This window comes from Sphaeramia orbicularis, chromosome 18 (assembly GCF_902148855.1).
Source record: "Sphaeramia orbicularis chromosome 18, fSphaOr1.1, whole genome shotgun sequence".
NCBI classification, from domain to species: Eukaryota; Metazoa; Chordata; class Actinopteri; order Kurtiformes; family Apogonidae; genus Sphaeramia; species Sphaeramia orbicularis.
The window spans coordinates 37592680-37736858 of NC_043974.1; the positions used below are offsets into that span (position 1 = coordinate 37592680).

General features: G+C 34.7%; 6 protein-coding genes across 8 annotated transcripts in view; 3 read left to right on the top strand and 3 right to left on the bottom strand.

Annotated features, from left to right (window-relative positions):
* Positions 1–29645, top strand: part of gal3st4 (galactose-3-O-sulfotransferase 4) — a 32659-nt gene extending 3014 nt beyond the window's left edge. Inside the window, exons 1-4 of one of the 3 annotated variants that reach the window (XM_030162085.1) lie at positions 6447–6760; positions 20143–20259; positions 24590–24887; positions 27837–29642. In XM_030162085.1, coding sequence (XP_030017945.1) covers positions 6738–6760; positions 20143–20259; positions 24590–24887; positions 27837–28943 — 1545 coding nt within the window. In that variant the 5' untranslated portion in view covers positions 6447–6737 and the 3' untranslated portion in view covers positions 28944–29642. Of the gene's footprint in view, positions 1–6446; positions 6761–20142; positions 20260–24586; positions 24888–27836 lie in introns of those variants that run through there. The other 2 variants (XM_030162083.1, XM_030162086.1) reach the window with 2 other exon arrangements.
* A 21287-nt stretch (positions 29646–50932) lies between these two features.
* On the top strand, positions 50933–82446 carry trappc14 (trafficking protein particle complex subunit 14). Its single transcript, XM_030162078.1, has 12 exons — positions 50933–51592; positions 58132–58215; positions 59977–60106; positions 62309–62395; positions 63987–64107; positions 66808–66955; positions 67182–67243; positions 68505–68677; positions 69132–69277; positions 71752–71921; positions 76294–76458; positions 80347–82446. Exons 1-12 carry the CDS (start codon positions 51149–51151, stop codon positions 80348–80350), a joined length of 1734 nt encoding a protein of 577 aa, XP_030017938.1. The 5' UTR covers positions 50933–51148; the 3' UTR covers positions 80351–82446.
* An 8128-nt stretch (positions 82447–90574) lies between these two features.
* Positions 90575–97425, bottom strand: LOC115438456 (lysophosphatidic acid receptor 6). The gene is made up of 2 exons (XM_030162103.1): positions 97335–97425; positions 90575–91714 (listed from the first exon to the last, which is right to left on the bottom strand). The coding sequence occupies exon 2, from the start codon at positions 91706–91708 to the stop codon at positions 90803–90805; it is 906 nt and encodes a 301-aa protein (XP_030017963.1). The 5' UTR covers positions 91709–91714; positions 97335–97425; the 3' UTR covers positions 90575–90802.
* A 4177-nt stretch (positions 97426–101602) lies between these two features.
* Positions 101603–107827, bottom strand: tm4sf21b (transmembrane 4 L six family member 21b). Its single transcript, XM_030162115.1, has 5 exons — positions 107517–107827; positions 105930–105995; positions 104673–104824; positions 104157–104377; positions 101603–101797 (listed from the first exon to the last, which is right to left on the bottom strand). Exons 1-4 carry the CDS (start codon positions 107706–107708, stop codon positions 104188–104190), a joined length of 600 nt encoding a protein of 199 aa, XP_030017975.1. The 5' UTR covers positions 107709–107827; the 3' UTR covers positions 101603–101797; positions 104157–104187.
* A 7260-nt stretch (positions 107828–115087) lies between these two features.
* mblac1 (metallo-beta-lactamase domain containing 1) lies at positions 115088–118363 on the bottom strand. Its single transcript, XM_030162114.1, has 2 exons — positions 117841–118363; positions 115088–115423 (listed from the first exon to the last, which is right to left on the bottom strand). The coding sequence occupies exons 1-2, from the start codon at positions 118261–118263 to the stop codon at positions 115181–115183; spliced, it is 666 nt and encodes a 221-aa protein (XP_030017974.1). The 5' UTR covers positions 118264–118363; the 3' UTR covers positions 115088–115180.
* Positions 118364–120997: 2634 nt separating this feature from the next.
* Positions 120998–128954, top strand: mpdu1b (mannose-P-dolichol utilization defect 1b). The gene is made up of 7 exons (XM_030162109.1): positions 120998–121152; positions 121928–121993; positions 122721–122853; positions 123010–123095; positions 123704–123822; positions 127334–127444; positions 128311–128954. The coding sequence occupies exons 1-7, from the start codon at positions 121026–121028 to the stop codon at positions 128431–128433; spliced, it is 765 nt and encodes a 254-aa protein (XP_030017969.1). The 5' UTR covers positions 120998–121025; the 3' UTR covers positions 128434–128954.
* The last annotated feature ends 15225 nt before the right edge of the window (positions 128955–144179 follow it).

Genomic DNA, 144179 nt, shown 5'->3' on the forward strand with positions numbered 1-144179 from the left:
CCCATGAATATGCAAGATTAAAGCTGTAGAGTAACTGTCCACTGTAGTGACCACTATGCATGAAAGGGTTAAACTGTTACACAAAAATATGGTCTGGTCCCAGTATAAAGATGGAGGGTCTTAAAACTGATGTTCCATCTATATTCTGTCTTAAATGTTCATGTGTGCTTGTTGTTCCTCATCTAGTTGGTCTGTGTTGTCCTTTACCATCTGCTATTGTTTTTACCATCGCTGGTATGTGCTGCCCTTCACCGTTAGTGCTATTGTAGTTTTTTGTTTGTTTGTTTTCTTACCATTGTTGGTCTGTAATTATTGCTGTTCTTTACCACTTGTGGTATAACAGTTTTTTTGTTTTTACCATTGTTGATATGTAATTATTATCATGTAAGTTGACGGTTAACTGTTACCACGGTAACACCACCAGGAATGTACTTTGTTTCTATTTTTTTTTACACACATTTTGGTTATGCAATGTAAATACTGTCAAATGAGTTTATTCTAATTTGGTTTAGGCCTATTTTGTTCTATTTTGTTCATTGTTCTGGCTTGAAGTCGAAGGACAGGAGTGAGTATTTAAAATGTTCTTATGTTCAGTTATTTGATGATGAGAATGGGGGTGGGATTAAATAAGTTTTTCTTCTTCCCACTCCTTTTCGAGCATAAATGAATGATTTTTTTCTTTTTTTGTGTGTGTGAATTTGTTTGTATTCTATAAATGCTCGAAATAAACAATGAATGAATGATGAATGAGTGAAACAAAATTGATGTTTTTATTGACATGTGAAATTTCAGCCAATGTAAGTAAATGGGAGAAGAAAAAGATTTTAAAAATTCATAAAAAATTTAAACTTTGACTTACTTTTACCAAAATGTAATGAGATCTATTCTGGGTCACTGGCAATCTATAAACCTAATTTGGTGTTAATTCAACCTATAGTTTTGGTGCTAGAGTGTTAACAATCAAACAAACAAACCAAACCAAAAACAACACCCCTTGCCTCCCTTTCGGGGTGTGTGTGTGTGTGTGTGTGTGTGTGTGTGTGTGTGTGGGGGGGGTGTAACATATCAGTTAAGAGCGTGGTTTAATGTTCTAGTTTAATTTCTGGCTCCATTAGTTGTACATTGTTGTATTTTACTCATAAATACATTTGTCATCTTGTTTTTGTCACTAGTTGTAATCCCCACACAGTGAACGGAGTGTCCACTTACTGTATGTGACACCTATATTTTTTATCTATATATTTACCCAGCCTTCCCGACTATAACTTATTTGTTTTGACTATATGCTGCAGGAGGTGAACTGAGCCACTGTGACAGTACCCAGCTGTTTGTAAACTGTCATAATACATCCAGACATTCACCTTATAGTCATGACCATGTGGGTGAGCTAATACTAAATGCTTACTGACACGGTAAAATGGTGAAGTTGTTCGAGTTATTTATTATTAATTATTAATTCTTTCTTTTTAATTATTAATCACAATCCTCCTCCAACCAACAGACCTTTTTTAAACTGTACATGAGTCACATTTTTATATACACTTCAAGATACATTTATTCATTTTAGTTTGTTTGCCTTATTTAGGATAATTACCAAAGTCATGTTTTTTTCAGGACATAGCCAATGAAGCAAAATGAAGCAGCAGATTCAGGAGGATAAAAATACACAGATATCACAATGTGGCCAAAAATATGACTTTTATATGCAATTATACTGTAATGAAAAGGAATTATTTTATACCTGTGTACTTTGATTCAATAGGATTTCTGCTGATTTTGAAAACTAAATTCTCAATGCACATGACATATCTGTGTTTTTGGATCCTTTACTTATCCTTTTAAAACTAGAGTAAACCTACAACATAATCTGAGCATAACTGATCAAATTAAAGATCACGAACACCTCTGTGGTGTATACTTATTACCCCACCCCTCAAAAGGGAGGCAAGGGGTGTTGTTTTTGGTTTGGTTTGTTTGTTTGTTAACATTCTAGCAGCAAAAGTATTGGTTGAATTCAAACCAAAGTAGGTTTATAGATTGTCAGTGACCCAGAATAGATGTCATTACCTCCGCCAGGAGGTATTGTGATCACTTTGCTTTGTGGGTTTGTGTGCATTTGTGTTTGTTTGTTTGAGTGTTTGTTTGTTAGCAAGATAAGTCAAAAAGTTATGGAGGGATTTTCACGAAAATTTCAGGAGATGTTGATACTGGCACAAGGAAGAAATTATTAAATTTTGGTAGAGATCGGGGGGGGGGGGGGGGGGGGTCTGTTACATTTTGGAAACATTAGGTCAAAGTTACAATTTTTTATATCTTTTTTTCCCCCATTTGCTTATAATGGGCAAAATTTCAAATGTCTGTAGCAGCAAAACTACAAGATGAATTCATACTAAATTGGGTTTATAGATTGCCAGTGACCCAGAATAGATGTGATTACATTTTGGGAAAAGTAGGTCAAACTTCAAATTTTTAATGAATTTTTTAAATGTTATGTTTTCTCCCATTTACTTATAATGGGCAAAATTTCAAATGTCTATAAAAACATCAATTTTGTTCCAATTTACTTCAAACTTGGCACATATATAGAGGCAATTGATAAGCTGACATCAGCACACACATAGAGATGTTGACATCAGCTGGACCGATGCCTAAATAAGCTACTTGTTTGTAATTCAAAAGATTCAGTAGTTGTACGATTGTAATTTCTCAATCATTTTTTAAATTAGAAAAAAATACCTGCCTTTCACCACCACATTTATAGGTAACATCTGGGTAACATCTTTCAGAATGAAACCCGACTCCTTAAAATGTAGCTGTAGAGTTTTTTGAAGGTGTCAGTCATCAGTCAGGACCCCTGTGATAGGCCTTTATTTTGTAGGGTTTGTGAACAGGAGCAGGTGTCATCCTTCTGCATGAACACACTTTAATGTCTGCCTTTAAAAGACCCAGACAACAAGAAGATGCAAGAAGGAACCTAACTGTTCTTTGTCTGGACGCCTTTCTGTCAGAATCACTGAGTGACGTCAGTCGAATTGAGAACTGCTTGTAAATGCACGTGAAGTGAAGCCACACAAACCAGAAACAGATACAGTGTACCTTCAAAATAAAAGCATATACTTTGTGGCCTTGGAGCATGGTACACTTTAAACTGCTGTCTTGTTAAGAGTGTCAGTTTCTTCAGTGTCAGAGCACAAAAAATATTTTAGAAATTTAGAGTTAGGACATATAAAATCATAGTCTTGCATAAAAAGACAAAATCAATGTTGAGAGAAATTTTGTAGAAAAAACAAAAAAAAAATCTGTTTAAACCTGCAAAGACCTAGTGCTGTTTTTGTAGCATTTCCCAAATGAAACTTTCTCTGGATTTAACCTTTCTCTAGTGATTTATCATTATCTTCTGTATTTTGCATTTTTAGGTGAAAATCTGGTATTTTCCTATATTTAATTCACTGTTCATTTAGATGCTCATCAAAATGCCAATTAACCCTTTCATGCATAGTGGTCACTACAGTGGACAGTTATTCTCCAGCTGTTCTCTTGTATATTCATGGATTTTGTTGTTTTAGTTCCATATCTGCCAACACAATGGACGCTAGTGCATCATCCAATACACTGACATTCATACCACTACTGTACATTTGCTGTTCTTGATAAACCTGATCTGCAGTGACATGTTTGAGTGTAAATCAGTTGCTTGTTATTGTTATTAGACTGTAATCTACTTTTTTTTTTAAACAAGAAGGTTTTTTTTATTTTTTTTATTTTTTTATTTTTTATATAGTATCTCCGTGAAATGGATAATGACTAGTATTAGTGTATGTTAAAATGGGAGAAAACATCAGATTAGCACCATTAAAAATGTTTTTATCACATAGTTTTCACACAATATATCAGTAAATACATGTTTCTTTGTGTCCAGCTGAGTGGACATTTTTGCAACTTGCAAATAGGTTCATAAGAAAATATTTAGTTGTATTGTTTTGTTGTCTTTTTTTCCATGTCTAAAGAGGAATAAAAACAGTCAAAATGTAGATTAAGGTTCACATAATTCATTCATGAAAGGGTTAAAGTAGAAGGTTTTATATTAAAAACGGAGAAAACTGTGACTTTTCCAGTAAAATGTATCATTAACTGAACCAAAACCAACTGTTATTAGTCCAACTCCATGGGTTTTACTGGTGAATCAGTGTTGTAGAAGATGACGATGTTTCCACATTCACTACGGAGCTTCTGAACATTAAAAAAAGAGTCATATCTGATGACCATGAAAAGATGACAAACTGCATTTTACACCAATTATATACATGTATTGATAGAATTAGAGGATCAACAGTTACTAAGCATTTTAGGAGGAGGTGCTTTTGGACGCCGGTGGATGTTTGGGTCTTCATGGGTTAAAAATCTTTAAATATTTGGAATTTTTCAGTGGTTTTGAGGGCTGGATCGGATTAGCTCACATGCTCTTGATACAGTTTATCATGGTGCTCTGAGGTTTGTTCCTGGCTTCAGAGGTCGAACTCATCCTTGTCTTTTATATGCCTGGGTTGGACGAATAGATCTTTTTACATACAGACTCAAACACTGGTACTCTTTTGTTTATTAATGCATTTTAGGTCTGCTTCCATCATATTTGCTGATCTACATCACTTAGAATGACTTTAATAATTATAGTCTCTGGTCTCAGGATCTGTTAAAAAGTCAGAACAGAACTGGGAAGGAAAGCTTGTAAATGTTCTGGTTCCACTGCCTGGAATAACGTACCGAAGGAGATAAAACTGAAGGAGCTGGTCTGTTTAAATACATTCAGAGTCATTTTAAATGAATGGGAAAAGGATAGATCTGGTTGTAGTTGTTTTTTTCGAATTGATTGAATCAGATTCTGCTTTGAGATGCTTTTAGGGAACAATGTTGTATACTTTTAGCACCTTTTTAAATTATTGATGGTGTTCCATATGTGTGTTATTAGTATAGTGTTTTATGTATGGTTTTAGAACTGAGTTTTACAATGGGTTTTATGTATTGACTGATTGAAATCTTTATTTCGAACATGTAGACAGGGATGTATATTTTTTGTGTCGATCTATGGCTGTGATTTCTATTTTCTTTAACTTCTGCTGCTGCTGTCTTGGCCAGGACACAGAATTTTAATCTCAAGGAGTTTTTTCTCCTGGTTAAATAAAATAAAATAAAATAAAATAAAATAAAATAAAATTGAGGGTGGGACCTTTCTGTGTGGAGTTTGCATGTTCTCCCCGTGTATGTGTGGGTTCTCTCCAGGTACTCTGGCTTCCTCCCACCATCCAAACACATGCACTGATAGGTTAGTTGGTTAATCTAAATTGCCCATAGGTGTGAATGTGAGAGTGATTGTTTGCCTCTATATGTTCAGCCCTGCGATGAACTGGTCACATGTCCAGGGTGTACCCCGTACCGCCCTTAAGTAGCTGGGATAGGCTCTAAGCGACCCCCATGAGCCTAGTAAGGATAAAGCAGGTTCAGAAAATGAATGAATGAATAAAATAAAATAAAATAAAATTAAATTAAATTAAATTAAATTAAATTAAATTAAATTAAATTAAATTAAATTAAATTAAATTAAAGAGTAAGTTATATAGCTGCCTGAGCCCTCCCTCTATGTATATGTATACAAGCAAGGAATGGATGAACATGTGAACATGAAGTTGGAGATTGTTACTTAAACACAAGCTGTAATTAAAAATAAAGTTGTCCTCTGAAAGTGGCAGGTTTAAGTAAAAAAAAAAAAGAATAATAATAATAACAATAATAATAAAATAAATTAGTAAGTAAGTATGTAAGTAAATAAATAAATAAATAAATAAATAAATTGAAAAAATGAATAAAAATAAAATATATAATAATTAAAATAGTTATAATAAATAATAAATAATATAATATAAAACCAGAAACCGAATTATTATACTAATATAATGTGATAATTTTAATAGTAAGTATCAGTCATATTATGGCATAGTGTATAGATGTGATTAGACTAGGAAGGTTATTATTGTTATTAATTATATAAGGGGAAGGGGTGGGAGTTTATAAGTTGTACTTCTTCTCACTCCTTTTCGAATATGTATTATATGTATTATGTTTAAGTGTTTTGTTTATTTATTTTCTTCTATTTGACATTCATATTCGAAATAAATACATCAATCAATCAATTATTATTATATTTCACTTAATTTCAATGGGAAAATGTGATGATTCGCAAAGAAAAAAAAAAAGTAAAATAAGACTGAAAAAAAAAAAATCAAAAACGAGCACAGTCATGTGATGAATTAAATTCGTATTGTGAGGTTGTACAGTATTTGAGTCTGTCCAGGTCGACTGAAAGGCTTTTATTTTCTTAAGCCACCGGAAGTGGTTTTATTTTCTCTCCGTGGGTCCGTCCTGCCTTCAGCTTCCATTCCGCGGCCGTCTGAAGACAGAACCACAGATCTGTTGGTGCATAGACAGAGGAACCAGAGCAGCCTGTGCGTGGATCAGAAAAAAGCCTCCACTTTAAAAGCATCCACGCACACACAGCTGGACTGACCCGGCCTGTGCGGGGCAGTGGGTCTGGGTCTGGGGCAGTGGGTGTGGGGCAGTGGCGGCTCCGTGGCCTGGTGTGAGCCGGAGGATCAGCTGCAGACTAACCGAAGCCTTCGAGATGCTCCGAGCCCTCTGGAGCTGCACAACAACACCGTCACCGATACCGGCCCGGGGACCCAGCTATGCTTTTCAGACGGAGAGCCAGGTAAAGGAGGGACCGTGGGGGAAAACCCACTGTGGGTTCAGGGATGGTGGGGAGAAGGCGGCTGTGAGTGGGCTCTGCTTTATGGAGAAACTGGAGAAGGTGTGGGTGGATGGTGGTGGGGGGGGTGGGTGAATTCCAATTCTTTGTGTTTTGTTGTGGAGAACACTGTGGGTGTGGGTTCTTTTCACTGCATTTCACTGTATGGAACAGTTGGTCTTGCATGTGCATATTCTTAGTCTACTCCCACAGCTGTTACATAACAATATGAACCATGGTTTAGTCTGATGGTGACATATAGGAGGTTCAGCAGACCCATTCAACCTACTGATGATGAGGATGAGGATGGAGAGCAGGTGCACTGAAGAGGAGGACATTAAAGCTGTAATCAAACGTGTGTGAACCCCCTCAAAGGTTCACAGATTCACTTCAACATTCCAAGATTGTGTTTATTGTTTATATATTTATTTACAGGGTGGGGAAGCAAAATTTACAATGAACATTTAGTTGTTTTTTCTCAGCAGGCACTACCTCAGTTGTTTTGAAACCAAACATATATTGATGTCATAATCATACCTAACACTATTATCCATACCTTTTCACAAACTTTTGCCCATATGAGTAATCAGGAAAGCAAACGTCAAAGAGTGTGTGATTTGCTGAATGCACTCGTCACACCAAAGGAGATTTCAAAAATAGTTGGAGTGTCCATAAAGACTGTTTATAATGGAAAGAAGAGAATGACTATGAGCAAAACTATTACGAGAAAGTCTGGAAGATACTATTAAAGAAGAATGGGAGAAGTTGTCACCCGAATATTTGAGGAACACTTGCGCAACTTTCAGGAAGCGTGTGAAGGCAGTTATTGAGAAAGAAGGAGGACACATAGAATAAAAACATTTTCTATTATGTACATTTTCTTGTGGCAAATAAATTCTCATGACTTTCAATAAACTAATTGGTCATACACTGTCTTTCAATCCCTGCCTCAAAATATTGTAAATTTTGCTTCCCCACCCTGTAAATATTTATTTATTCTAATCTAAATGATTGGAAAGGAGCAGGATGAAGAAACCTTATCATAAACATCTGCTTATAATTAATTTTAATCGACTTAATCGAATTAATCGACTAGGTGCTTGAAGTCAATGCAAAAATTCCTGATTCGATTAATCGACTCAAATTGATTGAAGGGAGATATTCTATTGCAGTTTTCCTGAACTGAAGCTTCTTTGTGCGTCACAATAAGCATCCGTGTGAAACACAACAGTGGAACCAATGTTTAACAGCAGAGAAATGAAGGAAACAAAGCTTTGATTCAGGAGAATTGTGGTTGAATGATTTTTTTGGATCACTTTGAGTCGATTAATCGGCTACAGCTCTGTCTGCTTACATCAAATAGGTTGCCGTTACAGCTATTACAGTAAACAGTTTACATGATAGTTAGGGCTGTGTATCAGCAAGAATCTGGTGATACGATACAAATCATGATACTAGGATCACGAAACAATATGTCACAATATTGTTAAAAAGGCAATTTTTTGTTTGGTTGTTTTTTTTTTTTTAAATGATTATTTCCTTGAATTGAATTACACCAGAAATCTGCACAAATACTAAACATATTTTTATTTGATCAGAACAGGATCTAATGCTAAATCCCAAAATCTTCCTGTGTTCAAACTTAAATAATGTTTTACAGACATTACAGTTTAAGATCCTGTTCAAATGTTCATATTCTATTAGTTCAGAACTAACATCAGAACATTATTTTTGTGCAATCCCAACAAAGAAACTAACATTATTTAATAAAAGTGTGTTAAATAAAAATAAATAAGATATAAACAATAAAGAAAAAGAAAAAAACAAAAATGAACCTCTGCCATATCTGCATTTGAATAAATACCTAAAAATATTGATACAGTACTTTTTAATATCGATACAGTATTGTGAAATGAAGTATCACGACATTATGCAGAACCGATATTTTCTTACACCCCTAATGATAGTCAGTGCAAATAAAACAAATCCAACATCCATAAGTTAAATTATTTCATTACATGCTTTCATAAAGCTTCTCTGTTCTTTCCTTATACAACCTCTTAAACTGAAAAATAGTCGTACAGCTCTTCTCTTCCATTGCCAAAGAATTCCACATTCTGACACCCACATCAGAAATAAACATTTGCTTCACATTAGTCCAAACCCTTTGGTGTTTAAAATTAAACCTCCTTCTATGTTCTTCATCCTGTGATACTAAAACAAATCGGCTAAAATTTGCTTAGAGGTCTTATTTCTGTCTTTGTGCATAAGAAATCAATAGAAGTGAATCCCCAAAGGAACTTTGTGTTGGTAAATGCAAGTTATGCAAATTTACAGGATTTCAGTTCTGTTCAACATGTTGATGCTCATATGAACTATGTTTTCAGCTCAAAAATGTCCAATTTCATCACAATTAATTCTACATTTTCATGTCACAAATGGCCAAGTTATATTTTACCTAAATTCACCTGAAAAACAAATATTCTATTCTTTTAGATTCCCCAATTTTTCTTACAGATTCTCTCCTACATATCACATGTTTTATTTTTACAGGTTCAATATGGAGTATGGTGCTGATCCATCCTGCTTATGTTACGCCAATACATACATTAAGAATGTCACACGTCACTTTTTAAATCAACAGTTTTCTAATAATAAGCATTTTTATGAAGAAATAACAATTCTATATTGTTATTTACTCTTTAGTATGATGATAAACTATACAATAAATAATTCGGATTCTAGTTTTTGCACAGGGATCATTTGTGTAAACGGTGACATGGCTGTTTCTTTTTTGTTTATATTTTTTAGTCATTGTTATTTAACACTCTATTATTAAATAATGTTAGCTTCTTTTTTGGGATTGCTCAAAAATAATGTTATGATGTTAATTATGAACTAATAGAATATGAACATTTGAACAGGAGCTTAAACTAATGTCTGTAAAACATAATTTAAGTTTTAACACAGGGACATTTTGTGATATAGCATTAGATCCTGTTCTGATCAAATAAAAATGTGTTTAGTATTTGTGCATATTTCTGGTGGAATTCAATTCTTCCAGGAAATAATCATTTAAAAAAGAAACAAACAAAAAAATTGCCTTTTTAACAGTATTGTGATATATCGTGTCATGATCCTAGTGTTGTGATTTATATTGTATCACCAGATTCTTGCCAAGACACACTCCTAGTTACAGGCCATGCATTTAAAAAAAAAAAACAAAAACAAAAACGGTAAAAATAGAATAAGAACAGGGGGTCTTAAAAAGTCTTGGATTTACTAATCTTATGAGCTCTTGAGTCTTGAGGTATGTTGCCTTAAACTTGTTCGCTGTTTTGCGTTTAAATGTGTCTAGGTCATTACTGGAAATGAGAATCACTTCTCAACTAACTTCCCTGGTTAAATAATTAAACATGTCTGGGAGAATGTCCGAGCTGCAAAAAGAGGAACATTAGTCTACTCAGTTCCACCTTTTCCAACCAGACAATTTATATTGAAATTAGGAAATGAGTGGGAATCAAGTCATTGGAGTAAAGAAATACATTTTCCTGAATTCTCGGAGTCACTGCTAAAATACTTTTTGCTAGTGTGGCTGTGAAATAGGCAGTAAATCCTGTTCTAAGTAGATTTAAAAAGTCTTAAATTTAACTTGTAGAAACCTGTAGGATAAATGAATAATAATGTTGGAGGCTATTGTTATGTAGCAAAATATACCATGACATTTACATTCATTTTCAGTGTTTGTCATGAAAGAATGTCAGGATCAGGATCAACTTTATTGTCCCATACGTTAAATTTGTTTTGAACAACAGTGCTACACTCGCATTAGAACACATACAATCACAAAGCAACTCAGTCACAAAATCTTGAAGTCAGCATAATCATGATTATGTATTACACCTAGTGCATATAGTGCACCCCTCCCTCCAAGATACAATAAATAGAATAAATATAATTGATACAAGGTAATTTAAAAATGTCATCATTGTACAAAACACTATATTTTCATTCTGGCTGTAACATCCATAAATCTATTTCCACTGCTGTCAGACATTAATTTCTGGTGCACTGTAAAGTTTAGCTAGTTTGTTTATTTATTTATTTCGAATTTGCATTAAAAGGATTATATAAAAGAAAGTCCAATATTCAAAAAGGAGCAGGATGAAGTTTAACTTATAATCTACAACCTTCAACCTATCCTAAATTCCTACACAAATCACAAAATTGCTGTACATATCAAGGATAGAAGGAAGGAATGAAGCTGAACACTGTTAGAGATTCAGTTTGTGAGATCTAGATCAAAAAATATATTTCAGAGATCCACTGGGGGGACAGCAAATTATACAAACAGATGATGTTCTTCTTGTGTTTTTTGAACGGTCCAAATAAAGTCAATGTGTATAATTTGCTACAGGAAATTGCTTATAATTTGTTAGATAACCAATGAAAATCCATACATTTTCTATGTGAATCAATGGGTTGTGGTTTGCTGTTTTGACCCAGATCTGCTGCCATCCTGTTTTTTCTCTGGTAAAATGAAGTGTCCATATTTGACAGGGTGGAGCAGAAAATATGGGAGGAGTTAAGTTCACCAAGGTGATGCTGAAAACACCTTGTCACATTCAATCATTATACCTACTTAAAGTTTCATCACCAATATTTTATCAAATCTGTAAAACCCAAGTCATAGCCATAAGGTTAGGGTTATCTGTCTAACCCAGTGGTTCCCAGCCTTTTTTGGTTCGTGACCCCATTTTAACATCGCAAATTTCTGGCAACCCCAGACATTCAAAACAGAGACTTTTTTTTGCTAAAATTAATTAGTTTTTGATCATGTAATAGTTTGCCATACTATGTTGCAAATAAATGTTAATTTTAGATGACATTTAGTCTATATAATGTATATTATTCTGGACGGAGGCAGAAAAGCCAGGTGTAGATTACTGCACAAAGTGAGAATTTGATTTTCCTTGGTCAGGATATGTACAGTCAGTCCAGCTTGGATTTCCAAGGCTGACAATTAATACTGAACAAACAAGAACTCAGGCTATGAATTATGAAAGAGCTGCAGCATCTGAAACCGACCACAATGAACATTTGACAGATAAACAGAACCACCTTCAGTTTCAGCTTCACAGTTTGTCATGTCTTTAATGCAGTGGTTCTCAATCTTTTTCTGTCGGGCCCCCCTTTGGAGCACGAAAAAACTCTAAGCCCCCCTCAACCCCAACAACATTATACCTGTGGTGCAATTATTACTTTTATTGAAAGAAATATCAATATCGTATGAATACTTTTGGCTTTTCCTTGAATAATTTGTTGTGCAAATTAAAAATAACTTAGATTTTTGATTGAACAATACAAATGAACTCAACAAGACTGCTCCCTGAGACAATATTTTTCAAAATAAAAATATGAAATGTGTAATTATCTTACAACTATGACAGTAAGGTACTTTTTTTTTTTTTAGAACAACAAACACATTTTGGTAACAAAGATGAACATTTTAACAATATCAGTGGCTGCAATGAGCCCGTTTATGTTGCACATCTGAGAACATCAAAGTGCAAACTGTACAAACTGTGCAAAAGCAGAAACATTGCACATTTTTCTTTTCCAGTCCAGCCCTTGTCCATTCTCCAAACCTAAACTCTTTGTCTAGTGACAGATCACCATGGCAGTAGATTTATTTGTTGTACGTCCCTAAAATGAGTCCAGGGTGCTCCAACGCTAAAACATTAGTTCCACCTGCTACATGTTCTAACCTGAAGAAAAAATAAACACCTAGGAATGATCCCATACCCCCCCTGGCAAGCCTTCGTGCCCCCCGGGGGGGCCCGCCCCACTTTTTGAGAAACACTGCTTTAATGTATTAGGATTGTCTCTGTTAACTCACCAGCTGAATTAACTTTGAAAAGCAGGAACAGCTGCCATGGGTAAAGAAATGAACTGACATGGTGGCCAAAGTGTTAATGCTGTAACCCGGCAATTTTGTGGAAAACAAGATGGATGCCCATTGTCCCCTCCCATGACCTTTGATTGGATTTAAATCCCACCGCTACTTCACACAAACCAGTTTTAACTTGGATTGCACTATTTGCCCCTGCTCACTCATGCATGAAAACCTGGGTCTGTAAATTTGGACAAATATCCACTAATCCCCTACCTACAGACGTCCAGAAAAGAAAATTCCAAAAATTATCAAATGCGGAACTGGGGTAATTTTTCATAATGTATATATTTTTTGATACACCCTGTATAGTTATATCACCATTTTACATCTTATCACTTCACTGGCAAATTACCAGTGTATGTAAAATATTAAAAGCCCAGTATCAGCATTCATTCCCTTCCATCTCCAAGGAGGGTAAATCAATACTAATGAAAACTCTCATTTTGCCTCTGTACGCTAACACACCGGTCACTTGGTGGTTGATTTCCATTACATGATAGCAAGTGCTATTTTTAGAATCACTTTAGCTCAAGTAACGAGTGAGTTGATGCTACACCATTCGGATTACAGACTCGTTCCTGCCTCGACAGGGTTAGATGATGGGTGTGTGGACATCATTACCAAGATAAGCCAATGGGAATAGCAGAGAAAGTTCTCAAGCATGCTCTTCTTTGATAAATGCATCAAATATTAAAGCGGTTCTCAACTGGTCTGGCTTCAGGACCCACTATCACCCTTCAATGACAAGCCAAATTTAAAACAGTTAAACGTCTCAAATTTATTTAATGCAAAGATGGTGTGTTTTGAACCTGAGATAATACAGAATATCACAGTATGAAAACACAGAAGATAAGTTTAACCCATAAAGACCCAAACAGTCACATACGACACAAACTATCTACAAATGTAAACTGTTCAATACCTGTTGATCCATTAATTTTCTGTCTATCCATGTAAATAATTGTTGTAAAATACAGTTTGTCGTCTTGTCATGGTCATCACATATGACCCATTTGGATGTTCAGAGGCTCTGTAGTTACCGTGGAAACACCATCTTCTACAACATGAGATTCGCTAGTAAAACCCATGGAGTCAGATCAATGACAGTGGATGGAGATGCTTGTTTTTATGTTCAGTTAATGATATATTCTACTGGAAAAGTCACATTTCCTTTGGTTTTCTCTGTTTTTGATATAATAACCCTCAAATGTAATATCAGAATGTTGATTTAAGTCCATGACCAGTAAATTATACTTAGGAAAATACCTGATTTTCACTGGAAAAAGTGCAAAATACAGAGGATAGTATCATATTAATGGTGATAAATCACTCAAGAAATGTTAAATAGGAAGAAAAATTCATTTGAGAGCTGCCACAAAAGTAGCACTGGGTCATTACAACTGGATATATAAGAAAAATGTAAACTTTATGTCAGTAGAATACAATTAGAACAGTAAAGGTTGTAAATGAATGTATACAGCATTAATTCAGAATGTAAATAGCGATGTGTGACGTTCAGAGACTCCGTAGTTACCGTGGAAACACCGTCATCTTCTACAACATTGATTCACCAGTAAAACCCATAGATTTGGATCAATGACAGTGGATGGAGATGCTTGTTTTTATGTTCAGTTAGCAATATCTTTGCTGAAAATGTAACTTTTTCTTTATTTTTCTCTGTTTTAATATCATTAACTTTGAATTTACTCTGAGTTTTCATGAACATCTACATGATCTATTTATTTATATTTATTTATAACCTTTATTTAACCAGGAAAAACAGCTCACTGAGATTAAAAATCCTTTTTTCAAACGTATCCTGGCCAAGACAGCAGCAGAAGGTACACAAAATGGAAATCACAGCCATACATCCACACTAATATACATAAACACAATGAAAGTCAGTACTAAAAACAAACTTAAAACTGATAAGAACATTCATATAAAACAACACCATTAGTTTAAAAGGTACTAAAAGTATAACGTTTCTTAAAAGCATCTCAAAGCTGAACCCAATTCAGTCAGCTAGAAAAACATCTACACCTACATTTGTCCTTTTCCCATTGATTTAAAATGACTTTGAATGTATGAAAAGAGACCAAGTCCTTCTGTAAGTTGTTCCAGATCTGCAAATTAAATATAGGAAAATATAAAATTTACACCAAATAAGCAAAATACAGAGGATAATATTGTAAAAACAAATGGTGATAAATAGAGCTGCAACCGATTAATCGATTAGGTGCTTGAAGTGAATGCAAAAAGTCCCGATTCGATTAATCGACTCAAATTGATTGAAGGGAGATATTCTTTCGCAGTTTTCCTGAATTGAAGCTTCTTTGTGCGTCACAATAAGCGTCCGTGTGAAACACAACAGTGGAACCAATGTTTAACAGCAGAGAAATGAAGGAAACAAAGCTTTGATTCAGGAGAATTGTGGTTGAATGATTTTTTTGGATCACTTTGAATCGATTAATCGGTTGCAGCTCTAGTGATAAATCAGTCATGAAAGGTATAAATAGAGAAAAATTCATTTGGGAATTGCCACGAAAGTAGCTTTATGGGTTAATGATGAACCAAATTGACACTAAATTAGGTACATTTTGACCTAAACCAAAAATGTGCACTCAGTTAAAAATTAGGGGTGCATTCAGTCACTTATTCCAGAGTTAAACACACTGAGGTTTTTGTCCAGTGTCGGTAAAACTATATCTGATGGAGTTGTTGTCTTACCTTAGTTTCGCCATTTTTTGAATAGAAACTTTTGGTCCTTCTTTTATGCTGTGAAGTGTCTGGTGTTAATTAGCATTCCAGTGCATTACCGCCACCTACTGTTGGGGAGTGTGAATGGATGATGCTCAGCTCCTTAAAAAATAAAGCACAAAGATTTGTTTGGCTTGGTTGATGCGAGAGGCTAAACTGGATAGCGCCGATTCAGTTCTGCTAGTTGTAGCTTGTATCGTTGTTACGTGTTCCTTCATTTCTGGCTGGACTGAACTGAGCTCAAAGATCATTTTCTGTGCTCACAGAGGTGCGGTATCGGGGAGTTCACGGCAGTTTTCCCAAGTTGTTGTTTGGTCGCCATCTTGTTGTTGGAGGAGGCTAACGCTAGCTTCCTCTTTGCTGTTAGCTTGAAATTGTAGTTGCTGTTGCTGGTGTTTCTGACGTGTGTTGGCCATATTCTGGATCAACATCATATTCTTTTGACTTTATTTATTTAATTAAATACATTTTTTTTCCTTGTCTTACTTTTTAATTTAAAAAAATTTTTTTTTTCTTCTATGCACTTTGTACAGGTATATAAATCGATATGTAATTCAAAGCATTGGCCTCTTTTTTTGTGTTTGTTGAAAAACCAATAAAAGTTTAAGTCAAAAAAAAAAAAAAAAGCACAAGGTTTGTTTCCCCATTGCTGCGACCCCGTTCATACCAGCTGACAGACTGCTCAAGTTAATCTCAATTAAGAAGAAATATTTTCCAGAGAATGTAATATTCATGTATATCAAATCCATATGAAGACAATACAATATCATAACAACTGATTTGAATAGTTAAATCTATAGAAAGTGAAAGAAAAAAATCCTTCACAAGCTAGCTATTTCATGTCGAGACCTATTTTTGGTCATGTAGGGAAAAAAATTAATCTTTTTTTTTTAGATTAGTGACAAAAAAATCTGGAATTCCAATGAAGCAGAAATTTCCATTGGTTTAGCTCATTTGATTAATTAGTGACTTAAAAAAAAACATGTTTTATGAGAAAACTGAAATTTCCTACATAACCGGCACCATCTGATATTAAAATGCTTAAAAAACAGTTCACACCAATTTTTCAGACAAAATGGTTTTTATAATGATAAAAGGATGAATAAAAGGTCATAAAACTATATTGAAAATAGAAATATATGATTGAGATTTCAAATTATAGCAATGCTAAGTTATGTTATTATTCATTCTTAGAGAACTTTCCAAGGGGCTGAATTTAGTTCATATAAAAAGTTCTGTAATTTTCTTGAAAATCCATTTTTGACAAAAGTTTTAATGGATTTGGAAACTTAAGATGTTATACTATTGAACTACAAAAAGTTTTAAATCATTATCTCAGTTCTAATTTTTTGATTTAAAGTCAATAGGCACGTGACTTGACCCTTAACATAATTTTTTGCCCGGACAAAAACCTGCGACCCACTGACAATGAGTTTACGACCCACTTTTTGGTCACAACCCATCAGTTGTGAATCACTGGTGTAGATAACAGTAGTTTAGTTGCGTCGAGCTGATCTTAACACTTGAATAGGATTGAACAGGAAACTGTAGAAAGGTTTTCAGATAAGGATCAAGCTGTGTTTACCAGCTATAGACCAAAATATGTGATGACAAATAAGCAAAACCTGAAGAACAAGACTTACTAGAGCTGACTTTAGATGACTTGAATCCTACAGTTGAGCCTATTTTTTAGTCACTGCAAAAAAAAAAAACAAGGTAAAAAAATCTTTATTTTATTTTATGTTTTTCATTTGCACATCACAAATGAACAACAAAAAAATGATCATGCAAGTCAGTACTTAAAGCATGTGTCGCCCTCATTCTGCTGCATTTAATGTGAATAAAATCATTCCTGAAACCTTTACCATTGGATTTTATGTGCAAGATTGAATCAATACTAAAAAGAAAAAAAGTCAGTGTTTGTACGGTGTGGAAAAATGCAATGGCATATTCTAGTGAGATAGTATTATGCCTAATCATCAACAAATGGAGTCACATCATTGCAATCGTGTTTATTATTTGGTCTGTTCCATTTGTTTATGTAAACAGAGACTGATTTGTCATATTTTTATGATAAGTGTAGATCATAATAAGACTATACAAGTACACAGACGTAGCTCTATTAGTGCGATAAGCATTTTGTTTTTTTAATGCTTTTTTCCTGCCTCCTTGAGTGTAAGACAAAACACAGTTTAAACACAGTTTTTATTAAATCTTTATTCTGTATCCATTGTTTTTTAGAATGTTAATATGAGAGTCTGTTTTCGTGAAAGACTTCTGGTCAGGACTCCAGTCATTAGCAACGTCTGTGAAATAAGGACACTGACAATCCCAATAACCGTCATGTGGAGGGAACTGCACAAACTAAAACTCGTGATCGTTTATGAGCACTTCGGAGACAGTCTTTTCTCTTCCCCTTTATTAACCTCCTAAAACCCACTGTCCACATTTGTGGACAAGAGTTTCACAACTTTATACAAAAAGAAAAGAAAAGGAAACTGTCCACCTCAAAGGACATTCCATAAAAATGTTAAAAACTGCATCTGAAAAAACTGTTGCATCATGACGTTTCCAGTATAGGCACTTATTTAATAAAAAACAATAAAGCTTGTACTTTGCTGAGATTTCCTGGGTCTTAGGAGGTTAAAGAGTTATCATGTTAACTTGCCACTAAATTTCATTGTGCGCTAAACATGCTAGGCTGCATTTTGAATTTATGCAGAACAAGACAGGTCTCTGAAAGAAGCACCGACTTTGATGAATGATGATGAAATTACTTTTGACATCAATTAGAAAACAAAAAGCATCATTTAATGCAGGGATGTCAAACTGATTTTAGTTCAGGGGCCACATTCAGCCCAATAAGTGTTAAAATAATAACAGTGGAAAAAAGTAAAATTATTTGATAATAAAGTTTACATCTGGAAAATTTCCTTAAGAATGTGAATAAAATGAACAACCTGAAATGTCTTAAGAAAAATAAGTGCAATTTTAACAATATTATGCATCAGTTCATCATCTACACATGTGAATTACAACTGACAGATCAGAGGGAATCTACAAATACACAAAACATGTAGTAAAAGGCAGAATATTATTAAAATTAAATTTAAAAAATGCACTGAATTCTCCTAAGACATTTCAGGTTGTTCATATTTGTTCAGATTATTTACATTTTTTGTTTCGAAAGGTAAACATTTTCATGTAATTGTACTTTTTTATACTAAAACAAAGAGAACAAACCCCACCCCTTCACACATATTGTATCTTATTTTGGCATTGTTCCAGCTGATGTCATCATGTCTATGCATGTGCTGATGTCAGCATATCAACTGCTTCAATATATGTGCCGAGTTCGAAGTAAATTGAAACAAAATTGATGTTTTTATAGACATGAAATTTCACCCATTATATGTAAATAGCAGAGAAAAAAAAGATTTTAAAATTTCATAAAAATTTGAACTTTGATCTACTTTTCCCAAAATGTAATAACATCTATTCTTGGTCACTGGCAATTTATAAACCCAATTTAGTATGAATTCAACCAATAGTTTTGCTGCTAGAGTGTTAGCAAACAAACAAACAAACAAACAAACCGAACCAAAAACAATACCCCTTGCCTAATAATGTTTACCTCCACAAAGTTTCATTAAAAATGTGAATAACATGAGCAACCTAAAATGTTTTAAGAGAAAAAAGTGTAATTTTAATAATATTCTGCCTCAGTTTCTCATGTACATTACAACTTACAGATCACAGTGGATCTACAAATGCACAAAATATTTAGTAACAGGCAGAATATTGGTATAATTGCACTAAATCCTCTTAAGACATTTCAGGTTGTTCATATTTGTTCAGATTATTCACATTATTTGTTTCAAAAAGTAAATATATTCATGTAATTTCACTTTTTTTTATACTAAAAGAGAGAAAAATTTGGAATTGTCATTATTTATAGGTTATTGTGATAGTATTTAACTGTTCTAATTCCATTTTAGATCACAGTGGTCTGTATGTGGAACCTGCACTAAAATGATTTCAACATCTTTGATTGTTAATATGTTCAGTGTCATTTTTGCATTTCACAAATTCAGCCTGGACTGGATCCTTTGGTGGGCGGGTTTTAGCCCACGGGTCGTATGTTTGACACCTGTGATTTAATGTAAATATTATATTTGCTCAGCCTATATATATATGTATATATACACACCACATAATAAGGTAATTCATTTTCTTGCATGTCTTTCCACTTTTGCACAATTTTCCAGATGTATCTCCGAGTTCAGATAAATAATATAATAACAGGGAATGGATGTTGTGGATAATGCTGGTGAAAGTATCCATCTGGGTTTTTCTAGCTGTGTTGATGACAGTGATGATGATATCTTGTTATATGACTAATATGTCTTTCTCCACCCCCTCCATCCCCACTGGTTCTCTCATTTTTCTCCCCCCATACTGTTACTTAAACATCATCCATCCATCCCCCTCCTCCTCCTCCTCCTCCTCCTCCTCCTCCTCTCCACACCCTTATCTAATCTGTGACCTTCCTCCCTTCCTTCATTGCTCACTTCATCTCCCTTACTTCTTCATTCACTCGTCCTCACCTCTCCCCTTCTTCTCTTCTCAGAATGTTGCGATGGCTGGTGTGTGGGCGGTTGGGTCCAGTTTGGATGTGGAAAGCACTGCTGCTCTTTGTGGCCATTGCTTTTGCTGGACAGCTGCTGGGAGTCATCTTCAACAAGAGGTATCTGTTTTTATTTTTTAACCCATAAAGACCCAAACATCTACCACCGACCAAAACCATCTACTGATCTAAACTGTTTAATACAGGGGTGTCAAACTCATTTCCTTTCAGGGGCCATATTCAGCCCCATTTGATCTCCAGTGGGCCGAAACCAGTAAAATAGCATAATAACCTATAAATAATGACAACCCTAAATCTTTTATGTGCAAAAAACAACATTAAATAATGGAACTTTTTCTATCCAAAACAAAAAAAGATGTGAATAACTGCGGGAAAAAAATGAAATTTCTGAAGAAAAATAAGTACAATTTTATCAATATTATGCCTCAACTTATGATTTCTACATGTGCTTTACAGATCAGATCTACCAAAACACAAAACAGGCAGAATATTGTTAAAATTGCATGTATTTTTCTTTAGACATTCCAGGTTGTTCATATTTGTTCTGGTTATTGACATTTTATTGTTAAAGGATATCAGAATTGAATGTTCTGTGCAATAAATCAAAGAGAAAAAGTTGGTGTTGCCATTATTTAGAAGCATAATGTCATTATTTTTCTCACATTAAACCAAGAAGAAAATTTGGAGTCATTATTTATAGGTTATTAAGCTATTATTTTTGAGTTTGATGCCCTTGACTGTTAATATCTTCAGGGTAATTTTTGCATTTTGCACTTTGTAAATTCATCTCGCGGGCCAGATTGGAACCTTTGGCAGGCCAGTTTTGGCCCCCGGGCCACATGTTTGACACCTGTGCTCCAAACGAATGGAAAAAAATAGCAGTAGTAGTAAAAGTAAGCATTATTCATTGCCATATGTTTTTGACAAAGCCACATGGAGCCACTTGAAAAGGGCCCAAGAGCCAAATGTGCCCCCGGAGCCACCACTGATCTATATAATAAGTACATTAAATACTGGAAAACACCAGATTTTCACTGGAGAAATGCAAAATACAGAGGATTATTGTATAAAAAATGGTGATAAATCACTTAGGAAATGATAAAAATAGAGAAAAATGGAATGGAATCATTTGTTTTATTTAGTATTCAAGTGGTTTGTTGTTAAATTATTCCTCCATTAGTAAATTGTTAGAGCTGGTAGAAGGCTTTGATGTGTGCCATGTGTAGGAGTGACTGATGGGTTGATTGACAGTTTGACAGCGCATTGTCAAGACTTCCAAAGCTTTGTTTTTATAGTATGAGTATGACTATCATTTATTTTGAATATTTTTGCTGCTTTTTCTTTCTGTGAGTCATTTCTGATGAAATTCTAACTATTCCACATCTCTCTTCATAACCACCACGGAGCCTCGCAGAACAAATTTCATTCATTCTATAACCGTGCTCATTTTGCGAATCAATTTTCCCCATTAAAATTAATTGAAATATAATTGATCCATTTCAGCTCCCCAAAAATCCTTTTTCAAGGCTTTTTAAAACAGAAAATGTGCACTTAGAAAGAAAATAACAATTATAAAAACAAATAAAGTGGTTTTATTAACTTGATTATCTGATTGGGGGGGGGGGGGGGGGGGGGGATTATTCTGTGGATGGAGAATCGTATCCCATTAAAATGTCTGTAGAATTTCTGGCCTTTTCTCTCTCACTTTACTTAATTTGTTTTTTCTGACCTCATTTTCATCACCGTCCACACTTGCAGGTCGTTTCATTAAGAGAGAAATCTGCTTTGTTCTGCTTTTTAAAAGTTCCAAAAATACACCAGACCATTGTCATTAAATAAAGCAGCCGCACGACTTGAACTTAATTTGTCTGGGTGTTGTTTTTTTTGTTTTGTTTTTTTTCCAACAAAATCCGAAACCTCTGTCTACTTTCTTTTAATTTCCTGTCAGAGATAGCCTCCTCCACTATACTGTCACCACTCTGGAATTTTGGTAATCTCCTCCTTCATGTGAAGGCTGGAGCTCCTGAAGGTGAAGTGAACCTGTGAAGGCTACACCTGCTCATACTGTCAATTTCCAGTCATATTTCGAGACAAATTCACAAATTTCTTGTGCTACGGTGCATTCATACTGCGAGGTTCCACTGTACTGGACTTCAACAAAAACATATTTTTACCAGATAGAACACAGGAAGCCTCACAAATGTCTGTGTGGAACAAGGTGGAGTAAATACTTTTGAATTTACTTGACACAGACTTGGACATTTCTAATTGTCACTGTCTGCATTTAGTGTCCATAGCATAGATAATTAACAATAAACAGAAATTAACTGAAAAGACATTAAAAATATGACAGTGGCTAAGATGCTGAAACCCCTCACCAGGCTTTTACTCTTCAGAACATGTAGTCATTTATTAGTTGCTTTAACCCACAGGTGTCAAACATGCGGTCCGGGGGCCAAAACCGCCCCACCAAAGGTTCCAATCCGACCTGCAGGATGAATTTGCAAAGTGGAAGTTACGGCATCAAACTCAAAAATAATATCATAAAACCTATAAATAATGACAACACCAATTTTTTCTCTTTGATTTAGTGCAAAAAACATTAAATTATGAAAATGTTTACGTTAACAAACTACCCTTTAACAATAAAATGTGAATAACCTAAACAAATATGAACTACCTGAAATGTCTAAAGAAAATTAAGTGCAATTTTAACAATATTCTGCCTGTTATGAAATGTTTTGTACCTTTGTAGATCTGATCTGTAATGCATTATGTATAAATGATAAATTGAGGCATATTATTGATAAAATTGTACATGTATTTCTTTACAAATTTCATTTTTTTCAGGTTATTCACATCCTTTTTGTTTGAATAGTTTGTAAACGTAAATATTAGCATAATTTAACGTCATTTTTTGTACTAAAACCATTTGGAGTTGTCATTATTTATTGGCTATCATGCTATTATTTTACTGGTCCGGCCCACTTCAGATTAAATTGGGCTGAATGTGACCCCCGGAAGAAAATGAGTTTGACACCCTTGCTTTAACCCATAAAGACCCAGGGCTATTTTTGTGTCAGTTCCTGAATAATTTCTTCTCTATATTTAACCCTTCTCAAGAGATTTATCACCATTTATTTTAATATTATCCTCTGTATTTTGCAGTTTGAAGTGAAAAATCAGGTATTTTCCTATATTTGATTTTCTGATCATGTCGATGTTCATAAAAGCTCAGATTAAATTTTGACAGTTTTTCTATTAAAACAGAGAAAACAACAGAAAAAGTGACTTTTTCCAGTCAAATCAATCAAAAGTGTGTCCATCCAGTCATTGATCCATCTCCATGGGTTTTACTGGTGAATAGAGGTGTAAGAAAATATCGCCTCCGCAATATATCACAATATTTTATTTAACAATACTGTATCAATATTAAAAAGTACCGTATCAATATTTTTAGGTATTTATTTATATGGAGATTTGGCAGAGGTTCATGTTTTTGTTTTTTATTTGCTCTTTTATTTCTATATTCACATGGGTGTTTTACTCTGTTGTTTGTATAATAAAAAGTAGTATTGTGATATTGCAGGTCATGCCTGTAGTTTTTTTTTAAACTGATAACACTATTTTGTTAAATAATGGTTATTTCAGTCATCCTAAAAGCACTTTTCTACTGTCTGATAGAGGCAGATGTTAGTTCCTTGCATTAAAATAATGTTCTGATGTTGGATGATTCAAGGACTGAACACTATACATTCTATTCACAACTAACAGAATATGAACATTTGAGCAGGATCTGAAACTGTAATATCTGTAAAACATAATTTAATTTTTTTGTATTTGTGTGTGTTTTGTGCTTGTAATTTTATTTTTATTTATCTGTAAAAAAAAAAAAAAATGTTAGTTTTTACAGAGGAAAGTTTTGTGATATAGTATTAAATGGTGTTCTGAACAAATAAAAATATGTTCAGTATTTGTGCACATTTCTGGTATAATTTAATTTTTCCAGGAAATAATCTCTTAACATCTCTTAACAGTATTGTGATATATTGCAATATATTGTATCGCGGTCATAGTATTGTGATTTGTATTGTATCGCCACATTCTTGCTAATGCACGGCCCTACTGGTGAATCAGTGTTGTAGAAGATGACTGTGTTTCCACGGTAACTACAGAGCCTCTGAACATCCAAATGGGTCATATCTGATGACCATGAAAAGATGACAAACTGCATTTTACGCTAATTATTTACATGTATTAATAGGATTAGTGGATTAGATATTATTAAACATTTTAGATCAGTTTATGGTTGTGGTCGTCGGTGGCTGTTTGGGTCTTTATGGGTTAAATACAACACTATCACTGTGAAGTTACTGAGCTTGGATTACAAGATTGACATCTTTATTGTCCTCTGTGTGTCTTCCAGCAGTGTCCAGCCTTCCACTCGGTCCATTTTCTCCTCCCCTGATGCCCAAGGGCCCTCGCTGGGCTCATGCCAGCCCCACACCCACATCATGTTCTTAAAGACCCACAAGACCGCCAGCAGCACCGTGCTCAACATGCTGTATCGCTTCGGAGAAGAGCGTGATCTCCACTTCGCTCTTCCGCTGGGCTACCAGTTGGGCTACCCCCTGCCTTTCAACGCCCACAGGGTCAAAGGTTACAGAGGTCCGAGGGTCGTGGAGTTCCACTTAATGGGCAACCACATGAGATTTAATAAACCTGAGGTATGTTTTTCACAGACCAGGGGTGAGGTGGATTTGGGGAGGGGTGAGATACAAGCTTTGTGTTGATGTTGATGTTTATGAGATTATAAAGAATGAAGACAAACCAGAAATTGTTTGCATTGTAGAGATAAATGTTGAGAGAATGCTTCCCTGTATATGCAACAAGCAGAAACCTCAATGGTGGAAAGATGAAACTGATGCATGTGTGCCAGTTCTTCTAATGCACAGGTGTCAAACATGCAGCCCAGGGGCCAAATCCAGCCCACCAAAGGGTCCAATCTGGCCCCTGGGATGAATTTGTGAAATGCAGAAATTACACTGAAGATATTAACAATCAAGGATGCTAGAATCATTTTAGGTCAATTCAATCTCAAGTGGGTCAGACCAGTAAAACACTATCAGAATAACCTATAAATAATGAAAACTACATTTTTTTCTCTTTGTTGTAGTGTAAAAAAAAAAAAAAGTAAAATTATACAAAAATCTTTACATTTACAGACTAGCCTTTTGCAAAAAATGTGAATAACCTGAAATTTCTTAAGAGAATTATGTGGAAGTGTACCAATATTCTGCCTCTTGCTAAATGTTTTGTGTATTTGTAGATCTGTAAGTTGTGATGCATATGTATAAATGATACACTAAGGCGTAATATTGTTATTATTGCACTCATTTTTCTTAAGAATTTTCAGGTTCATATTTGTTCATGTTATGTTGAAGTACGGTTCCTAGATGTAAACATTTTCATTACGGAATTTGACTTTTTTCCATTCAAAAACAGAGAAAAAAACTTTGGAGTTTACATTTTTCATAATTCTTATCCAATTATTTATATTATTTTACTGCTCCAGCCCACTTTAGATCATATTAGGCTGAATGTGGCCCCTGAACTAACATGAGTTTGACACCCCTGTTCTAATGACAAAGTCCAAAAGCAAATCAGTCCCCATGGACCTAAATGTTCAGTTTAACAGCAGATCTAAACCTATTTACAACCTGGTACAAAAAACAGTCGTATGACAACTTTTGTAGCGCAAAGAATGTATAATCGATGGTGTGGCTATTAATGGAGACATTCATCACTTTTGTGTAAACACAGGTTATTTATACATAATTGCAACACCAAGAAAATTTGGTAGAAAAACTTGGCTTCACCAGCACTTGTACTGTATTATAAAGTATTTTGTCCACTAGCCATCTAAGTACAGTTGTGTAAAAAATTTTTATACCATCAAAAGTCATCAGAAACAATGGTTATGCAGTCAAGTACTAACTCCTGTGTGTATCATGTGACTAAAACAGACAGAAAAGAAAACATGGAATGCCTAAAAGCACTGTTTTTGTCAGTACAATGCTATAGATAGTGATGTAAGAACTGAAGTGATTTTGGTTATTATCAAGAAAACCATGGAAAATGGATAGATATCAGCTCTGAAATTAAACTACTATGAGCTATTTTTGTTGTTATCATTATATTTGTCCAAACAAATGTACCTTTAGTTGTACCAGGCATTAAAATGAACAAGAAAAATTGAAGAAAACAAGGGGTCGTCTAATAATGTTTTCCACAAATGTATGTCAGCCAGTGCTAATTAATATGTTTCCCATTCTGCAGATTGCAGATCAGCAGACCTTACCCAACACAAATGCTTGTGTTGACATTTTAAAGGGATACATATTACTTTGTGGTGGTTAACATAACAGCATTGTGCACTTACTGTTCTGTGGTTTTAGTGAGTCAGAACTAGTTTCACTCTTTGCCCAGTTTCAAAATATGAATGCTTATGTTTCCAAAAAACCAAGGTGGTGACAGAGTGTTTCAAATTCAAGGCTTCAAAACAAACCAACAGTTCACATACAAATGGGTGACTTCACAGAGGCCTTGTGTACTTTTTTACTGTATAGTCTATGATCTGCAACAGTCTGTGTTTGAGGTAGTGAAATAGATAAAGAACCCTCGGAAAGTGATTACAAGCTAGGCCATAGTTTAACAATTTCCTACTGACTTCCTTTTTTACTGCAGCATTTTACACTACATCATTAATGCGATAGTCAATATGCTTGGATTTTGGGAGGTTGCAAAATATGCATGGCTAGTCTTCTACCAGTCCTTCTACAAGCCTTGCCTTTTGGGCACAAGTAGGAGACCATACAAAAAATACTAATGTCATTGTAAGTTTTATATTGCTGGTAAAAATATAAAATCATTAGATGCAAGAAATTGTATCAAATTTCCTGCCTTAATTTCTGTTATATTAATACTAAACAATCTTATATTAATAGATGCTGAAATTAATTGTTAGCTGCAGCCTAATAAATAAACAAATACATATATAATACATACAATGGCTGAGAAGTACTGGTGTCATTTAGGATGTAGGTGACACAACAAGAAATGTTATTGTATTTTTTTTCCTGTCAATACTTTGAATTATGATAATTAAAATATCATTATTGCTTTAAAGCTTGAAGGTTTGGTCCAAAGTGAAGACTGAGGAAACCAGGTGGTTTTAACTCTTCTTTAGCGTCAAAACATTACAAAACCACACAGTGGCACGCTCGTCTTCATGTCATCCTTAAGGGGTGGGATTGAATAACTTATACTTCCTCCCACGCCTTTTCAAATATGCAAATGAAGTCCTATTTTGTTTTCATGTATATGTATAAATTTTTCATGTTTTCTTGCAGTCTGTTTTATTTCTAAGCACTAAAGTTGGATGACTTTGTTTTGTTGCATATTCGAAATAAACTGAAACTAAATCCTCCACCTTTCCGTCTTATCAAAACATTCAAATCATATCAAAATTTCTTGAACACTTGTGGTTTTGGTACGAAGAAGGTCTGGGAAGTTTGGACCCTGAACCAGCCAAAGTAATAAACAATATACTTTTGCAGACAATTAACAATGATATCAGAACTTGTCACTAAAATTCATCCGTTTGTGTCTCTCAGGTGGAAAAGGTCATGCCTGCAGACACCTTCTACTTTTCCATCATCAGGGACCCGGTCGCTCTAGCAGAGTCCTCCTTTGCTTACTATAAAGAAGTAGCACCTGCCTTTCGAAAAGCAAAAGGCTTGGGTGATTTTGCAGATGACCCCAGGAAATACTACGACCCTCGTCTGCGGAACAATCACTATGCCCGTAACCTGCTGTGGTTCGATTTTGGGATGGACCACAATGCTAACTACTCTGTGGCACTAGTGCAGCACGGGGAGGCCATGGTCCGTCAAGCCTTCAAGCTGATCCTAGTGTCCGAATACTTTGACCAGTCAATGATCCTGTTGCGGCATGCCCTTTGCTGGCCACTGGATGCAGTCGTCTCTTTCAGCCTCAACGCGAGGCAGCAGAAGACGAGCAGCATGGGGGGCATGAGTGTGAGCTGGGTGGGAAAAGCAGCTGCGGCGGCGGCGGCTGGCGTTGGCGTCAGAAGTGCACGTTTACAGGCAAAGATGCTGCCCAATCTGTCCTTAACTGAGGAACAGCGGGAGAAGCTGCGAGAGTGGAACGCCTTAGATTGGTCTTTATACAAAGCCTTCAACAAGACTTTCTGGGAGGAAATTGCTAGGTTCGGTCACGCCCGGATGGAGCAGGAAGTTGGTCTTCTCAGGATGCGCCGTGACGAACTGGCCCGGGTTTGTCTGAGGGACGGTGGGAAGCCTGTGGAAGCCCACCGCATTCGGGATAAAGCCATCCGGCCATTCCAGAGCGGATTAGTGAAGATTCTTGGGTACGAACTTCAACCGGGACTGGACAATGCCACCAGGACAGCCTGTTTAAGAATGATAAGGCCTGAGATTCAGTACAAAGATCTACTGGATGCCAAACAGTTCCCTAGGGCTCCACCACTCCAAGCTCTGCCAGCACATCAAGCCCAGGGGATGCTGATGATAGCTGGAGGCTCTTTAGTAAGACCAGACTCATCAAGGACAGGTGAGAGGCCAGTTGTCCCAGAGGTAGGGGGGAGGACAGCTGAGGAGGGGGACAGAGATTGGAATAGAAACATTTTAAAACGGAACAACCAGACTTTGATACAAGAAGAAAAAGAAAGGTTGAGATAGTGTGAGGTGAGTCAATGAAATCTGCGAGAAGATGGACTACTGCAAATGAAAACTGGTTTACTTAAAGGAAAAACAAAAGGTACTCCTTTGCACTTCCACTTTTTGTTTGTTTGCTTTTTGTCTTAAAAACATTCTGGTTACGTAATCCTCATGGACTTGACTTTTAACATTTGAGCATATACAATGCTTTTGTGGCTGCCATAACAAGCTCAAGGAAGATTGGAGGTTTGGATTCAAAAGGACCATGCTCTCACTTTAAAAAACAGTAATTATCACTGTCAGATATCACAGTAAACACACAGGCCTGTTTTATTCTCTGTCCATATCAAGATGAAAATGTTTAGATCGTAGAATTTCATTATTTCGGGTCACGTACAGTTGCCTGGCCTGTAGTCCTCTCCTCTCTCTAGCTGGTACATTGACGTCTCAACAGAGCTAAGCTTCAGTTTATCTGAAAGTTTTATCATGTTATTATGGTACAATTTTTTTAAAATCAAGTTATCATGATAAAAAATTAAATCAGTTTGATTAGCAATTTAAATGATCACATAAATGTCCAATGTGTTACCTCCTTAATTTAAAAAAAAAAAAAAAAAAAAAAAGTTTACTGTCTGAGTTCTTTACCACGGTACTGGCTTGTATCTACATTTGGTCCCCAGGCGGATCAAATACAGAAGTTGAGTTTCCCAATAAAGTGAATTAAAAAAATCACAATTTCTGTCCATTTTAAAAACTTATTTTCGGTCGGTCACGTGAACAATGTTATGTTATTTGTGGTTTCAAATGGTCAATGAACTGCATATGGATAGTGCTTTGTGTACTAACTGGTTATTAGAGTGCGTTACAGTGGGTTTCATTCATGTAGCCTGGTATTGTCAGACTGTTTCGTATATAGGGGCATTATCAACAACTAGCCTGGCCAGCCATCCTGTTTTGTCAGTGTAATAAATTCTGAGAAAACGGTCTGGAACTGCTCCATTCTCTGTGAATTATGCCCGATCTATTTTATACTGGGCCAATCACAAGTCTTGGGGGAGGGTGTTTTGCAATGCATGATACGGACCGACCTCTTTTTGTCCCGAGTCAAAGTCAGTTCCAAGTCTGCAAATCTCGTAGCACTACCCCGATTTACCTCAGTGGCTCTGGGGATGGGGATGGAGGTTCTTTTTTTTTTCTTTCTTTCATTTTTTTGTCACTTTATCAATGTTTTCTTTTCATTTCATTTGTTTTTCAAAAATGAAGCATAATGTACCAATCAGGTACATTATTATTATTATTTTACTGGTCTGGCCCACTGGAGATCAAATTGGGGTGAATGTGGCCCCTGAACTAAAATGAGTTTGACACCCCTGTTCTAACCTTTATCCACTGGGTTCCCTGGGAATACTGGGCCCCATGAATTTGTCATGTTTATCCCCCCTTTACGGCGCCCCAGCGTATGACGCATTGCGAAACACCCACCCCCAAGACTTGTGATGGCCCGGTATAAAATGGACCGTTTGCTCAGTATTGAATACACTGAAAAAACAGGATGGCTGGTCAGGCTCATTATCAACAGGCTCAGATGAAAATGTCTCTGTATATAATTGGACATACACCCAGAGAAACAGTCGCAGACAAAAGCAAATGCTGCACAGTCATCTGCCACAGGCTTGACACTGTGTCGAACCACATCTTATCCAGAGCAAATGCACATTTCAGGGAGATTCATCCGGTTACTGGGGATAGAATATTCAGAGCAACTGTTGCAGAAGCGTGTTGCATTCACACGAAAAGATAAAAATCGGTTCTGTTTTTCTGAATGAACATGATAATTATCTCATAAAAATAGAGCCGATTTTTAAATTTTTTTTATAAAACCATTTCTTGTAATAATGCGATAATTATCTCATTAATTCAGAAAAACAGAGTCAATTTTTATTTTTTCATAGTCTGTATGATCATAGTGTGTTTGTTCTATGAAGTGTAACACTTTTTAATATGAAAACTGAATTTCCTACTTTTACTGTCAACAACAGTGCTCACATTTGTACAGAAGCGTATTGGATTCACATGGAAAAATAAAAATCGGCTGTTTTTCTGAATTAACGAGGTAATGATCTCGTAAAAACAGCTGATTTTTTTTTTCATAAAACCGTTTCTTAATTATGAGATAGTTATCTTGTTAATTCAGCAGCAAAATAATCCATGCCTCTTCCAAATATGACAGTAAATGTAGGAAATTCACTTATCAAATTAAAAAGTGTTACACCTCACAGAACAAACACACTATGATCATACAGACTATGAAAAAATAAAAATCGACTCTGTTTTTCTAAATTAATGAGGTAATTATCTCTTAATTACGAGAAACGGTTTCGTGAAAGAATAAAAAAATCGGCTCTGTTTTTACAGGTTAATTATCTTGTTAATTCAGAAAAACAGCTGATTTTTATTTTTTCATGTGAATGTAATATGCTTTCGTAAAGTCTAAAAAACACTTTTTCAGTATAAAAATGTTGGTGAGTAAAATTAAGAACAAAAACACTGAAATGTGTTTGTGTTTTTACTGATGGCGCTTAACATAATAAACACAAAAAACAAACGAAATTAATATCACAATAACAACATTTAATTACAATATAAACAGGGTTCGTACAAGTGCTTGAAATCCTTGAAAATGCTTGAATTTCAGTGTGTTTTTAAGGCCTGAAAAGTGCTTGAATTTTAGCTTAAGTGCTTGAAAGTGCTTGAAATTATAACCAAAGCTACTTACAGAGAGGTGATACATTTTGAAAAATAAAACTTTATGTCAAAAAGGAAAATTACCAGGTGTTCTCAGGTCGACTCCAGGTACGTTTTTATCTTAATCTATGTCTTGGTGCGAGTGTGTTGGAAGAACGCCAGGTGGCTTCTGTTTTTTTGGATAAAACGTTGTGTTCTCCTTTCATTTCTAAACTTTTTTGCTATTATGAAACATAATTTTAGATGTTTATAGCATAATACAATGTACATCATTGTGACAAAAAGTGAAAAAAAAAAAAAATCATGAGTATATGTATTCCTGTAGATATGTATTTTACCCCAGCGATCTAGTGATGTGCTGGAAACATTTGAAAATGACCCTGAAAAGTGCTTGAATTTGACCTTGAAAAATGTGTACGAACCCTGTATAAACTTATATTGTGATTATCATTGTGCTATCAGAGGAACCCCTTCTGTATTAAAGACTGTATTAAAATTCTCAGACTACCTGCTATGTTGATGTAGAAGTAGTTCTTGTCATGATGATGGGTACAAAATGTCAAATTCACGCGTGCTTGTGTGTTTACATGAAGTTTGTGTCAGAGTTGTGAATGTTGTGCTGAGAGCAGAGCCCTGTGTCATAAAGCAGGTTTACTTTTTAACCCTGAAACGGGTTATCAGCTTCACAAAGGAAGTTAAGTTTAACTCGGAGTAACCAACTGTGGCAGCTCATTCTGTGAACCTAAGGTTTTCTCCTGCATTAAACAGCAATTACTGCCTCATGTTCACAAATTAAAAATTCACAGAGTCAGTCACAGTCAAATATACACATTGTCATTGTCTTTGTGCCACTGGATTATTTTATGGGTTAAATAAGGTGATGTTAACCAGTTTCAAACAGCTGATAGTTGGCTGTACGGAACAGGATTAGGACCACTGGAAAAAAAAAAAAAAAAAATTAAGGTCCAATATATAATTTTTATCATTCTGAGAAAAAAGTCAGAATTCTGAGATTAAAGTCAAAATTCTTTTTTTTTTTTTTTGTTCAAAGTATTTTTATTACACATTGAGTCATCCAGAAAAGCAAAATACAGTCATTTTTTATATACCCACACACATGAACATTCCCACCCTGTTGCACCATAAAAAAAGATGATAATTAACGATAATAATAAATAAATAAAGAGTAAGGAATTCAGATTTTAGTCACAGACTCATATTAATAAGACTACTCTGGAATAAGTGAAGGATCTACCTCTTTTATATGATTCAGAACAGATTGCCAGCTACTGAAAAACTTACTGGCACATCCTCTTATAGAATATCTAATTTTTTCCGATGTTAAATGTTGTAAAAGATCCAGAAACCAAGATTTAAATGTTGGAGGTTGTTTATCTTTCCATTTAAAGTTTGAATTCTTAGAAAAAATTCAGAATTCTTTGAAAAAAGTCAGAATTCTGAGGAAAAAAAGTCAGACTAAAGTCCCAATTCTGACTTTTTCCTCAGAATTCTGAGTTTGTTTGTTTTTTTTAGAATTCTCCTAATAATCATAAAAAAATATACTGGACCTTAGTTTTTTTTTTTCCAGTGGCCCTAATCCTCTTCCATATGGCTGGGACCTACATAATATTTTATTAAAAAAAAAAAAAAAAAGAATATCATGGAAAAGGAAACAAAACAAAAAACAGGAAACGCATATTCCAAATATTTCAATTCAACACACTTTATTTGTCCCTGAGAGGTAATTTAAAAAGAGCATAAAAATAGTTTTAAAAGGCAACACTTGTAACAAACTTAAAAAACCCACACACACTGGGGTCAACACTGTTTTTTAAGTTTGTTCAAGTTGTTCAATAAGTTTGTTCAATTGCAAGTTTCATATATTCAACCTATAACACAGACACACTGCAGAATATCCAACAGCATTAAAGTTTCATTCCTTTTATGGAATAACAGAAAGAGAGAAAAAAGTCCAAGATATTTGGGGTTTTTTTTAGATGTGCCTGTACTCAATGAAAGCATGGATTTAACATGGTGGTTTTACCTTTTGATTACTCGTTGCCATGGTGAATCATCTCTCAGCTTCATTGATAACAGCCCATTTATCAGCCACATGTTAAAGTCATAGTGAACATACACGACTACTCTGAGTTTACTGAATTAACTCAGATCAGCTGTTCTGAAACTGATAGATTACCATCTTACAATTCAGGATAAGGCTACTTCCTGAAACAGGACCCTGTCTATGAGATTAGCAATTCTTTTTTTTCCAACAAAGTTAGTAAGGATGAGTGTTTTACTTTGCCGACATGTTTCGACTACATCTGCGTGATCACATGGCAGATGACGCTCTGAGGAAAACTGTCGTCGAAACATGTCAGCAATGTGAAACATCCTTACTAACTTTGTCGACAAACAAAAAGAATTGCGAATCTAATTTTTTTAAAAAAAATGACAAAATGAACATAATCAATCTAGGATCCTGTCTATAGTTGTGGAAAAAATTATTAGACTATCAAAAGTCATCAAAAACAATGGTTATGCAATCCAGTACTAACTCCTGTGTGTATCATGTGACTAAAACAGATAGAAAAGAAAATACAGAATGCCTAAAAGCACTGTTTTTGTCAGTACAATGCCATAGATATTGATGGAAGAACTGAAGTGATTTTGGTTATTAATAATAATAATAATAATGGATTGGATTTATATAGCGCCTTTCTAGACACCCAAAGCGCTTATCAACATGGAAACATGGAAAATGGATAGATATCAGCTCTGAAGTTAAACTACTATGAGCTATTTTTGTTGCTATTATTATATTTGTCCAAATAAATGTACCTTTAATGGTACCATGCATTAAAATGAACAAAAAATTGAAGAAAACAAGGAATGGTCTAACATTTTTTTTCTGTGATTGTACGCACAAAATAGGGTTTCATATAATATAGTAAAGTAAATAAACAACATAAATAGTTATTGATTCAAGATTGTAAGGCTTAAGTGTATCACTAAAGCAGTTTTGGGCAGCACTCAGGCCTGGGTGATCTAACCAAAAGATATAAATAATGAACTTTTAAACTAAAATCATAGTCCATAGAATGAATAGCGAGACTTTATGAAATCTGCCTCATCATGTCACAGTTTTGACTAATCCCAGGAATTTTCACACAGATAATGGATTAAATACGCAACCAACAGCTGTAAGTACTAGTCATGGAAAAAATCTACTTAGATGTGACCTGGAAGTGCAGTCATGGAAAAAATTATTAGACCACCCTTGTTTTCTTCAATTTCTTGTTCATTTTAATGTCTGGTACAACTAAAGGTCCATTTGTTTGGACAAATATAGAAAAGAAAACATGGAATGCCTAAAAGCATTGTTTTTGTCAGTACAATGCCATAGATATAGATGGAAGAACTGAAGTGATTTTGGTTATTATCAAGAAAACATGGAAAATGGATAGATATCAGCTGTGAAATTACACTACAATGAGATATTTTTGTTGTTATCATTACATTTGTCCAAACAAATGTCCCTTTAGTTGTACCAGACATTAAAATGAACAAGAAATGGAAGAAAACAAGGGTGGTCTAATCATTTTTTTCATGACTGTATGTTGGGTACCTTTAGTACACAGGTGTCAAACATGCGGCCCGAGGGCCAAATCCAGCCCGCCAAAGCGTCCAGTCCAGCCCTTGGGATGAATTTGTGAGATGCAAAAATTACACTGAAGATATTAACGATCCTTTTAGTTCAGGTTCCACATTCAGATCAATTCAATCTCAAGTGGGTCAGACCAGTAAAATACGATCATAATAACATAAATAATGACAACTCTAAATTTTTCTGTTTGTAAATGTAAATATTTTCATGTATTTACACAAAAACAAAGTATAATTTTGCAAAAAATGTGAATAACCTGAAATGTCTTAAGAGAAGTAAGTACAATTTTAACAAGATTCTGTCTGTTATTAAATGTTTTATGTATTTGTAGATCCACTGTGATCTGTAAGTTATAATGTACATGTGTCAATGATAAACCGAGGCAGAATATTGATAAAAATACACTTATTTTTTCAGTTTGTTCATGTAGATGTAAACTTTTTCATAATGTAAATTCACTTTTTTTGCTCTGAAACAGAGAGAAAAGTTTGGAGTTGACATTATTTAGATATTATTATGTTATATTGTTAGATTTGTTATGTTATTTGACTGGTTCGGCCCACTTCAGATCAAATTTAGCTGAATGTGGCCCCTGAACTAAAATGGGTTTGACATCCCTGCTTTAGTAGCTCCAATTTCAGGTGTAGAGGAACAGAAGAGAAAGTGAAACAAATCCAAACAAACAGGTTCCAGACACCCACTGAAGAAAAGGTGTGTTTAGGCTCAGATTATAAACCAGTCTGGTTAGGTACGTGTTAACGTTCATGGCTGATGTGGCAACAATTTGAAATAACGTCGCTGTCAGGTGGAAACCTTGTATGTCCAAAACAGTTATTTTTAAGGAAACTGGAAAAATGATGTACTATATTCCAGATGCATGAATGGAGTTAGGGCAGTGTTTTTCAATCGTGGGGTCGCCTGGAATTCAAATAGGGTCACCTGAAATTTCTAGTAACTGATAAAAATAAAAACTTACTGATAAAAAATATACGGTGAGTTGACAGAGACAATCCTAATCCATAAAAGACATGACAAACTGTGAAGCTGAAACTGAAACACTGTGGTTCTGTTTATCTGTCAAATGTTCACTGTGGTCAGTTTCAGATGCTGCAGCTCTTTCATAATTCATAGTTTGAGTTCTTGTTTGTCCAGTATTAACCCTTTCATGCATGAATTATGAGAACCTTTATCAAGATTTATTTCCTGAGTGTTTTTATTCCTCTTTAGGCATGAAAAAAAAAAACAATGCGACTGAAAATGTTCTTATGAACCTATTTTTTATGGAGATCCAAAAATGTCAGCTTGGCACCATGCGTTCAATTTTGAAGCAAAGATACATGGATTTACTGATATATGGTGTGAAAACTATGAAATAAAAACATTTTTAATGCTGCTATTCTGCTATTTTCTCACATTTTAACATATTCTAATACTAGTCATTACTCACTTCATGGAGATAATATGCAAAAAACCCAACTTTTTTGTTTAAAAAAAACAAAAACAAAACAGTTAATTGCAGTTTAACAACAATAACAAGCATTTTTTGTAATTATCATTTATTTATTTAGTTTAGTTTATTTCGGATATGCAACAAGACAAAGTAATCTTACTTAGTCCTTAGAAATAAAACAGGTAGTAAAGAGGTCATGGAAGAAAACAAAAAAACAAAACTTATACATATACATGATTTCATTTGCACATTCAAGAATGAGTGGGAGGAAGTATAATTTATTTAATCCCACCCCTTCAACACTCAAACATGTCAGTGCAGATCAGGTTTATCAAGAACAGCAAAGTTACACTAATGGTATGAATTACAGTGTATGGGATGATGCATAAGCGTCCACTGTGTCGGCTGATATGGAACTAAAACAACAAAATCCATAAATATACGAGAGAAGTGCTTTGAATAACTGTCCACTGTGGTGACCAGTGTGCATGAAAGGGTTAATTGTCAGCCTTGTAAATCCAAGCTGGACTGACTGTACATATTCTGACCAAGGAAAATCAAATTCTCCCTTTGTGCAGTAATCTACACCTGGCTTTTCTGCCTCCGTCCACAATAATATACATTATATAGACTAAATGTCGTCTAAAATTAACATTTATTTCCAACATTGTATAGCAAATGATCAAAAACCAATTAATTTTAGCAAAAAAATGTCTGTTTTGAATGTCAGGGGTCGCCAGAAATTTGTGATGTTAAAATGGGGTCACGAGTTACTGAGTTAAGGGATGTAGTCACATGCCATTTTCAACACTTTTCATTGGTTACATATTTCTAAAACCGTCAAACCAACGTGAACACAATCATTTTATGACAAAAAACCAAAAACCGACTTACTAGGTTTCCACCCGACAGTGACGATATGCACCATTTACTAATGTGTTTGTTTTAATATTTTCTGTGGGTGATGTGTTGATTTAATTATTTTGGGCATGACAAAGCAAAAGTAATAATCAATAGTCAATGACAGTTAATTTCGATATAATTGAATGCTTCATTTCTAAATAACTAAAGTTTCAATCACTTCCGTTTACGCCCGTATCTCCCTCATGTTGTCTCTCAATGAACAGTTCAGTCTTTGATTCCTTTCAGAATTGAGCGTGCTCAGATGTCTGTGGAAAGAACAAGGTCTATTCTGTCGGCATGTTTGAAAATTTTTCCTATTTTTCCGGTTGAATTTTTATGAATATTTAAAATAAGCCATACATTCAGAACACTCCCCAAAGACATGTCAGGGATTAAAGGGTTAATGTGTGTAAAACTGTAACTGATGCCTTTTAAAGTTCATCTCATTCATACAATATCCAAGACGTGGAACTGGTTTGAAGGCTTTGTTCAGACTTGCAGATAAGCAGCGTTATGACACATTATCTAATTTCACTATCTGCTAACGGAATATATCTGTCTGTCTAATCCATGCCTGTGATCCATTCTTTTAACCCATGGGTCGGCAACTTTTGCAATCTAGAGACATTTTAGCACAGAAAAAAAAAGAAAAATAAAACTGTCCAGAGCCAAAAGATATCCTTATATCTTTCCTCAAAGTGGTACCTGTTTAAGAAGCTCTTTAGGATTAGTTTGTAAAGAATATGTGGAGAGCAAGGTTCTAATAGTTTTGGATTTTTCATTATAGTTTAGTTTTATTTAGTTTTGACTTTTTTTTTCTCTAATTCAGTTCGTTTTAATTAGTTTTTAGAGCAGGTTTGCTAGTTTTTATTAGTTTTCATTTTTTTCTAAATGCTTAGTTTTAGTTTAGTTTTAGTTTTTTCACATCTTTTCTCTTTCTTGCCGTCGTATTCAAATAAATCCCAGACAGGACTCTGCTTTCTCCCAACTTTAGTCTCAATGTTTCCAGGTAGAGTGGAGACCAGAAGACGACTGGAAACCACAAGTGATGGACTGTGAAGTGTCGTATGGTGCCGCTAGCTAAAATTGCTCAAGCGAAATAAATCGATTTCAAATCAATCCGACACTGACAAAAACAAAAACGAAGGGAATTTTATCCATAGTTTTTATACATTTTAGTTAGTTTTGTAAGCACACAGTACAGTTTCAGTTAGTTATTCTTTTTTCTTTTAATTATAGTTTTTATTTATTTCAGTTAACGAAAATGTTTTTTCAATTCTAGTTTTCATCATTTTGTTAGTTTTCGTTAACGGTAATAACCTTGGTGGAGAATAAATCAAAGTTTCAGTGCATTTGCAGAACCACAAAGAAATTACAGAAGTAAAGAAAACAGTGATATTTGTCATTATTTTCATTAAAAAATCACCTGGTATGTGAAGACTTCTTTCTAATGAAGAATACAGATGAAAACCTTCAGTGTCCTAAAATTAAAAAGTAATCTACCGTAATTTCCGGTCTATAAACTGTTACTTTTTTCCACACACTGTGATCCTGCGGCTCTAAAATGATGCGGCTAATTTATGTTTTCTGGGCTAACGATTGATCCAGATGATGAAGAAGGAAATAGAGCTGCTGCACGTAAGCTTAGCATCAATGAATCAATGGTGAGACGTTGGAGACAGGGTGGGTGCGGCTTATGGTCCGGAAAGTACAGTACTTTTACTTCTACTATTACACTGGTCAACAACAAATTTATTGTTGAAGTTTTTTGAGCTGATTTAGGATAATTTTGGTGTGCTGAATCCAAAAATCACATTAATTTTGCTCAGTCAGGTCAACTTTCTGAACTATGCTACATATTGGCTTTTTAACATTTTTCCTTACATTTATGGGCATTTTCACATCATATGATACAAAATTCTTTCATATTTCTTGCAATAAACGAGTTCTGAAGATTTTACTTTTGCCAATTTATGATTAATGGTTTTTTTTAATATTACAGGTGAATGAAATGGCTTCGACTAGAAGATCTTGCAAAAATAAGCCTGACATATTCTGCTACAGTTTGTAACACTTAATAAAAACATCCTGTTAGAAAATGATTTTTTTTTCTCTTAAAACCTATTTTGGGTGAGAACTATATAAAAAATCAACTGATAAAGTCACAAAAATGTAATCAATTTTGTGAGAAGATCAAATTTTTCCAAATCAAATTAGCAAAAAAACCTGACCTGATTGAGAAAAACAGATGTCATTTTTGGATTTAGCGGTGCAAAATGGTCCTAATTCAGTTGAAAAAACCTAGACAACTTGCAAAAAACATTTTTTTGTAACCCAGTGTTATTATTACCTCCGCCAAGGAGGTTAAGTTTTTGCCGGCGTTGGTTTGTCTGTCTGTCTGTCTGTCCATGTGCAAGATAATATTAACATGTTCTTTTGTTGGCTGCTGCAAGAATAAGTCCGGATTCTTTTAGGTCTCATTTTTAGGCAAGGCAAGTTTATTTGTATAGCACATTTCAGCAACAAGGCAATTCAAGGTGCTTCACACAGGACATTGAAATAAAAGAAACAAAAAGAAAAAACATTATAAAAGAAACATATAAAAGGTGATTAAAAACAGCAAGTAAGAAAACAACACATAAAATAAAAAAATAAATAAATAAAATAAAATAAAATAAAATAAAAACACACACATATTAAAGTAAAAGTTGCAGTGCAGAGTTTCAAAGAGAATATAAAATTTAAAAAGTCAAAAGCCTTTTAGTCAAAGGCAGCAGTGAACAGGTGAGTCTTTAACCTGGACTTAAAAGAACTCAGACTCTCAGCAGACCTGATATTTTCTGGTAGTTTGTTCCAGATATACGGAGCATAGAAACTGAACGCTGATTCTCCATGTTTAGTTCTGACTTTGGGAACACAGAGCAGACCTGCACCAGATGACCTGAGTGGTCTGGATGGTTCATACTGGACTAGAAGGTCTCTAATGTATTTTGGGCCTAAACCATTCAGTGCTTTATATGCTAGTAAGAGAATTTTGAAGTCTATTCTCTGAGAGACAGGGAGCCAGTGTAGAGACCTCAGAACTGGGCTGGGCTTTTATAAATTTATTGTTGACTAGATCTGATCACAAACAAAATATAACTCAGCTGAGGATCCACACCCCAAGCGGGGAAATGGACCCAGAACATTGCAATGCTCATCACTTTTATAATCCTTGTAAACTGATCTTCAAACTATGGGCTGAACCCCTTGTGCTGTAGGTGGGCTGGGTCACAGAGCATGGACTGGTGTCATCTGACTCTAAAGTCAAACAAATGTGAAACCTCACCTCTATGTACAACCCTCTATTTAGTGTTTACCTCTTCATCTCTAGTTGTTTACGATCATCTGCGGGCATGTGTATTAGTCCTGTGATCATAAATCTGTCAGTTTAGTATGTGACCAAGATGTGACCTATCCTAAGAAATTTACGACTGACCAGTGAAGTAAAGAAAACCTAGTGACACAAAAGATGATGATGATGATGATGAAGATGATGAAATTTTTTTATTCAGTCATCACATAATAACCAGTGTCAACAACAGCACTTCAAACATTACAAACATTACCAACAGGTTAATCACTGAAAAGGCAAAGGCAGAAACAAAATGCATATATTAATGCCTGTCCTACAGAACAAATTCAGCTACCCAGCATCCAATACAGGAAAAAGAAAAAAACAATGTATCCAAGCAAACAAACAAGCAAAACATAAAAAGGTGAAAATAAACCGGAGAAATAGAAAACTTAACCACCAAATTAATGGTAATTTAATGTAGACTCAAAAATAAATAATTTACCTATTACTTGTTAGAGCTTAACAATTGTATCCTTCAAAAATTGCCTTATTTTTTTAAATATCAAAAATTGGCTACACATTCGTAAATCTATTCTGGCCTTATTCCATAGTTTAACTCCCAACAACAGATATACATCTGCTTTTTGTCTCTTTTTTTAGCTTTTTGTACAACAAATTTACAAACATCTCACAAATCATATTTAGACTCATGTGTTGAGAAGAACCTTTGTACACAGACAGGGAGTAACTTTAATTTGGCTTTATACATTATTTGCATTATTTTATAGTAAACCAAATCATTAAATTTCATAATATGGGATTTCATAAACAATTCATTAGTATGTTCATAGTAACTGGCCTTATTAATAATACGTATGGCACGTTTTTGTAGGAGGACTATAGTATTTACAGTTGTTTTATATGTCCAGCCCACCACTCCCACACAATATGACATATAAGGGAGTATAAGTGAACAGTAAATTATATGTAGTGCCTTGTGGTTGAGTATATTTCTGGACTTATACAAGATTGCCATTGATTTTGCAATCTTTCCTTTTATATATCTAATATGTGGTTCCCATGTTAATTTGTGATCAATAACAACCCCTAAAAATTTTGTATCAAACACTCCTTCAATTTCAGCATCGCATATTTTTAACGTAATATCCCCATCAATTTCTTTTCGATTCCCAAAAACCATAAAAGACTCCTAACTAATACTGACTAATGTGATTAAACCCAAGATTTCAACTATCCAAATTAAAATAATATTTCAGTAACTCAAAAAGTTATGGACGGATTTGGATGAAAATTTCCAAGAAATGTCGATACAGGCACAAGGAACAAATGATTAAATTTTGGTGGTGATGGGGGGGGGACTGATCAGCCTTGGCGGAGGTCTGCATGCTTTTCTAGTTATTATTATTATTTTTAAATTTATTTAGAGTATAGTCTACAATTTTATAACTGCATAACATCAGAATCACTTTAGGTTTGTGACAATAATAGTAAAATGTGTAAAAAAAAAAAAAAAAAGTTTAATAAAATAAGTGTTATTCATTTCCTTATACCTTATGGTTTTTGACATAGACACATTCAACCACTGGAAAAGGGCCCAAGAGCCACAGGTTGCCTACCCCTGCTTTAACCTGATGTAAAGTTTCATCTTAAACAGTTATTTGATGGATCTCAAGAAGTTTCTTGGCTTAAACAACATTTTTAAATGTCTCCTTGAGGTTTGTTTGGCTAATATTACAATATATGCAGTAAATGTTAATAATGATGTAACTCGTTTCATGATACAGACACAAATAGAAAAGAGGAAACAATGAGATTCATCCCAGCATAAACCATCGAAGAACAAACCAGCAGAACAGGGCTGCTAAATCACTGATTTAAAATATATATATTTAATGTCATTAGTGATGGATGTAAAAAGGAGACAGAAGATGAGCTGTGGATTTCAGAAGACCAATATCAGCAGTCATTCTTAGTTTTCATTGAAGAAAATGTCAAATGCATGTTCACATGAAATGAAAATTAAATGATGATGAGGACATTAGATGAGAAACGCATCACTTCAAATAACCTCTAATGCAGTTTTAGTTTATGGGAAACATTCAGCCCAATATGACTCTCAGTTGGGCCAGACCAGAAAAATAATAGTTAAAAAAAGAAGTTTAAAAGAATGAAAAATCAAATTACATGATGAAAATGTTTACATCTACAAAATATCCTTTAAAAATGCAAATAACATGAACAACCTGGAATTTCTTAAGAAAAATAAGTACACTTTTATCAATAATATTCCTCAGTTTATATACACATGTACAGTACATTACAACTTATTGTACTTCTGAGAAATTTTAAAAACATGAACATAATGAACATGGAAAAATTTTTTTAAAAAACCATCAGACATGAACAAAATAAAGACTAACAAGTACAAAAATGAACAAAATGAACAGACATAAACAAATAAATACTACAAAAGCCAACCAGTATGATCAAATTAACCAATAACAAGAACAAAACAGGAACAAAAATGAGATCACAGTGGATCTTCAAATGCACAAAACATTCAGTAACAGGTACAATATTGTTAAAATTACACTTAGTTCTCTTATGTTCATATTTGTTCAGGATATTCACATTTTTGGTGAAAGGATAGTTTGTAAATGTAGACATTTTTATGTAATTTTACTTTTTTACACTTAAAGAGAAAACATTGTAGTTGACATTTTTTATAGGTTATTATGTTTTATTTTATTTTACTGGTCCGACCCACTTTATATCATATTGGTCTGTATGTGGAACCTGAACTAAAATGACTTTAACATACTTGATTTTTAATACTTTCAGTGTAATTTTTGCATCTTATAGATTCATCCCACAGGCTGGATTGGACCCTTTGGTTTTAGCCCACAGTCCATATGTTTGGCACTCCTGCTCTAATGAGACCATGGTGGAGATGATGGTTATCACTGTTTAATATGTTCCAGATGAGTCCCCCACCCATCTGTATTTAGTCCTTAGTGGGAGGAGGCCCAGACTGTGAACGCCTCTGGAATGCTGCATTTGTTTATGTCTTTATGTACTCTGTTGTGTAGCTGTCATGTCCTATTACAAGGTTCTGTTTGTGCACTCTCACTGATTGCTCGTAAATTTTGTGAGGATCTCTTAAGTGTTCTGAGTATTTCTGTTGTGGACATGCAGCTACATACTGATTTTAGGGAAATCAGATTACCTTTGGTTTGGTTGGTTCGTCTGTTCCTCTGATAAAGACAGAAGTACAGATGAACTTTCACATTCTTGTGCACTTCTGCTATCTAACAACAGCAGAAACGATCATTTGCGTCCATATAAATTAGTAATCAGTGTTGTTCAAGTTACACTCAAACTGTAATACAGTACAGATAACTTATTACTGTTATTTAAAAGTAAGTCCTTATCTTACAATATTACTGTCTCAGAATTGTAATGCGTTACATGACTCCTGTATTACTTTTGAGTTAATATACAGACTCTTGTCATAAATGGGCCCAATACAAGAGATAGTAAAGCCTTAGACACATACATTTGCTTCCCAAAGTACATGAGGACGGATAGCTCAGTAAGTAATGAGAAGGTCTATGACAGGTGTGTCAAACTCATGTTAGTTCAGGGGCCACATTCAGCCTAATATGATATAAAGTGGGCCGGACCAGTAAAATAATATAAATAATAGGATAAGAACTTATAAATAATGTCAACTCCAAAGTTTTTTCTCTGTTTTTGAGTGAAAAAAGTCAAATTCCGTAATGAAAATGTTTACATCTATGAACTGTAGTTGAACATAACATGAATAAATATGAACCTGAAAATTCTTAAGAAAAATAAGTGCAATTTTAACAATATTACGCCTTAGTGTATCATTTATACAAGTGCATCACAACTTACAGATCACAGTGGATCTACAAATACACAAAACATTTAGTAACAGGCAGAATATTGGTAAAATTCCACGTACTTCTTCTTAAAAAATTTCAGGTTATTCACATTTTTTGCAAAAGGCTAGTCTGTAAATGTAAACATTTTTGTGTAATTTTACTTTTTTTTTACACGACAACAAAGAGAAAAATTTGTAGTTTTCATTATTTATAGGTTATTATGATAGTATTTTACTGGTCTGACCCACTTGAGATTGAATTGACCTAAAATGATTCAAACATCCTTGATTGTTAATATCTTCAGTGTAATTTTTGCATTTCACAACTTCACTTCAAACTGGACCCTTTGGCGGGCTGGTTTTGGCCCCCGGGCCGCATGTTTGACACCTGTGGTCTATGATATTCGAATCCCAGCAGGAACGCTTGCATTTTTTCTGACATTTTACATGTTTAAACAGGGGGCGTGTCACCGAGGGCTCAAAACCACCTTTCTGGTGTCATTACTCAGAAATAGGGTTGAAGATGGACCTGTGGAGTTGAATTAATGAAGAATTCAGACCCAAGCAGAGCATTTACAGTTTATATAGACCACAGGGAAATGTTTGAAAATGCAGAATTTCTTTTCTTTTGTTTTTAAATCTAAACATCACTCCTTTAAAAACTGATTAACTAGTTTTTTCAGCTTTCGCACTTCTCTTCCTACACTTGAGACTGATTTTTTTTTTTTTCGTTTTTTGGTCCTTGCTGATATATTTTATTAATCTTGGCAGACAAAGGTAATTCCCGACATCTGATATGTTCAGAGTATATGGAGCAGTGCACAGCCATGTTCTACAGGCTGTGTTTAAAACCCTTTAATCTCTGAGACATGATTCCAGGTATACGTGCTGCTGTGAATTTGCATCTGTAGAAGTATCTAACTCCATATAGGAGTGTCATAAAAGCTGCTGTGAGTATGTGCTTGTGTTCCTTTTCTTCAGTGGTTTTCTTTTACTGTGTGTTTTAGGGTCAAAACAGGTGGAATAACAGAAAAAGACAAAGAGAGGAATTAAAGTTTGACAGGTTTTTATTAAATAGATGACTCAGAATGTACATCAATAACAGATTTAGGACACTGAACTTGAATTGTGAACTGGAACACACTGAACACACTTCTTTTCTAAATTAGTCCAGCTGCTTTTTGGCACCTGGTTGAACTCCAAAAAGTCTATTTTTATAGTGAGTCTGTCTCACTCACTGCTCTGTGTTTTGCCCCCATTCCACAGGCGGCAGGGGGTGCACTGAGCATGCTCAGATGGCTCTAGAAAGAACAAGGTCTATTCTATCAGCATGTTTGGAATTTTTCCTAGGGAGCAAAAGGGTGAATTTTTATTAACAGTTAAAATAAATCATACATTCAGACACCTCAGGGGTTAAAGGGTTAAAGACTTGCTATTATGTGTTGTATGACAATAACATTGTACAAAACAGTGGCACAAATGCTCAGTATATAAACAGTCTTGTAATAAGTGATGGATCGTTCTACAATAGTTTTTTCTAGATGTCACCCATTGTCATCCAAGACTTTCCTGCAACATTTACTGCAATATAATCCACATAACACCATGGTTTCATTCAGAGCTGGAGTAATTAATAGTGATTAAGTGTTACAGACAGGAAGACCCCCCCAGATTTTCACTCTCCACTGTGTTTTAAGATGTTCAAATGGCATTATAGATTAAAGATCCAAAGATTTTTTTTTTATTGTCAATTCACTAGATGCACAGGACATACAGAGAATTGAGATATTATTTCTCTCTCACCTTATTATGCACTTTAAAAAAAAAAAAAAAAAAAAGAGGTAAGTCTTATAGCGTTATCTGTTTGCTTAAAACATTTGAATTCCACACCCTTAGCTGAATATGTCAGAAGAAAATGAAAAAGACAAAAGAGACAAAAAGTTGATCCACAGAACTGTAGTCATTCCTCTCATGGGATTGGGTGCGCTGCATTGCTTTAATCCTGCTACATACTCTGCAAAAACAGAGAATTTTCTCAAAATTACATCATTAAATGACTACATTTTTTTGTGGTATTATATAGTGCTGTGACTAACTGGGTGCTTCTATGAAACTGTTCCCTAAAAACAGGACAGAGGGGCTAAAAATTCAAACCTAGACTAATGTTATGAAGCAAGTTTGGAAGCACTCTGGGTTTATTTAAAAAATATATTTACTGAAATAAAAGAGAAACTATTTTTATCTTTTAATTCTTTCACAGGTACATTTTGGGAATCGAACTAAATATGCAAGGCAGAGTGTTTCACAAAAATGACCGCTGTTGCAAAATTATTTGTGATTTATTTGGGTTTAAATGGGCAGGTTCCGCATGTAACACCAGTGGACACAATGGGTTACACACAAAACCTGGAATGAGACTGAGATTCATGAAAAACCCGCATGTCTGGATTAGAAAAACCACTAGGATCGTCAAATTTAACAGTGTCTTTATTTATAGCGATATATAAGACCATTTACAGCCATGTTTTCAGATCAAATGCACTGACACCTAGGTAGCTTTTCCTTTCCTACTTTTGGTCATATTTTTGGCCTCAATATTTGATTCAAAATTAATTCATTTTGGGATGGCTCAGAGCAAGAGTATAATTATTTTGCATTTATCTTAGGTCATCATTAAAGCTATACCTACCGATGTGGCATTTCTCACAGCACTTAGTAAAAGTTTGAACATGAACAACCCGCCTCTCTCCAAAGCCCCGCCCCCTTCCCTCTGCCTGAGCTCTGAGGCAATCTGAGATAATGGATCGGATGCTCGACGGCCATAATGGATGATTGACAGGAGGCTCAGTCAGGTTCGGCCAATTATTTCATTCGGACCGACTAAAATGATTGGTCAGACTTTTATCAGAAATATATGAGAATTAAACATTTTTGAGTTTCAATACCTGGCGGATTTCTTTTACATTTTAGTTTGACACACACTTATTAGGAGCATTTTAAGATGACAAAAGAAAAGTGTAAAAATGCCACATCATACGGTATAGCTTTAAGTACATCCTGGGGGGAAATATGTCTACATTTCTCTTGTATTATTGAGTCTAACAAGCTGGAAAAGTGCAAGATACCCAAATAAACCCAGTTTCATAGAAGCACCCAACTGTATATTGTAGCTTTCTAATAGTATTATTAATTTTCATAGCTCCACATGCTGTATGTTAAAGGATGTGAATGAAACATCAGAAAAGAAAACACGTCTCCATTTTTTAAAATTTTTTTTTATTAATAATAGTTAACAAGACATTGTGGACAGAAAAACATCAACAACAACACATAAACAAAGGGAAAATCAAACAAATAAACAAACCAAAAACAACAGCAGTGTAATGACAAGCAACATCAATGACAACATCATACTACAATGAAAAAGATAATAAATGTAAAGAGCAACTAAACAATATAGCTTGATTAGGGGCGATAAGGAAAAGGGGAAGAAGGGAGTGTGAATGAAAGTGAGAAAGAGAGAGGGGGAAGTGAGGGGGAAATAATAAGTGTTGTAATAACACAAAAATATATAATAATAATAATAATAATAATAATAATAATAATAATAATAATAATACCAGTAGTCTAATTTACTAGTATTATTGTGGTGGTGGTAGCAGTGGAGGCAGCTACAACACAAAAATGGGTTAAATAATTTCATATTTGTAATAATGTATTTGTATCAAGAAAACATGTCTCCTGTCGAACATGAAATATCAATTGTTGAGAATAATAAAGAAGAGAAGCTCATACTGACAATGCACAGTTTTCTCCTCTGTTCTTGTTCATCAACTCTGGGTTATGAAATACAGGAAGGTCAAATTTGCATTAATATTCTTTTAGGTTATTGCATATTCATTGAAAGAGAAAGACGTGTTTCAGATGGTAAACATGTACCTTGGCTTGGACCTCATGCTGTCTGAGTTCCTTCTCTTGTACTGACTAAAAGCAACATTTTCTTTGACTGCACGAAGCTGTGTCATTGATTTGTTCACATTTTGATTAATAATAGAAATTATCATACTAAGCACAGAGGCGATGATAAAGGACTTTACGGCTTAACCACCTTGAACTCCCATTTGTCCGCTGTGTTGTAATGTTGCATGTGAAAGATAAGAGCTGGGAAAGTTAAGATAACGATCAACCAGAACAATACAACCTCCCATGTGTACAGCAGCATTTCTGTTCTAGACTCTAGATGAAAGGAGCTAACCACAGATAGTATCTACCCATACTTTCTATAACAGATGTTCCATTTCTGTAAACCCACTTAATCCTGTTGGGTCATGGTATAGCCTGTTGGGAAAGGTGTGGTACACCCTGGACAGGACACCAGTTCACCATAGAGACTAAATGTTTAGATCCACTGTTATCTGTAAGCTTTAATGTACATGTATAAATGATAAACTGTGGCAAAATATTGTGAAAATTACACTTATTACCTCCGCCAAGGAGGTTATGTTTTTGCCGGCGTTGGTTTGTCTGTCTGTGTGCAAGATAACTCAAAAAGTTATGGACAGATTTGGATGAAAATTTCAGGAAATGTTGATAGTGGCACAAGGAACAAATTATTAAATTTTGGTGGTGGTGGTGGGGGGGGGGGGTTGGTGCAGGCAGAAGGAGGAGTGGACTCACATCATCAGAATGAACACAAATGAAGGAAATAATGAACAAAATGCACAAAAATGAAGAAAATAGAGAAATTAAATGAACAAAAATGAAGGAAATAATGAACAGAATGCACAAAAATGAAGAAAATATAAAACTTAAATGAACACAATTGAAGAAAATAATGAACAAAATGCACAAAAATGAAGAAAATACAGAAACTAGAAGCACTCAGAGAGCGCAGACCTCCGCCAAGGCTGATCAGTGCCCCCCCCCCCCCCCCCATCACCACCAAAATTTGATCTTTTCTTCCTTATCCCATTTCCAACAAACCCTGAAAATTTCATCCAAATCTGTCCGTAACTTTGTGAGTTATGTTGCACACTAACGGACAGACAAACAAACAAACAAACAGACAAACAAACCCTGGCAAAAATATAACCTCCTTGGCGGAGGTAATTAAATGAACAAAAATGAAGGAAATAATGAACAAAATGCACAAAAATGAAGAAAATATAAAATTAAAAAATGAACACAAATGAAGAAAATAATGAACAAAATGCACAAAAATGAAGAATATCCAGAAATTAAATGAACACAAATGAAGGAAATAATGAACAAAATGCACAAAAATGAAGAAAATACAAAACTAAAATGAGCACAAATGAACAAAATATAAATATGAACAAAATTAAGAAAAATTAATATACAAATACAATGAAAAAACTAGAAGCACTCGGACAGCGCAGACCTCCGCCAAGGCTGATCAGTGCCCCCCCCCCCCCCCCCGTGGGCCCCCCCACGCCAAGGAGGTTATGTTTTTGCCAGGGTTTGTTTGTCTGTCCGTTAGTGTGCAACATAACTCAAAAAATTATGGACAGATTTTGAAGAAATTTTCTGGTCTGCGCGCCCCCCCCCCCCCCCCCCCCCCCGTGGGCCCCCCCCACCCCCGATCACCACCAAAATTTAATCATTTCTTCCTTATCCCATTTCCAACAAACCCTGAAAATTTCATCAAAATCTGTCCATAACTTTTTGAGTTATGTTGCACACTAACGGACAGACAAACAAACAGACAAACAAACCCTGGCAAAAACATAACCTCCTTGGCGGAGGTAATGAAGAAAAATGAAGAAAATAATGAACAAAATGAAGAAAATAATGAACAAAATTAAGAAAATAATGAACAAAATGAAGGGGGGGCGCAGATCTCTCTTGGCGGAGGTCTCTGTGACCCCTGAACTAAAATGAGTTTGACAAACTAGTGATCGATTAATTTGGTCTACTGTGGGTATCGATTATCTGTCCTGCTGTTTGTGTTTGTTAACCGTGAAAGGGAAGCCGGAATGGAATATGCTCATCGATTTTAAAACGTAAATGTACTGTTTGTGTTAGAAAACTACAAGTTTTCTTTGCTAGCTTGATTTCCTTTTGTTGTACATATGCGCGCTTTGTCAGACGTTAGAGAACCGTGGCACGAGACCGCGAGTTCTGTTTGTTTATATCGCGAGGTTTGCTTTCTCCAGTGAACTTTTTAAGTCTAATAATGGACTCGCAGTGTGAGTGTTTTATTTATTTTCCTGCCGCCCCCATATCAAACCTGTCGGATTATAAAAGTGTCCCCCGGAGAAACCACGTCTACCTCGGAGAGACGGTCCAGTTCCTGCTTGTCCTGCGGTCCCGGAACCGTGTAGGTAAGGAAGGCGGACTGGGGCTCCGGTGGAAGGACCTGGGGGGTTCTCTGTCCGCCAAGGCGAGTGCATGCGCAGCGGAAACACGGCAGACCAGTCCCGAAGAGGACCGGTCAGATGTCCGGAGCAGCTGCAGCGAGGACGGGACGGAAGAGGAGGACGAGACCGGGAAGACGGAGACCGCAGAGGCTGGAGGAAGACAACAGGACACCAGCGGGACGTTCAGACAGTGCAGCCCGCTTTTCATATACTGCAGCTCGGCCAATGAGAGGAGTCAGTACGGGGCCGAACCACAGAAGGTAAAGAGTTATTATTATTATTATTATTATTATTATTATTATTATTATTATTATTATTATTTTCCATTTAGAAAGAAGTAAGGCACAGATGTCAAACATGCGGCCCGGGGGCCAAATCCGGCCCTCCAAAGTTTCCAATCCGGCCCGCGTGATGAATTTGTGAAAAACTGCAAAAATTACACTGAAGATATTAATAATCAATGGTATCAAAATCATTTTAATTAAGGTTCAACATACAAACACATACAGTCCAATTAGATTTAAAGTGGGTCAGGCCAGTAAAATATTATCATAAAAATTTATAAATAATGACAACCCCAAATTTTTTCTTCTTGGTGTAAAAAATAAAATTACATGAAAATATTGACATTACCAAACTATACATTTACAAAAAATGTAAATAAGCTGAATAAATATGAACAAACGGAAATGTTTTAAGAAAAGTAAATGCAGTTTTATCAATATTCTGCCTGTTACTAAATGTTTTATGTGATTGTAATGTGTAGGTGTAAATGATAAACTGATAAACCGAGGCATAATATTGTTAAAATTGTATTTGTTTTTCTTAAGACAATTCAAGTTGTTCATGTTACTCAGATTTTTAAGGAAACTTTGTAGATGTAAACCTGACCATAATAGAATTTTACTTTTTTCACTGATATTATTTTACTGGTCCGGCCCACTTAAGATCAAATTGGGCTGAATGTGGCCCCTGAACTAAAATGAGTTTGACACCCCTGAAGTAAAGCAAGGCTAGGCAGGTTTATTTATATAGCACATTTCAAGTACAAGACAATTCAAAGTGCTTTACATAAAACATTAAAAGGTTTACAGCAGGGAAGCAATAAAAAGTATAGGCATGAGAAAAACAAACAAACAAAAAACAGATAAATAGATAAAACAGACAAAAACTTTAGGCTTAAAAGAAACAGTGTAGATCTGAAATTCTGAATAAAAACTCTACTCAAATGCAGCTGAGACCAAGTGGGTCTTTAACCTTTAACCATTTAAATAAATAGGGGTATGTATTGGCAAGAATCTGGCGATACTATACAAATCACAATACTAGGATCACGATACAATATATCACGATATATCATGATACTGTTAAAAAGGCAATTTTTTGTTTGTTTCTTATTTTTAAATGATTATTTCCTGAAATAATTGAATTACACCAGAAATATGCACAAATACTAAACACATTTTTATTTGATCAGAACAGGATCTAATGCTATATCACATAATGTTCCTGTGTTAAAACTTAAATTATGTTTTACAAACATAACAGTTCAAGATCCTGTTCAAAAGTTCATATTCTGTGAGTTTATAACTAACATCATAACATTATTTTTGTGCGATCCCAACAAAGAGACTAACATTATTTAATAAAAGAGTTTTAAGTAATAACTAGAAGCACTCGGAGAACGCAGACCGACCCCTGCCAAGGCAGATCAGTGGGCCCCCGTGGCCCCCCCACCCCCGATCACCACCAAAATTTAAGCATTTGTTCCTTGTGCCAGTATCAACATTTCCTGAAATTTTCATCCAAATCCATCCATAACTTTTTGAGTTATCTTCCATACAAACAGACAGACAGGCAAACCAGCGCTGACAAAAACATAACCTCCTTGGCGGAGGTAATGAATACAAGAAAAACAAAACAAAAAAAAAAAGAACCTCCAGAATGTCTGCATTTGAATAAATACCTAAAAATATTGATACAGTACTTTTTAATATCAATACAGTATTGTGAAATGAAATATTGCAATATATTGCAGAACCGATGTTTTCTTCCACCCCTATAAATAAACTGAGTGTTTCAGCTGATCTGAGGTTTTCTGGGAGTTTATTCCAGACATGTGGAGCATAAAAGCTGAACGCAGCTTCTCCGTGTCTGGTTGTGGTTCTGGGAACTGACAACAGACCGGATCCAGATGACCTGAGGGGTCTGGTGGGTTCATACTGGATCAGGAGGTCACTGATATATTTTGGTCCTAAACCATTCAGAGCTTTATAGACCAGCAACAGAACTTTAAAGTCTATCCCCTGACGCAGGGGTGTCAAACTCCGGTCCTCGAGGGCCAGTATCCTGCATGTTTTAGATATTTCTCTCTTCCAACCACACCTGGTTCAATTAATGATCAGCTCCTCATCATGCTTTGCAGAAGCCTGATAATGATGTAATGGCTTACAGGTGTGATGGAAGGGGGAAACATCTAAAACATGCAGGATATCGGCCCTCGAGGATCTGAGTTTGACACCCCTGCTCTGACGGACAGGCAACCAGTGTAAGGACCTCAGAGTTGGACTAATGTGGTCCGCTTTTCTGGTCTTAATGAGGACTCTAGCAGCAGAATTCTGAATGAGCTGCAGTTGTCTAATTGATTTTTTTTAGGTAGACCTGTAAAGACAGTGTTACAATAATCAAGCCGACCGAAGATGAATGCATGGACTAGTTTTTCCAGGTCCTGCTGAGACAGTACCTGTAAGTACCTACCCATCCCCCTGCACACCCTCCCTAGATAATATAACATAAATTAGTTAGTATTGAAAAATTTGTAAATTAATGGTGTAAAATTGATGAGTTAAAAAAAAGAAAAATAAAAGAACTGGGTCATTTACACTTATTCACATCTCAGTCAGTGTTAATGAATGAACTGACTCATTCCTCATAGCCCTGGGCCAGGGAATGTCACAGTTCTGCTCTTTTCATAGATCCGGCTTGCTGAAGCTCCCAAACGACTCTTAATTTAGAATCATTTGTTGCCTCATATTTTAACCCGACACCCAGCAATGCATTTCTGTCCTCTGTAGTGAACAAGAGTTTCCCATTTAAAAAAAAACAAAAAAAAAAACACTGTCCACTGCAAAGGACAGTCAACAAAAAAAAAAAAAAAAAAAAAAAAAAAAAAAAATTTTTTTTTTTTTTTTTTTTTTTTTTTTTTTGACAAAACTGTTTCATCATTCTGTTTCCAATCAAGGCAATTATTTAATGCAAAAAAAGCCTTTTGCTTACTGGGTCTTAAAGGGTGAACACTAAATGGGCAAATATGAAGGGTTTGTGTGTCAATAAACCCTTTTGTCTTCAGTGTTTTTATGAGAAATCTTATAATTGCCTCATTTTCTGCAGTTGTTCTGTCACAAAACATTCCTACTTTTGTTTAATATTTTAATCAAACTTTTATTTGCACAAAAACAAATGAGCAAAACACTGCAATCAAATAAACTGAACAGAACCAGAACTGAAACAGACGCAAACTCCGTAACCAAACTGTACGAATGTCGTCAGTGCATGTTGGTATTGAGAAAAATCAGATGTCTCAGCTTGGATGGGCTGATGCGATTCCTTCTATACGTGAGTATCTGAGTATTTGAGATGATTCTCTCAGAAGGAACAGATGTTGCTAGAGTATAGTCTCCCCTCCATCATCTTCACCAGGTATGGGAAGACAGAAATCCTCCACTAGCCACAGTGGATCTACTGCTCGTTGGATGAGGGGTTCCTCAAGATAACATCTGATATTGGCCCCATGTCCACCACACTGCCCAATCAAAACAAATCTCAGCCATGAGTAGAGATGAGCTACTGAGAATGAGAGCTGAACAGTGAAAGGAAAACATAAGTGGGGATTCGGCTCTCACTCAATGGGAGTCGGCTCATCTGATTCACAACAAAATATCTGCGCTTAGAGCTGCGTTTTTGTGCATGGTACATTGCTAGTGTTAAACTCATTTTAGTTCAGGGGCCAGTTCAGCCTAATATGACCTCAACTGGGCCCAACCAGTAAAAGAATAGCATAATATTCCGTAAATAATGACAGCTGCAAATTTTTGTCACTGTTTTAGTGCAAAAAACCCCCAATTAAATTACAAAAACATTTACAATTACAAGTGGTTGTTTTACAAAAAAGATATGATTAACCTGAAGAAACTATGTGCAGTTTTTACAATATTATGCTTCAAATTACATGTGCATGACAGATCAGATCTACAAAAGCACAAAACATTTGGTAACAGGCATTATTTTGTATGTATACACGATATTTTGGAGTTTGAAACTAAAACAAGAATAATTTCAACAATATTATGTCTTAAGTTTTAGATCACAGTGGATCTGATTAAGTGCATTTTTAAAATTGCACTTAATTTTCTTTAGACATTTCAGGTTGTTCATATTTGTTCAAGTTATTCACATTTTATTTTTAAAGGATTGATTGTAAATGTTAATATTTTCCTAATGTAATTTTTTTTCACATTAAACCAAGAAGAAAATTTGGAGTAATTATTTATAGGCTATTATGCTATTATTTTACTTGAGATCACAGTTGGGCTGAATGGGGCCCCTGAACTAAAACAAGTTTGACATTCTTCACTTTTAATATCTTCAGTGTAATATTTGCACTTTGCACATTCATCCCACAGGCTGGATTTGGCCCATGAGTCACATATTTGACACCCATGCCCTAGGCTGTCCAAAAGCAATAACTGAAACTTTTGCTATAGTTTGGACAAATAATGGCCACTCACTGTTATTTATTGTGCAGTTTATGCATTTTAGGATGATGTGTGTTAGGGCTACAATAGGAAGTAGCTAACCTTTACATATTTCATCAGAAACCAAACCATGCGTGATATAAACTTCCTTCTATTCTGACCATGCTCTTTAAAAGTTTCTTTTCTGCAGCTGTTGATTTCCTGTTTTGTGCTTCAGATATCAGGTCTGCAGCAGCTTGAGAATCACTTTCATTTACCTGACTGTTTAGCAGGGACAGTCCAGGCATATATGGAATCGTACTATATAGGATTAATATAATTTGAGTATTCTGAAACATGGTTTGAATTTGTCAGTGACAAAAGAATTTTTTAAGTAATAAAGAAAAGATGTTTTATTGTTGATAAATGCATTCGCAAGCTCACCTTTACAGTCACATATACAGTATGTGGCATGTTTGTTTAACTTCCACTACCCAAATTATTAAGAAGTTGAATTATTAAGTTTCAACAGGACTGAAAACATCACATGGGTTCCCACTATTTAAAGTAGCAAAAAATTTGTACAATAACTCAGTAAATTCAATGAACTACTTAAAAATACACAAATATTTAAAATAAAAAATATAATATTTAATCACAGTTTAATACATGGCAAGGAGAGCAACTGGAAATTGCATGATAGATAAAAATGACAGAGAAAAAATGTATTGTGACTATATATCCTGAGTGAGAGGCATTAAGTTATATATTATAAAAATGAAAGCCTGCTGTATTCACAGATGATGATATAGTGTCTATGAGGAGGAGAGGTCTTTTGAGTTTGGTGTACGGTAGGTTACCAGACCAAAAAGTTTAAGTCCGAGGCTCCTCCCTCTGTGTTTGACATCTCCCTTTATAAGTTTGGGTGCACTGACAGTCCTGCTCATCTTATTAAAAGGTACCTGTAGTGAATTTTCATTGCTAGCTATTTCAAAAGATCATGTATAGTACTAGCAGAAGAAGAGACCCACCAGAAAACCGAATCATTTTATAATTTAGTACGGAAAGAGGGGTAATATATAATAATAAATCAACACGATATCTACATCCATTGCCATGTTTATGGAATGACTTCTCATGTCATCTTGCAATAATAAATAAACAAATCATTGCATTTGTGATTTAATGGAAAAACTGACATTACACACTTCTCTTTTTTCAACATTTAGTAAATATAGGTAAAGTTTTGTGCGTATATCCTATGGAAAAGTGACTAATGATGGTTCGTCATTTCCGGCCGGCAATGGCTGCTCTCCATAAGTTCTGCCCCCATGTGTAAGTCACGTAATAAAAAGGTCCAGTGTGGTGCATTTATGGTGATTTTTCTTTACTGAATTTGTGCCTCTCTTACTTATAAGTAACACACAAAGCACAATCAATGTCAACACCAGTTAGTTATTGTTAAAATCGACAGGTACTTTTTCCATGTGTCAGATAAACATTCAACCATTTGAACTGCCTTATCAATCCATCTATCTGTTTTTTTTTTTTTTTTAATACTTTATTTTTAGGTTTTACATTTTTTAACAAACAGATGATAAAACAAAAATGCAATGACTAAAGAAGAGTATCAACAAGCACATATACGGAAGTATCAAAACCTAAAATACAAAGGTAATGAAGTGGGTCAATGAGTCACAATATTATCCCATCCTGTGCAGAGGGTTGAGTTAGCTTTGGTATCAGTTTCAGTCCATGTCAGAGCATTCAGATTCAGACATATTCTCATGTTACGTCAGGTCATGTCCCTGTCTATCCGTTTTTACCACGTACTTTGTGACAAAGACCTCAGGAATTACATTAATTACTGTTTTCACCTTTAAAACGGGTGATGTCATGACAAAAAAATCAATCACTATGTGGTAATAAACTGGTACTTTTTGGTGTTTTATACATTAACCTTAAGTTCTACCAGAGTCTGTGTGTCCTCATCAGTTCATAGCAGCATAATAATGCATATTATATAATATATTTGTTCTTTTTGTCTTGTGTTTGCCCTCCTGCAGTCTGTTTTGGTGTTGGACGATCAAATTATCTTCTGTCTGACTGTCTCTCTGGACAAGCTGCCAGTGAATACACTCAAAGTCAAGGTCAGATGCAATGACACATTTGTATATACAGAACTGATGTACACTGATAAAAATGTTCTATGCTTTGTTGTATTTGGGAATCTGTTTTTTATTGTCTTGACAACAGAACTTAATATTTCATTAACCTGTCTGATTGACTGCCTTTTTTTCTTATAAGACAGATTTTTTACTGATGCTCTCAGACTTGATAACATGAAGAACAAACATACTCATGCCTCATCAAAATGCTTGTCAAAACTACGTCTAAAATATCAGAATCAGCTTTACTGGCCAAGTATGTGAACAATTACAAGGAATTTGGCTTTTTTTTTTTTTAGCTCATGACATACTATTTCATCATAAACACAAACACACTTAATATAACCTAATATAACCAAACATTCGACTAAAGACAAGGACAACAATGGGTTGAAGAATAGTATAAAATAATTAAAAATAACTAACCAGATGTGTTCAGAGATCGGATCTATTAAAATATATGTGCATGGATGTATTATTTACAGTGAGGATTTATATTGTCAATATGTAGTGAATGCAAATTCTGGACAAAAATTTCAAATTGTGAGAATCCTTTAAATGATCCAGGGACCATATTAAAAAACATTGTGTAGTTTCTGTCAGAGTGCTCCTAACCAAACCCACAATTTCTAGCAAGGAATCCTAGTCTAGTTCTAGTTAAAACACAAGACACTGTTGTTTTATACATATATGTAGATTCTATCTCTCATTTTACAATAAGAAGCACAGAAGAAAAACTGCTATTCTATTATATTATAAAATTGATATTTATGGTATTGATAATGATTATTAGTATTTGGTTGCACTGTTGTAATTCCCATATGGGACACTTGTTATACCCCTGCCCACCCATAGGGCAGGGGTTTATAGCAATACCATTAATTCCATCTGTCTTCCTCTTCGTCCGTCCTTCCAAGATTTTTGTACAACCAGAATCTTGAAGACTATTCACCAATTCTCAAACTCTAGGAGAGGATATTTTTTTTATAAAGTTTTGAAAATTTGAACTCAGAAGATTTCTGATTTCTTGAAAAGTATTCACCCAATTTGGCAGACAAAATGCAAATTAAAAAGTTGAAAGATTGAAAGTTTAGACTTAGACAGAAAAAGGGGTGTAACGATACAGGTAGCCCACAGTTCGGTCCGTACCTCGGTTTTGGGCCACGGTTTTGGTTTGGTTTTGGTACGTGTTTTGTGCATAAAGACAACAGTTTTTTTCTCCCAAAATTATATTTTTATTTTGCTTGTCAACAAAAACTGAATTTTACAGTAGGACCAAATTCTATCACTGTACTGAATAAAATAACACTTTCTGGACTGAACAATAGAACCCTTTCTTATTCCATGACTACTTGTATACAGTCGTATAAAACAGGCACATGCGCACATAGGACCTGAAGGGGGCTTTTTTAAATTTTAAATAAATAAATTCCTGTTCTGCATAGGAATGTAAAAGAAAACAGCAGTATAAAAACACTACAGTCATCTACTATCTTGGTTTGACTGAGCTTCCCAAAAATGGCAGTAACTCAGAAATGAATTCCTGACTAGGCAGGGTATCACTAAGCAGGAGGGGGAAAGAGATCTGTGGTGGGGTGGGGATATTAGTAAGCTCCGCCCACTTCTCTTCCCACTCTCTACTCGGGAGCTTTAGAATATGTCTGCAGAAGGACAGTATAAAATAGAATGCAGTATGCAGTTGTCTTTTTTCTATGTGCCTAGTGTTTTGTGTTTTCTTGTCAGATCATAGTGACAGTGTGGAAGCAGGAGGATGAACAAATGGAGGTGAGAGAACATGGTTATTTGACTCTTCTGCAGCTAAGGAACCCAGCACACACCTTTCAAAAGGACGCCAGCACCTTCAAAACACAGGGTACTCCAAATCTCTAACACCACACATTTGCCTGCCATAGTTTGTAGTTCTAAAGCCTGTAAGGTTCATAGTTTACAGTTTTTGAATGACTTTGCTACTGAGACAAAATACCTGACTTCATCTAAATTAGGTGTGCTGATAACAAATCCTAAATCAGAATCACTCGAGCATCTCAGTGTTTTGAGTTACGCACAAGTTAATATATAACTATTGGCGGCATATCATGCCTTAAGTTTTGATCTATAAATTCCAAGTGATTACAATTGAAATGGGCCTCAATACTTGACAGAAAAATTTGGTGTAGCCCAAAGTTATGCAAACTTGAAAGAAAGCTGGAATTTTCATTGGACCTCAAATTTCAGAAGTCATTGCTGAGCCTGTATTTTTGCTTAAATCCCAGTCCCCTAGAATTAACAGCTTGGGATTTATTTAAGTAAGTGTTGATCATAATTTGCATTTCTATTGTTGCCCAGGACATTTTGCACCTGGTTGAGGACATATTAGCTCCAAAATACTATAAATGATACTCAACATTCTTTTCCTCCACTCATACCTTGATTTATTTCATTGGACTTGATGAGATATATGAACTCTGAATCTTAAATTTGTATGTAACATTTAATATTCATTTTTGCCTTCTGATAGTGTATATTGTTTTCAATGTTGGTGTGTGCATATGTTTGTCAAAGTTGAAGATAATGTATAAAGGGTAGGCAACATAAGCATAAAGCTTCAGCCTACCCCTTTTTTTTTTTTTTTTTTTTTTTTTTTAAGAATATATTTATTAATAGGGCTGTGTATTGACAAGAATTTGGCGATATGATACAAATCACAATACAAGGATCACAATACAATATATCACGATATATCATGATACTGTTAAAAAGGCAATTTTTTGTTTTCTCTTTTTTAAAAATGATTATTTCCTGGAAGAATGGAATTACACCAGAAATATGTACAAACACTAAACACATTTTTATTTCATCACAACAGGATCTAATGCTATATCATAAAATTTGTGTTAAAATTTTAATTCTGTTTACAGACATTACAGTTTAAGATCCTGTTCAAATGTTCATATTCTATTAGTTCAGAACTGACATCAGAACATTATTTTTGTGCGATACCAACAAAAGAACTAACATCATTTAATAAAAGAGTGTTAAATAATAATAAATAAAATATAAACAAAAAAGAAAAACAAAACAACAAAAATGAGCCTCCACAATATCTGCATTAGAATAAATACCTAAAAATATCGATACAATACTTTTTAATGTCGATACAGGGTTGTGAAATGAAATATTGTGATATATTGCAGAAGTGATATTTTCTTACACCCCTATTTATTAAATTTAAATTTTTCAAAACAACACAAAACAAAACAGCTCAGCACCCCAGTCAAAACAAAAATAGAGATTTACAGTCAGCATAGAGACAGATTCCCATCACATTCATATCTATTTAATGTGATAAAAAGTCCATTTAAAAGCAGATGAAAGCTCGAGACAGAATTGAGGACGCATTTCTTTCAATATAGTCCAGGAAGGGTTTCCAAATGCGATAAAATGTCAATTTTAGAATGTGCCAAACATGTCAAAAAGTCAAGCAGAATGTGCTCCAGTAGTAGCTTCCTCCGTCCAGAAGTAGGAGGGGGTTTATTAGAAGTCCAGTGTAGTAGTATATTCTTTCGGGCACAGAATGTTAAAATATTGTACAGTTTCCTAGTATGTTTATTACTAATACACTTATTTGGTAAGCCAAGGAGAAGAGATAGAGGATCAAAATCAATGTGGATTTTGAGAATTCTCAGCCCACTCCTTTTAAGTCTGACTGTATAAAATGAATTATTTAATTAGTGAAGTTTCGATTATAAATTTTTGTGCTCTTGGAGTGATTTGTTGCATCTATGGACTGGATGGATCTGTGCATTGTCTTTGCTCTTCATATGTTCTGCCTATGTCTAATTTTGACCAATTTAACACATTATCTTCATATTATGAGATACAATAATAGACATTGATGCAAGACTGAAAAATCTGTGGTTTTTAACTCAAAATCCTGATTTCAGATTTGCAATCGGCATGCCTGATTTACTCAAGATCAGTTGTTTTTCTTCCAGTAGAAAATGAAATGTTTCACAAATTAAATGTACTTTCTTTTAACTGCTGTGTCCATTTCTATTTTATCTTTTATCTTCAGTCAGTACCACTCTGAATGTTCTTCCTCCTCCCACTGTTCGGTGTCAGCATATGCTCGTATTCGGAAAACACCTGATGCTACTCAAAGGTAAAGCAGATCAAGTTTCCACCGTTTCAGCAAGAGTTTACAGAACACTTTTCTATGTAATATCATTTTGGGACATTTTGAATTCCTGCCATATAATAATAATAATAATAATAATAATAATAATAATGATAATGCATCACACTTATATAGTGTTTTATTTGGACACCCAAAGACGCATCACAAACAAACAAGCAAAAAGAACAAAGGGGCTTAAGAAAATGCAAGTTTGAACAGGTGAGTTTTGAGTAGTAATTTAAAGTTTTGTATTGAGTCTGAGTTCCTGATGTTTTGTGGGAGTGATAGGTTGTGACATATAGAACTCCTACTAAAACACTATGGGCTGTATTTACTAATGCAGTGTAAATTAGCAAGGCCATAGTCCAGAGGCAGTGTCAAAGAGATTGGCCAGTTTTTGCAGGTGATTTAATGACGATACACAACATTATAAACATAAATGCAGCAAGTACATTTCAAAGACAAATTAGTGGAGAGCCAGATTGTGTGTATACAGTGGCACAAAAAAACCTGAACTGTTTGAAATGTCCTAGTTTTCTACCAAGACCAGGCTGAGGAAAAAGAGAGCACCGGTGCTGAAGTGGCCTGCCTGCAGTCCCCACTTTTCCGCAGTAAAGTGTGTGTGAAATATCTGGAAATGCTAAATTTGACAACAAAGACCTGGTCTGCCTTAAGAATTGTTTTCAGAAAGAATTGAACAAAAATTTTTGCCTTCACTCGGTGTCTTCAGTCCGTGAATGTCTTTTATGTTGTGAAAAGAAATCACATTATTTACAGCGTAGTAAATGCTTTACTGTTTTGTCTTGAATGTTTTGCAGGCCTGAATGAAAGTGACCCAATAATGCATGAAATTAATTGTGTTCGTACTATCTACAATAAAAGTCAAAGTATAACTGCATTATTTTTTGTTAAATTTGCACAATTGTTTTTCTATTTCCAGCTATTTTTTATTTAAAGTTGTAAACATAAAAGCAGGCAGACTGTAGAAACATGAACACTGCACTGCAAAAATCCAAATCTTGCCAAGTGTATTGTTCTAATTTCTAGTCAAAATATCTCATCACACTTAAAGTAAGACATAATCACCTAAAGAGTAACTATTCAGTGAGATATTAGAACTTATTTTTAGACAATAGATCTTGAAAATCTTATTTCAAGAAACCTTACCAGGATAATTTTCCCTTTTTCCATTGGCAGATTTTTTTTTGCTTGAATTAAGCAAAAAAAATCTTAAATTAAGCCAAAAAATCTGCCAATGGAACAAGTGAAAATTATTTTAGCAAGATTTTTTGAAATAAGATTTTCCAGATCTATTGTCTAAAAATAAGTTCTTATATCTCACTGAAAAGTTATTCTTTAGGTGATTATGTCTTATTTTAAGTGTGATGAGATATTTTGACTAGAAATGAGAAAAACACACTTGGTAAGATTTTGATTTTTGCACTGTACATACATAAATTGTACAATTTACAATCTACTTAAGCTCTGCTGTCGATGAGCAAATTTAATGGTGTTGAAATATTAAAACTGATCATGAAAACTTGCTAACTCTTATTTCTTCTCTGTCTGTCCTTAGTGTTGAACTCCAGTTCTCAAGAGGAGGTTTTTGTCAGAGATGTGAAGATCCTTCCCAACTATAACTCCTCCTACCTTCCCATGATGCCTGATGGTTCAGTTCTTATTGTGGATAATGTCTGGTAATCAACGTAGTACTTAAAAAAACACATGTTTATTGCCATGTTTTTGGTTTTTTTTGTTTGTTTTTTTTAATTAATTTGCTTCAGTGGTTTAGTGCATACATAGAACATGAAGTAAATAATAATAGTAATAATAATAATAATTATTATTATAATAATAATAATAGTTAAAATAATAATAATAATACATTTTATTTATAGGCGCCTTTCAGGACACTCAAGGTCACCATACAAAGTTGTTAAAAATAAATAAAACAATTAAAATGACACATATACATGTATACATATATGTATATATACATACCGTCTCTCTCTCTCTCTCTCTCTATATATATATATATATATATATACATATATATATATATATATATATATATATATATATATATATATATATATGTGTGTGTGTGTGTATATATATATATATATATATATATATATACACAAGTAGACAAGAAGCATGCAGTAAAAAATTAAATAAAATAGAATAAAGTAAATAAACAAGTAAGATAGAGTTATAGTGGACTGTCAATTTTTTCAAAATATACAATATACAATGAGCACTCCAAATATCAGAGTTATGCTGTGTTCAGACCAAACGGTGCTGTGAGATTTCACACACTGTCAGATATGGTGAACAGCCTTAAGGGGATGACCTACTAATAACTGGCTGGGGTGAGTTATAGTCATTGTGCAATCTCACACAAGTGGAAATGAAACACCTGAGCAGGAAATTTTCCATATTCCCATGATGCGTCACCTGACTAAAATATAAAATACTCAGAACTTGTTTACTTCTAAATGCTGGGGCATCTAGGTTATGTTAATCAGCAATTGTAGATCAACTTCCTTCTCGTGAATGAAAACATTAGGATCCAAGTAAAACAGACAAACATCCATGAAGGTGTAATTTTAAGGAAAACATGTTGATTTGATGTTACCTCTCGATTTGCAAGTTAAATAAATTGCCTTAAGATCAGTTCTAGCCATTTTGGTGCCCTAGGCGAGATATGGATTTGGTGCCCCCCCCCCCACCACCACCACCCCACCACCACCAACAGAGGAAGCCATCTTACACACCTTTGCTGTTTAATTCTGTCTCAAACAAACCATCCACACTTACATATACAATGAATTAAACAATATAAATACAAATATTCTTCCAGTACAGGTTCTGTGCATTGTTACATAATATGAATTAAAAGGTGCCATGCTCAACTTCACACCTCCTCCTCTCAGCATGTTAGTGCCATTTCTACTTTGTCTATTGTTTGGCCTTTGTCAATACAAGTCTCTAGTTCTTTCCATGAAGTCATGTGCCTAGAATGTTCTCATGGGTTTTGAGTATTTCACTGGTCTGATGTTGTCAACATCAGAAGTAGACATTGCATCAGGGGACATCTCAGAACAAAGGACAGATTCCGTCAGTTCCTCTAACTTCGTAGTCACACTTTTTGTCACATCTCTAGTGGGTGGAACTAAAATGCAAGGAAAAAGGCAAGTGAGGAAGATGTGTGAGCAGTTAAGGGAATAAGGGTCAACTCAGAGCTGCTCATCACCTGCTCAATTCAATGTTTAGTCGTGAAAAAAATTATTAGACCATCAAAAGTCATCAAAAATGATGTAGCTGAATGAAATAGGTCAGATTAACAGGTATACATGCAGGAGTATTGGGGAGAAATCCAAATGGGTTAATCTGATTTCCCATAATCAGATTACAGCTGTTAACCCTTTATCAGGCAAGTGACTATTTATGGTAATTTCTGCATATATTACAAGACAGTGACAGCAACAGTTACAGTGAAGCAACAATCTCAGGTCCAATGTGGTCTCCAGGGTCTGTAAGGTCCACCTCTGCATGAACAGTGAGTGTACCTGCTTTGTTAGGTACCATGAAGTAATGGTACTAATGTAAGGAATGATGTTCAAAGGGAGAATGTGGATGTGGACAAGTGTCTGTATATTTACTTCACTGATTTTTTATTTTTTTTTTTGGCTACTTATGGGTAAGGAACCAAATATGGTAACTTCGTAAACCTCGATTTTCTACATAACAGTAAAACATTTTGAAAATTTTCCTAAAAAAGAAAAAGTCATCAAAAACAATGGCTATGTAATCAAGTACTAAGTACATGGATGAATAAACTTTACACAATTTGTAGTACCAACTGCAATATCACTTTCCAACAACAATTAGACTTTTTTTATTTCTTTCTGTTTTTTATAAATTGGATGCAATCAAGGAATAATTTCTCAAAATGATATGGCAGCTTTTTGGCCATTTACACTCAAATATACAGTCACTGAAAAAATTATTAGGCCATCAAAAGTCATCAAAAACAATGGTTATACAATCCAGTATGAACTCCTGTGTGTATCATGTGACTAAAACAGACAGAAAAGAAAACATGGAATGCCTAAAAGCACTGTTTTTGTCAGTACAATGCCATAGATATTGATGGAAGAACTAAAGTGATTTTGGTTATTATCAAGAAAACCATGGAAAATGGATAGATATCAGCTCTGAAATTAAACTCTTATGAGCTATTTTTGTTATCATTATATTTGTCCAAACAAATGTACCTTTAGTTGTACCAAGCATTAAAATGAACAAGAAATTGAAGAAAACAAGGGGTGGTCTAATGAATGAACTGTGGTCCTAAATCCTTCCTACCTTCTCTGCCTCCTCTTCCTCTTAAGCCACCAGTCAGCAGAAGTCACTGTGGCATCATTCTGTCGAGTGGATAGCAAGTCTTCACGTTTACCCAGCATGCTCAGTTCTCTCGAGGAGCACAATTTTCTGTTCCAGTTGCAGCTACAAGACAAAGCAGAGGAAGACTCGAGTGAGGTAAGAGGTAAATTTAATCTACTTAACTGAATTGAACTCTTAACTCTGTAAAATACTTTACAAATGTCTGGTTTTTCATTTTATGAGATTCATCCACTTACACAGCAGCAGGGTGATTTATGTAGCACAGTGTCTAAACCACTGATGGTAGCCACTGTTTCATTGTGCTTAATGAAATTCTTTGACCAGAGACACTCCTTTTTGTGTGTATTTTCTACTTCTGCAGGGTCTGGAAGTCCCATTGGTTGCTGTATTACAGTGGTACACTCCAACATTCCACTTCACCAGGTACATTTTCACTTTCTCTTCACTGTTTGTTGTTACAATATTTCCAAATACCTACAGAACCTGCAGCTCAAAACAGTGTATATTCATCAGGTATTAGTAACTGGGAGTGCTAAAAAACTGTTCTACACTAGTGATCTAAAGCACAGGTGTCAAACATGTGGCCCGGGGGCCAAAAGTGGCCCGCCAAAGGTTCCAATCTGGCCCGCAGGATGAATTTGCAAAGTGCAGTTCAGGGCATCAAACTCAAAAATAATATTATAAAACTTATAAATAGTGAAAACACCAATTTTTTCTCTTTTGATTTAGTGCAAAAAACATTAAATTATGAAAATGTTTACGTTAACAAACTATCCTTTAACAATAAAATGTGAATAACCTGGACAAATATGAACAACCTGAAATGTCTAAACAAAATTTAGTGCAATTTTAACAATATTCTGCCTGTTACTAAATGTTTTGTGCCTTTGTAGATCTGATCTGTAATGCATATGTATAAATGATAAGTTGAGGCATAATATTGATAACATTGAACTTATATTTCTTTACAAATTTCATTTTTTTCAGGTTATTCACATCCTTTTTGTTTGGATAGTTTGTAAACGTAAATATTGGCATAATTTAATGTCATTTTTTTGCACTAAAACCGTTTGGAGTTGTCATTATTTATTGGCTATCATGCTGTTATTTTACTGGTCCGGCCCACTTCAGATTAAATTAGGCTAAATGTGGCCCCCGGAAGAAAATGAATTTGACACCCTTGATCTAAAGGGTTGCCACTCATAATTTTGATTATTGCCATTAGATGAAATCAACACATTGTGGGCAGCATATGAGCTAAGAGAAGTTAAACAACTACAAAATGAACACTCAGTACTTGTGCACTGTCAGAAAATGTCTGTTTGCCATCAGTTAAGTTCATCTGATATTGTAATTTGACGTTGTAAGGCATGGACAATAAGTTCTGATGATTTCAGTGCTCACTGCTCTAATATCCTCGGGGATGAATAAGTTTTATTTTATCTTATTTTATTGTATTTGAGGAGACTGAGCTGTCATATCATCATACTGTATGTATTAGAGAATAGGGAAAGAAAGATCAGATAAACAAACAAACAGACTTTACTGACCAACCATTTTCACTAAACTAATGCCTAAGCTCATGTCCACCACTTGTATCTGTTATTAATTATTCATAAAATTCTTAGTGATAATAGCAGGACTTTATTGGACTTTTGTGACCATAATTATCTTTTGTCTCTAGACACATTTCCACCTATTACTCGCTGCCCAGTATCTCGCTGGATCGTCCTCGGCTGGTGATGACAGCGTCTTCTCCCAGCACTGTGAGGCCTCTCGAGAGCTTCTGGGTAAAATTCACTCTACTGAACAACTTGCGTGACTTGCTGGCTGTTCGCCTGATCTGGACTGCTGAGGGTGAGTAGCACACTTCACTTTAGTTGAAAGGCAGAGCGATGATATACAACAGTCACGGAAAAAATTATTACACCATCACAGGTCATCAAAAACAATGGTTATGCAATCAAGTACTAACTCCTGTGTGTATTGTGTCTAAAATAGACAGAAAAGAAAACATGGAATAGCTAAAAACACTGTTTTTGTCAGTACAGTGTCATAGATATTGATGTAAGAACTGAAGTGATTTTGGTTATTATCAAGAAAACCATGGAAAATGGATAGATATCAGCTCTGAAATTAAACTCCTATATACCTTTGTTTGTACCAGGCATTAAAATGAAACAAGAAATTGAAGAAAACATGGGGTGATCTAATAATTTTTTCCGTGACAGTAGATGATGTTCTTCAGACTAATTTGGTCACTCTGTGTGTATCGGCTTACAGAGTTTTTATTGATTTCTTTATACCCCAGGATCAGCTCACAAAGGGGGAGGACAGGACTCTGGGCTGGGGGCGGTCATCTGCCAGTCTCCTCTCAACAACCTGGGCCATTGTAGGAAGGGCACAACCCTCTCTTTTACCGTCTCCTTTCAGATCCTCAAGACTGGACTGTTTGAGGTACATATATATGTGTGTGTGTCTTCGTAATGTTCCTGTGTGATTAATGTACTATGTGTTTTTTCAAAAGTGACTATGTCCCATCAGGTACAGTAGTGTTGGAAGCAGTTTTTTACAGATAACAAGACTCAGACTCAGCTTTATTACACTGGGTTACAAAAAAATGTTTTTTGCAAGTTGTCTAGGTTTTTTCAACTGAATTAGGACCATTTTGTACCGTTAAATCCAAAAATGACATCTGTTTTTCTCAATCAGGTCAGGTTTTTTTGCTAATTTGATTTTGAAAAATTTGATCTTCTCACAAAATTGATTACATTTTTGTGACTTTATCAGTTGATTTTTTATATAGTTCTCACCCAAAATAGGTTTTAAGAGAAAAAAATCATTTTCTAACAGGATTCCTGTTAGGTACAATGGTGTATTCACCACAGATGTAGCGGAATACGTCAGGCTTATTTTTGCAAGATCTTCTAGTCGAAGCCATTTCATTCACCTGTAATATTAAAAAAAACATTAATCATAAATTGGCAAAAGTACTCGTTTATTGCAAGAAATATGAAAGAATTTTGTATCATATGATGTGAAAATGCCCATAAATGTAAGCAAAAATGTTAAAAAGCCAAAATGTAGCATAGTTCAGAAAGTTGACCTGATTGAGCAAAATTAATGTGATTTTTGGATTCAGCACACCAAAATTATCCTAAATCAGCTCAAAAAACTTCAACAATAAATTTGTTGTTGACCAGTGTTATCATTCAAAACATGTGCACTGCAAAAAAGGGGTGTCTGAGGACAAGATAGAAACATTAAATCTGAGGAAAAAGGTCCTCAAAACAAGTGAAATTATCTGTTCATGCAGCAAGAGAATTTCACTTGACAGGATTCTTGAATTAAGATTGTTAAATCTAGAAATAAGCATGTCTACAGATGCCTGAACACTTCAAATAAGAAATTAACTCTTAAAACAAGATAAATATCCAACACTTCTAAATCTAAGTTTTTTTTATCTTGGTAAGAACCAGATAATTTACAGATCTGCATGTCTTGGTGTATGCAACTATATACAATATAAATAATAAACCAAAAAAGAAAAATAGAAGAGCTAAATTAAAATAGAATAAAAGCTACCATAAAATCCTTTAAAAAGCTCATATTTCGCTAAACCCACATTTATTAGTCTGTGGTTCATTTATTTGTGTATTTGGACCCTAATAGTTCATAAAGTTTTAATTTGAACCCTCCAGGTGCTGCAAAGCTATCTTTATATTCATTTGGGCAAAAATCAAGTGGATTTCTACAACCCGTTTCAATTCCTGCTTAATTTGTTACGTTTTAGTTATGTCATGATGTTTGCACATATAAGGTCAAGACTTCTGACGAACATTTCTCCTAGTACGACATAATTGTTATCAGCAGCAGTGGTTGTAGTAAAAACTGAAAATATGTGCAAACTTTGAGCCAGTTACCTAAAATGTTCAGTTGTTGGCTGAACGGGACAGAGCAGCACAGCCAACAACCTGGAGGGGGTGGGGCCTGAAGTGGCTCATTTGCATTTAAAGGGCCAGCGCTCAAATGACCTTTCTGGTGTCATTACTCAGAAATAGGGTTGAAGATGGACCTGTGGAGGTGAATTAATGAAGAATTCAGACCCAAGAATAGCATTTACAGTTTATGCAGACCACAGGGAAATGGTTGAAGATGATGATGATGATGATGATGAAATTCTTTATTCAGTCATCACATAATAACCAGTGTCAACAACAGCACTTCAAACATTACAGACATTGCCAAAAGGTTAATGACTGAAAAGGCACAGGCAGAAGCAAAATGCTTATACTAATGCCTGTCCTACATAACAAATTCAGCTACCCAGCATCCAATATAGGAAAAAGAAAAAAACAAAAAACATAAAAACAATATATCTAAGCAAACAAACAAGCGAAACATAAAAGGTGAAAATAAACCAGAGAAATAGAAAACTTAACCACCAAATTAATGGTAACTTAATGTAGACTCAAAAATAAATAATTTACCTATTACTTGTTAGAGCTTAACAGTTGTAAAATGCACAATTCCATTTAAAAAAAAAAAAAAAAGCACAATATCATTTCCTTAAAATAGAATAAAAATAGACTTTAAGTATGTTCAGTATTGCATAATGAACAACAGCAGCAACAGTTATTGTGGGCATTGACACCACTGATGAGCCTGCATGGTAAGAAATCCACTACTGTCTGGATGTGCGTTGTGTAAGTAATGGTGCCCATATGGAGGTGTATTAAATGAGTCGAAAAAAATCAATATCTACTTGTTGTTCTGTAATAATTTCCACAGATTTGTCTATTCATTTGCTTTTGTAATAAATGGGACACCCTGACCATATTCTACAATGCTTTTAGATGAAATTGGGTTTAGTGTTATACTTTTTTTCCTCTTCTCTTTTTTCTACCTCTGTCTCCGTGGTAACATGGCAGCTGAGCCAGCATATGAAGTTGAAGCTTCAGTTCAGAGCATCTGTGTCGGCTCCTGCTGTGAACTCTCCGTCGTCACCTGGATCCGCTGTCAGAGAACCGATTCAGAGACACAGTCTGGCCTATTCATCGAGCTTCTCTGACCAGCAGCCCAGCAGGTCACACCACATTAGGTACGCTATATCAGAGCACAGCGCCATACAGAAAGAACGAATGAGGGCAGGAAACAGGCCTCTGTAGCTCTAGTGACCACGACATGACATGACATGACATGACATCATAACACTATAGGTGCATTTAATGTATATTTAAAATGATTATGAAAAAAGCAACATTTGAAAAAAAATCTTCTTAATCTGGGTCATGTTCACTCAGCTTTTAAGAATCACTGAGGGTCAATTTTATGTCCTATCTCTTCTTACAGTTTATTTTAATTCTACTATCAACATTTATTTATGGGTGCTTCTATGAAACTGGTCCCTAAAAACAGGACATGGGGGCTAAACATTTAAACCAGATGCAAACTAATGTTATGAAGCAAGTTTGGAAGCACTTTGGGTCTTTTAAAATAAAATAAAAATAAATATTTACTGAGATAAAAGAGAAGCTATTTTTCAGATAAAACATATTCATATATATATATATATATATATATATATATATATAATTTTTTTTTTTAAACACAAAAATCTGTGTGTAACATGGTAAAAAGGACACGAAAATAACACACTACAATTTTTTTTTAATATCTTTTTATTCTCTCACAGGTACATTTTGAGAATCAGACTAAATATACGAGGCAGAGTGTTTCACAAAAATGACCACTGTTGCAAAAGCACTTGTGATTTATATGAGTTTGAATGGGCAGGTTCCACATGTAACATGAGTGGGTTACATACAAAACCTGGAATGACACTGAGATTCATGAAAAACCCACATGTCTGGATTAGAAAAACCACTAGGATCATCAAATTTAATACAGTGTCTTTATTTATAGCGGTATATCAGACCATTTACAGCCATGTTTTTCAGATCAAATGCACTGACACCTAGGTAGCTTTTCATGTCCTAATTTTGGTCCTATTTTTGGCCCCAATATTTTACTAAAAATGCATTAATTTTGGGATGGCTCAGAGCGAGAGTATATTTTTTTTTGCATTTATCTGAGGTCATCATTAGATACATCCTGGGTAGAAATATGTCTAAATTTCTCTTTTATTATTGGGTCTAAAAAACTGGAAATGTGCCAGGTACCAAAATGAACCCAGTTTCATAGAAGCACCCAAATGGACAAAATAATTGTGTACTATTTGCTGACTCCATAAAGGTCAGTCAGGTTTGTTTTTATAGCACATTTACAACAATGCAAAGTGTCCAAAGTGCTGTACAAGGATATAGGTAAAAATAAAAAATATAATAAACTAATAAAATATATAGATATAAAAGATAACCTATACTAAAACTGATAAAACAGATGCACAATAATAAGATAAGTAGTATCTAAAAATACACCCAGAAGATAAAACACATTTGTAAAAGGAGGGAGCTGTGGAGAACCTGCAGCTCATTTCACATTCTACAAACTGAAAACTGAGTTCATTCATGGCATTCTCTAGAACACAGGTGTCAAACATACGGCCTGTGGGCCAAAACTGGCCAGCTAAAGGGTCCAATCTGGCCCGTTGGATGAATTTGTGAAATGCAGAAATTACACTGAGATATTAACGATCAAGGATGTCAAAATCATTTTAGTTCAAGGGCAACATACAGACCAATATGAACCCAAGTGGGTCAGAGCAGAAACATGATAATATAAAAACCTATAAATAATCATATTCTCTCTTTGTTTTAGGTTAAAAACATTAAATTACATGGAAAGGTTTACATTTACAAATTGTCCTCAAGCAAAAAATGTGAATAACATGAACAAATATGAACAACCTGAAATGTCTTAAGAAAAATAAGTGTAATTTTAACAATATTCTGCCTGTTACTAATGTTTTGTCTATTTGTACACGCATTGGAATCTGTAAGTTGTAATGTGCATGTGTAAATCATAAACTGAGGCAGAATATTGTTAAAATTGCACCTTTTTTTCTTAAGACATTTCAGGTTGTTTGTGTTATTTACATTTTTAAGGAAACTTTGTGCGTATAAATATTTCCTAATGTAGTTTTAATTTTTTCACTGTTATTATTTTACTGGTCCGGCCCACTTCAGATCATATTGGACTAAATGTGGCCCCTGAACTAAAATGACTTTGACACCCCTGGTCTAAAACAACACACTGTAAACTTCATGGATGGGTTTATGATTGAAAGTACTGAAATGTATAAGTACCTCAGCATTTGGATAGCTGGAACAAACTCTACCCTAAAGATCTGAATACCACACAAAATCTTTTGAAAGCAAACTGCATAAAATGGTGTGTTTTTTTGAAGAAGTTGAATGACCTGTTTGATGCTGTGTAGGGAAACTATTCAGTCTACTCTTGATTATGTAATTTGTGGCCTGAATGAGTCAGCCTCTGTCCTTGGATGTTGTTTTTTTCACCCTTCACTCAGGGGATTTTGAATACCCACTAATGCATTTTATTTTGTGTAAGGGACAGGATTTGCATACATATGTATTTATTTATTAATTTAAATGTTCTACCATGTTCCCTATTCATCCATCGATCCATCTACTCTGAGCCCATGTCTGAACTCAGAGCCAGGCCACTGTCATAAATATTTTATATTCATCTGATGCAGGGGTGTCAAAGTCATTTTAGTTCAAGGGCCACATTCAGCCCTATATGAACCAGTAAAATAATAACGCAATGACAACTCCATTTTTTTTTTGTTTTAGTGTGAATAATTGCAAAAAATATAATTACATTATGAAAATATTTACATTTGCAAACTATCCTTCCACAAAAAATGCAAATAACCTGAACAACCTGAAATTTCTTAAGAACAAAATAATGTGTCAGTTTCATTTATACATTACATTACCCACAGGTCACAGTGGATCTACAAATGCACAAAACATTTAGTAACAGGCAGAATATTGTTAAAATTGCACTTACTTTTGCTGAGAAATTTGAGGTTGTTTGTAGGTTATTCACATTTTTTGTGAAAGGATAGAAACATTGTCAAAATCTAATTTCACTTTTGCACATTTTCACACTAAAAGAAACAGAAAAAAATTGGAATTGTCATTATTTTTAGGTTTTTATATTATTATTTTACTTCTCCGACTCACTGGAGATCACATTGGGCTGAATGTGCCACCAGAACACCCTTGATTGTTAATATCTTCAGGGTCATTTTTGTACTTTAGAAATTCATCCCGCAGACCGGATCTGACCCTCTAGCGGGACGGTTTTGGCCTGCAGGCCGTATGTTTAACATCCCTGATCTGATGGATTAGCTGTTTGCAGCTACGTCCCAGATCACCCAATAAAGTGACAACATGTCCAGTAAAATGGCAAGTACTTAGTGCGAACGAATGAAGAGACCAAACTATTCTTCGGTGTCATTTAACCCTTAGGGGTCTGAGCCTATTTTGGCCGTTTTTGAGTACTTTTGATTTTGCCTTTATATACTATATAAAGAAATGTTTATTATACCCATGTTTGGTGTCTTTTTTTTTTTTCAGCACAACTTCATTTATATCATCTGCCTATTATTTTTTCACTTTAACCTGCTATATCAACACAAAAAGACAAAAAACACAAAAAATATCAAATCTGATTTGAAAAATGTATATAATTTATTGCATAAATCGCACAAAGATACTTAATGAACCTTTTCAAAGACTTTATAAGGGAATATTGGTTCCAAATATTAGGTATATGAAATCAAAATTCTAATAAATTTGAACTATACTCAAATATTTGACATAAAAGCATATCTTTACACATGCGTTTTCTTCTGTTTTCTAACCCTAACCCCCCTCCCGGTTTCTGTATCTGTCGTTTTAACCCTCACCTGTAATGCTAATGCAATCTGTGGATTAGAATCCGCAGATTTGGCCAGTTTTTTCCATTTAGAAAAAGAACAAAAAATGACAAAGATATTGAAAGAAATATAACGCTTGCTTTATATCACTATAATAACACTATATCGCTTGTTTGCTCTTGTTTCAAACAGTCATATCTCTGGTTGTATTTGCTCTATCAACATCAAATAAAAAGTGGTAGTGTGTTTCAAGTCCGCACTTTCGAGTGCAATTATCCCCAGTGGTCTATGTGACCGACTTCCAACATTAAGTGTTGAAAATATCATGTGATTCAGTCACAGGGCCGTGACCGTGGACCCTTAAGTGTTAAACATGTTACATTCACTTCATTCAGATGGAAAACAGCAAACATACAATGATCTGTTTCTTCTACTGTGTTTATGAGAGCCATGTATAACATAGACCACTGTGCTGTCTTATTTATTCACTATACATCTGTTTATGGAAGTGCATGTAATCTGCATTTTTTTTCAACTTTTCAAAAGTTCATTTAGATTTGCTTGACATTTTATATGAACAGTGCTTGTGTGATGGTTCCAGGTCTGGCAGTGTGATAGAGCATCCGAGCACGACACCATCAGTAGGAGAGCCCGTGGGTAGAGGTCTGTGCCAGCTGTCTGACCACACCTTCATTTCACTGGGGAAAATCGCTAAAAGGCAGTGTAAGGTGTTGGTGCTGGAACCAGTCAAAGACACACACAGCAAGTAAGAACACGTCTTGGTCAGTCTCTGCTCGCATTTCTCAGTAGTGATAATTGTTATGTCGCTGTATAAACAGGACAAATATATCAATTACAGCAAAATATACCTGAAATAAAAAATTGTTTACTGATCCTGTGCCCCTGTACACATCAGTATTAATTATACCCCTGCCCGACTGACATTTTTGTCCATCCTATTTCTGACACTGTTTATCTATTCAAATTTCACACACATGTTCACAGTCTGATGGCTCAATTAAAATTTTTGGATTTTATTAAAACAAATTAGAAAAATTTAAATTCCAATTTTTGTCCAACTGATTCCTCGGACACTATGCGCCCGATTCTATTCAAATTAGACACACATGTTCTTTACCTCTAGGGGCAGTGTAGTGAACAGTGCAATGGCTGAATTTCAGTTTTGTTTATTTTTATTTATTTTATTTATTTATTTATTTTAGAAATTTTTCAAAATTTCAACTTGGAGAATTTGTCCAACTGATTTCTCGGACATTTTTCATCCAATTCTTTTCAAATTTCACATATATTTTCTTTACATGTGCCTTTTTCTCAATTTTTTTTTACTTTTTTTTCTTAATTTTGGAAAAGCTTTTTAAAAACATTGAAAGTTAAGACCGTTGGTAGACATAGTATCTGTGAGCAGGTGGGGCAAAGTGATGTGCGACCGGGCGGGGGTATGAGTGAAGTCTGCTTACTTTTTTGACTTAAGTTGTTTTTAACTCTACTTATTTATCTCCAGTTTTACCTATCTTTACTTACCTGCAGTTTATGTGCACAGTTCCATTATGTGTGACTGTGTTTACAGGCCCATAGATTTATGCTGAGCCTCTTAATTGGAGGCTTTGAAATTTGCCACAAGGCACGTCTCTGCACCCTGGACACTCCCACTTTCACTCTCCCACTGTAATTTTTTACTTTTTTGTCCTCGTGTAGTTGTCTAATTTTCACTGGGTTGTCAATATTCCTATCTTTAGACTTTGTTGATCAGCAGACTTTAATTTCATCGGCTCCAAGGGAAGATGTTTTTCTAAATAGATAGTTTGGTGCAGAGGACCGACTGCTCCCACTTTCACTGCAATCTGCACACATCAAATTCCAGCCCATCCCCCTGAACGCAGCCAACTACCATTTAAAGTTGATTATATTAAGAGTGACTCCTCTGCGAGGCAAATTCAGCAAATACCATGGGAAAGCCTTATCACAGCCCAAACATCCAGTACAAAATAAAACACTTAATCCAAACACAACAAACCCGCTTTACAGCCTTAACCCATAAAGACCCAAACATCCACCGCTGACCAAAAACATCTACTGATCTGAAATGTTTAATACCTGTTAATCCAATAATCCTATTTGTAAATAAGTGGTGTAAAATACAGTTTGTCATCTTTTCATGGTCATCAGACATGACCCATTTGAATGTTTAGAGGCTCGGTAGTTTCCGTGGAAACACTGTTATCTTCTACATTGATTCATTAATAAAACTAATGTAGTTTGTTTATGGAGACACTTGTTTTTATGTTCAGTTATTGATATATTTGCTGAAAAAGTCACGTTTTCTTTAGTTTTCTCTGTTTCTGATAGAACAACCTTTGAATTTACTGCGAGTTTTCATGAACATCTACATGATCAGTGAATTAAATGTAGAAAATACCTGATTTTCACTGAAAAAATGCAAAATAAAGAAGATGGTATTACAATAAAAAGTGATAGATCACTTAAGAAAAGCTAAATACAGTCGCGGAAAAAATTAGTAGACGATCAAAAGTCATCAGAAACAATGATTATGCAATCCAGTACTAACTCCTGTGTGTATCATGTGACTAAAACAGACAGAAAAGAAAACATGGAATGCCTAAAAGCACTGTTGTTATCAGTACAATGCCATAGATATTGATGTAAGAACTGAAGTGATTTTGGTTATTATCAAGAAAACCATGGAAAATGGATAGATATCAGCTCTGAAATTAAACTATTATGAGCTATTTTTGCTGGTATCATTATATTTGTCCAAACAAATGTACCTTTAGTTGTACCAGGCATTAAAATGAACAAGAAATTGAAGAAAACAAGGGTGGTCTAATAATTTTTTCCGGGACTGTATATAGAGGAAAAACTAATTTGGGGCCAGTCACAAAAGTAGCACTGGGTTTTTATTTGTTAAATTACAAATGTGTGACTCCAGAATTTGTTACGACTTGCACAAATGAATCAAAACAAGGGTATGAATTAACTCTTTTGGAGTCCTGTACAAATTACGATCTTAACTAAACCTATGTAGTTTTGTAGTTGAAACCTACAAAAACGAACAACTATGTATCCATACACCTAATTATGCATTAGTTATTTATTTATTATGGTTTTTTTATTACTTTTTTTAAACTGCAGCACTGAATCAGAATCAGCTTTATTGGCCAAGTATGTGAACACATACAAGGAATTTGGCTTGGGTTTTTACATTGCTTGCGACATACAGTTCTGACATGAACCCAGACAACATGTGGACCTAAACACAATATAGACAAACAGTCCACTGGAGACAGAGACAGAATGGGTTGAGATTTACAGTGGATTTACAATGTAATATGTACAGAAAGTGCAAATTGGAGTTTTTATACAGTGAGTGGATGAATGGATCCTGTCTATTAAAAATATATGTTTATCATCTAAAATTTGCTTAGAGGTCTTATTTCTGTCTTTGTGCGTAAGAAATCAATCTAAGTGAATCCCCAAAAGAACTTTGTGTTGGTAAATGCAAGTTATGCAAATTTACAGGATTTCATTTCTGTTGCAACATGTTGATGGTCATATGAACTATGTTTTCAGGTCAAAAATGTCCAATTTCATCACAATTAATGCTATATTTTCATGTCACAAATGGCCAAGTTATATTTGAACTGAATTTACCTGAAAAACAAATATTCTATTCTTTTAGATTCCCCAATTTTTCTTACCAGATTCTATCCTACATATCACATGTTTTATTTTTACAGGTTCAATATGGAGTATGGTGCTGATCCATCCTGCTTATGTTACGCCAATACATACATTAAGAATGTCACGTCACTTTTTAAATCAACAGTTTTCTAATAATAAGCATTTTTATAAAGAAATAACAATTCTATATTGTTATTTACTCTTTAGTATGATGATAAACTACACAATAAATAATTCTGATCCTAGTTTTTGCACAGGGATCATTAGTGTAAACGGTGACATGGCTGCCGAGCATTAGTATGATGGGATCTGTAACAACCATGTCACATCCGTCCACTGCCACATTTTGTGTTTTTGTGTCAGCTGTTATTGTTTTAGATCCACAATACTAACATTTATGAATAAGAGGAGAATTAGCAATAGTAAGTATATAAGTTTATTTCTAATAAAGTACTGGTACTGACCAGATCATCATGGGTAATGTCACGTCTGTCCACCAGCAAAAGTTTTCACATACACGTGCTATTCAAAATCCAATATTTCTGAAAATAGAGCTTCCACTGTCAAATAATATCAGTGGTCTGTGCACAAATGGATTAGCTTTATTTCAACACAGTTCTATGCATTTCTCACAACTTATTTTTTTTTTTGACAAAATTGGCCACTCATTTGACCCCCTAAGTAAATTTTAGCCGCTATGTATATATTATTTACAGTAGGTTTTACATTGTAATATGTACAGAAAGTGCAAATTGAAGTTTTTATACAGTGAGTGGATATGTACAGGAATAGGGTCTGTAAAAATATGTTTAAGTTTGTTTATGTTTGAGCCAGAAATAACACAGCCACACACATAAGTCTGTATACTCTGCCACCCCACTCAAAAAAATAAAACAAAATAAATGAAACTAATGTCCGCTCTTTCTTCTGACAGATGACGGTGAGGTTTTACCGCCGGTTTTACATCCTCATCAAGTACAAACAACCAGAGCTTCACAGCAGAGGAAGAGGACGGCAGTGTCTGGGACATCGCTGCATGAGACACAACAACTCATCATTTTACTCTCAATTCCTAAAACTTAAGGTTTTACTTCTTCCTTTTGTTTTCATTTTTGTTTTTAAATTAGAAACTGTTTGCCTTATTCCTCTCATTCCAAGGTATGTTTGCCTTCCTCTGCCTTGGATCCTTTCATCCACCCACTATACTGTATGTTCATATAGTGTTCATATAGTAGGGGTTGAAGCATTAACTGACTGAAGATGTTATTTTTAATAGAAGCGCTTGTTTTTTTGCAGGATATAAGCAGAAAATCTCATTGTATCTGCTTAAGACTGTAAGGGTCCAACCTTTAGTTAAAATAACCACATGATGCTGATGGACGACTGGTCTGTCTGAAGCCTTTGCACTCATGCTGTATATTTTATAGTCAGATCACTGTAATAGGATCTCAGGTTGAACTAAGAGTATCACAAAAGTATTCTTAATAGCTCTGCCTCTTTACGTCTTGAAGTTAGAGTTTGTTCTATTTAAATTAAAAGTATAAGTGTTTTTACTGGACTAAAAACATGTTAACGTTTACACTGGAGCTGCGTAAAGAGGCATTTAGAACCTGCACTTCAAACATCTCCTCTGATGAAACTACTGATCAGATTCGTTTCAAATTTCATTTCAATGTAGCTTCCTTGGGACAATGTGTACAAACTCAGCTCATATGTTTAAGAAGTTTAGATTTTTTTCATTTTTGATGAATTTTTTTGGAGTATTAAAAATTTGCCTTTACTTATAATGGGCCATATTTTGATGGTTTATAACATGGAATTGGTTAGAGATATCAATATAGTTGCTTTTGAGCGCTGATAGGAAGTCATATATGGACTTTAATTTGGGTCCATGACCTTTGACCTTACGTGGTCAAACTCACGGTCACTAATGTCGAGATTTCAACAATCTTCTTATCCGAAACTACTGGTTAGATTTATTTCAAATTTTAATTAGAGCTTCCTTGGGACAATATCTACAAAATTTGTTCACAGATTTGACAAATTATATTTTTTTAATTTTTGACAAATTGTTTTCAATATTACAAATTGGCCTTTACTTAAAATGGGTCATATATTGATGGCTTATAATGTGGAAATGGGCAGAGATGTCAATATAGTTGCTATTGAGCACTGACAGGAAGTTATATGGACTTTAATTTGGGTACATGACCTTTGATCTTGAGTGACCTTGAAGGGTGAAACTCAAGGTCACAAATGTCTAGATTTCAACAATCTTGTTATCCGAAACTACAGGTTGGATTTATTTCAAATTTTCTGTGTAGCTTCCTTGGGAGAATATCTACAAAGTTTTTTCACAGTTTTGAGAAATTTAGATTTTTTTGTTGAATATCTGAATTATTAAAAAATTCCCCTAATTATAATAGGCCATATTTTGATGGCTTATAACATGGAAATGGTTAGACATAGCAATATAGTTACTATTAAGCATTGATAGAAGTCATATGGACTTTCATTGAATTAGTTGAGTTCTCCTGTGAAAGCACCGCCCACTTTTATTGGGACACTGATCTCTTACATCCAGACCACAGGACTCAACACAGCAGCAGAACTTGACAACCTCGCAAATTCAACTTGTGATTGATTCTTGATAGAACATGCTGGTGAGCTACAGGGCCATTGGTCCTCTTTTTATGTTGTATATTTATTGTTACTGTAAACTTTTTATTTGGTGTCACACATTTTTGTGTTTGCATGACTTCTAATCCATTCTAGCAGTTCAGTAGCGAAGCAGAACTTTTCACAGTGAGCTTCTTTTCTTTCCAGTGTCCTATAATTCAAAGCTTCTTAAACAGTACTTTTACAAAAGGACCATTAGAACATTTAATATAGGGCCAAATAACACAAATGGGACCAGAAGGACAAAAAATCACATACTTAAGAGTATTTACAAAAACTTTTAATAGAAGTCTGTGGGAACCAGATACAATGTAACAGAACTAATCTTCTGTCGTCTTGAGCTGAACATGAATCCTGAAAAGCACCACTGTTTTGTCTTTTGGTAGAAATCGCTGCAGTCTACCCCTTATCTGCTAAAACTTATCTCTCTTACATTAAACTCAGCCATTTTGGAATTTAAGGGCCTCTGTGGTATAGGGGTGAATGTGCAGCAAAGAGCAGGAATATTAAAAATCAGTGGTTTCTAGTAAAACTGCAACATTTTACTCATTTTTCTCATCTTTCCATTGCAGTTTTGCGTGATATACCAATTGTGCTACACTTGAAAAAACACCTCTTGCCAGCGCAAAAACTTTTAACCAAAAAACAAGAGTTTTGGCGAAATTTGCATTAGGTAAATTTTTATGCGCAAGTTATATTCACGCAATTTGAGGGTCAATGAAAAAGCGACTATTGATGTTTACATCTCAAATCAGCATGAACAGGATGTCTTACAACTGTAGACATGATGTGTCCCAATACTTTTGTCCATATAGTGTATATAAAGTTGTCCCATCTGATTCCCTTATTTCTTCTACACTGCAAAAATCCAAATTTTGCCGAGTGTATTTTTCTCATTTCTAGTCAAAATATCTCATCACACTTAAAATAAGACATAATCACCTAAAGAGTAACTTTTCAGTGAGATAGAAGAACTGATTTTTAGTCAATAGATCTGGGGAGAAAATTTTCAAGAAATCTTACAAAGGTCATTTTCATTTGTTCCATCGGCAGATTTTTTTTATTTTTTTAATATAATTTTTTTGCTTTATTCAAGATTTTTTTTTGCTTAATCCAAGCAAAAATATGTCTTATTTTAAGTGTGATGAGATATTTTGACTAGAAATGAGAAAAATACACTTGGTAAGATTTTGATTTTTTGCAGTGAAAAAGAGTCCTCGATGTCAAAGATATAAGAACTTATTTTTAGACAATAGATCTGGAAAATCTTATTTCAAGAAATTTTACCAAGATAATTTTCACTTGTTCCATTGGCAGAATTTTTTTTTGCTTAATTCAGTTTTTTTTTTTTTTTTTTGCTTAATTCAAGGGAAAAAAAATTGCCAATGGAACAAGTGAAAATTATCTTGGTAAGATTTCTTGTAATAAGATTTTCCAGATCTATTGTCTAAAAAATAAGTTCTTATATCTCACTGAAAAGTTACTCTATAGGTGATTATGTCTTATTTTAAGTGTGATGAGATATTTTGACTAGATTTGAGAAAAATACACTTGATAAGATTTAGATTTTTGCAGTGTATGGACTATGTATTATATTCAAACAGAACATAATGACAGTATTTAAAGAAACATTCCATTTAAATAATTGACCTGACCATCTAAAGCGCAATAGAAATAATTAATATATAAATATTCCCACATTATCATCTAACATCTCTTGTCCTTGTTGTTCATAAAATGCTGAGATATGCTGTCAAATAGTAAAATCTTGAAATTCAGACTTTTATATTCACAGTGGAGATGTTTTGTATTGACGAACCATGAATGTGTTCATTAAGGCAACAGAAAAAGTTTTAGCTTTTATCATTTCAAACAATTCCTGACTGCTGTTTTTTGTTTTTTGTTTTTTGTTATTTATGTTACAAGACAAACTGAATGCCTTCTAATATTCAACATGGTCTGTGCTGAAATGTAGTTTGTGAGGAAAAACTTTCATTGAACTATACTGTGACAAATATTTTTGTAACATGCTTTTGGATCTTCTGTTTTCTGGACTCTTGGATGTCAAAACATTTCATTGGAATGTCTGTGAAATTTTCCGCTGCACATTTCAAACTGTTAAATAGTGTTGGAGTCAGTGTCTGTTAAAACAAGATAAAGACCAGATACACAACAAGGGTTTAAAAGCAACTAAGACACACATTAAGACGATATGATTCCTAAGTGTTAGTGACTGTTTGTGGCTCGGTCCATTTCAGTAAACACAGAACTGCTACATTCATTTACAGTTGTGTGGTTTTCTTTTTGCTTCTTTTTTACGGTGGTTTGACATGATAAATTCTACTACAGAACATTTGTGTGACGTCTATTAAAAACAGACAGTTTCTTTCTATCAAATAAAACGACCTACACTGGCTGACAGAAAATTAATATGGATGCAGTTCTGATTTTTACCACAAGGAGTCACTGCTGGTCTACCAAACAGTTACTGACAGATGCAGAGACGAGAGAAGAGGAGGGATCAGTCTGTGGTCAATGGGCACTAATAACTGATCATATTTATAATAGTTGAAAGCATAAGGCCCGTAACTTACATAAAAATAAAAATGTATACAAATAATTTCTACACAAAAGCCTTATCTGCTAGTGAAATGTGGACGTTTGAGACTAATCCTGCCTTCACATGCAATGGGAATTATGGAAAATACAAGTTATGAACTTGAAAATTGCACATGAACACCCCCTCATGTCATATTTTCCTGGAGAACTGGAACATTTTTTGATACACAAGCTGCCAAGATGAAAATAACCTTTGAACTTTTTAACATGAGCAACAAGGGATTCATGGCAAATCAGAAACAATGTTTTTATTAACGCTGTGCTGCTGTTGGCTGAGGATTTTGCACATTTATAGCATACAGAATTTGCAAAAAAAATAAAGATTAAAAAAATACTGACACATCTAAAACTGTTTTACCCAAATAGCAGGTCCTAGTGAACTGTGTGACGGCCATTTTTCATTTCGCTACGTTAACAAGAGCACTTGAACCAAACATACTTGTAAATTTGAATCCACAACAGGAAAGCATCATCTTCTTGATAACACGTGAAGGCAACACTAGCTTAAAGATGATCAGGTCGCTTCCTTTTAAAAGTGTACCCATCTCTATGTAGTAAAATGAAGCAACAAAAACAGTTTCCTAAATGTCCATATAAGGTTGACATAAAGCCTGAGTAAAAAAAAAAAAAGGTCTCTATAGCTGAAGATGACGAAAGATGGTGATGGACATATGGGCGTGAAAAAGCAATATTATTGTTGGAAACATCAGAATTAACTAGAAGCACTCGGAGAACGCAGACCTCTGCTAAGGCTGATCAGTGCCCCCCCCCCCCCCCCCCCCCACGCCAAGGAGGTTATGTTTTTGCCAGGGTTTGTTTGTTTGTTTGTTTGTCTGTCTGTCTGTTTGTCTGTCCGTTAGTGTGCAACATAACTCAAAAAGTTATGGACAGATTTTGATGAAATTTTCAGGGTTTGTTGGAAATGGGCCCCCCCGTGGGCCCCCCCACCCCTGATCACCACCAAAATTTAATCATTTCTTCCTTATCCCATTTCCAACAAACCCTGAAAATTTCATCAAAATCTGTCCATAACTCTTTGAGTTATGTTGCACACTAACAGACAGACAAACAAACAAACAAACAAACCCTGGCAAAAACATAACCTCCTTGGCGGAGGTAAATATTGGTTCAGGTTCGGCAGGTTCAGTCTTATTCTACCTCTTCAGACATCCCTAGAATAGAATAGAATAGAATAGAATAGAATAGAATAGAATAGGCTTTTATTGTCATTACACCAGTTGTGCAACAAAATCACAGGTGGTCTCTACCAGCGACAGTGCACTTACATCTGAATAACAACACAAAAGATACAGACATATATTAAAAAATATAAAATAGTGTGAAATCAAAACATAGGTGCAAATTAGTGATATACTGTATGAAAGGGTTACATTTAAAAAATATATAAAAGTAGTATAAAAATGTGCAAATGGTGTAGTGTAAATGATGTAAACATACATGCAACAGTGTAAACAGTGCAAATATAAAAGCGTCGGACTGATCTCATGAAATTGCATTGTATGTCACGCCGGTTCTTATGGTATTTGGTGTGTTATGCATTCGCATTTTCATCCTTTTGTGTGTTATTCGACGCCATTTGATCGTGTGTCAATTTGCGCCAAGATCTCCATTTTACACATCCGTAACCCCTAATCCTAACTGCTAATTGTGTGGTCTTTGACGCTGCATGAAAGCTTATAATGCGTACAGATAACATGTCAATTAAAAGTGGCATGTATATTTACGTAATTCATGATATCACATTGAAAGTGTAGACAATGTAAACATGGAAAGACGGCATTGCATACATGGGAGAGGAGTTCTCTGGGTCCCAGGTCTGTGCTGGGTCTGATCCCTCCCCTAAACTTCCATAGACTGGACGTGCCCATCTCAGCCAGGTATGGTCCAAGTAACAAATAAAAGTGAAGTAGACATTAGAGTTATGAAACACAACTTAGACAAAACAAACACAGGAGGATGGCAGAAAACAAATAGAATGTATTAATGAAGTGGTGCATGAATTAAAGAAGTGATATTTTGCTTTTTTTAAATCGAATTATGCATTTAGATACAGTTCCCTGTGGTCTACATAAACTGTAAATGCTCTGTTTGGGTCTGAATTCTTCATTAATTCAACTCCACAGGTCCATCTTCAACCCTATTTCTGACTAATGACACCAGAAAGGTGGTTTGGAGCGCTGGCCCTTTAAATGCACATGAGCCACTTCAGGCCCCGCCCCCTCCAGGCTGTTGGCTGTGCTATTCTGTCCTGTTCAAGCAACAACTGAACATTTTAGGTAATCGGCTCAAAGTTTGGACATATTTTCAGTTTTTACTACAACCGCTGCAGCTGACAAACAATTATGGTGTACTTGGAGAAATGTTCGTCGCAAGCCAAATCAAAATGAAATCAAATTGTACTTATATTTTCCCAAATCATAACAAAAGTAATCCATTGACACTTTACATATAGAGCCGGTTAAAACCAGACTCTGAAGCCAATTTACAGAAACGAAACAGTCTGGTGACAGTGGCGAGTCTTCACCTTATGTGTGCAAATGTTGTGATGTAACTAGTTATAAAACGTAACAAATTAAGAAGGAAGTAAAACAGGTTGTAGAAATCCACTCAATTTTTGCCGGAATGAATATAAAGATAACTTTGCAGCACCTGGAGGGTTCAAATTCAAACTTTATGAACTATTATGGTCCAAATACACAAATAAATGAACCAAAGACTAATAAAAATGGGTTTAGCAAAATACGACCCCTTTAAGGTTACAAAGATAATAATGAAAAAGTAAGTTGCATATATTATCAGTAGTCGTGTGTGCATGAATGAGTAAAAGTGATGGAAACGAAACTAAACAAAAGGCGAACAAACAAAAGAAGGAGATGTTGGGTTTCAAACCTTAGGCCACACCCACTGCCAGGTAGCGTTGGAGAAACCTGACCATTTGACTGGTTGGCTGTGAAGAGGAGGAGGAGAAAACCCAAGAGAGCAGAGAGACGGGATGTACGAGGGCCGTTCAATAAGTTCATGGCCTCACCCAGAACAGAACAACACAGACTGATAATTTATATTTTATTTTTCAACATAATCTCCATTTACAGCAATGCACTTGGTCCATCGATGTTCAAGCATCACTATCCCATCACGAAAGAATGTAACATCCTGTATTATAACAACTAGTATTTCTGGGTGAGGCCATGAACTTATTGAACAGCCCTCGTACTGTAGATGAAGGAGTTAAGTCCTACCCTGGGGTTTTCATGTCTGCTGTTGTCATGTGTTAGTTGGTGTGGTTAACACATGCTGATAGTCGAGCCACGTACTGTTTGTGGTTGTAAGGCTCTTCCTCATCCTCTTTTTGATCTTTTCTCTTTCTTCTTCTTCTTCTTCTCACTCTTTGGTTTCAGTTAAGTTGTCACAAAATAGAACATCTTACCTGTGGGATTTTTTCAGTTGCATGTTTTTGTTTTCTTAGTACTTGCAAAAGCTCTTTTGGTGGTCTAGTTTGGTAAGACACAGTGTGAGGTGTTTGGAAATAAGTGTGTTGCAGAACTGCAAACAAAGGGCAAACGTGTGTAGTTTTGGTGCATGTGCAAAGTGGAGATATTTTCTTATCTAAGCAGTATTATGATTATGATGATGATTCATGTGATTATTGTTATTATTAGTAGTAGTAGCAGTAGTAGTATTGTGATTATGAGGATGATTATAATAATAATGATAATTATTTTTATTAATAATGTTATTGTTATTAGTAGTAGTATAGCGATGATGATGATTTTTGTTATTATTAATAAAAATGTTAGTAGCAGTAGTAGTAGTATTGTGATTATGATGATTATAATAATAATAATAATTATTATTATTATTATTAATGTTATTGTTATTAGTAGTAGTATAGCGATTATGATGATGATGATGATGATTTTTATTATTATTAATAAAAATGTTAGTAGTAGTAGTAGCATTGCGATTATGATAATGATGATTGTTATTATTAATGTTAATAATGTTAGTAGTAGTATTGTGATTTTGATGATAATGACGACGATGATGATGATTATTATTATTATAATTATTATTGTTATTATTATTATTATTGATAATGTTATTAGTAGTAGTAGTAGTCGTATTGCGATTATGATGATGATGATTCCTATTATCATTCTTATTATTGCTATTATTATTAAAGTTATCAATGTTAATATTATTGTTAGTAGTAGTAGTAATAGTAGTAGTAGTAGTGCAATTATGATGATGATGATTATTCTTATTAATGTTATTATTATTATTAATAGTAGTAGTAGTAGTAATAGTAGTAGTAGTGGTAGTAGTAGTAATATTCAAAATGCATACATTTTCATGCCTACACTAAGAACACATTACTGTTCTGATAAACTGAGTGAATGTCAAGACTGCGTGTTTTTAAAAAATATGAGTATACGTTTATTTGCACAGCATCTGTCATACAGACTGACTCCAATGTTGAGGAGCAGATATCAGAACAGACTACGCCATCATAGAGTGAAATAAAACAACAGATAAGTGGTAAATACGAGAATAAAAACCATGAAAGACAATTACAATTACACACATAGAATCAATCAAATAAATGAACAAAAAATACACATAATCTGATTATAAAATAGCATTTATACTCTGTTATTCATCAATAACAAAGCTGTTTAAGTCTTGAGTTTATGTTTGAAGACTTCACAGTTGGTAATACTGGTGAATCAATGAGTTGTAGAAGATGACGGTGTTTCCACGGTAACTATGGAGTCTCTGAACGTCCAAATGGGTCATATCAGATGACCATGAAAAGATGATCATCTGTATTTTACACCAATTATTGACATGTTTTGATAGAATTGGTGGATCAACAGGTGTTAAACAGTTTAGATGGTTTTGGTCGCTGGTGGATGTTTGGGTCTTTATGGGTTAAAAAAAAAAGGGTTAGATCAGGGGTGTCAAACATGCGGCCCGCCAAAGGGTGCAGTTCAGCCCCTGGGATGTTTTTGCCAAGTGCAAAAATTCCACAGTCTTAAATTGAATTAAGCAAAAAAAATTATCTTAAATTAAGGAAAAAATCTTGAATTAAGCAAAAAAAAATCTTCAATTAAGCACAAAAAAAGTCTCAAATTTAGCAAAAAAATCTTGAATTAAGCCCAAAAAAAAAATCTGCAATTAAGTAAAAAAAAATCTTCAATTAAGCAAAAAAAATTCTCAAATTTAGCAAAAAAAATCTTGAATTAAGCCAAAAAAAATCTTCAATTAAATAAAAAAAAAATCTTCAATTAAATAAAAAAAAATCTTCAATTAAATAAAAAAAAACCTTGAATTAAGCAAAAAAATTCACCAATTAAGTAAAAAAAAATCTTCAATTAAGCAAAAAAATTCTTCATTTAAGTAAAAAAATCTTGAATTAAGCCAAAAAAATCTAGAAATAACAACTTAAATTTTCTTTCTTTGTTTTAGTGCAAAAAATAACATTAGATTCTGAAAATATTTACTTTTACAAACCGTCCTGAAACACTAAAATGTGAATAACCTGAACAAATATGAATAACCTGAAATGTCTACAGAAAATTAAGTAATTTTTCTGCCTGTTACTAAATGTTTAGTGTCTTTGTAGATCTGATCCATAATGCACATGTAGAAATGATAAATTGAGGAATAATATTGTTAAAATTGCACTAAATTTTCTTACATTTTTTAATTTAAATTTTAGTTTTTTCAGGGTTTTTTTTTGTTTGTTTTGTTTTTGGATAGTTTATAAAAGTAAGTATTTTCATAATTTAATATTGTTGTTTTTTTACACTAAAACAAAGACAAAAATTTGGAGTTGTCATTATTTATATATTATTCTGTTATTATTTTTCTGGTCCGGCCCACTTCAAATCAAATTTAGCTGAATATGGCCCCTGAACTAAAATGAGTTTGACACTCCTGGTTTAGATCCTTGCACCATTGTGATGATGTATTTTTGTGCAGACGATTGTTTTTGCTTTAATTCTAATCATCCAGGAAGTTTTTAGATGGTTTTTCTTGGCTCTTTCAGACATTTTGCTCATGAGGAACTAACTATTTAACGGAATATTTTCTGAAAAGTCCAAATTCTTTCTAAAGGTGTCCGTGGTGAAATAATACGCGATGGGATCTAGGACTGTGTTGAAACATGCTACCATCAGACTGTAGCTGTATGCATCCAACAGTACGCAGGGTGGCTTTTTGGACAGAGACAGGAAGGTGAGGGTCACATGGTAAGGAAGGAAGCTGAGGAGGAAAATGAGGAGGCTGGCGGTTATCATCTTCTGGATCTTTCTGCTGTCCACAAAGTTAATTTTGGCGACGATGCTTTGACGAACTGCGTGCACTAAACCGCAGGAGCAGATCAACATGGTTAGAAATGGGATCCCAAAGCCTACAGCCAGAGTAGTGAAAACCACTCCTGGGGTGATGGCGTACACCGGCAGGTTATCAAAACAATGCTGGTTTAGTCCGTTATTCGCCACGTCTTGTCTTTTGGAGAGGTAGATGAGCACACTGGCTCCAAAAGTGAACGTCCATATTCCAACACAGAACAACGGGGCTTTTTTCCTCGCATCCTGGACGCACGTCGTTATCGGGAAGTTGATGGCCATGCAACGATCGAGAGAAATGCAAGTGAGAAGAAAGATACTCCCGTACATGTTGGCCTTCAGGACAAGACCAACGACGTCGCATAGTTCCGGGGGAAGCTTAGCTAAGGTCACGTGGTAGTAAATCCTCACGGGCAACGTCAGGATGAGCAGCACGTCCGCTATGGCCAGGTTGGTCATGTAGACGACGGTTGGGGATTTGGATTTACTGTGACGGAAGAAAATGACAAGTGCGATGAGATTGAAAATGAGACCCACGAGGAAGATGAAGGAGTAGATACAGACTGGGATGACGTCGATGTGGTCGGTGGTGTCAGTGCAGTTGTTGGTGGTGTTGTTGGACATAATAACCTGAAGATAGAAAAGGGAAAAAATTATTAGACCATCGGAATGTTTGGTTTCCTATTTGGTCTAGCTCAGGGGTGGGCAATTAAGTTTCCTATGGGGCCACATGGGAAACTTTGACAGTTGTTAAGGGCCAGATCAGCACGCTTGCAGCTCTCCTTAATATATATCTCTCTATATATATATATATACTTTACTATAATACAAAAACAGTAAATGCAACAATACAATAACAAAATGAAAATGTGGAGCACAGAATACAACTATTTAATGAATATTCGCAAAAAGACTTTCGAAAATGTGCAAAACCAGCTCCACATTAACTTTAGATGAAAAACTCTAAATGCATCCAGCTTTGTTTGTTTGCATATCACAGTTCCTTTTCTTTTTCTTTACCTCTGACTTCAGTAAAGAAAGACTTACAAGTCCATGTCTTGTTAAAAACTCTGCATTCAGAATCAATCGTTCTTTTTTTGCCATTAGCTGACATCTTCATGGGCTGAAACTGACCAACAAACCAATCAGTGCATAAGCTTTATGCAAGTACAGAAAGTATGTGCGAAAAAAATGGTAAATTAGCAGATCCTTCAAAATAAAAGCAGTGGCATTGTATTGGTTATGTCTATTATGATGATATATATTTGCATTGACTTTTAATTTGCCAATGACATCATGTGGGCCAGTTAGGGTCAGCTGTCGGGCCGCATGTGGCCCCCGGGCCTTACAATGCCCAGGTCTGGTCTAGCTCTAGCTTTTCTTTAGTAGATTTAGATTAGATTTTTTTTAGACTTAGTGAGTTATTCCGAACATGCAATGAAATTTAACCCTCCGGTATCCGGGTGCGCCTTTTAGGCACACTTTGCACTTCGTGTTAAAAAACTTCATATTATTTTTCACAATTTAAATAAGGTTAGAGTTCAAAAGTTGTTCATTTTTGCATGATCTTTAAAATTCTGGCCACCAACTAAAATTTTCACATTGTAAACAAAAGAAAATTACCAGACTAGCATCTGTCTCCCAAGTGTGCCTAAAACGCACTATTTCTTCCATTTCATATGTATGATTAGGGCTGGCCTGGATTTACAAAAATAAAATCAAATTAGAGCAGAAAAATAAATCAGTACATAATATTTAATAGTTTAATTTATAGGTGTGCATTTTACGCACACTTGGTGACAGATGCTAGTATTTTTGTACATTTGGCCTAGCGCCAAAAATAATAATGCAAATTAACTGATGTTGGAGTTAATCATTGACATATGCCAGGCTGCAAAAATGAAATAACGTGATCCAATTTTTATGTAGTATATTGAAAAAAAAATTTTTGTGTGTTTTTTGCATCCAAAAAATGGTTTGTTTACGATACAAAGACAGCATTTAAAGGGTGAAAAAATGTGACAATTATTAAGTATTTGGTATTTTTATTTACGGCTCAAGTTGATGAAATAGAAAAAAAGTGTAAAAGAATTAAAAACAAACTGTATGAACATTTTTTTGACATTATTCCCCAAGTGTGCAAAAAAGGCACACTTGGTGTTTAGTAAGGGCCTTGCTGGACAGGATACCGGAGGGTTAACATATATGCACCAGCAAAACATACATAATAATACAAATATCAAGAATAATAGCAATCTTAGTCAGAAGAAAAGCACAATAATTCCATTTACACGCCCAAAAAGGGGTGGGAAGAAGTGCAACTTATTTAATCCCACCCCTTTCCCTACAATATTATTAATAATATATGTCCCTCTTCCTTTTACATTACTCTTCTATATGTGTACAGGGTGGGGAAGCAAAATTTACAATATTTTGAGGCAGGGATTGAAAGACAGTGTATGACCAATTAGTTTAGTGGAAGTCATGAGAATTTATTTGCCACAAGAAAATTGACATAATAGAAAATGTTTTTATTCTGTGTGTCCTCCTTCTTTCTCAATAACTGCCTTCACACGCTTCCTGAAACTTGCGCAAGTGTTCCTCAAATATTCGGGTGACAACTTCTCCCATTCTTCTTTAATAGTATCTTCCAGACTTTCTCGTAATAGTTTTGCTCATAGTCATTCTCTTCTTTCCATTATAAACAGTCTTTATGGACACTCCAACTATTTTGAAATCTCCTTTGGTGTGACGAGTGCATTCAGCAAATTACACACTCTTTGACGTTTGCTTTCCTGATTACTCATATGGGCAAAAGTTTCTGAAAAGGTATGGATAATAGTGTTAGGTATGATTATGACATCAATATATGTTTGGTTTCAAAACAATTGACGTAGTGCCTGCTGAGAAAAAACAACTAAATGTTCATTGTAAATTTTGCTTCCCCACCCTGTATATCTATTCACACACACACACGTACACACACACTCATTCATCCATATACACATACATACGTTTATACATACACACAACATACAAATACACATATAATCTTTTACCGATGCCTTTCTTAGTTGTGCTGACGAATAAATAAATAAATAAATAATAACTAACTCAAGGAAGGAAATATATACATAAACAACAGTGAACATATGGTGACATTTAATAACCCTCTTCCCTATATCTTGTGAAAAACATGTTCTTATAAGTGTTTTGGAATTGTCTTCTGTTTGAACATTCCTTGTGTTCCTCCCTCAGTCTATTCCAGACTTTAACACCACACACACATATGCTCAAACTTTTCCTAGTAGTGCGCACCCTCTGAATTTTGAAATTAAATCTACCCCTTAAACCTGAACCTGAATTAAAATGATTTTGACACCATTGATTGTTAATATCTTCAGTGTAGTTTTACATTTCACAAATTTCATCCTGTGGGCCAGATTGGACCCTTTGGTGGGCTGGATTTGGCCCCCGGGCCGCATGTTTGACACCTGTGGTCTACAGCAGTGGTTCCCAACCTTTTTTGGCTCCTGACCCCATTTTAACATTACAAATTTCTGGCGTCCACCAGACAGAATTGTTTTGCTAAAATTAATTTGTTTTTGGTCATGTAATAGTTTGCTATACTATGTTGCAAATAAACATTTATTTTAGATGACATTTAGTCTACATAATGTATATTATCATGGACGGAGGCAGGTGTAGATTACTGCACAAAGTGAGAATTTGATTTTCCTTGGTCAGTATATGTACAGTCAGTCCAGCTTGGATTTACAAGGCTGACAATTAATACTGAACAAACTAGAAAAGCACTCGGACAGCGCAGACCTCCGCCAAGGCAGATCACCCCCACCCCACCCTAAATCACCACCAAAATTTTATCATTTGTTCCTTGTGCCAGTATCAACATTTCCTGATAATTTCATGAAAATCCGTCCATAACTTTTTGAGTTATCTTGCTAACAAACAGACAGACACACCCTGATGAAAACATAATCTCCGCCGTTACACTTGGTACAGGTAATGACTCAAACTATGAATTCTGAAAGAGCTGTAGCATCTGAAACTGACCACAATCAACATTTGACACTATCAACAGAACCACAGTGCTTCAGTTTCAGACTCACAGTTTGTCATGTCTTTTATGTATTGGGATTATCTGTCAACTCACCATATATTTTTATTAGTAAGTTTTTATTTTTATCAATTACTAGAAATTTCAGGCGACTCCACGTGGGTACCCGACCCCAAAGTTGAAAAACACTGACCTACAGTATCAGAAATGATGATATTACAGTACTGAAGCTATGAGAGTCTCAACTGTCACCATTTGTTTAAACTTCACAACTACAGGAAACGCTGTAACTGTCTTCTATTTGACTCCATCAGCCAATAACCCACTCTCCTGGAGCATTTAGAAAACTCTGAAGAGAATCTAAAACTGGGTAAAACTGGGCAATTCAAATAATATTAGTCACAGTTCAAAGTCGAAGTAAATCCTCCCTGCAGTTCAAGCACACACCTACTTCCTGAATAACCTAAGATCTGCTCAAACTGTCAGATCATTTAAATCAGGCCTGAAAACATTATTATTTACTGCAGCTTTCTCTTAAACTCTTAAATAATGTCTTTTAAATGCATCAAATTTAATCGCTGATGATTTTAATGTCTATTTTAATTTTATTATTATTTTTATGTTAACTTTCTCTCATCTTAAATGTATTTTTAAGCCTCTCCTGTGATGCTTTTATGTTTTATGTAAAGCACTTCAAATAGCCCTGTACATGAAATGTGCTATACTAATAAACTTCCCTTGCCGTATACCAGTGTTTTCAACCTTGGAGTCGGGATCCCATGTGGGGTCGCTTGGAATTCAAGTAGGGTCGCCTGAAATTTATTGTAATTGATAAAAAAGAAAATTAAAAAAATTACTAAAGTGGTAAGGTTTCACTGTAAAAGGACCAGCGTTATCTCAATGCAAACTTTGGTGCGGCTGGTGGATCTACACCCCAGGTGAGCCTCTAAATAAGACCCTCTTTCCTCCTCATTTCTGTTTAACCCCTTGAACACTTGTTTCAGATGTTTGTGGTGCAAGATTTTATCAGTTTGAATAAGAACAGACGAAACCAAACAATTTAAAAAGGGGATTGGGAGCAGTTAATGCAGTGTTTTTTTTAACCTTAGGGTCTGGACCCCACATAGGGTCGCCTGGAATTCAAATGGGATCGCCTGAAATTTCTAGTAATTGATAAAAAAAAAAATTAAAAATTAAAACTTACTAACAAAAATTTACATTATATAACTTAAATGTCGTGTAAAATTAACGTTTATTTGCAACATGTTATAGCAAACTATTACATCATCAAAAACTAATTAATTTTAGCAACAAAAAAAAAAGTCTCTGTTGTGAATGTCTGGGGTCGCCAAAAATTTGTGATGTTAAAATGGGGTCACGAGCCAAAAAAGGTTGGGAACCACTGCATTATACACATCACATAATTGTAACACGGCCGATAAAAAAATCCAGTCATATCACGAAGACCTGAGCAGATCTGACAAAAATTACAACCTGGGTTAAAAGACAGAACTTATATTAAAACAAAAGAAGGTGTAATTTAGAATTTTATTCTTTTGTCATAGCTTTAATGCTTTAACCAGTCTTTAAGACTATTATTATTTTACTGTAAGTTTCCTCTCATTTCATATGTTTTTTTTAATGATGATCAGACCACAAAAGGCCTGTCAAATCCATCCTATCTCATACACCTTAAGAATCATGAGGGTGAGGTTTATATTTAAGACATGATCTTTCACATTAGCCTTAAGTTCCTGTTTAAAAGCAGAACTCTTTGCGTTACTGGCATCAGTGCAATATGCAAACCAACAAACCAACAAAAGGACCTTTATTTCACCTTGAAAATATTTATCTGAAAATATATAGAGTATGTTTAAATGACCATTTTACACACAGGATTTCACCTCTGAAATACTGTTAAAATAAACTTTAAAAAAAAGGGGGGTTTTCTTGTCACATGCATCTGTTCTGTGCAATCAAACAGCATAATATCAGACGTGCTTTTTGAATGTTTTCTTGTTGTGGTGCATATGTCTACAACACACACCACGTATCACTTATCTGCCGCCTTCCTGTTTGCCAGTGCACTATGATATGAAGTTACATCTGCAGAACAGGAGTATAATTTATATTTAATGTAGAAATGTGTCTGAATGGATGGGACCTCCTTACCTGTTGGATGAGTTATTGAGCTGAAGACTGAGGATGAACAGAGCAGTGTGCAGCAGCGGATCAGCAGAAGATCCTGATATGACTGTCGCCCTATAGGTGGGTGACACCCAAAACAGGAAGTTGGCCAATCTTAAGATCTTGTATTTTCTCTTTTCTCCTCTCAGTTGTCAGTTATAATGTGTAGGTGCCCATAACAGATGCCCAACAGTCATTTCAGACATTCGTTTTCTCATCAACAAGTTCTGTTATGTTTATAGATGTTAATTTAACCCTTTCATGCATGAATTACGAGAACCTTAGTTGAGTTTTTTCCTGAGTGTTTTTATTCCTCTTTAGGCATGAAAAAAACAATGCAATTGAAATTTTTTTATGAACCTATTTTTCATGGAGTTACAAAAATGTCCACTCAGCTGGACACCAATTTCTGAAGCAAAAAAACATGTATTTAAAACCCATCATCAGAAAGTGATCAACTACATGAAAACTATGAAAAAAACAATAATAATAATTTTTCATGCAGCTAATCTGACGTTTTCTCACATTTTAACGTACTCTAATACTAGTTATTACTAACTTTGTGCAGACAATATTCAAAAAAACCCTTTTTGATTAAGAGAACTGTTGATTACAGTGTAATAACAATTAGCAATTGATTTAACACGTGTTACTGTAGATCAGGTTTATCAGCCTGATCTGCAAAGTTACAGTAATGGTATGAATTACAGTGTATTATGGGATGATGCATAAGCGTCCACTGTATCGGCTGATATGGAACTAAAACAACAAAACCCATGAATATATGAGAAAAGAGCTGGAGAATAACTGTCCACTGGAGTGACCACTACGCATGAAAGGGTTAATGCCGAGAGAAGAGAAGAAATACAAGCTCCTAGAAGTGAATTCAAGATTATTATTCAGTTTAGTCCTGCCAAAACTTGACTTTAAACTCTACCATATGGACCATTAACCTCCTAAGACCCAGGAAATGTCAGCAAAGTACCAGCTTTTTTTGTTTTTTTATTAAACAAGTGCCTGTACTGGAAAACATCATAATGCAACAGTTTTTCAGATGCAGTTTTTAAAATTCTTATGGAATGTCCTTTGTGGTGGACAGTTTTCTTTTCTTTTCTTTTCTTTTCTTATTTATTTATTTATTTATTTATTTATTTTGTATAAAGTTGTGAAACTTTTGTCTGCAAATATGGACAGAAAACCCATAGTTGGGTCTTAGGAGGTTAATTCAACAGTAAATATTTAATACACAGGTGTCAAACATGCAGCCCAGGGGCCAAATCCAGACCGCCAAAGGGTCCAGTCCGGCCCTTGGGATGAATTTGTGAAATGCAAAAATTACACTGAAGATATTAACAGTCCTTTTTGTTCAGGTTCCACATTCAGACCAATTCAATCTCAAGTGGGCAGGACCAGTAAAATACGATCATAATAACATAAAAATAATGACAACTCCAAATTTTTCTCTTTGTAAATGTAAATATTTTCATGTATTTACACTAAAACAAAGTATAATTTCACAGAAAATGTGAATAACCTGAACAAATATGAACAACCTGAAATGTCTTAAGAGAAGTAAGTACAATTTTAACAATATTCTGTCTGATATTAAATGTTTGTGTATTTTTATATTATAATGTATATGTGTAAATGATAAACTGAGGCAGAATATTGTTAAAATTACACTTATTTTTTCAGTTTGTTCATGTTATTCACATTGTTTGAAAGGACAGTTTGTAGATATAAACCTTTTCATTATGTAAATTAACTTTTTTCGCTCTTAACCATAGAGAAAAGTTCAGAGTTGACATTATTTCTATATTATTATGTTATTATTTTACTAGTTTGGCCCACTGCAGATCTAATTTAGCTGAATGTGGCCCCTGAAATAAAATGAGTCTGACACTCCTGACCTAATGTCAGTCTTGTGTGTTATTGTTTTATTTAATTATTGGGACTGAAAATCATCTGCACATCTTTTATTGTTGTATACCACAGAGTTTGTCTTGCGGTCTTTTATCTTTTTAATCACTTTGTGAGGTTTTCTCTGTAATAAGTGCGACATAAATAAATTTTACTTACTTAATTACCTCGAAGCATATCCTCCCGGGACCGAGAAAAGAGAAAGATTTTGCTTTTTTACATTAAACAATTGTCTTGATAGGAAACTGCATAATGCAACAGTTTTTAGGGTTTTTTTCCAGACACATTTTTAAAATTACTTTGGTTTATTTATTTATTTATTTATTTATGGAATGTCCCTTGCAATGGACAGAATTTTTAAAGTAAAACTGTCAAAAATTTGTCCCCTACAAAGGACAAAAATGCATTGCAGGGTCTGAGGAGGATATGGCACAATTTCACATTTAATGTATTTTGTTTTGTTTTGTTTTGTTTTGTTTTGTTTTGTTTTGTTTTGTTTTGTTTTGTTTTGTTTTGTTTTGTTTTGTTTTGTTTTTTTAAAAAGTGTCCTATCCTGAGAGCTGGAAGACTATAGACTATCCAATGCAACACTAAACCATGCATGAATTGCAAAAACAAAAAATATGTGTATTTTTCCAGGGCCAAATACATGTCCACGTTGGTGCTTTGGGCAAGATTAGAATTTTAGTGCCCCCTCCTGGCTAGCACCAGTGTATGGCTGCAGTAATTACACTGGTCTACAAGGAAAATGCTTCCAGAATAAAAGTAATGAAATTTTACCACATGAGAGTCACTGATAAAGAAAAATCAAGTCAAAAATGCTGGTTGGCTGAACTTTCCAAGATACAGCCTTGGGTCAAAATGTGAAATTCAAGAATTAACGAGAGAATGGGTTTGACTCAAAAGGAATATTTGTCTCAGAGCTACAAGATCTACTTCAAAACACTGTCTGCACATTAGAATACATTCACTTTACAGGTTCTATTTAGTGGAAGATTTATAAAACTATTATATAAATGTACATAAACCAATATACAGGGTGAGGAAGCAAAATTTACAATGAACATTTAGTTGTTTTTTCTCAGCAGGCACTACGTCAATTGTTTTGAAACCAAACATATATTGATGTCATAATCATACCTAACACTATTATCCATACCTTTTCACAAACTTTTGCCCATATGAGTAATCAGGAAAGCAAACGTCAAAGAGTGTGTGATTTGCTGAATGCACTCGTCACACCAAAGGAGATTTCAAAAATAGTTGGAGTGTCCATAAGGACTGTTTATAATGGAAAGAAGAGAATGACTATGAGCAAAACTATTACGAGAAAGTCTGGAAGATACTATTAAAGAAGAATGGGAGAAGTTGTCACCCCAATATTTGAGGAACACTTGCGCAAGTTTCAGGAAGCGTGTGAAGGCAGTTATTGAGAAAGAAGGAGGACACATAGAATAAAAACATTTTCTATTATGTACATTTTCTTGTGGCAAATAAATTCTCATGACTTTCAATAAACTAATTGGTCATACACTGTCTTTCAATCCCTGCCTCAAAATATTGTAAATTTTGCTTCCCCACCCTGTATATGTGTAATAACACTTGATCATATGCCTTGAAAACATCAGCAAACCGGCACTTTTGTCATTTATTTTCCAATTAATCTTATTAAAATTACATGACATTTAGCACATTTAATGTCTGAAGCAAATCATTTCTAAAAAATTGTAGACCAGTGTTATAACAATAATAATAATAGAAAAAAAAAGTTATTTATTTATCATTTATGATGCCACAGCGGCATTTGTTTTCATTTCGGAGCCAGTGTACTTGCTCTTTGCTTTTGAGATGATTATAAAAAATGTAAATGCTTGCATAGAAAAGAAAACCACTATTCTTAATATTTTGGCCACTTTTTGCATTTTATTTAGATAAGCTTAAAATCAATTATATCGATAAAAAAAAACATTGACTGAGTGGATACAGGGTTGAATCACACGACCCTGCAGAGTTTACATGCAGAGTGTATGTGGGATGTCATATTTGTGTTTGTGAGTTTAAAATCATAACAAAAACAATCCAACACAGATGCATTTGACTAATTGGTTTAATATTTTAAGATTGTATACGGACGATTCACACATGCTGTTTTGAGTCTGTTTTGTGCTGTCGCGAAATTCTTTATGTTCATCTTTGAGATTCTCAATGGAAAATGCAGTCTCTTAATGACTCCAACACAAACTTCATAGACACAAGTGCATGGACAAACCTTCAGCCTCTGCATAGATAACATAGTTTACATAAATGCACATATCAAAATACCACAAATTCAGTACACAGCATCTTCAGCACATTAATTATGTTAAGTTGTGTGGAAATGGTCATGGCATAATACAATATAATTTGGATTATGACGATGATGATGATGAGGATGATGATGATGAGGATGACAGATGGTGATGAATGGCAATCATTATCATTACTTCATTTCTCCTTCAAGCGGTCATGATGTGTTGGAGTTCAGTTTACTGTTCACAGAATAAAGAAGAGCTGATATTATTATACAGTCCTGGACCACAGCTTAACCCTTTCATGCATGAATTATGAGAACCTTAGTTGAGATTTTTTTCCTGAGTGTTTTTGTTCCTCTTTAGGCATAAAAAAACAATGCAATTGATTTAAAAAAAAAAAAAAAAAGAAAAAGTTTTTTTATGAAGGTAGATTTGTTTCTTTATTGCTTTAACTAAAAAAAAATTAAATAAAAAAAAGTGTTTGAATGAAAAAACAAATTACAATCCAAAAAATTGCATTTGACCACTTTTTTTTCCTTGATTGAAGTGATTTTTTTTATTATTATTATTTTTTTTTTTTTTTTTTTTCGGTTAAAGCAATAAAGAAACAAATCTACCTTCATAATTTTTTGTGGAGTTCCAAAAATGTCCGCTCCGCTGGACACCATGTGTTTAATTTTTGAATATCAGAAAGTGATATACAAAGTCAAAACATTTTTAATCCATCTAATCTGATGCTTTTTCACATTTTATCATATTCACAGTTTTATTAGAAATTGATTTACACTCAAACATGTCACTGCAGATCAGGTTTATGAAGAACAGCAAAGTTACAGTAATGGTGTGAATATCAGTGTATGGGATGGTGCATAAGCATCCACTGTGTTGGCTGATATGGAACTAAAGCAACAAAACCCTTGAATATACAAGAGAACAGCTGGAGAAGAACTGTCCACTGTAGTGACCAATATGCATGAAAGGGTCAAAGACACACACTAAACATTTTCATAGGTTGAGTCCCACTAACCCACTAAAATTTACACAGCCTGATCAAATGCCAAAGTCAAGCCCCCATCTGGATTTAACTAAGCAAACAGGCAATAGCCATCAGTTGGATCATTAACTGCAGTATTTAACCTTTTAAGCAAAATAAGTGACTGAAACAGACCACAGCTCCACATAGTTTCCAAATGTTGTTACCACCTCCCACCAATAGATGGCGGACACGTGCCCCTTCAATCCTGACACTATTTCAGGGCATGTTTCTGTTCAAAGTGAAGAAGAAGGCATGGTCCTGAGGTGGTTTAGTAAGTAAAAGTAAAGTTTATTTAGTTTTAGTTTGGATAGATAAGGACAAATTTGGCTACTCTGCCATTTGGATAAAAAAGCTACTAAAACTTAAAGCATTTTACTTTCTACTAATGTTTAAGTTCATTTTAAAAAACAAAAGCAAAGAAAACTTCCATGTAAATGCCTTTTACATGCCCTTTTCGGGCATGTAAATGGAATCATTGTGCTTTTCTTCTGACTAAGATTGTTATGATTCTTAATATTTGTATTATTATGTATGTTTTGCTAGTGCATATATGTTAAATTTCATTGCATGTTCGGAATAAATCACTAAATCAAATCAAATATGTTTAAAGTTAAATTTTACTCACTGCCTTCATTAACTTTAGAGTCATACCCAATATTTTAACTCATTTACAGTATGACTGTATCTCTGAACATTGCGAACTACAGCTTTTTGAAATGTTAATATCAAAATGTAATATATTAATAAAAAAAAAAAAAAAAACTCTGGCGCCTTTTATATATTTTATCTTTTTATTTTTGTACTGTATTTGATGCATATTGTCTTGTGTTCCTGTACATTTGAAATTCCCCCTTGAGAAATCTTATCTTATCTTATCTTATCTTATCTTATCTTTCAGTGTTTTTTAACTGTATATCTGCTCCAAAGTGACCAGGTGTCCCACTTTATTTGGACTGTAAAGCACTCTGATCCTTTAGATCCTTTGTCCCATATCCCACATACTGAGACAATGTCCTACATTTTGTCTTTGAAAGGAATTTGTGAATTGAAGCAGACTGAAGTAAGATTTCTATACAAATTTATTACTTCAAATATTAACTTAATCTTTCTAAATAAAAAAACGATCAGCCATTTAAGGTAAGGTAAGATAAGATAAGATAAGATAAGATAAGATAAGATAAGATAAGATAAGATAAGATAAGATAAGATAAGATAAGACTTATCCCACGTTGGGGGAATTTCACATTTACCATACAACAAGCTAGTGCAGAGAAAAAGAGGGGTGGAAAAACCACAAACAAGTGAAAAATTAAATATAAACAGAAAAATAAGAAATTTGGTATTGATATAAATATAGAATTAGAATTAAATTTAAATATTAGATTAGATTAGATTTAATTTATTGGTCCCTGTGGGGAAATTCGTCTTCACTGACTGAAACATTACAAGAAAAAGACAGAAACATTATACAACACAGACAACAACAACAACAGTAGGGGCAGACATAACAAAAAGAGACATAAAAGAGACATATTTATAGCGACATTATTATAAGTGTACCTCTGTCATCCCTACTGTAGTTCATTTCACTTCACTCCTTGCCACCACATGTGCCACACAGACACCCAAACAGACCGTTGACCATCTGAATAGCACAGAGGACCAGCTCCAGACAGGAGGCCACCAGCAGAGTGGAGAACAGCCCCACGTTGAACCCAACCACATTCTCAGGAATTTTGCACCACTTCCACATGTCCTTGTCACCTAGGTAACTGCCAGTACTGAAAAGAATGGACATGGGATATGGGTTAGATAGATAGATAGATAGATAGATAGATAGATAGATAGATAGATAGATAGATAGATAGATAGATAGATAGATAGATAGATAGATAGATAGATAGATAGATAGATAGATAGATAGATAGATAGATAGATAGATAGATAGATAGATAGATAGACAGATAGATAGAAAGAAAGAAAGAAAGAAAGAAAGAAAGAAAGAAAGAAAGAAAGAAAGAAAGAAAGAAAGAAAGAAAGAAAGAAAGAAAGAACTCTCCAGTGCAGTTGATGTACCTATTAAAAAAGGGTGTCCCCCATTGTGGAATTATGTTGTCTGCATTTGACCAGTAGCACAGAGGTCCGTTAGCCAGACCTAAGGCAGCTACACTTAAACTGTACACAGCACCCACCACACCAGCAGCAGCAAAACCAATGGACAGGAACATCTGCAGGACACACACACACACACACACACACACACACACGGATTCAGTGTTGAAAACTTTAATAAAGATATTTAAAGCTCAATTATAACTAACTTCTTTTCTTGCAATAACAACGCAATATTTATTCAGTATCTGTCCTTCATATATATACATAATGTTACATACTGTTAATATAAATATTGTGTCTGTTCATATTCTATGCCTTTTTTTATTCTACAGGGTGTCCCATAAGTCTCCATACATAAGAGACATAATACATTCCATACATATATGGTTCTAACATGTATTTCTTTATATTTCTTCTTTATAGTTCTTCAGCAGACACGCATTGAAATGTGTTCCCGACAAAATGGCAGTCATATAGAGCATATTATATAAATAAAAATGGTTTATGTCAAGAAACGTTAATTTTTCCTATGTATGGAGATTTATGGGACACCCTGTACTTTTAGCTCTATTCTTATTTTACTTTTGTAAAATTGTATCTTCTATTTTCTTATCTTATTTTTTAGTTTTTGTAATTTTATATTTGCACCATTCTTATTTTCTGAAGCATTGTTTTTTTATTCATATTGTTACATTGTGACGCCTAATTTCATTGTACACACAATGACAATAAAGGCTATTCTATTCTATTCTATTCTATTCTATTCTATTCTATTCTATTCTATTCTATTCTATTCTAACATTATGTATTTAAAGGTCCAGTGTTTTGGGTGTATTCAAAAGGTTCTAGTTACAGAAATGGAATGTGGCAACATGATAATAATAATAATGTTTTCATGAGTTTCAAATGACATTAAACTACTTTTTCTTTTGTTTCTCAGGATGAGCTGTTTATGCATATTTACAGAGGAAGTGAGTCATCTCTGACAACTGACGTTCTGTTAATTTTAATCAAAAAAATGTACTTTTTTTTAAAACTTTGGAAGGCATTTTTTAAAAAAAAGTGCAACTGCAAAGGAAAATGTACATTTTTTGTAATATCCTATTAGTGTGTACAGGGCATAAGTCTGTTTTTCTTCCATAAACTGTATACACATCCGATTAGCTTGGTCCAGAATGTATGTAATTTCAGTAATAATGCACTTGTATACTGACTTACCCCACAGCGGTTAGCACAGCAGTTTTTAGCACTAGTCAGATGAATATGGATGGCAGGAATAAGGACCTGGTAACAGAAACAAACACACACAAACACATTATAACAGAGAAAGCACACTTTACGTTGACAGGAAAACAAAGTTTCATGAATGAATCATTTCCAGTGAAGGAGGATCATGAATCCCAGTATAGAAGACGTTCCAATAGCCTGGTGTGTTGTGTGATACCTGTCGCTGTTATATTAGTCACCATGTTCTTCCCAGAAATTTGCCGGTCATATATAAAAATGCTAAATTATGTTCACACACCCCTGAATTACAAGAAAGACCGCAGGAATTCAGAAACAAATACAGCAAAACAGCCAAAGAAAGTTTATTTTACCAGCTAAAAGCCTGTCTCACATGACTTATTTTAAAGGTAGAATATGTAAGATGTGTGTGTGTGTGTGTGTGTGTGTGTATATGTGTGTATGTATGTATGTGTGTATGTGTGTATGTATGTATGTGTGTATATGTGTGTATGTGTGTATGTGTGTATGTATGTGTGTATGTATGTATGTATATATGTATGTGTGTATGCATGTGTGTATGTATGTATGTATGTATGTGTGTGTATGTGTGTATATGTGTGTGTGTGTTATGTGTGTCTGTGTGTGTGTATGTGTATATATATATATATATATATATATATATATATATATATATATATATATATATATATATATATATATATATATACATATGTTTGCATATATGTTTGTATGTATGTGTCAAATTCATTTTAGTTCAGGCGCCACATTCTCAAGTGGACCGTACCGGTAAAATAATAACACTAAAAAAAAGTAAAATTACATTATGAAAATGTTCACATCTACAAAGTTTTTTAAAAATATAAATAACATAGAAATATGAAATTTCTTAAGAAAATTAAATGCAGTTTTATCACTGTTTTGCTTCAGTTTATCATTACTGAGGCATAACGCACATGTACATTACAAGTTAGAGATCACAGTGGATCTACAAATACACAAAACATTCACTAACAGACAGAATATTGATAAAATTATACTTATTTATCTTAAGACATTCCAGGTTGTTCACATTTTTTTGGTAAAAGGATCATTTGTAAATATAAACATTTTCATGCAATTTAACTTTTTTACACAGAAATAAACAGAAAAAACTGTAGTTGTCATTATTTATAGGTTATTATAATAGTATTTTATTGGTCTGATGTGGAATCTTAACTAACATGATTTTAACATTATTGATCGTTCATATCTTCAGTCTAATTTTTGCATTTCAGATTCATCCCATAGGCCAGATCGGAGCCTTTGGTGGGCCGGTTTTGGCGGTATTAAAAAATGACCAGCGCCCTCACAGAACAGACTCTAACATGAACATAAATCTTCCACATCAAACCTTTATCACACAAATAATGCTGTTATCGCCAAAAAGAGACGCTTTTTTAAACTTTTTTTTTTTTAAGTCTAACTGTAAGTTTCACACATCTAACATATATTATCCACAAGAACATCACCATCATTTTTGGAAAGTTTGACACTGATGACATTAAATCTCATCCTTACCATGATTCCTCCTCCTATCAGCCCCCCCATGTATTTGACCTCCGCGGTGATCCGGTTCTCGCCACCCCTGTCGGTAGCTGCATATTCGGTACTAAAGTCAGGGAAAAACAGCATAATGTTGCAGATGACTGACAAAGCAGCCAGAACATAGAGGCAGACTGCAATGACTTTAGAACACGCTCCTGTACACATGTTGTCCGCTGATGGATGCAAAAGTCCTTAAATTTAAAAAAAAAAAAAAAAATCCAAAAAAAATCCAACAGATTTTTCTTTTTCTTCTGACACAAAATGTGATTCTTAATCACATATGAATCACAGCTTCATGCACCTGATGAAAAGGAGGATGGATGGAGGAGCGGTTGAAATATATACTGTTTGTGCGGAAGGTGTAAAGGTTGAGTTTATTAGAGACGACGACATCAGGTAAAGTTATCTGCCTCTTTATCACTAGGACCTAATGTCATGGGTGTGTGTCTCTGAGTTTCCATTACAGCCATAAAAGTCATTCATTTACCTGTAGTTGCACTGTTTCTGCTTTTAAAGGCATCTTTGTTTTTCATAGGCCAATTCAGTTATAAATAATGACAATATTAATAATAACAATAATAAGTATGAGTATATGTATTCGGTGATGTGCTGGAAAAATGTGAAAATGGCCCTTAAAAGTGCTTAAAAAGTTGTTAAATTTGACCCTGAAAAATGTGTGCGAACCTTGACGTTAGAAAGTACTGGTGGAAATAAATAATAAAGCAGTAATAATAAAAAAGTACAGTAATTATGTAATAAGCAGTGGTAAGAAAACTAAATTACCAACAACAAACTAACAGAATAGAATAGAATAGAATAGAATAGAATAGACTTTATTTTCCATTTGCACAGATACATCACAGTACAGGTACACTGGAATTCTTGTGCGTTTCCCTGAGTCACGAAATCCAAAGGAAAAAAAAAGACATGAACAAAAACAGAAACTAAACATAAACACAGCTAAAACATATAAAAATAGTTATTGCACAAACACAAATACACACTTGTAAAATAGAGTACTGTATCAGAAATAATAATAATAATAATAATAATAATAATAATAATAATAATAATAATAATAATAATAATAATAATAATAATATGCTTTAATGCAGATTCTGATTTTCTTTTTTTTTTTAATATTTTGAACAGGAATGAGAATTTTCAGACTGATTTCACCTTTTTATTCTTTTTATTCTCTGAGAAGTCAGAAATTAATCAAGTATAAATCATTTTTCTGCTAATTTTTCTGTTCAAGGATGCAAATAAATTACTATAGTTTGACATCTTAATCAAGAAACAATAATGGGATTATTTTTACCCCAAAGGGGAGGCAAGGGGTTTTGTTTTTGGTTCGGTTTGTTTCTTTGTTTATTAACACTCTAGCAGCAAAACTATTGGTTGAATTCATACCAAATTGGGTTTATAGATTGCCGGTGACCCAGAATAGAGGTGGTTACATTTTAAGAAAAATATGTGAAAGTTCAAATTTTTAATGAATTTTTAAAATCTTTTTTCTTCTCCCATTTACCTATAATGACCTCACATGTCTATAAAAACATAAATTTTGTTTCCATCTACTTCTAACTTGGCACTTATACAGAGGCAGTTGATATAATGACATCAGCTGGATCGATGCCAAAATAAGATAAAATCGGGATTTGTTGTGCCTGGCACCACCAACCAATTCATGGTTGACAATAATATCTATATATATAATTACATTTTAGTATTTTGCATGGAACTAACTCCCACAAAACATCAGGAACTCGGACTCAATAGAAAACTTTAAATCACTACTCAAAACTCACCTGTTCACACTTGCTTTTTCTTGAGCCCCTTTGTTCTTTTCTTTTGTTTGTTTGTGAAGTGTCTTTGAGTGTCCCAGAAAGCGCTATATAAGTGTGATATATTATTGTTGTTATTATTATTATTATTATTATTATTATTATTATTATTATTATTACGGCTAAAATTTACTTAGGGGGTCAAATGAGTGGCCAATTTTGTAAAAAAAAAAAAAAGTAGTAAGAAATGCATAGAACTGTGTTGAAATAATGCTAATCCATTTGTGCACAGACTACTGATATTATTTGACAGTGGAAGCTCTATTTTCAGAAATATTGGATTTGGAATAGCACGTGTATGTGAAAACTTTTGCTGGTGGACGGACGTGACATTACCCATGATGCTCTGGTCAGTACCAGTACTTTATTAGGAATAAACTTATATACTTACTATTGCTAATTCTCCTCTTATTCATAAGTGTTAGTATTGTGGATGTAAAACAATAACAGCTGACACAAAAACACAAAATGTGTCAGTGGACGGATGTGACATGGTTGTTACAGATCCCATCATACTGATGCTCGGCAGCCATGTCACCGTTTACACTAATGATCCCTGTGCAAAAACTAGGATCAGAATTATTTATTGTGTAGTTTATCATCATACTAAAGAGGAAATAACAATATAGAATTGGATGGATCAGCACCATACTTCATATTGAACCTGTAAAAATAAAACATGTGATATGTAGTATATAATCTGGTGAGAAAAATTGGGGAATCTAAAAGAATAGAATATTTGTTTTTCAGGTAAATTCAGTTCAAATATAACTTGGCCATTTGTGACATGAAAATATAGCATTAATTGTGATGAAACTGGACATTTTTGAGCTGAAAACATAGTTCATATGAGCATCAACATGTTGCAACAGAATTGAAATCCTGTAAATTTGCAGAACTTGCATTTACCAACACAAAGTTCCTTTGGGAATTCACTTCTATTGATTTCTTTTGCACAAAGACAGAAATAAGACCTCTAAGCAAATTTTAGCCGATTATTATTATTATTATTATTTAAAAATGGAATTTCAGTAAAGAGCTTATACATACTGGTGTATTAACCATTACAGAAACGTTAAAACTGATTGTTGTAATTACCAGAGCTGTTATTTAGTGCAGTTGTGTCATAAATGTTTCATTGGGTGGTGGTCTAACACGTTAGTTAATCAGTGTGTATCAGGGGCAGCACAGTGGTGCAGTGGTATTTTAGACTTTCACAGTTGTAATATGTTCTTTTTGTCTCTTTCCTGTTTCAGAACACAGTGCTGTTGTGCACAAAGTCAGCTCAGTTTATAATGGAAGAACATAAATACTTTGTGGTGGAACATTTTCTCAGAATCTTTTTTTTAAAATCATTGTTAGCATGATACATCTCAGAGTGGAAAACAATGACAGGGAGCTGTTCACTGTCATGACCAGTGTGTGTACCTTATCGGTGAGTTATAGAATTATTCATATATGTAGAAAATATGGAAATGGACCGTCAGATAGAGTCACATCTTCTGTCTTTGTGAGGACACCAAATGACATAATGCAGCCTAAAACCAAGTCCACCAGTTATTTAACCCATAAAGACCCAAACATCTACTGATCTAAACTGTTTAAAACCTGCTGATCCATTAATTCTCGCAATCCATGTAAATAATTGGTGTAAAATACAGTTTGTCATCTTTTCATGGTCATCCGATATGACCCATTTGGACATTCAGAGGCTCCGTAGTTACCATGGAAACACTGTCATCTTCTACAACATTGATTCACCAGTAAAACCCATGGAGTTGGATCAATGACAGTGGATGGAGACACTTGATTTAGTTTAGTTTAGTTTTGCTTAGTTTAGTTTAGTTTAGTTTAGTTTAGTTTAGTTTAGTTTAGTTTAGCTTAGTTTTAGTTTAGTTTAGTTTAGTTTAGTTTAGTTTAGTTTAGTTTAGTTTAGTTTAGTTTAGCTTAGTTTAGTTTAGTTTAGCTTAGTTTAGTTTAGCTTAGTTTAGTTTAGTTTTGCTTAGTTTAGTTTAGTTTAGCTTAGTTTTAGTTTAGCTTAGTTTAATTTAGTTTTGCTTAGTTTAGTTTAGTTTAGTTTAGTTTAGTTTTGCTTAGTTTAGTTTAGTTTAGTTTAGTTTAGTTTAGCTTAGTTTAGTTTAGTTTTGCTTAGTTTAGTTTAGTTTAGTTTAATTTAGCTTAGTTTAGTTTAGTTTAGTTTAGTTTAGTTTAGTTTAGTTTAGCTTAGTTTAGTTTAGTTCAGACACAAACATAATACAAAACATAAAAAAAAAAAAAACAGTACAAAAAAAAAAAATAGAATAATAGAAAATGGAACAACTGTTGTGCCTGAAAGGGAGTAGGAAGAAGCCATTGCTTAAGTTCAGTTATCAATATCTTTGCTGAAGAAGTCACTTTTTCTTAACTTTTCCCTGTTTTTAATATAATAACCCTCAACTTTAATTTGAGCTTTAATTAACATCTACATGATCAGTAAATTGAATATAAGAAAATACCTGATTTTCATTGAAAAATGCAAAATAAAGAAGATAATCCTCTACTAAATGGTGATAAATCACTTAAGAAAGGTTAAATATAGAGAAATACTCATTTAGAAACGGACACACCCTGCACACATCCAAGGTACAGTAGGAGGTGGTACTCTGGGGTCATCCTGAGTCAAAGCTGGCCTTTATCTTTATAATATATCCAGGCAACAGACTCATAAATACAGAGTTCAGAGTCACAGACTGTGTTGATAATCCCCTTCAGAGGTGATTATCTACTTACCTCTGTTGCCCTAACTATTTCTGGGGAACTAAGTTGGGAAGTAACAAAGTACAAATCAAGTTCAACCATTACTTCTACTTTTGCTTCACTGAAGAATCAGTTAATGTTGGGACTAGCTGCTTATTCGCATGAAACAGCACAGACTGGAGAAGTCCGTTGAAGTGGGTAGACAGAGAATGATTGAATAATCATTGAATGATCTTCAATGATTAACTTTGAACCCAATGGGAAGTTCCTTTTTCCACCCACAGACAATGTTCAAGTATATATTCCATGACACTAAAGTAGATGTTAGGTCAAGATTAATTTGTCACACAACTATTTCCAAGCCCAGGAATAACCTATCGGACTCAATAAAAAAATAAATTAATGATAAACAGACAAGAAAGTGTAGACTTTGACTTATTAACTGAACAAACATCTAATGCTCATTTACGTAACACTTATCATAGATTTTCCACTGATCTCCAAATGATCACGTGTTGTACTCCATACAAATGATAATAAAAAGGTCTTTTCTTGAGGATTTATGTTTGGGAGTGGATTACTGCTTGGACATTTTTTCATTTTTTGGTGTTTCAGGAAATGAAAAACATTAAGATAAATAAAAAACAAACAAACAAAAAAAAACCCCACAAATATGTGAACGCATCTCCTTAAACTCCAGAGGCTGAACATCCTTAAAGACATAGTTAATGTTAAACTACTGATACATGGGCTTCTGTTAGTGCCTGTGTTTCCATCCAATTGTCAAGTGAGATAAAACACCAGATTAGGCACATATGATTTCATTTTGATTTTCTTTGCCTGGCCACAAAATATACTAAGCAGAACATGCTTTATTTATTGTATTAAAGCAAACTCTTGAGGAAAAAAAACAAAAAAAGTTATTTTCTTGGAGCTGTCCTACACTAATGATGAGTTGTAGATTGTGTAGAACACCTGAAATACCTGTTACAACAAAAAGGAACATCTGTTCCCAAGTTCTCATTTTCAAACTGCTGTTCACATGTCATGAGATGACAGATAAACCACTGATATGGACAGAGACGGGATGATTTGATCAACGATAATAAACAGCAGATGCAGAATTAGTTTTAGTAGTAGTGGAAGTAGTATTAGTAGAAGTAGTTAGTTACGGTGGCCCAGAAGTGCAACACCTGAAAAAAATTATCCACCATAAGAAAAAACAGAGAACAGCCCAAAAAATTATCCACTATAAAAAAAAAAAGAGAGCAGCCCATAAAATTATCCACTATAAGAAAAAACAAGAGAACAGTCTAAAAAATTATCCACTATAAGAAAAAAAAGACAACAGCTCAAAAAATTATCCTCTGTAAGAAAAAAAGAGAAAAGTCCAAAAAAATTATCCACTATGAGAAAAAAAAGAGAACAGCCCAAAAAAATTATCCACTGTTAGAAAAAAAGAGAACAGTCCAAAAAAAATGATCCACTATAAGAAAAAAAGAGAACAGTCTAAAAAATTATCCACTATGAGAAAAAAAGAACAGTCCAAAAAATTATCCACTATAAGAAAAAAAAAGACAACAGCCCAAAAAATTTTCCACTGTAAGAAAATAAAAGAGAACAGCCCAAAAAATTATCCACTATAAGACAAAAAAAGAGAACAGCCCAAAAAATTATCCACTATAAGAAAAAAAGACAACAGTCCAAAAAATTATCCACGATAAGAAAAAAAAAGAAAACAGCCCAAAAAATTAGCCACTAAAAAAACATCATTCACCTTTTCAACTAGAAGCACTCGGAGAGCGCAGACCTCCGCCAAGGCTGATCAGTGGCCCCCCCCCCCGTGGGCCCCCCCACCCCCGATCACCACCAAAATTTAATCAGTTCTTCCTTATCCCATTTCCAACAAACCCTGAAAATTTCATCCAAATCTGTCCATAACTTTTTGAGTTATGTTGCACACTAACGGACAGACAAACAAACAAACAGACAAACAAACCCTGGCAAAAACATAACCTCCTTGGCGGAGGTAAGTAAGGGGGTGCTGTTTACCCGGTGCACTAAAAAATAAAGTTATTTAAAAAATTGGGGAGAATTTTTTGGCCGGTTCTTTTTTTTCTTATAGTGGATAAACTTTGGGCTGTTTTTTTTTCTTATAGTGGATCATTTTTTGGGCTGGTTTTTTTTTTCTTATAGTGGATAATTTTTTGGGCTGTTGCACCTCAGGCCACTGTAATTAGTAGCAGTGGTAGATGTTTATCTCAAATCAGCATGAACATGAACATCTTACAGCTGTAGCCATGTGTCCCAATATTTTTGTCTATATAGTTTATAAACATTAATATTTCCTTAAAGTTTAATGGGAGATTTTTCTTTCTAAGTGAGACGTGAATAAAGTAGATGGTCAGTTCTGGTAGAAAATTATTATTTACAGTCAAAGCATGGAAAATATTTTAGAAATTTCGAGGTAGAACATTTAAAATCATAGTCATGCAGCTTTAACCCCTAAGAAAATGGGACAGACACAACCAGAAACATATTAGCCTCACTGTACCTTGTTTGGTGAAGAATGTGTTTTTAAATATGTACACTGAGAGGAATATGTAACAGATTAATGTGGCTGGATGATGTTGTGTCTCTTATGCCTCAATAAAAACTAAATTAAAAAAAAAAAACAAAAAACATAGCCATGGGTAAAAAAAAAAATGTAAATCAACTTTGAGGGATATTAAGTAAAAAAAACATCTGAGGTATTTTGGAAGCAAAGATAATTTAATTAAACAAAATTAACTGATGTAATGTAATGATATTCAACACAGTATAAAACTATATTATACATTAGTCATTTTTCTTTTGTATCCCAGACCCCTGTTAGAAAAGAAACACCTAAATTCAATGTGTCCCAATACTTTTGTCCACATAGTGTATATTAAAAGAAAATGAGAAAGACAGTGAGTGAGATCATCTTTCTGGAGAGGGAATTTACTCATGACATCAGTGTCTGTTAAACTATTACATTCATGAGCATAAAAGTGACTCATTTTCAGAGTGTGTTCAACAGTCTCTGATGACCCTAAAGGGAAGTCCATGTCCTGGGATGATGACATCAGCCGTCTCTAACGCCTGCCTGCGACTGACTTTCTGCACAGCGGGGTTCAGACTCAGATTCTGCCAGCTGTCCTCATCTGAGCAGCACTCAAATAAGTCCCCTGCAACAAGCACCGTTCCCACCGAGGTTCCTTTGACCTGGACGCTGACATCCTGTCCTGTGTGGCCTGGAGTGGGGAGCACACACACCTGTAGGACAGAGACAGGACAGTGTGTTAGACTTACACAAGCTGACACAGCCTGAGGGGAAACAGTGGAACATATCAAACTACACATATCTGAATATCCGTGGGGTTAGGGGTTCCTTTTTTCCTTTTCCTACAGGTCTGGCCAGAAAGGTTATCACAGGGTTTTTCAACCATGGGGTCGGGACCCCACGTGGGGCCGCCTGGAATTCAAATGGGGGTCGCCTGAGATTTCTAGTAATAGATAAAAAATTAAAACTTATTACTAAAAATTTACATTATATAATCTAAATGTCTAAAATTAACGTTTATTCGCAACATATTATAGCAAACTATTACACAATCAAAAACAAATTAATTTTAGCAAATAAAATGTCTGTTTTGAATGTCTGCGGTTACCTGAAATTTCGAATAATTTATTTTTAAAAAAAAATAATAAAACTTACAAATAAAAATTTACATTACACAGTCTAAAGGTTGTCTAAAATTAATGTTTATTTGCAACATATTATAGCAAACTATTACACGATCAAAAACAAATTAATTTTAGCAAATAAAACGTCTCTGTTTCGAATGTCTGAGGTCACCAGAAATTTCTAATAATTTATTTTTAAAAAATTTAAAAATTAAAACTTACTAATAAAAATGTACATTATATAGCCTAAATGTTCCCTAAAATTAATGTTTATTTGCAACATAGTATAGCAAACTATTACACGATCAAAAACAAATTAATTTTAGCCAAAAAAAAAAAGTCTGTTTTGAATGTCTGGGGTTGCCAGAAATTTGTGATGTTAAAATGGGGTCAGGAGCCAAAAAAGGTTGGGAACCACTGGGTTATTGTGACAAATATATGACTTGCATAGAGTCAACTTTTAAGGAGTAAATTTAATATACTGAGTTGTGCTGATGATGTAATTATATTTGGAAAAAAAAAATCAGAAAACTAAGTGTGTTTATTCCTCACACAGACTGAAGTCTTCATAGGCAAAAGATATGAAAAAAGTTTTCCAGAAACAGATAAAAATGTGAGGTTAGTGGATGCATCTGATTAAAGGAAGGGTGTCAAACTAAATAGATTTAAGAAACACATTGATATAAACTGCAGCTTTTGCAATGAATGTCCTGAAACTGTTATTCATTTATTTTGGCACTGCCCTACTGTTAAAACGTTTTGGGAAAAACTTTGGGATTTTATTCACAATAACATTGAAAGTTTTGTTGGAATGTATTGTTTGGACATTCTGAAAGTAGCTTGCTCAAAAGTGATTTGCTACACCTGATTAATCTTTTAATTCTAATGTCAAAATTTCCCATTCATTATTGTAAATACTCAGCAAAAAAAAGCCATGCTTTACTGCATTCTATAAAACTGTCAAACTATACATTATCTCAATTAAGTACTCTGAAAAGCAAAAGGCAATCAAAACTGTTGAAATCTGTACTTCTCTTAATATATTCATCTGAACTTTGACACCCCTAGTGTAAGTTGGCATACTTTTTTTTTCTTTCCTATCTTCTTTTTCTTCTCTTCTTTCCGTCTGTACATGATTATAATTGAGTATTTATGACTTCTATTGTGACTGATCACTACATGATTGTTATGAAACGTCTATATTTGTCATGTAAACTGTGTTGTTCTACATTAAGTATTTAATAAAAAAAGAAGCAGGAGTGTCAAACTTGTTTTAGTTAAAGGGCCACATACAGTCTGACATGATCTCAAGTGGGCTGGACCAGTAAAATGATAACACAATAACCTATTAATAACAATAACGCCAAACTTTTCTATGTGTTTTAGTGCAAAAAACATAAAATTATATTGTGGTAATATAACATCTACAAACTCTCATTTTAAAAGACGTGAACACAAAATTCCTGAGGAAAAAAAAAAGTGTGATTTTATAATTTTATACCTCCCCTTATTATTTACACATGTGCATTACAAATTGAAGTAAATCTACAGAGGCACACAATATTTGAAAACAGAAATGATATTAAAATTCCAGTTTTTTTTCTTTCCAGTTATGGTTTCTGGTTGATCATATTTGTTCAGGTTATTCACATTTTGTAACATGTATTTTTTAGTCTGTGTAGGTTCTCATTTGCCCAGGTCATCATTCTTCATCTTCTTCTCTTTCAGAACTAAAAAAATATTTTGCATGAGAGACGAAACATTTTCAAAAAGAGCTAAACCAGTCCAGCTGAACCGAGAAGAACTACCAAGAAAGATTAGGTTATTATGGGTCGGACCACTTGCTTGGCCCCTAACTAAAATGACTGATAATATCTTCATGATAATTTTTGCATTTCATTCATTCCAGGGGCCACATTGGACCCTTTGACCCACGGACCTTATGTTTGACACCCCTGCACTAGTTTGCTAAAGGATTCCAAGCAGAGGCAGTGAGCTCCACTTACATGTTCATCTACAGAATAAGGCTGTCCCTCTGCCAGGCCATTGGGACAGTAGGTGTCCCCTTCATTCATATCAAAGCCCACTATCATCACAGCTCCAGGGAACAGACTCAGGTTCCCTATGTGGTCTGAATGTCCATGAGTACCCACGACCACATCAATGTCCCCCGGCACCAGGCCCTTCTCCTGCAGTTTCATTTGCAGAAAGTCGCGGTCCCACGGCCCGCCGGTGTCCACCAGAATAGTCTTAGGTCCCGTTATGAGGGTGATGGTACCGTCTGCTTTAAAAGTCCCGTTGGACTCAGACTGACAGTACCCAACCTTCAGGACGCACACAGAGTACGGCTGTCCAGGGAAGTCCAGCTGGGTCTGGGACAGAGGGGTTCTGTCCCTGACAGGAGACACCACAGCCCCGTTAGACCCCATGGCAGGGAGGCTTCTGCTACTGATGTTATTTCTTTTACTTTTTTTTCTTCTTCTTTTGCTGCTCTTTCCTCTTCTTCTTCTACTTCTGTTCTTCTTCTTCTACTACTACTACTACTGTTGCTAAGTCTTCTTCTTTGGTTTTGATTGGCGGCCGGCACTCGATTTAACATGTGCATTACCGCCACCTACCGGACTGGAGTGTGGGACACTAGATTAGCAGGAAAAATAAAATAAAATTAATATAATAATAATAATAATAATAATAATAATAATAATAATAATAATAATAATAATAATAATAATAATAAGAAGAAGAAGAAGAAGAAGAAGAAGAAGAAGAAGAAGAAGAAGAAAAATAATAATAATTCAGCTGCTGCTGTTTTCTTCTTCTTCTTCTTCTTCTTCTTCTTCTTCTTCTTCTTCTTCTTCTTCTTCTTCTTCTTCTTCTTCTTCTACTACTACTACTACTACCAGAGATGGGTAATCCCAGCTCCATAGAGTAAAAGTCCTGCCACGTATTGGTTCTACCTGTTCACTTAACACAGGTGATTCCACTAATTATCCCATCTACCTGGATGAGGAGTTGTGTTCATCCAAAATGAGCTGGTTCCGTAAGTGGTTGGAACAAATAAAAGGCAGGACTTTTACTCTATGGAGCTGGGATTACCCACCTCTGACTACTACTACTACTACTACTACTACTACTACTACTAATTCTTCTTCTTTGGTTTTGATTGGTGGCCAGCACTCAACTTAACATGTGCATTACCACCACCTCCCAGATTGAAATGTGGTACAGTAGATTAGCAGGAAAAAACTAAAATAAACTAAACTAAAATAAAATAAAATAAAACAAAAATACAGATAATAATAATAATTCTTCTAATTCTTCCTATGTTTCTTCTTCTTCTTCTTCTTCTTCTTCTTCTTCTTCTTCTTCTTCTTCTTCTTCTTCTTCTTCTACGGTTTGGCGGTAAACAGCTTAAGGTCCATTACTTAATAACTTAATTTAATGTCATTTAATGTGATTTTATTTTATTTTATTTTATCATTTTTGTTTGCTTGTTTGTTTTTTAAGGACCATTACTACCATCTACCGGACTGGAGCGTAGAGGAGCAGATTGGCAGCAAAATACAGAAAAAGTACAAAATAAGATTAATAAATAGATAAATAATCTGCAGTAATCCTGTTGTTTCATTGGAATCTAACTCATCTGGGGTCGGCCAAGAAAAATACAGAATATTTCTAAATAAAAAACCACAAACTAAAACTGAACAAGTTCCTCTTGCCTTGAATTTCCGCCACTGGGACACATAAAGTTAAATCAACTGAAGTGAAGTCATCTGTTGATTTTAATGTTTCTGTATTACAGATCTCTACAGTATATTGTAAATATGGCCAAAAAAGCCAGAAAACTTTATTGTAGTTTATCTAACTCCTTGCTGTTTTAATTATATCTTGCCTTAGTCGTTTGTGCTCTATTGTCCAGTCAGATTTATTCATTCATTCATTCATTCATTCATTCATTCATTCATTTTCTGAACCCGCTTTATCCTCACTAGGGTCATGGGGGTCACTTGGAGCCTATCCCAGCTATTAAAGGGCAAAGGCGGGGTACACCCTGGACATGTCGCCAGTTCAGGGCTGACATATAGAGATAAACAATCACTCTCACATTCACACCTATGGGCAATTTAAATTCACTAATTAACCTATCAGTGCATGTGTTTGAAAAGATTTATTCATAGTAGTAAGTAGCAGTAGTAAGTAAATTTATTTATAGAGCACTTTTCACAGAGTCACAAAGTGCTTTACAGTGCAAAGTACAAATAAACAGTATAAATAAAATCCAATTAAAATACCATTAAAACACAATAAAATACAATTAAAATATAATAAATACATAAAGTGCAATCAGTTTGTAGCAGCCCTGAGTCAGTCGGGTATGTATGTATGTATGTATTTATTACCTCCGCCAAGTAGGTTATGTTTTTGCCAGGGTTTGTTTGTTTGTTTGTTTGTCTGTCTGTCTGTCTGTCTGTTTGTCTGTCTGTCCGTTAGTGTGCAACATAACTCAAAAAGTTATGGACAGATTTGGATGAAATTTTCAGGGTTTGTTGGAAATGGGATAAGGAAGGAATGATTAAATTTTGGTGGTGATCGGGGGGGGGGGGGGGGGGGCGGTCCACGGGGGGGGGGGGCCATTTCCAACAAACCCTGAAAATTTCATCAAAATCTGTCCATAACTTTTTGAGTTATGTTGCACACTAACGGACAGACAAACAGACAAACAAACAAACAAACCCTGGCAAAAACATAACCTCCTTGGCGTGGGGGGGCCCACGGGGTGGGCCACTGATCAGCCTTGGCGGAGGTCTGCACTCTCCGAGTGCTTCTAGTTTATTTATTTATTTATTATTTTCTGTTTCTCTATTTTCATTACACTTCAAATGTCTTAATCTTTTTGTTTATTTTGTTTCAGATATTTGTTTATACTTGTTCTGTTTCACCATTCCACCATGTCTCCTAATGTATTTCTGTTTTACTTCCTCTGTAATATTTTCCCATTCTTGATAGGTAAATTTGCTTTGTGCCAATAAAAAAAAAAAAAAAAGATTTTAATGTCTCTGTTGCTTCATTCGTATGCACTGCCTGCACTGTTGTCTTTAACCGGCGGAACCTTTGTATAGTAAGGCGAACTGGTGGGACTATTTAAAGTGTTACGCAGTTCACGGCAACGTCACACATACACAGTTGAACAATGGCGGAAGAAGTAGTCATTGATAGAGGGTCATCGTTTATGGATCCTTTTAAAGGTCTTTTGTTAACATATCTAATGCCAGAAAAATGTTATGACGAGTTCTTTTTGAATTTCAACTTTTTGGACGGTAAGGAGCGAATTTTAGCTCAATATTTGTACCGTGTACTAATGTCAGTCAACCTGTAACGTTGACGTTGATAATAAGTTACATTACCTGATATTTTTTCAGTTGATTTAAGTACTAAAACATTACAAAAGTCACTTGGACTGTCACTGAAACATGGTGTTGTGTGGACTACTTTTATAAATGTAAAATATGAACTGCTTTATTATTAAATCGTGTGTTTCTAAGTGCACTCCTATTCCATTTCATTTCAAAACGCTAATCTACCTAGTGTCGTACAAAATACTGATATGAATCACTTATTTGCTTTACCTTTTATCAGTTGGCATGGGACTCCACCCGAGAAAAATAATAGGGCTAGTGCTCAATGGTTTAAATCCCAGTGTTCAGATAATGTTTCAAGGCCCAAGAGACTATAGGAAATGTGGAGAGTCACAGAATCCAGTGTGAAGTTTCCAAAGTCAGGCATGTTTTAGGGTTCCATGTCATCTGCAGATGTTGGTCCACTATGTTTTATTAAGCATTAAAATGTAGTCCATACAGCTGTCTTTAAGGAGATTTTACAACACTTCACTCTTCTGTCTTGCTAGTGTTATGGAGATGTAATTTCAGTCTGCTGTTTTTGATTTGAAGATAGAATGGATTATTCATGTGAAGTCTAGTGTAGTTCCCTCTGCACAGAAACACCATGTAGAAATGTCCATGTGTCCAATGTGTCTGTTTTTTTTACATAAATATGTGTACTTTGATCTTTTTTCCTCTATATCTTTTCCTCCAGTACCATGTCTGAAGATTGTACTGAGCAAAGGCTTGGGGATCGGCATTATCCTTGGATCAGTCTTGGGTAAAACATCTAAGTTCACCCCTTTTTTAGTTATTTATTTAGGAATTTATTTCTATATATTTATGTGATTGTTCAGATTTTGTGAAAATATGATTATATACTATTTACATGTGTATTTATTGTTAGAACCACCTTCTTGCCTGTACGGAAAAGTCAAAACCCACAAACTGTATTTTTATTACCTCTGTCAAGGAGGTTATGTTTTTGCCAGGGTTTGTATGTTTGTTTGTTTGTTAGTTAGCTAGATAACTCAAAAAGTTATGGACGGATTTTCAGGAAATTTTCAGGAAATGTTGATACTGGTACAAGGAACAAATGATTATATTTTGGTGGTGACTGGGGGTGGGGGGGGGGCACGACACGACAGATCTGCCTTGGCGGAGGTCTGCGCCCTCTGAGTGCTTTTGTAGTTTAGTTTTCATTTTTTAATTTAATTTTTTACAGTTCTATGTCTTTTAATCTATTGTTGTATTTTACTGTTGTGTTGTTTTTTATTTATTTTTCTGTACGGCACTTGGGTCCACTGTGGTCGTTTTAAAGTGCTTTACAAATAAAGTTGGATTGGATTGGAAACTGTAGCCCTGTTCAACTGATATTTAATTTTTTTTTTAAGTTTGTGTTTGATATGACATTTCATTTCTCCTAAAATATCTGAATTGATGAGAAAGAGATATTGTAAAGCTGTTGTTTGGATATCAGTGGTATCAACTCCTTCACTTTTCTCCAGTAAAGGTGCCACAGATCGTCAAGCTTATTGGAGCTCAGAGTGCTGAGGGGCTGAGCTTCAAGGCTGTGCTGCTGGAGCTTTTGGCTATCACTGGAACAATGGCCTACAGTATTGCCAACAAATTCCCTTTCAGGTTGGTCCATACTCGCATCGAAATTCCTAAATTGTATCGTACATGGTGGAGGTTCCTCTTTTTTTTTTGGCTCTAGACACTGCATACTGTTGTTCATGGTTTGAATATTTGAATAACAAACTAAAACTGTCGAACATTTTGTGGATGTTTCCTCAGTGCCTGGGGCGAGGCTCTGTTCCTCATGCTGCAAACGGTCACCATTGGCTTCCTCATTCAGTACTACGGTGGAAAAACAGGAAGAGGTTTGACAACATACACACTCAATCATCACACTGTTTTTGTAATGACATACGTGACAATACTGGGTCCTGTTTTGGGGATTCTTAAAGAGATTTAAGTCGGAAGGAGAAAAAACTGTACTACATATTGTAAGAGCCGGGGAAATTCTTATTAACATGACCCAAATGCACATGTAAAAAACACAAGTTAAGCATTGAGCATAAAAAAACAGGTTGAAAAATATAAAATGGAAGGTTAGAGTTAGGGTTCACTTTTGCATAAAGCGTTTACATTCACTTATCCTTCCACAATGTGCTGTATAAACCCAATGGCATTAGGTTATGTTTATTGCATAAAGTATAAAGTCCTTTTATGTGGACAGAGCTGCATAAAGAAGTGTGTATTCTCAAAGTTTACTTTTTTTTTTTTCTCCAAATTTCAGATCTTGCAGCTTGAATTGATGACCCTTAACCTAATATTGCACAAGAATGGAGTCAAAGAACTTTTGTGTTTTTATGTGTTTGTTTGTTTAAATTTCAGTAATAGTGAATTTCATCAGAACTAAAGAAGTCTCATCTAGGCTTTCTATTTTTTCCTCATGTCAGTACCATGTGTTTGTCGTCTCTTCTAGGTGTCCTGTCGGTGGTTCTGTATTTTGGCCTGCTGGTCCTCCTGCTGTCTCCAGTCACACCCATGTCCGTGGTTGTCACCTTACAGGCCTCCAACATGCCTATTATTGTCGTTGGCAGGGTAAGTGAAGACATGCACTTTCTTTCTGCAGCTCAGTGTTCTTGGTCCAAATCAACCGACACTTTTCAAAACCTCCATGTCAAGACATAGAATAGAGCAGTAGAATTACATTTGTGGAAAAAATGATTAGACCATCAAAAGTCATCAAAAACAATGGTTATGCAATCCAGTACTAACTCCTGTGTGTGTCATGTGACTAAAACAAACAGAAAAGAAAACATGGAATGCCTAAAAGCACTGTTTTTGTCAGTACAATGCCATAGATATTGATGTAAGAACTGAAGTGATTTTGGTTATTATCAAGAAAACCATGCAAATGGATAGATATCAGCTCTGAAATTAAACTACTATGAGCTATCTTTGTCGTTATCATTATATTTGTCCAAACAAATGGACCTTTAGTTGTACCAGACATTAAAATGAACAAGAAACTGAAGAAAACAAGGGTGGTCTAATAATTTTTTCCACGACTGTACTTCCAGGTCACATCTAAGTAGATTTTTTCCATGACTGGTACTTACGGCTGTTGGTTGCATATTTAATCCATTATCTGTGTGAAAATTCCTGGGATTAGTCAAAACTGTGACATGATGAGGCAGATTTCATAAAGTCTTGCTATTCATTCTATGGACTATGATTTTAGTTTAAAAGTTCATTATTTATATCTTTTGGTTAGATCACCCAGGCCTGAGTGCTGCCCAAAACTGCTTTAGTGATACACTTAAGCCTTACAATCTTGAATCAATAGCTATTTACATTGTTTATTTATTGTACTATATTCTATGAAACCCTATTTTGTGCAAACAGTCGCGGAAAAAAATGTTAGACCATTCCTTGTTTTCTTCAATTTTTTTGTTCATTTTAATGCCTGGTACCATTAAAGGTACATTTATTTGGACAAATATAATAATAGCAACAAAAATAGCTCATAGTAGTTTAACTTCAGAGCTGATATCTATCCATTTTCCATGGTTTTCTTGATAATAACCAAAATCACTTCAGTTCTTACATCTACATCTATGACATTGTACTGACAAAAACAGTGCTTTTAGGCATTCCGTATTTTCTTTTCTGTCTGTTTTAGTCACATGATACACACAGGAGTTAGCACTTGATTGCATAACCATTGTTTTTGATGACTTTTGATGGTCTGATAATTTTTTCGGTGACTGTATATTTGAGTGTAAATGGCCAAAAAGTTGCCATATCATTTTGAGAAATTATTCCTTGATTGCATCCAATTTCTAAAAAAAAAAAAGAAAGACAGAAAAAAAAGTCTAATTGTTGTTGGAAAGTGATATTGCAGTTGGTACTACAAATTGTGTAAAGTTTATTAATCCATTTAAACAAAGGTTGTTAAAGAACATCATTTTCATTTGAAAATGCCATCAAACACTGTGCTTCTTAACCCCTGTTTATTACAGTCACATATTCTCCATGCCACCTTCTGATGATATCACCCAGCCTAGTGTGAAGTCCACACATTTTTTTCTTATACTTTTTCTTTTATGAATACATGTTGTTGCCTCTTAGTGCCACCTATGCATGGAAAGAAATGCAAACTAGCCAAACATCAAAGAATGTGTCCAAGAAAAAAGCACAGAAATAATATAGTATCTAGGTAGATAAGTCTGTAATAGTATATTTCTGGCAGATGAAGCAGTTTGTTGCAGATTTTCCAAAATGAAAGCAGTATAGGACCAGTAAACAATAGAAAACAACACTTTGAAACTTAGTGAAAGTTACTAATGTAACCATAAACCACTGTGGTTGACAGGTGGGTACTGTCACCCAGTGCTTTCTCAGTGCCACATTTCCTTCTATCTAGAAGTGATCTTGTATCTATTAAACTGCAACATAAAGTCTTCTCCAACATTACCAAAAAAATTATCAGTGGGGTTAAAGTCTGGACTGTGTGCTGGCCAATCCATGTGTCTTATACTCCCAGAACCACTCTGTCATAAGCCTGATAAGCATGATGAATTCTGGTATTGTTATCTTGGAATATGACCATGCGCTCAGGAAAGAAAAAAACACCTTTGATGGAAGAAGATTACTTTTTTTTTTTTTTTTTTTTTTTTTGAAAATTAGATTAGATTAGATAGAACTTTATTGACCCTTTAGGCAGAGCCTTCAGGAAATAAAGGTTCCAGCAGCAGCAAACACCGAATGTATGCACATAAGAAATATTACAGACTAAAAGGAAAGAAAATAATAATAACAGTAGCTATAAAAATAGTAGTGAAAACAGGTAACTGCATATTACAGGGTTTGTACAGGTGCTTGAAATCCTTGACAATGCTTGAATTTCAATGTTGTGTTTTCAAGGCCTGAAAAGTGCTTGAATTTTAGTTTAGGTGCTTGAAAGTGCTTGCAATTCTAACTCCGTGATGTGATTTATTTATTTATTTTTTAAATTACCTCTGCCAGTTTAGATGTTAAGCCAAAGTGACTTACAGAGAGGTGATACATTTTGAAAACTTTGTCAAAAAAGAACATTAGTGACTCCAGGTACATTTTTATCTTAATCTTTTGCTCAGTATGAGTGTGTCTGAAGAAGGCCAGGTGGCTTCCCTTTTTTTGGATAAAACTTTGTGCTCCCTTTTAATTTCAAATTTTTTTCTTATTATGAAGCATAATTTTAGATGTTTATAGCATAATACGACATTTATCACTGTGATAAAAAGTGATAGAACATAATCATGAGGATATGTATTCTTGTTGATATGTATTTTATAAGATGCTGTGCTGGAAAATTTTGAAAATGACCCTTATAAGTGCTTGAAAAGTTTTTGAATTTGCCCTTGAAAAATGTGTACGAACCCTGACATTAGAAAGTACTAGTGGAAACAAATAATAAAGCGGTAATAAAAATAAACAAGTAATTATGTTATAGTATGTACAGTCGCGGAAAAAATTATTAGACCATCATAAGTCATCAAAAACAATGGTTATACAATCAAGTACTAACGCTTGTGTGTATCATGTGACTAAAACAGACAGAAAAGAAAACATGGAATGTCTAAAAGCACTGTTTTTGTCAGTACAATGCCATAGATATTGATGGAAGAACTGAAGTGATTTTGGTTATTGTCAAGAAAACATGGAAAATGGATAGATACTTTTGTTGTTATCATTATATTTGTCCAAACAACCTTTACCTTTAGTTGTACCAAGCATTAAAATGAACAAGAAACTGAAGAAAACTAGGGTGGTCTAATATTTTTTTCCGTGACTAATGATAATACACTGATGATGATAACAATAATAAGCCGCTGTAAGAAAACTAAATTACCAACAACAAACAAACATTGCACACTGGAATCAACAATAAACCAGACTGCACCGCAGAAAGAACCGCACTTCACCAAAGTGAAGGTTGTTAAGAAATAAGAAGTGACTCACTGCATCAGTTAGTGTTTAATAACTTGTTTCCAGCTGAAATGTATTAATCACAGCTGTGTGTGTGTGTGTGTGTTTGTTTGTTTGTTTGTTTGTTTGTGGGGTTTAGCTCATCCAGGCTGCTACAAACTTCCAGAATGGACACACAGGCCAGCTGTCTGCTATCTCTGTATTCCTGCTTTTTGCTGGATCACTTGCTCGTATCTTCACATCATTGCAGGTGAGACTACTTCTGTCTATTTTATTATTATTATTATTATTATTACCCCGCCCCTGAAGGGGAGGTAAGGGGTATTGTTTTTGGTTCGATTTCTGTTATTTGTTTGTTTGTTAACACTCTAGCAGTAAAACTATTGGTTGAATTCATACCAAATTGGGTTTATATGTTGCCAGTGACCTAGATTAGATGTGGGCACATTTTGGGAAAAGTAGGTCAAAGTTAAAAATTTTTAGGATTTTTTTTAAATTTTTTTTTTTAATGTACAATGACAAAGTTGAAGTGTCCAAAATACTGTTGAAAAAAAGGCTCCCAAGCCCTTTTTCCAGTGTTGAAGTGTACCCATAGGGACTTAAATTAATAGATTAAAGAAACACTGAAAAAGTCAAACCAGAGGCATTTTCACAGTGTTTTTCTATGGAGAAAATCATTACGTCAGTATCCAATATAATCCAATCCACTTTATTTATATCGCACATTTAAATAACAAGAACATTTCCAAAATGCTGCACATCATACAAACAATAAAACTATTAAGAGAAATACTAAAAACAATAAATAAGTACATGCACAGTATGCATTATGATCTGACGCCACCGAACAACAATTTATTACACTTTAAATTCACATTTTCTGCTCCCTTTTTCTTCTGCAACATTGAATACAACTTGGAGAGACTCACTTGACACTTTTGTGATATATTCTTATTTTTTATAGAAGAAAAATTCGATTAAACATGAAAAATAACTAAAACTATCAAGCAAAGCAGGTTTAAACACTATTAACGTCTGTGCTTGTGATCACATTTACAGAAGTGCAGTGTTTTCAGTCATATCTTCTTTTTTTTTTTTTTTTTTTTTTTTTTTTAGGAAACTGGAGACTCCCTGATGGCTCTGACATACGTCATATCATCTGTCTGCAATGGCATCATTACTCTACAGGTCCTTTACTATTGGAACACCTCCCCAGGGGCAAAGAAGAAAAAGGAGTAGACAAAGAACAGAACTGTGCTTTTTTTTTTTTTCTCACCATATCCAAGACTGACGCTAACCCAGAGATGTCGTAACAGTGGATATACTGTAAAATGCATGTGGAGCCACTGGGAAATGTGAGCTTTTGAATGCTGGACCAATACTTGACTGGGAAACAAACAGGGGAACATACTGTAACATACCAAAAAAAAAAAAAAAAAGCTTCATCATTGTTTTCTGTAGATTTAACGCTGGTATACTTACTTTCTGATCACGTAGCTGATGTAGTTGGATGGGTTGAAGCCTGACAATAGAGCGTCTGGTCCCAGCTCATGCAGTTCAGAACACTTGTTACATTCCTTTGAGCTACTTTTCCTCACAATAAACAGTGTTCAGACCAGGGTATTATACTGTTTAGAAATGGGTTATGTATTTCAATCTTTAGTCATTCGATTACATTCTAATTTTTGGTTTTTAATTGTTTCGAAATGTTGTACCCTTCAATGATTTGGTGAACATTTTTAAACTTCATTGTAGCTCCATATAATTGTGTGGTCTCCTTTGTTATCTGGGGAAAACGTTAACATTATGATGGGTTTTTATTAGTGGCATGTAGTGGTGAAGTCACAAACTGCAACCAACTCTATTTTTGTCCTTTTTTTATTATTAGCACAAAGCAAATTTTACATATCAAGAATGGGAAAATATTACAGAAGAGTAATACAGTAATACATTAGGAGACATAGTGGAATGGTGAAACAGAACTATTGCAAATATCTGAAACAAAATAAAAAAGATTAAGACATTTGAAGTATAATAAAAATAGAGAAACAAAAAGAAAAGTAAATTAAAAAAATAAATAAATGTGACTGGACAATGGAGCACAAAGGACTAAGGCAAGATACGCTACAAACAAAAAGTTAAGGATATTTTTAATTTTTGAGCTATTTTTTTTCAGTTGGGATTCTTGTACAGCGCTTTTTACTTTTTTGTGTGTGAATTGAATTGAAATACTTTTTTTTTAATGACCAGACATAGTTTAATTTACAAATGGCAAAAAAAAGACAAAAAAAAAATGTCCTTAACTTTTTGTTTGTAGTGTACACTTAAAACAGCAAGGACTTGCATAAACTAGAGCACAGGTGTCAAACATGCGGCCCGGGGGCCAAAACTGGCCCGCCAAAGGGTCCAATCCAGCCCTTGAGATGAATTTGTAAAAAGCAAAAATTACACTGAAGATATAAACAATCAATGGTGTTAAAATCATTATTGGTCAATTCAACCTAAAGTGGATCAGACCAGTAAAATACTATCATAATAACCTAGAAATAATGAAAACTGCAAATATTCCTCTTGGTTTTAGTGTAAAAAAAAAAAAGGAAAATTACACAAAAATGGTTACATTTACAGACTGGCCTTTTACAAAAATGTCTGAAATGTGGAATTTTAACAATATTCTGTCTGTTACTAATTTTTTGTGTATTTGTAGATCCACTGTGATCTGTAAGTTGGGATGCACATGTATAAATGATAAATTAAGACGGAATATTGTTAATATTGCCCTTATTTTTTGTAAGAATTTTCAGGTTCGTATTTGTTCGCGTTATGTTCAAGTACAGTTCGTAGATGTAAATATTTTCATTATAGAATCTTACATTTTTCACTCAAAAACATAGAGAAAACTTTTGAGTTGACATTATAAGTTCTTATCCTATATTTGTATTATTTTACTGGTCCAGCCCACTTTAGATCATATTTGGCTGTATGTGGCCCCTGAACTAGCATGAGTTTGGCACCCCTGAACTAGAATAAAGTTTTCTGGCTTTTTTGGACATATTTATAATATACTGTAGAGATCTGTAATACTTGATAAAATCACATATAAACAGATTAAAGGAGGGTAACCAGCTCCATAGTCCTCTTTCCCTCCACAACGACGGCTGCAACAACAGCCTCTCATGAGTGTTTTTGGCTTTAACTGTGGGATTTCAGGGAACAATAATAAGGCATATAGACAAACCCTCCACATCTGGTGCAGACCACACCGAAAAAAAATTATTAGACCACCCTTGTTTTCTTCAATTTCTTGTTCATTTTAATGTCTGGTACCATTAAAGGTCCATTTGTTGGACAAATATAATGATAACAACAAAAATAGCTCATAGTAGTTTAATTTCAGAGCTGATATCTATCCATTTTCCATGTTTTCTTGATAATAACCCAAATCACTTCAGTTCTTCCATCTATATCTATGGCATTGTACTGACAAAAACAGTGCTTTTAGGCATTCCATGTTTTCTTTTCTGTCTTTTTTAGTCACATGATACACACAGGAATTAGTACTTGACAACATAACCATTGTTTCTGATGACTTTTGATGGTCTAATAATTTTTTCCATGACTATGTATACCGTAAGTTGAACAGTTTACCTATAAAAGGTGATGGTGAAATTATAATAAAACTGGTCATGACTGTTTATTTTTGTGAATGTGTTTTTATCATTTAATACTGTTTTGAATCGGTTGGTCACTTTAAAATTAAATGAGTTTAACTTCTGACATTTGTGTGATTAACATTAACCTTACTATAACATTATTATTGTGGTGTTTATTATCATTATGTAAGGGAAGAAAGTATGTGAAACCATGCCCTCATTAACTAGTGTCACCTCTTTTTACAGCATTAATATCTTCAGCTAAACATTTATTAATTTTACAGCCTATAATATTCACATCTCCTAAAGTGAGTTCAAAGGTAGCGGTGGTTGATTATGTGTCCTATCAGTTGTTCAAGGCAGTGAAGGACAGAAGAGGCTCCTTTGAAAATGCACACTTTGACAACACAACAATTTAATTAAGTGTCAACAGTTGTGTGTCCATGTGTCTCAGTGCCATCCTTCATATCACCACTAGGGGGCCCCAAAGCAATCTGAACCTGTAGGATTTCCTATTCAGTGTTTTTAAGTGACTGATAATGAGTTGTTGTTTCATTAGATTAGATAATTTCCAGAAAACACTTGTAAATTGTTCCATTATCTTCTGCTGTGTATGATTAACTGTGTATGACTCTGTAAAGCCCTTTGAGATAACCTTGTTGTGATATTGGGCTATACAAATAAAGTTGAATTGAATTGAAAAAATTTATGTATTAGCATTTTAATGTACTTTAAAGTTGGTAATCTTAGTATCAAACTATGGAAGTAAATCTGTGCCATCAGAGTTTGAATTATAAAAGACATTGAATTTGTAGCACTGAATTTTTTTTATTTTTATTTTTTGCACTGAAATGAAGAATCTGGATTTTTTTTTTCGCACTGAAATTAAGTATCTGGATTTTTTTTTTGCACTGAAATTAAGTATCTGATTTTTTTTGGGACTGAAATTAAGTATCTGATTTTTTTTGGGACTGAAATTAAGTATCTGATTTTTTTTTTTTTTTTTTTGCACTGAAATTAAGTATCTGATTTTTTATTTTATTTTTTTTGCACTGAAATTAAGTATCTGAAAATTTTTGCACTGAAATTAAGTTTTTGAATTTTTTTTTTTTTGCGCTGAAATTAAGTGTCTGATTTTTTTTTGCACTGAAATTAAGTATCTGAAATTTTTTGCACTGAAATTAAGTATTTGAAGTTTTTTTTTTTTTGCACTGAATTTAAGTATCTGAATTTTTTTTGCACTGAAATTAAGTATTTGAATTTTATTTTTGCGCTGAAATTAAGTTTCTGATTTTTTTTGCACTGAAATTAAGTATCTGAATTGTTTGCCTCTGAATTCAACTATGTTCATAAATTTAGAATTTAAAAAAAAAAAAATTAGGTGCAAGAAATACAGACATTTAATTTCAGTTCAAAAAATTCAGTGCTACAAATTCAGTGTCTTTTATAATTCAAAATCTGGTGACACGGATTTACTTCCATAAAAGCTGAGTGTTGATAGATAATCAAATTTTAACTGGTAAAATTTGAGGTTTTAAATCCAGTTTGTTAAAATTGCATGCTTTTCAGGATTCCCTTTCAGTGACGGAATGAGGAAGTGTATCTAATTACAATGGTCTAATGGTGGCAGCTCTGTTTTTATTGTGTCACCAATTACCAGAACTAAAAAGCATGGGAATAATATGATATTAAGTAAATTTATATATATATATATATATATATGGCACGCAACCTGCACACAATATCTCACTCTGACAGACAGACAGGTGAGGGAGGGGCAATTTGGACTCAGGGGGCCCCTTCAGAGAATCTGAGACAGCTAGTTGTTACTGCAACTTCTTACTGCCGCTGTGTAGTGAACTTCTTCTTTAGACTGTTTGTGTCAAGTCTGTTGGTCCTCTGGGGGCCCCTGCTGGCTTAGGGGCCCCAAGCAGCTGCCTGCCTTGCCTAATGGCAAACTGCACCACAGCTCATGGTTTGGAAGAGCATATAACTCTCATGTGTACCTGGTTACTATGGTAATGGTATTTATGTCTTCCATTCCACAAAGCTACATGATGTTCTCTATGAAACAGATACTGTTGTCTCTACAAGTTGTCTTTTGGATCTTGAAGGAATGAAGAAAACACACAAAATGTTTCCAGAACAGTTCTATCAGTGGTATTCTAGAGTTGTATTGTCTAATCTAATCTAATCTAATCTAATCTAATCTAATCTAATCTAATCTAATCTAATCTAATCTAATCTAATCTAATCTACGTAATATGACTAATCTAATCTAACTAATCTAATCTAACCTAACCTAACATGACACTTTAAATATCGAACCAGTCAAAACCAGACTCTCCACAGACTCTTGTTACGTTCCTGTCTTTTGTGTTGGGAAATATCAGTGCTTCTCAAACTTTTAACAGTGGAGTACCCCCTCAAATATACTTTTTTTTTTGCCAAGTACCCCCAACTCTTGCTTCAGCATTTTTTATTTTTAAAAAATTTGGCTAAATTTGTTGCTGTGCCAAAAGTGTCTGTTTATATTTTCAAAACTTTATAAACAAACAAACTATATTTAACTGTAATATAAAAAAAAACCTACACATTTTTAAAGGGAATTTTGTGTGCAAAATATAAACTGAAAAGTGCCTTCTTTCACTGACAAGTAAATCAATTGGTCATTAATTAATAAATGAACCTTTCATCAACACAAAATAATTACTTAGCTACTCAAATAAACTCATTCAGAATACTATAAAATAGAAATGTTCTTAAAATGTTACCAAAGTTAAACTATAAAACTGTTTTAATGTATTTATTGGGTTTTATATTTCAGCTTTAATTGTCAGTATTTATTTTGTCGCCAGTACAGGATGACTTATTTATTGTATTTATCCCCCCCAAAAATTTAAAGTACCCCCTGGGCTTCTTCCAAGTACCACTGGGGGTGCAAGTACTCCACTTTGGGAACCCCTGTAAAGTCACGGAAAAAACTATTAGACCATCAAAACTCATCAAAAACAATGGTTATGCAATCCAGTACTAACTCCTGTGTGTATCATGTGACTAAAACAGACAGAAAAGAAAACACGGAATGTCTAAAAGCACTGTTTTTGTCAGTACAATGCCATAGATATTGATGGAAGAACTGAAGTGATTTTGGTTATTATCAAGAAAACCATGGAAAATGGATAGATATCAGCTCTGAAATTAAACTACTATGAGCTATTTTTGTTGTTATCATTATATTTGTCCAAACAAATGTACCTGCAGTTGTACCAGGCATTAATATGAACAAGAAATTGAAAAAAACAAGTGGTGGTCAAATAATTTTTTCGTCGATGTTTCGTTGTATGTTTTTTTAATTTCTTTTTTCCTTGTTGGGAGTTTTAATGAGCAAAAACACAACAGTGACAGAAGTAGATATGACCTGTTAGTCAACCAGATCAAATTAACCTGCCAGGAAAGGGGAAAAAAGTGCTTGTTGGTGCAAAAACATAAGGTTGTGACCAGATTTGTGTCAGCAAAGTAAATGCCACTTTTTAGTTAAAAACCATGTTGTGGTTACCACCTGATTTTCCTCTCACACATCGAGGCAGATCACAGCTCTTTACAGATACTTTTAAGTCAGTCTAAGAGGATCCATGACAACCACTTGTTGAAGCCTCACTGCTTGTTGCTAAGTGATAGGATGTATTAGACCAGAAAATCCTTTCATTGACACTCCCTCCATCCCCTTTTTGTCTCTGCCCTTCTCTCTCCCTGACCCCACTCGCCTATGGCCCACTGCCAAAAAATCCACATATACACACCAACTTCCGCTAGTTCAGATCAAAAAATGTGTCTTGGTACTTCTTTAATTTCTACTTTTACCAGCAGACACACATTACATACAGTGTATACAATGAAGGATGTTCATGGAATATTGAGATGATCATAAATGTACTAAAACTTAACCCATAAAGACCCAGAGTTACTTCTGTGTCAGTTCCCAAATGAATTTTTCTCTCTTTTTAACCTTTCTTAAGCAATTGATCACCATTTATTATATTATCCTCGACTTAGCTTTTTTTTTTTTTTTTTTTGGCATTTTTCACTGTAAATCTGTATTTTCCTTTATTTACTTCAGATGTTTATGAAAACTCAGAGTATATTCAAAGATTATTACATCAAAACAGTGAAAATTTAAGACTCATTCAGTCAAATCTATCATTAACTGAACATAAACCCAGTGTGTCCATCCACTGTCATTGATCCAACTCCATGGGTTTTACTGGTGAACCAGTGTTGTAGAAGATGACGGTGTTTCTACGTTCACTACGGAGCCTCTAAACGTCTAAATGCACACTGATGTCATGAAATCGTCTGGTATGTCACACCAGTTCTTCTTAACCCTAGCACTAACCTTAACCCTAACCCTGGCCTTAACTCTGACCCTAACCCTAACCCCAGCCCTAACCCTAACCCTAACCCTGGCCTTAACCCTAACCCTAACCCTGGCCTTAACCCTAACCCTAACCCTAACCCTGGCCTTAACCCTAACCCTAACCCTGGCCTTAACTCTAACCCCAGCCCTAACCCTGACCCTGGCCTTAACCCTAACCCTAGCCCTAACCCTAACCCTAACCCTAACCCTGGCCTTAACTCTAACCCTAACCCCAGCCCTAACCCTAGCCCTAACCCTAACTCTAGCCCTAACCTTAACCCTAACCCTAACCCTGGCCTTAACCCTAACCCTGGCCCTAACCTTGACCCTAACCCTAACCCTGGCCTTAACTCTAACCCTAACCTTAACCCTAACCCTAACCCTGGCCTTAACCCTAACCCTGGCCCTAACCCTAGCCCTAACCCTAGCCCTAACCCTAGCTCTAACCCTAACCTTAACCCTAGCCCTAACCTTAACCCTAACCCTAACCCTGGCCTTAACCCTAACCCTGGCCCTAACCTTAACCCTAACCCTAACCCTGGCCTTAACTCTAACCCTAACCCTAACCTTAACCCTAACCCTAACCCTGGCCTTAACCCTAACCCTGGCCCTAACCCTAGCCCTAACCCTAACCCTAGCCCTAACCCTAGCTCTAACCCTAACCTTAACCCTAGCCCTAACCCTAACCCTAACCCTAACCCAAGCCCTAACCCTAACCCTAACCTTAACCCTAGCCCTAACCCTAACCCAAGCTCTAACCCTAACCTTAACCCTAACCCTAACCCTGGCCTTAACCCTAACCCTAGCCCTAACCCAAGCCCTAACCTTAACCCTAACCCTAACCCTAGCCCTAACCCTAACCCTAACCTTAACCCTAGCCCTAGCCCTAACCCTAACCCTAACCCTGGCCTTAACTCTAACCCTAACCCTAGCCCTAACCCTAACCCTAACCCTGGCCTTAACCCTAACCCTAGCTCTAACCCTAACCCTAACCCTAACCCTGGCCTTAACTCTAACCCTAACCCTAGCCCTAACCCAAACCCTAGCCCTAACCCTAACCCTGACCTTAACTCTAACCCTAACCCTAACCTGAGCCCTAACCCTAACCCTAACCCTAGCCCTAACCCTAACCCTGGCCTTAACCCTAACCCTAGCTCTAACCCTAACCCTAGCCCAAGCCCTAACCCTAGCCCTAACACTAGCCCTAACCCTAACCTTAACCCTAGCCCTAACCCTAACCCTGGCCCTAACCCTAGCTCTAACCCTAACCCTGGCCTTAACTCTAACCCTAACACTAACCCTAACCCTAACCCTGGCCTTAACTCTAACCCTAGCCCTAACCCTAACCCTAGCCCTAACCCTGGCCTTAACCCTAACCCTAGCCCCAACCCTAGCCCTAACCCTAGCTCTAACCCTAGCCTTAACTCTAACCCTAACCCTTACCCTAGCCCTAACCATAGCCCTAACCCTTACCCTAACCCTAACCCTGGCCTTAACTCTAACCCTAACCCTAGCCCTAGCCCTAACCCTAGTCCTAACCCTAGCTCTAACCCTAACCCAAGCCCAAACCCTAGCCCTAACCCTAGCCCTAACCCTAACCCTGGCCTTAGCCCTAACCCTAGCCCTAACCCCAACCTTAACCCTAACCTTAACCCTAGCCCTAACCATAACCCTAACCCTAACCCTGGCCTTAACCCTAACCCTAGCCCTGGCCTTAACTCTAACCCTAGCCCTAACCCTAACCCTAACCCTGGCCTTAACCCTAACCCTAGCTCTAACCCTAACCCTGGCCTTAACTCTAACCCTAACCCTAACCCTAGCCCTAACCCAAACCCTAGCCCTAACCCTAACCCTAACCCTAACCCTAACCCTGACCTTAACTCTAACCCTAACCTGAGCCCTAACCCTAACCCTAGCCCTAACCCTAACCCTGGCCTTAACCCTAACCCTAGCTCTAACCCTAACCCTAGCCCAAGCCCTAACCCTAGCCCTAACACTAGCCCTAACCCTAACCCTGGCCCTAACCCTAGCTCTAACCCTAACCCTGGCCTTAACTCTAACCCTAACCCTAACCCTAACCCTGGCCTTAACCCTAACCCTAGCCCCAACCCTAGCCCTAACCCTAACCCTAGCCCTAACCCTAACCCTGGCCTTAACCCTAACCCTAGCCCCAACCCTAGCCCTAACCCTAGCTCTAACCCTAGCCTTAACTCTAACCCTAACCCTTACCCTAGCCCTAACCATAGCCCTAACCCTTACCCTAACCCTAACCCTGGTCTTAACTCTAACCCTAACCCTAACCCCAGCCCTAGCCCTAACCCTAGTCCTAACCCTAGCTCTAACCCTAGCCCAAACCCTAGCCCTAACCCTAGCCCTAACCCTAACCCTGGCCTTAGCCCTAACCCTAGCCCTAACCCCAACCTTAACCCTAACCTTAACCCTAGCCCTAACCATAACCCTAACCCTAACCCTGGCCTTAACCCTAACCCTAACCTTAACCCTAGCCCTAACCGTAACCCTAACCCTAGCCCTAACCCTAGCTCTAACCCTAACCCTAGCCCTAACCCTTACCCTTACCCTAACCCTAACCCTGGCCTTAACCCTAACCCTAGCCCTAACCCTAACCCTGGCCTTAACTCTAACTCTAACCCCAACCCTAACCCTAGCCCTAACCCTAATGTGTTTTTTAAATGGAAAAAAATATATATATAAACCCTCTTTGAACTGCAAGACTTGTTCCTCTACTTCAAAAAAAAAAAATCACAATCACATGCTTGACAACTCACAATATTTTGCACATAAAGAACCAAAACTTTTTTTTTTTTTTTACCAATTGTGACTAAATGCCCCATTAGCACCTCATAAAAATGAAGGCTTCTCATGAGGTGTTTCCCAGACGTATTTGTTTGGCACATGTATCAAGCCAAGACAAACAGAAAAGCATTTTGGCACATTTTACTCTTTTTTTTTTTTTTTTTTAATTTCCTACTGTTTTACACCAAGAAAATTAACCCAGGTAACATCAAATTTGATGTTGCATGGGTTAATTTTCTCAGTGTACTGTGGTTTACTATTGGTATTTGAACATAGACTGTATAGATTTTTATTTTTACTTTTTTTTTTTTTTACTTTTATTTAACCAGATAAAATCACATTGACATCAAGGACTCTTCACTGCAAAAAATCCAAATCTTACCAAGTGTATTTTTCTCATTTCTAGTCAAAATATCTCATCACACTTAAAATAAGACCTTTTTTTAATTATTTGCTTGAATGAAGCAAAAAAAAAAAAAAAAAAAAAAAAAAAAATCTGCTGAAGGAACAAGTGAAAATTATCTTGGTAAGATTTCTTGAAATATATATTTTTTTCCAGATCTATTTTCTAAAAATAAGTTCTTATATCTCACTGAAAAGTTACTCTGTAGGTGATTCTGTCTTATTTTAAGTGTGTTGAGATATTTTGATTAGAAATGAGAAAAATACACTTGGTAAGATTTTGATTTTTTTCGGTGTTACAAGGGCGACCATAAAGAAAATGAATTTAGTAATAACACAAAATAATAACAAGAGTTTAACAAAATTCTTAAAGTGCAATGTAGTTTTTATAAGTTGTGTACAGAGTAATCATGATGTCATCTGTGGGTGTGCTGCCATTTTATTTAAAACCAATAATTTGCATTTATCTGTGACCATGTTGGTTTTTAGGACCCATAAGTGACCATATTTGGACAAAAAAGGTAAAAGTATGGGAGCCCACACAGTCAGAAGTGAACTATGGTCAAATTCATCAAGCATAATGCCTGATAAAATAATGTGACAGTTTTGTTAATGGAACCTATTAACCTGTGCTGCATTCAAGTCTGTAAGGAAAAATATGTTTTAATAAATAAACCAAAACTTGGGAATTGTGACGTAGTAGGCTAGCGATGTGTGGTACTATCAATCAAGATGTTATTAACCCTCCGGTATCCCGTCCAGCAAGACCCTTACTAAGCACCAAGTGTGCATTTTTCGCACACTTGTGGAATAATGTCAAAAAAAAATTTCATAGTTTGTTTTTAATTTTTTTTTTACACTTTTTTCTATTTTATCAATTTCAGCCGTAAATAAAAATACCAAATACTCAATAATTGTCACATTTTTTAACCCTTTAAATACCGTGTTTGTAATGTAAACAAACCATTTTTTTTGGATGCAAAAAATCCAAAAAAAAATTTTTTTTTCAATATACTACATAAAAAGTGGATTACATATTATCTGATTTTTTCATCCTGGCATATGTCAATGATTAACTCCAACATCGGTTAATTTGCATTATTATTTTTGGCGCTAGGTCAAATGTTCAAAAATACTAGCATCTGTCACCAAGTGTGCGTAAAATGCACACCTATAAATCAAACTATTAATATTATATATTGATTTAATTTTCTGCTCTAATTTGATTTTATTTTTGTAAATCAAGGTCAGCCCTAATCATACAAATCAAATAATCATTTATTTTAGATTTTTTTTAACCCTTTAAACAATCTCTTTTCATTATGATGTCACCACATTTTTTGATGCAAAAAACACAAAATATGTTGTTTGTTTGTTTGTTTTTTCAAAACACTACATAAAAATTGGATTACTTATTTGATTTTTGCATGTCAATAATTAACAGCAACATTAACAATGTTAATAAATTAATTTAGACCCCCACCTCTCAAATGAAGCCCAGATACAGTGGTTATAATGGAAGAAATAGTGCGTTTTAGGCACACTTGGGAGACAGATGCTAGTCTTGTAATTTTCTTTTGTTTACAATGTGCAAATTTTAGTTGGTGGCCAGAATTTTAAAGATCATGCAAAAATGAACAATTTTTGAATTCTAACTTTATTTAAATTGTGAAAAATAATATGAAGTTTTTTAAAATGAAGTGCAAAGTGTGCCTAAAAAGCACACCCAGATACCGGAGGGTTAATGGAGGTAAAATATAAAGAGGGTCTACCAGATCATTTATAAAACATACTGAATGAAAAAGATGAGACTGTGATGAGTTCAGGAAGTAAATCATCTTAGTCTCCAATGGAAACCAGAGCTTTTTAGAGCCAATCCCACGGGTGTCAAATATAATACAACTTTAAGACACTTCCACGTCCTTGTCCCTTGGATGTGACAAATTTAGATGTTCTGCTAGAAATGGTTCAATAGCTCCCCCTGAAGGCAGACCCTCTGTCCAACAGAACACCCACCATTTTAACGTGTTTTTTTAGTCATGCACTATTTACAAAGAATTAATTATTTCCATGCATACCTGAAGACAATACATGTGTCTACAAAAACATCCAGGGGTTTTAATTCTGTTCTGAAGGCCTGATCTTGCAGCAAATCAAACCCTACAACTTTTTTTTTGTACAGTTATTTGATGTCTTTTAGTCTATTTCTTGTATTTTATTCTATTATTTTGGTTTTTATTTATTTCTTCTGTACAGCACTTTGGTCCACAGTGATTGTTTTAAAGTGTTTTATAAATAAAGTTGGATTGGATTTCTGCAAAGGCTGGGATGTCCTGCTACAGTTCATATCAGATGAATTTGTTGCTTAGGCTGGGAATACTGTATTCATTCATTCATTCATTCATTCACTCACTCACTCACTCACTCATTCATTCACTCATTCATTCATTCATTCACTCATTCATCCTCTGAACCGCTTTATCCTTGAGGGGGTTGTCAGGGTGCTGGAGCCTGTCCAAGCTATCTATGGGCCAAGGCGACTGTATTAATTAATAATTAAGAGTTAACTGTATTAACCTCCTGAGACTAAAGAAAGTAAAAGTTGTTTTTTTGTTGTTTTTTGTTTTTTGTTTTTTTTACATTAAATTGTACATCAGGCTGTTTTTAAATCCTCTTTTAAAACATTTTTTTTTTCTCTTTGGCTTTTAACTGAGTGTGAGAGGTTGGCTTTTATTTATAATTACTTTTATCATTTTTATAAATTCTTTTATGTGTTTTATTTGTTTTTATATCTGTGTACAGCACTTTGGCCAACTGTGTTGTTTTTAAAAGTGCTTTATAAATAAAGTTGATTTGACTTAAATTATTGTCTTGATTGGAAACAACAGTTTTTTCAGATCCTTTTTTTTTTTGTTGATGGAATGTTCTTTGCAGTGGACAGTTTTTTTTTTTTAAGTAACCTTGTGAAACTCTTATGCCCTACAGAGGACAAAAATACATTGTTGGGTCACAGGAGGTTACTTATTAATTCAATCTATTCTATTAATTGGCTCATTTGTTTTTTACCAAATTCAACTTTCCTTTCCGGCTGCGTTTGAGTTGTGGAAGTTCCTGTAAGACTTGTTCCTCATGGTTTAGTTTTGGAGAAAGAGTCAAAAACTCTGACCCAAACAATTACAGAGAAATAGTTAACTTTTCCAATAGTGTTTTTAATTTCTGTAACTACAAATCCCACTTAACGCACCACTGTGTAGTTAGTTTCACAATTCCATGGGGTAAAAATTTATCATCTTTGAAATGTGTGCTTTTCAGGACGTTTAAGAAGCTATTGGTTTTGTAAGAACCCCCTGCATCTGTTCTCCTTTCTCCTCCTCCTCCTCTCGTTGATCCTGGTGCCCTCATCCTTTCTCCTTCTCCTTTGCCTCTCATCCCCTCCCCTCGCTGACCGATTAGCCGGTGCGGGGTTCTCTCACATTTACATGACAAAGGCTGCTGTCGGTGAAAGGGTTAAGCCTGAGGACGAAGTCCCAGAAAGCAGCCCTAATTTTCTGCCCTGCAGGGGATTGGGGGGGTAATGGGGAGAGGGAACAAAGACGCCCGGGGGAGGAGCGGAGACTCCGGCTTTACTATATGCACCTGCGGTCTGAAAAGCAGCAGACAATGCATCCCCGAAACGGCCAATTATGAACGGCCAATCCACCCGTTTTCTCTGTGGAGAGACGTGGGGGTGAAAGGCAGAGGGAAGGGGAACAGGGAAAGTGAATTTAAAAGCGGGTAAAGATTAGAAAGTAAATAATCGAGCTTTAAATCAGTCCTTGCACCATGAGTCCAGCTCCCTTTTCAGACACAAGCATCACAGGACTGATGCAGTTTCCTTCTGACACTGAAAACACTATATATGTCCACAGAAGAATATGAGAAGTCCAACAACACACTGTTCTGATCGCTGATCTATCTTAACTCTTTATAGGGCAAGTGACTATTTTTGGTCATTTCTGCACACATTACGTGACAGCAACAGTTACAGTGAGTCCACAGTCTCAGGTCCCACGTGGTCTACAGTAGGATGTCAATATTTATTTTTAAATATATATATTTCTTGGATTTATTTATTTATTTATTGCCACATATAGCCAAGGAACCAAATATGGTAACTTTATCAACTTTCACTTTCTACATGACAGAAAAATTTTTTGAAACATTTAACAAAAGTAATAAAAGTAATAAAGTCCATATAAAAGGTTAACCTTTTATTAGGTAAGTGACTATTTCTGGTCATTTACGCACACATTACAAGACAGTGACAGCAACAGTTACAGTGAGGCAACTATCTCAGGTCCAATGTGGTCTACAGTAGGGTGTCTATATATATATATATATATATATATATATATATATATATATATATATATATATATATACATATATATATATATATATATATATATATATATATATATATATATATATATATATATATATCTTGGATTTATTTTTTTATTGCCACATATAGGCAAAGAACCAAATACAGTAACTTCATCAACTTTCACTTTCTACATGACAATAACATTTTTTGAAAATGTTCTCAAAAGTAATGAAGTCCATACAAAAGGTTAACTCTTTATCGGGCAAGTGACTATTTTTGGTCATTTCTGCACACATTACCAGACAGTGACAGCAACAGTTACAGTGAGTCAACTATCTCAGGTCCAGTGTGGTCTAAAGTAGGGTGTCAATATATATTTTTTAATATAAATATTTCTTGGATTTATTTATTTATTGCCACATACAGGCAAGGAACCAAATATGGTAACTTAATCAACTTTCACTTTCTACATGACAATACATTTTTTAAAAATTTCACAAAAGTAATAAAGTCCATATAAAAGGTTAACCCTTTATCTGGCAAGTGACTATTTTTGGTCATTTCCACACACGTTATAAGACAGTGACAGCAACAGTTACAGTGAGGCAACTATCTCAGGTCCAGTGTGGTCTACAGTAGGGATGTCAATATATTTTTTTAAATATATATATTTCTTGGATTGATTGATTTATTTATTGCCACATATAGGCAAGGAACCAAATATGGTAACTTCAACAACTTTCATTTTCTACATGACGATAACATTTTTTGAAAATTTCTCAAAAGTAATAGCGTCCACATAAAAGGTTAACCCTTCATCAGACAAGTGACTATTTTTGGTCATTTCTGCACACATTACCAGACAGTGACAGCAACAGTTACAGTGAGTCAACTATCTCAGGTCAAATGTGGTCTACAGTAGGGTGTCTATATATATATATGTTTTATACAAATGTTTCTTGGATTTATTTATTTATTGCCACATACGGGCAAGGAACCAATTATGGTAACTTCATTGACTTTTCCTTTCTACATGACAATAATTTTTTTTTTTTTTAATTTCACAAAAGTAATAAAATCCCTATAAAGGGTTAACCCTTTATAGGGCACTCATAGAAATACACAACCTATTTCAACCTATAGTGTGTTATTGCAGGACATAACAGGACTTTATTACTTAAAAAAAAAAAAAAAAAAAAAATCTAAATTTTTTATTGTCGTGGAAAATCAAGGTTCAATGAAGTTACAATATTTGGTTCCTTACCCATGAGTGGCAAAAAAAATTTAAAAAATCCCAGAAGTATATATAAAAATACAAGAAAAAGACGTGTAA

Bases quoted from the DNA above. Each gene is read 5' to 3' on its own strand.
- trappc14 (XM_030162078.1), top strand. From the start codon at position 51,149: ATGGACTCGCAGTGTGAGTGTTTTATTTATTTTCCTGCCGCCCCCATA. The intron at 66,956-67,181 runs GTAAGAGGTAAA...CTACTTCTGCAG, and splicing joins CAGAGGAAGACTCGAGTGAG to GGTCTGGAAGTCCCATTGGT. The intron at 67,244-68,504 runs GTACATTTTCAC...TTTTGTCTCTAG, and splicing joins CCAACATTCCACTTCACCAG to ACACATTTCCACCTATTACT.
- LOC115438456 (XM_030162103.1), bottom strand. From the start codon at position 91,708: ATGTCCAACAACACCACCAACAACTGCACTGACACCACCGACCACATC.
- tm4sf21b (XM_030162115.1), bottom strand. From the start codon at position 107,708: ATGTGTACAGGAGCGTGTTCTAAAGTCATTGCAGTCTGCCTCTATGTT. The intron at 104,825-105,929 runs GTAAGTCAGTAT...TGTGTCCTGCAG, and splicing joins GCTGTGCTAACCGCTGTGGG to ATGTTCCTGTCCATTGGTTT. The intron at 104,378-104,672 runs GTACATCAACTG...CATTCTTTTCAG, and splicing joins GGGACACCCTTTTTTAATAG to TACTGGCAGTTACCTAGGTG.
- mblac1 (XM_030162114.1), bottom strand. From the start codon at position 118,263: ATGGGGTCTAACGGGGCTGTGGTGTCTCCTGTCAGGGACAGAACCCCT. The intron at 115,424-117,840 runs GTAAGTGGAGCT...TCTGTCCTACAG, and splicing joins CTTATTCTGTAGATGAACAT to GTGTGTGTGCTCCCCACTCC.
- mpdu1b (XM_030162109.1), top strand. From the start codon at position 121,026: ATGGCGGAAGAAGTAGTCATTGATAGAGGGTCATCGTTTATGGATCCT. The intron at 121,153-121,927 runs GTAAGGAGCGAA...CTTTTCCTCCAG, and splicing joins GAATTTCAACTTTTTGGACG to TACCATGTCTGAAGATTGTA. The intron at 122,854-123,009 runs GTTGGTCCATAC...ATGTTTCCTCAG, and splicing joins GCCAACAAATTCCCTTTCAG to TGCCTGGGGCGAGGCTCTGT.